Source organism: Schistocerca cancellata, chromosome 2, assembly GCF_023864275.1.
Source record: "Schistocerca cancellata isolate TAMUIC-IGC-003103 chromosome 2, iqSchCanc2.1, whole genome shotgun sequence".
NCBI classification, from domain to species: Eukaryota; Metazoa; Arthropoda; class Insecta; order Orthoptera; family Acrididae; genus Schistocerca; species Schistocerca cancellata.
Window position 1 is genome coordinate 189,913,414 of NC_064627.1, and position 144,179 is coordinate 190,057,592.

Below are 144,179 nucleotides of genomic sequence, written 5' to 3' on the forward strand. Positions count from 1 at the left end.
TGAGGGACAGGTACGAGATTATTAAAAGGTTAGAAGAAGGTGAATCTGCAACCGCTTTATCCAATGAGTACAAGGTGGGGAAGTCGACAATTACGGATATAAAAAAAAAAACAAAATACGAGCATAGCAAATTTTATAGCTATGCTTGATTCTACTGATGGATCAACAAGCTTCTGAGGTGTTCACTTGTTTAGATACTGCCTTGCGATGGTTTCAAGCCCAAGATGAAAGTGAGCAGTTTCAGATATCTGTAATGAAAAAAGTACGTGACTTAGCTGCTCGTAAGCGTGTAGACTTGCTTAGACAGACCAAAATAAAGGATTTTTTAAACGTTAATTTTGTATACTATGTGTATTGTTCATGCAAAATGCGTATGTAATATGTATATATTTTTGTTTAATAAACTGTGCCACTTACTATATATTCCTACTGAAGTTGTCTTTGTATGTTACTCTGTAATACTAAAAGAGATGCCTGTTTTTTATGAAAGAAATTACTGTACAGTACTTCTTTTTGGCAAATAAACATGTACAGTTCGATTATCCGAACAAACCAGTTTTCCGAACACCCATGTTCCCCAATTACTCCGGATAATCGACGCTCTACTGTAATAGTTAAAAAGTATATTTTTCGTACACACATACAGTATTTAAATGGAATAGTCAGTAACAAACTAAACGTAGAGTGAGTTATAATATCAGTGGTGTTTGTTGCAGGATTCTAGGGCGAGTCGTTCAAGAGATACCGTATTTTGAAAAGTTTCCCCATCGACACTTATATGCGCCATTCAACCTGCGTAGTTGCTAGCTAAGATGTTGCTATGTTTACTTACAGTGTGCTTGCATGTTCCTTGAGTGCACTCAACCAGTTACATGTCAGTGGTAGTGTAACACCTAGACACCGTAACAGAACAACAGAACAGAACAAGTGACGACAGAAGAGCGGGAAATTAATATTCTTGCTGCTTTTGCAGTTGATCGACACGTTAGCTCCCGCGCAATCGCACGAGGAAGTGGCAGAGTCAGGCAATCGATATAGGTTCCCTTTCGATATAGGTTCCATCCCTATCGCGTCGCGCCGGCCGTTGTGACCGAGCGGTTCTAGGCGCTTCAGTCTGGAACCACGCGACCACTACGTTCGCAGGTTCGAATCCTGCCTCGGGCATGGATGTGTGTGATGTCCTTAGGTTAGTTATGTTTAAGTAGTTCTAAGTTCTAGGTGACTGATTACGTCAGATGTTAAGTTCCATAGTGCTATTTGAACCTATCGCTTCTCCCTCCATCAAGAGCTGCATGGAAACGATTATGAGAACCGTGGAAACTTCAGCATATGGGAATTAAGACAGGATAGCCCACCCGGTTAGCCGTGCCGTCTAACTCACCGCTTTCTGGAGTGGGAAGGAGCGCCTGGTCCCCATCCGCCCAGGCGGACTTGTGTCGAGATCCGATGAGCCGGCCAGCCTGTGGATGGTTTTTAGGCGGTTTTCCATCTGCCTCGGCGAATGTTGGCTGGTTCCCATTACTCCGCCTCAGCTACACTACGTCGGCGATTGCTGCGCAAACAAGTTCTCCACGTACGAGTACACCACCATTACTCTACCACAGTCTCAGGTGTGAGACGTTCCCTGGGAGGGGGGGAGGGGGGAAGTCCACCGGAGGAGGAACCGCACAGTAACCCTGCTGAAATAGTGGTTCAGTGTGGGGCGGGGTGAAGTGGACTGCGGTAGTCGTGGGATTTTGGACCACTGTGGCTGCAGTGGGGATGGAGCCTCTCCGTCGTTTCTAGGTTCCCAGTTAGCATACAATACAATACAATGCAAGTTAGGATACTCCAGATGTATCATGTATCTTGTTTAGTGATGAAGTCACATATATCAATCATGGTCAGGTAAACCGCTGAAACATGCACTATTGGTCTGTCGACGATTCCTCTTGTCTTCGTCAGCCGAACGTCAGTTTCCATGAATTGTGAACGTGTGGCGTGGGACCGTGAATCATCAGCTCATAGGCTTGTTTCTCATAGACGGAACACAAGTATCGCAGCCTCCTAACAGACCATCATCCATGGATCCTCGAAGATGATCCTCTGCAGTCTAGGACGAACCTGTGGAACCGACATTATGGGTATCCAGCCCATAATGCACGAAGTATATAGCATATCTTCATGAACTATTCCCAGATCGTTGGATTGTACGCAGAGGACCAGTAACTTGGCTGGCCCATTCCCCGGATTTGACGCCTTTGGACTTTCTTCTGTGGCAAAATCTGAAAGACGCTGACTGCAGGAACGTACCAACTACAGCCGATGGCATGCAATAACGTGTTACTGCAGCCTCCTCAGACATCTCCACTGAAATGCCAGCATGTGTGGAGCAGTCGTTCCATAACAGACCGGAAGCGTGTCTTGCCGCTGCCGGTGGTCATTTTGAACACAACCTGTGGTAGTCAACTGTCTCGTACTGGCCAGAATCCATATAACTAGTGTAAGCACTTATGTTGTTCATTAGTGTGTGCTACCACAGGTGTGGTATAAGTGTCGGTGTGAGAACTTTTCAGAATACGACTCGCACCAGAATCCTGCAACAATAGTCTGCAGACGCTAACTTTTCGATGATTATGATGTTTGGTTTGTGGGGCGCTCAATTGCACGGTTATCAGCGCCCGTACAAAGTCTCAATTGTTACACAGTCCAATTCTGACACAGTCCAGCCTAGCACTGTCACGAATGATGATGATGATGATGACAAAATGATGAGTCCCCGGGCAGAGAAGATCCCCAACCCGGCCGGGAATCGAACCCGGCACCCCGTGAAACTTTTCGATTCCCCGCCCCAAGGAATCACGTAATTCTGAGGCAAAGAAATCGCAGAACCATGTTCGGAGTGCATTTTTATCCGGAAAGGAAGTTCCTTGAAGGTTGTTCGATATAGCGGCAAAGATGGAAATGTGAGGGCGCAAGATCAAGTAGATAAGGCGGGCATGGAATGGCTTCACAATCCATTTCCTGTATAGCGTTGTTTGTCAGTCTAGCAGAATACGGGCGGGCGTTATTATGGAGTAGCATTACTTCCCACAATCTTCTTGGTCGTTTTTGGACTGCGTCTGCAAACCGTCAAAGTTGTTGACCATAAATGCCAGCAGTGATGGTTACACCTTGGGGAAGCAATTTGTGGTACACCACACCGTCGCTGTTCCACCAGATGCATAACATTGTCTTTTGTGGAAATGCGCAGGTCTTTGTATGGGGAGTTGCTGCATTATTTGGGCTCAGCCATTCCTTTCTTTTCCTTGTGCTAGCATAAAGACACCATTTCGCGTTGTTGTTGTTGTCTTCAATCCTGAGACTGGTTTGATGTAGCTCTCCATGCCACTCTATCCTTTGCAAGCTGCTTCATCTCCCAGTACTTACTGCAACCTACATCCTTCTGAATCTGCTTAGTGTATTCATCTCTTGGTCTCGCTCTACGATTCTTACCCTCCACGCTGCCCTTCAATGCTAAATTGGTGATCCCTTGATGTCTCAGAACATGACCTACCAACCGGTCCCTTCTTCTTGTCAAGCTGTGCCACAAACTCCTCTTCTCCCCAATTCTATTCAGTACCTCCTCATTAGTTATGTGATCTACCCATCTAATCTTCAGCATTCTTCTGTAGCACCACATTTCGAAAGATTCTATTCTCATCTTGTCCAAACTATTTATCGTCCATGTTTCACTTCCATACATGGCTACACTCCATACAAATACTTTCAGAAATGACTTCCTAACACTTAAATCTATACTCGATGTTAACAAATTTCTCTTCTTCACAAACGCTTTCCTTGCCATTGCCAGTCTACATTTTATATCCTCTCTACTTCGACCATCATCAGTTATTTTGCTCCCCAAATAGCTAAACTCCTTTACTACTTTAAGTGTGTCATTTTCTAATCTAATTCCCTCAGCATCACCAGACTTAATTCGACTGCATTCCATTATCCTCATTTTCCTTTTGTTGATGTTCATCTTATATCCTCCTTTCAAGACACTGTCCATTCCGTTCAACTGCTCTTCCAGGTCCTTTGCTGTCTCTGACAGAATTACAATGTCATCGGCGAACCTCAACGTTTTTATTTCTTCTCCATGGACTTTAATACCTACACCGAATGTTTCTTTTGTTTTCTTTACTGCTTGCTCAATATACAGATTGAGTAACATTGGGGACAGGCTACAACCCTGTCTCACTCCCTTCCCAACCACAGCTTCCCTTTCATACCCCTCGACTCTGCCATCTGGTATCTGTACAAATTGTAAATAGCCTTTCGCTCCCTGTATTTTACCCCTGCCACCTTTAGAATTTGAAAGAGAGTATTCCAGTCAACATTGTCAAAAGCTTTCTCCAAGTCTACAAATGCTAGAAATGTAGGTTTGCCTTCACTTAATCTATTTTGTAAGTTAAATCGTAGGGTCAGTATTGCCTCACGTGTTCCAAAATTACTGCTGAATCCAAACTGATCTTCGCCGATGTCGGCTTCTACCAGTTTTTCCATTCATTTGTAAAGAATACGCGTCAGTATTTTGCAGCTGTGACTTATTAAACTGATAGTTCGGTAATTTTCACATCTGTCAACACCTGCTTTCTTTGGGATTGGAATTATGATATTATTCTTGAAGTCTGAGGGTATTTCGCCTGTCTCATACATCTTGCTCACCAGATGGTAGAGTTTTGTCAGGAATGGCTCTCCCAAGGCTGTCAGTAGTTCCAATGGAATGTTGTCTACTCCCGGGGCCTTGTTTCGACTCAGTCTTTTAGTGCTCTGTCAAAGTCTTCACGCAGTATCGTATCTCCAGTTTCATCTACATCTACATGCTCTTCCATTTCCATAATATCGTCCTCAAGAACATCGCCCTTGTATAGACCCTCTATCCACTCCTTCCACCTTTCTGCTTTCCATTCTTTGCTTAGAACTGGGTTTCCATCTAAGCTCTTGATATTCATACTAGTGGCTCTCTTTTCTCCAAAGGTCTCTTTAAATTCCTCTAGGCAGTATCTATCTTACCCCTAGTGAGATAAGCCTCTACATCCTTACATTTATCCTCTAGCCATCCCTGATTAGCCATTTGCACTTCCCGTCGATCTCATTTTTGAGACGTTTGTATTCCCTTTTGCCTGCTTCATTTACTGCGTTTTTATATTTTCTCCTGCATTACCCCTATTTGATTTTGTATTTATAACCCTGTATTCACCTGACCAAAAGTCTTGTTCCTCCTGCCACCGAACTTCATTAATTCCCACTATATCTAAATTTAACCTATCCATTTCCCTTTTTAAATTTTCTAGCCTACCTGCCCGATTAAGGGATCTGACATTCCACGCTCCGATCCGTTTCGCGTTACCAGTACCAATATAAGATAGAAATAGTCGGTGTTGTTCACGAGTCGCCGACCGCTGTGACAGAGCGGTTCTATACACTTCAGTCCGGAACCGCAGGTTCGAATCCTGCCTGGGGCCTGGAAGTGTGTGATATCCTTAGGTTAGTTTGGTTTAAGTAGTTCTAATTCTAGGAAACTGCTGACCTCAGACGTTAAGTCCCATAGTGCTTAGAACCATTTGAACCTTTTTTTTTTTTCACACTGCCAATTTATGACGAGGAAGCAGGGATGCACATATGGCCACCCTATGATTTTGGTGATTTTGCGTTACTCATACACCCGGTTTTTGAACATTCCCGAATGCATGCAAATACCGCACAATGGTGGAATGATCACAGTTCATTATATCTGACAGTTCTCCAATTCACTGATGTGGATCATTGTGTAATAATGGGTTCAAACGATCTTCATCAAACACGGAAGATCTTCCTGAACGTGGAGAGTTACTAATGTCAAAACGATCCCCCATACAGAGAGAAAACCATTTTCTTGCCGTGCTCCATCCAATGGCATTGTCCCCACACACGGCACAAATGATTCTGGCTGCCTCCGTTGCTGTCACCCCTCTGTTGACCTCAACCAGGAGAACACCTCGGAAATGTTCAGATTTCTCCACTTGACACTCCATTTCCTAGCGCCCAAGGGTCCACTCACTATCTTCAGACGGAAAAATGACAATATGTAAACTCAAATAGCAACAGTGAACTACAAGTAAAAAACGACAGTCGATAAGTAGTCCTATAGCAACCGGAATACCAATATGCAAAACAAACACACTACGAACTTTTGCTCAGACCTGTTGTTGTTGTTTTTGTGGTCTTCAGTCCAGAGACTGGTTTGATGCAGCTCTCTATGCTACTCTATCCTGTGCAAGCTACATCCTTCTGAATCCACTTGGTGTATTCATCTCTTGGTCTCCCTCTACGATTTTTACCCTCCACGCTGCCCTCCAGTACTAAATTGGTGATCCCTTGATGTCTCAGAACATGTCCTACCAACCGATCTCTTCTTCTAGTCAAGTTGTGCCACAAACTCCTCTTCTGCCCAAGTCTATTCTATACCTCCTCATTAGTTATGTGATCTACCCATCTAATCTTCAGTATTATTCACAAGCACCACATTTCGAAAACAGTTTAATTTTGTACTGAGAAACATTTTCACTAGAAGATTTTGAGATATTCAGAAAAAATATATAAAAACTGTTTTTTAAACGCCCCTCGTCCGGTGAGGATTTTGTGTACGTTGTTCATGACCATCAGCCCTAACAGTTCTTTTACCATGCTGCCCGCATCTCGTGGTCGTACGGTAGCGTTCTCTCTTCCCACGCCCGGGTTCGATTCCCGGCGGGGTCAGGGATTTTCTCTGCCTCGTGATGGCTGGGTGTTGTGTGCTGTCCTTAGGTTAACTAGGTTTAAGTAGTTCTAAGTTCTAGGGGACTGATGACCATAGCTGTTAAGTCCCATAGTGCTCAGAGCCATTTGAGCCATTTTTACCATGCTACTTTGATTTCTTCGTCAGAAAAGCGCCCTCGCCGTGCAGAATAGTCCTATCTGATTAACGAAGTTTGCATCGCGGCTATAAGTGACCCCGTCATCGAATAAAACCTGTGTGACGAATATTAGCGCCAAAAAGCAGTAACGCAGCGTTCGTAGTGTTGGCACGGTATTCGTATTCTTTTACGTTCTTTGACGTGCAGACGATTGTGTTTGCACGTATGTGGAAATGGCAGCGAACACTGGAGAACCGTTGGCGAATGCTCGTGCGCTTCCCTTCGCTCCAGTCTGAACGAGCCTCTGCAACAGACACGCACGCGGCATGGCAGCGCGGCAAGAGATAGGCCTAGCGTCCTTGCGAGTGCAGCAGGGCCGGACGCCAGGCGAGTGGACCAGACGCAAGCGCGTCGGGGTTTTCCCGGTCGCCGACTCTTGCGACTGCAGCGCCGGCCGGAGCTGGATGGAACTGACCTCGCTCTGCCCGCAGATAACGCCTAACGTCCACGAGTCCAAGGCCGCGGGCCCTCTGGTTGCCCACATGAGCCGCGGCGGCAACGCTCCGAGGCCATGTGGAAAGATTGCCATCTGGAGCAGTCTCACACTCCCCGTTCAAACCGTAGCCACTGACACTAGATCAACCATTTGGGCGTCGATAGAGTATTAAGCTGGACCTAGTGGAGTGGTATAGACCACGGGGCAACTCTCTCTAGATGGAGAGTCCACGCTGTCTGCCGATACATCACCGAGGGGCATTCAATAATTAATGCAACACATTTCTTTCTGAAAGCAGGTTGGTTTTATCTGGAATTCCAGTACACCATATTACTGGCCACTCTTTCAGCTACAAAACCCCATTTTTCAACATATTCTCCGTAAAAGATGACGGACTGACGCCATTTTACTGGAAGGGCCTGTATGCTCACATGATACCACTCTACTGTTCCACGTCCGAAACAACGTCTTCCTGCATCTGCACTGAATAGGCAGAGAAACTGGTACACCTGTCTAACATCGTGTAGGGCCCCCGTGAGAACGCAGAAGTGCCGCAACACGACATAGCATGGACTCGACTAACGTCTGAAGTAGTACTGGAGAAAATTTATACCACGCATCCTACAGGGCTGTCCACAAATCCGTAAGAGTACGAGGGGGTGGAGATCTCTTGTGAACAGCACGTTGCAAGGCCTCCCAGATATCCTCAATAATGTTCATGTCTGGGGAGTTTGGTAGCCAGCGGAAGTGTTTAAACTCAGAAGAGTGTTCCTGGAGCCACACTGCAGCATTTCCGGATGAGTGGGGTGTCGCATTGTCCTGCTGGAATAGCCCAGGACCGTCCAAATGCACAATGGACATGAATGGATGCAGGTGATCTGACAGGATGCTTACGTTTGAGTTACCTGTGAGAGTCGTACCTACAAGTAATAGGGGTCCCATATTACTCCAATTGCACACATCCAACACCATTACAGAGCCTCCACCACCTTGAACAGTCCCCTACTGACAGACAGGGTCAATGGATTCATGAGGTTGTTTCCATACCCGTACACTTCCATCCGCTCGATACAATTTGAAACGAGACTCGTCTGACCAGACAACGTATTTCCAGACAACAGCAGTCCACTGTCGCGCCTGGTGGACCCAGGCGAGGAGTAAGGCTTTGTGTCGTGCAGTCTGCAAGGGCACAAGAGCTGGCCTTCGGCCCCGAAAGCCCAAGCGATGATGTTTCGCTGAATGCTTCGCACGCTGACACTTGTTGATGGCCCAGCGTTGAAATCTGAAGCAATATGTGGAAGCGTTACTTTTCTGTTACGTTGACGATTCTCTTCAGTCATCGTTGGTCCAGTTCTTGCAGGATCTTTTTCCGGTAGGAAGAATGTCGGAGATCTGATGTTTTACCGGAATCCTTATATTCACTGTACACTCGTGAAATGGTCTTACGGGGAAGTCCCCACTTCATCGCTACCTACGAGATGATGTGTCCCATCGCACGTGCGCCGTCTATAACATCACGTTCAAACTCATTTAAATCTTGATAACCTGTCATTGTAGCAGCAGTAACCGATCAATTGACAGCGCCAGACCTTTCTTATCCCATGTAGGCATTGCCGAACGTAGAGCCTTATTCTGCCTGTTTACACATTTCTGTATTTGAATACGCATGCCTATACCAGTTTCTTTGGCGCTTCGGTGTATAACCTCTCCGTTATCGACGTACTGCATCCCGCGGACTGCATCCATCATTGGGCCAAACAGAAGAAAGTATGCAGGCGCGAGATCCGGCCTTTGGGGTGTAGTTTTATTAGCTCCTCTCCGGTGCGCAGACTTATACGTGAGACCTTGAATTGTTATGGAAAAGTTCGTTCGCGTTACTGTGGTGCCGAACACGCTGACATCGTTTTTTTCAGTTGCCTGAGGATGTGTGCGTCCGGCCGACATGCAGGAAATCGGACAGGTTTGAGCGACCTTATTGCGAAGACGCCTCTTTCAACGAGTCACATCGAGTGTTGTTCACTGCCAGGTCTGTGTAGACATTCTGTAAGGATCTATGAATGTCTGAGATGCTCTGGTTTCCCGCCAAAAGAAAATAAAAGCTCTCTGCTTGGAACGCATCTACTATACAGACGCCATATGGATGGAGGAGGAGGAGGAGGATATTAGTGTTTAACATCCCGTCGACAACGAGGTCATTAGAGACGGAGTGCAAGCTCGGGTGAGGGAAGGATGGGGAAGGAAATCGGCCGTGCCCTTTCAAAGGAACCATCCCGGCATTTGCCTGAAGCGATTTAGGGAAATAACGGAAAACCTAAATCAGGATGGCCGGAGACGGGATTGAACCGTCGTCCTCCCGAATGCGAGTCCAGTGTGCTAACCACTGCGCCACCTCGCTCGGTCCCATATGGATGGCTACATATAGCCCCGCCACCTATCGGAACTTCATGAGACCATAGTAGTCGAAGCGGGAATATTTCGCGATCTCCCACAACAAACTTTGCATTTTATCAGCCTGATCGGGCCGAGAAAAAATATTGTGTGCAGACACAATAGCGCCTTTCTTAGCAATCATATACACTACTGGCCATTAAAATTGTGGTGTCACCGCTAGAGATGGGGGATCCACTCTTGAACTAATTCATAGAGTTGAATCTTTCAAAGGAGTGAACAATCAGTGATTCAGAAAAAAAGAACGGTAGCTCCAAACTTTTCCCACGGCAGAGAGAGAGAGAGAGAGAGAGAGAGAGAGAGAGATAGACGGAGCATATCAGCAGCGCCTCTGCTGGTCAGAGCACAGTGCACGCCACACAACACAGCCAGCGCCGGCCTCTGCCCTGCTTCTACCTTGGCTGCCAGCATTGTGCAGTGCCCCATTGGATTTTGTGTTTCACATATGCCGTGCCATCTCTGTGCGTCGTCTGCCGTGTGCAGGGCCTTGGCGCAGCTTAACTTCGCATCGCACTCTGTCGGCGATCGTTTCAGTCGCACGTCCTGCCCTCTGGGCAGTTGATGCGAGCAACAGGACAGAGAGCCACCTAGCGGATAACATAGGAACTACTTGCAACAACCTGCTCGCAAGGAAACGGACGATTTGTCTCGGAGCAGGTGAGTTCACCGCTCCCCCCACCCTCAGAACTCGCCCGCTCAATGCTCACCCCACCGTCTCGACTCTAGCCAGAGCGTTGAGCAAAGCGACTCAGGTGTCACTCTGGTCTCTGCGGTCTCAGCTCACGCAGTAATACAGCTCGCGGCTCAACCTGCTCGACTCAGCGCCTCTGCATCGGAGTTCGTCCCTACTGGATATTGTTCTTCGTAGTAATACCGCTATGTATATTACATTATTATGTTATGTATACATCAATTGTTTTTATTTTATTTTTATTTGTTTAAACTGATTAGATTAGGCTCCTGATGACTCCTCTTACTATAGGATTTTTATTATGGACACTCGAATTTACGCTTTAAGTACGAGCGAACCGATAAACGTATCGCAAAATGTGATACACCAATATTTTCCTTGTTTTATTCTGCGTAAGGCTATATGCAGCACTTTCGTTTACAGTCAAATTTATATATTTTTTTCTTATTCTGGTACGGATTTTGCGATTTTAGGCGTCTTCGGAAGGAAACGTTCACTTTAAAAATATATGGCTTGTGATGTATTTGTATGAGGTTAACGAAATTTTAATACATTATAGCCAAATATATTGTTAATGTAAATCTCAAGTTACAACATTTTCCGATCACCCAAAAAACCACGATAGTGCAAAATAAATCAATAATCAAAAACTTTGTCATATCGTGGAAATTTCAATAAACAATACAAATTTCTTACTCATTATTTGTGTTACTTCAAAATAGGATCAAATAAGATCAAAATACAGGTATAGTACTGGAATAAACCAAGTTTAAAGGGCAATGTGCCTTCCATTTATTTTCTATTGTAAATGAGTGGTGAGTCATGAAAAAGAGCTAATTCATTTCAGGGAGTGAACAGTTCTGATCCAATCTCTGAAAAGAACAGTTTTGCCCATCTCTAGTCACCGCCAGACACCACACTTGCTAGGTGGTAGCCCTCTAAATCGGCCCCGATCCGTTAGTATACGTCGGACCCGCGTGTCGCCACTATCAGTGATTGCAGACTGAGCGCCGCCACACGGCAGGTCTAGAGAGACTTCCTAGCACTCATTTGCCGAGACGATGGTTAGCATAGCCTTCAGCAACGTCATTTGCTACGACCTAGCAAGGCGCCATTACCAATTATTATTGATGCTGTAAAACATGTACTGTCAAGAGCGATGTTCACCATTTATGGATTAAAGTTAAGTATTCCACAGCTACGTCCTTTTTTGCTAGTCTAAAATCCTTGACCTGTTCCGGACCTAACACCAGCCTGCGTGAGCTAAAACGCGTGCCTTTCGGCTTCCTCTCAAAACCGGTGTTTGCCCTCCTGCCAACCCACAACAAAAATTGCTACACCACGAAGATGACCTGCTACAGACGCGAAATTTAAAAGACGGGAAGAAGATGCTGTGATATGCAAATGATTAGCTTTTCAGAGCATTCACACAAGGTTGGCGCCGGTGACGACACCTACAGCGTGCTGACATGAGGAAAGTTTCCAACCGATTTCTCATACACAAACAGCAGTTGACCGGCGTTGCCTGGTGAAACGTTGTTGTGATGCCTCGTGTAAGAAGGAGAAATGCGTACCATCACGTTTCCAACTTTGAGAAAGGTCGCATTGTAGCCTATCGCAATTGCGGTTTATCGTATCGCGATATTGCTGCTCGTGTTGGTCGAGAACCAATGACTGTTAGCAGAACATGGAATCGGTGGGTTCCGGAAGGTAATACGGAACGCCGTGCTGGATCCCAACAGCATCGTATCACTAGCAGTCGAGATGACAGGCATCTTATCCACATGGCTGGCCGGCCGGAGTGGCCCAGCAGTTCTACGCGCTACAGTCTGGAACCGCGCGACCGATACGGTCGCAGGTTCGAATCCTGCCTCTGGCATGGATGTGTGTGATGTCCTTAGGTTAGTTAGGTTTAAGTAGTTCTAAGTTCTAGGGGACTGATGACCTCAGCAGTTAAGTCCCGTAGTGCTCAGTGCCATTTGAACCAACCGCAAGGTTGTAACGGATCGTAGAGCCACGTCTCGATCCCTGAGTAAACACATGGGGTCGTTTGCAAGACAACAACCATCTGCACGAACAGTTCGACGACGTTTGCAGCAGCATGGACTATCAGCTCGGAGACCATGGCTGCAGTTACCCTTGACGCTGCATCACAGGCACGAGCGCCTGCGATGGTGTACTCAACGACGAACCTGGGTGCACGAATGGCAAAACGTCATTTTTTCGGATGAATCCAGGTTCTGTTTACAGCATCTTGATGGTCGCATCCGTGTTTGGGGACATCGCGGTGAACGCACATTGGAAGAGTGTATTCGTCATCGCCATACTGGCGTATCACCCGGCGTGATTGTATGGGGCGTCATTAGTTACACGTTTCGGTCACCTCTTGTTTGCACTGACAGCACTTTGAACAGTGGACGTTACATTTCAGATGTGTTACGACCCGTGGGTCTACCCTTCATTCGATCCCTCCGAAACCTTGCATTTCAGCAGGATAATGCACGACCGCATGTTGCAGGTCCTGTACGGGCCTTTCTAGATACAGAAAATGTTCGACTGCTGCCCTCGCCAGCATATTCTTCAGATTTCTCAGCAATTGAAAACGTCTGGTCAATGGTGACCGAGCAACTGACTCGTCATAATACACCAGGCACTACTCTTAATGAACTGTGGTATCGTGTTGAAGCTGCATGTAGTATGAATATGGTTCGATGAGCCCTCTGCCAGGCACTTAAGTATGAATTGCAGAGTAATCATGTAGATGTAGATGTAGTTATTGAACGCCCCTCATACTTGTACATTCAAGGTGTTTCAGGAGGATCATCATCATCATGACCATCATCGTCACATCCAGTTTTGGTTTACGAATCCATGCCTGTACCAATTTCGAATAGAATGTTTCCGGTCTTGCCATCTTTTGTTAGGATTTCCAATATTTCTTTCCCTCTAAAGAGTATACCTGTATATTAATGTAGGTATTCGTTTATCGGACAGCCTTTGAATATGTTCATGCCATTTCTTTCTGAACTGCTCTATTTCCTAAAGTATGCTTCTGAAGGGCCAGGTCTTTTCTGGTTTCACTGTTCTCTATCCGAGCTATGAGTTTGTAATCAGCTTATTCGATCTATGAATTTGTAATTAGCTAGAGGTCTTGAGACGCTATGCTCTGCTGCTTTAGTTCTTCTCGTTTGAGTGGCGGTTGGAGTCCACGTCTCTGACTCATTCATCAGAACTGGTACCGCCATCACATTGTAAAAATTTCATAGTTTTTTCCCTCGAGTTTTTTGAGGAGAGTGTGATTTATAGTGCCTACAGATTTTGGAATTTTTGAAATATGTGTTCTTGAAAATTGGCTGCAATATGAGTTCTCACATCCCAGGCATTTAAAAGTATCCATTTGTTTTAGCAGTTTATCACCAATTATTATTTTTGGCCTTAAATATTCCTTAGTTTTATATTTAGATATTGTGATACTTTAATCATATGCCACTTTGCGAGGTGCCGGGATGGAGAAGAGTTTGTACCTCTTTAATTCAGACGAATTTTACATGAGCTCGAGACATACACTCGACCCCCTCCTTATCTACCAGCAAATTAATTATGCGCACAACGGTAACGGAAGGAAATGATGGTGGACCCTGCTAGTTGGTAAAATAAGGACTGCACACTCACAATAATTAATAAAAATCGTAATGTACTCAAAAAAAGAGAACTTTATCATAATAAACAACAGGAAATGGGATTCTGCCTATATCTACGAAATGATATGCGGATTAAATATTAGAATAGGATTTACTATACATCAGAACATAAATGCACTTGATTGTCGACGCACATAGTAGGTTAAAGGATAGGGTATACTACAATATTATGAAAATAAGAGTTGGCTCGAGAACAAGGGGCTTCCACTGTCTGTGTTGCAATAGATTGACGATAATGACTGGAAGTCCTAATGAATCAAATATTAATCTCCCGACTATATAGCAGTATCGCAATTAGTAGTGAGAGCTCAAATGGGATCACATGGAGAAACAAGGAAGGTGGACTTGTAGCAAAGCGAGCGCGCGTGCTGCTGAGGGATTCAGTATAAAATTCATAAAGTCACACAATGCTGGAGCCGCAATATACTGTACCAGCACTGAAATTTGCAGCACGCCGTCGGTAGGCAGCGTCCTGTTGATGCAGGCGCCGACTTCTGCCGTGCAGCCACTCTGTTTCAACCCCTGGCCCCGAAGGCTGTCCGAGAATTCGAAGTTCTTCCCAAAAAGAGCGACCAAGTCGCAAGACTGTCATACTCAGACGAAGATCAGATCCCGAATCCACTGCCCACACAACGCAAGAGCGAAGCCAATATTGCTGTACCCCCTAGTCTCCTCGAAAGCCGCGAATCAGCTTTCAGTTCTGATTCCAAAATTCACCCATACTGTCTCAGAACATCATTCGTGCCAATAGCGACCGTTCCCTTCAATTTCGAGCAGGGCTTTATTACGTCAACTAGCCTCAGTTTAAGTTGACCAATCATGCCTCTGGTATTCAGCTGAGGGCACTGAACTTGCCGTTTGACCGGCTACAAAAACAACCTGCCTAGACCACCGGCCATCCAGCGCCAGACAGTCGCACCCAGCAAGATATGGTCCAGAAGTATTCTCAGAATCAAGAGGACAATGCGGTCAGTCGGTGCCAGGAATCTTCGTTTCGGACGCGCCGGAACGGTAAACACAGAAACTGCGGCGACACTCCAACGTCTCGCAGGTCGTTTCGCTCTGCATACAGCAGGCGAAACTCGACCGACGTCAGTCGTTCCGGCAGGCGCTTAAGCCTATTGTACGAACCCTACAGAACTCAGGGAAGTGCAGCCCCCAACAGGAACTGCCGTGCGCCGCATCCTCCGATGATTGCCTCGCACAGGCAACCCAGGAAAGTAACACAACATGTATAGGAATCACGTGAAAAGTAGTTTTTGAGCTCTCAGTACAAATACCTCATTACAATAACTTTATTCGGTCTGTTACTACCGTGCAATGACATAGAACATTAATAAAATTGATGAAAGTGAGAGGCGACATGCAAAAGATGTCATGGAACCTCTCAACTTCGTGCAACAACCACATTGCTCTCTATAATTTATCTTACGAGTCCGCTAAGAGATATGATCATCTGCATACAGGAGTGTATTTGTAGCTTTAGTATTAAACTCACATTGGTGCACTACTTTATTTTGCCATGTCTTTATTACGTTGTGTATGTATACACTAAATACACTAAATAATGTGGGCGTTAAAGGATACCCTTGTCTCACTCCTTGTCTGATGTTCCTCGCAAACTGACTTCCATTTTGTACTTTGATGGCCGGCCGGCGTGGCCATGCGGTTCTAAGCGCGTCAGTTTGGAACCGCGTGACCGCTACGGTCGCAGGTTCGAATCCTGCCTCGGGCATGGATGTGTGTGATGTCCTTAGGTTAGTTAGGTTTAATTAGTTCTAAGTTCTAGGCGACTGATGACGTCAGTAGTTAAGTCCCATAGTGCTCAGAGCCATTTGAACCATTTTTGTACTTTGATGTTGTTGTGTACAAACATACTTTGAATTAGCATTCGTTTTTAAAATCACCAACTGTTTAGCTTCGTTAAATTTTTCATAAGGTTTCTTATAGTCGATGATGTTTGTGTATGTGGGATGTTTGTGGGATTCAGGAGCGAAAATCAAATATTCTAAAAGATGGCAAATGACAGAGCTGTATCGGACCAAACAGTACCCACACTACTCCGAAGTTTAATGTGGCCTGTAGGCGTTCGTTACGAACAACAGTATAAAGTCCCTGCACCAAGGTGCGCGATGAAGATGGACAAGAGAACGTCTGTATTGGAACTTGGATCAATGGCGTCATCAGTGAGACAGCAGGAATTAGGTGACACTTGAGAGTGTCACTGAAGAGTGTGAACCCGGCCAGATATCAATGCACGTCTCAGACGAGCACTAGAGCGGATTCGCGGGGATGTGGATCAGGAGCACTTTGAACTGGTTTCATGTACAGTTATCGGATGAATCTCAACGCTAGCGAGGATCATGTGTGGACAGTGCTATATAGCGACTGCGTACTCTAATGTATTGTCCAGCTCTACATCTGCATTTTGGCTATTGATTTGTCTTTCAAGATGATAATGAATGAGATCATAGCACCCATCTCGTGTGAACATCTTCTTTCAAGAATAAATGAAAAGCGCTAGTTTGCTTTTGTTCTACAGCATTAATTTATTGTGTTAACCGATTTTCGGCTTACATGGCCATTGTCAGACTTTCACTGACTATTGTCATCAAAGAAGATACAATGTTGTAAACGACATTGGATAAGAAGTTACACATCTAGAATGAAGCACAAACGCACAGTAAATGTTATCGTTGACAGTGTGGTGGTAATCCAATGTAAAAGAAAAAAAAGTTGAACAATAAGTAAATATAAAGGGAGTAAACAGGAACAAACTTTAACATAAAACTGGAAAAGCATGGCACATAACAGTTTATATTAATAAACAAAACTAATAAAATAAAATAAAATTAGTACTTGAAAAAGCTACTTCAGGAGGTATAAAACGTGAAGAGTGACATACAAACCAATTAAAAGAAAGAAAGAACTATCAGTTGTAACTACAGTACATATGAGGAACTTGAGCAACACCAAGAAGAAAAACGGAAATGAATGAATGCAGAAAAACGGAGAAATGTATAGGAACATACAGCAAATACCATTTTTGAGAGTATGATGGTACTGCATTTTAAAAAGTAAAAAGTTGAACAGCATACAGATATAAAGGGAGCAAACAGGAAAAACATCAACACTATACCCAAAAACTATGCCTGTATAACAGTTTGCAACACGTACAACACGTAAATGAATCAAGTAAAACAAAAACAGTACTTGAGGAGGTAATTTCAAGAGGTATTAAACATGGAAAGTAATACAAGTACCAATTAAAAATACTTAACAATTGTAACTACAGATTATATGGGTGACATAGGTAATTTCACCAAGATAAAGGGACACCTTGAAGACAGGCAAATTGGGGAGCGTAAGGGAGCAAATAGTATGGGAAGTAATGAAAAACTGAGAGGATTATGTGAAGTTTAGAAGAGGTGAACTATGGAGCTGTGTCTGGTCATTTAAGATTAGATCTGGACTGTGAGGTAGATGCTTGTTAATTTCCAAGTCTTCAACAGGTTGAGCTTTTCGCCTTTGTTTGCTAAGTGAAGAACCTGGGACTCTGGCTAGTGGCTGTGACTCTTACTCAGTACACACACAGCAAATGTGGAGGCAGAGTTCTGCAACCTCCAGCTGCATTCATGTTCAGCCAAACTAGCTGCTATGTCTCTGACTGACTGACTAATATAAAACTTGTCTCAATCTGAATAGGTACACTACTGGCCATTAAAAATGCTACACCAAGAAGAAATGCAGATGACAAACGGGTATTCATTGGACAAATATATTATACTACAACTGACATGTGATTACATTTTCACGCAATTTGGGTGCATAGATCCAGAGAAATCAGTGCCCAGAACAACCACCTCGGTCGTAATAACGGCCTTGATACGCCTGGGCATTGAGTCAAACAGAGCTTGAATGGCGTGTACAGGTGCAGCTGCCCATGCAGCTTCAACACGATACCACAGTTCATCAAGAGTAGTGACTGGCGTATTGTGACGAGCCAGTTGTTCTGCCACCATTGACCAGACGTTTTCAATTGCTGAGAGATCTGGAGAATGTGCTGGCCAGGGCAGCAGTCGAACATTTTCTGTATCCAGAAAGGCTCGTACAGGACCTGCAACATGCGGTCGTGCATTATCCTGCTGAAATGTAGGGTTTCGCAGGGATCGAATGAAGGGTAGAGCCACGGGTCGTAACACATCTGAAATGTAACGTCCACTGTTCAAAGTGCCCTCAATACGAACAAGAGGTGACCGAAACGTGTAACCAATGGCACCCCACACCATCACGCCGGGTGATACGCCAGTATGGCGATGTCGAATAGACGCTTCCAATGTGCGTTCACCGCGATGTCGCGAAACACGGATGCGACCATCATGATGCTGTAAAGAGAACCTGGATTCACCCGAAAAAATGACGTTTTGCCACTTGTGCACCCAGGTTCGTCGTTGAGTACAACATCGCAGGCGCTCCTGTCTGTGATGCAGCGTCAAGGGTAACCACAGCCATGGTCTCCGAGCTGATAGTCCGTGGTGCTGCAAACGTCGCCGAACTATTCGTGCAGATGGTTGTTGACTTGCAAACGTCCCCATCTGTTGACTCAGGGATCGAGACGTGGCTGCACGGTCCGTTACAGCCATGCGGATAAGATGCCTGTCATCTCGACTGCTAGTGATACGAGGCCGTTGGGATCCAGCACGGCGTTCCGTATTACCCTCCTAAAGCCACCGATTCCATATTCTGCTAACTGTCATTGGATCTGGTTCAAATGGTTCAAATGGCTCTGAGCACTATGGGACTTAACATCTGTTGTCATCAGTCCCCTAGAACTTAGAACTACTTAAACCTAACTAACCTAAGGACATCACACACATCCACGCCCGAGGCAGGATTCGAATCTGCGACCGTAGCAGTCGCGCGGTTCCTGACTGCGCGCCTAGAACCGCTAGACCACCGCGGCCGGCCATTGGATCTGGACCAACGCGAGCAGCAATGTCGCGATACGATAAACCGCAATCGCGATAGGCTACAATCCGACCTTTATCAAAGTCGGAAACGTGATGGTACGCATTTCTCCTCCTTACACGAGGCACCACACCAACGTTTCATCAGGCAACGCCGGTCAACTGCTGTTTGTGTATGAGAAATCGGTTGGAAACTTTCCTCATGTCAGCACGTTGTAGGTGTCGCCACCGGCTCCAACCTTGTGTGTGAATGCTTTGAAAAGCTAATCATTTGCATATCACAGCATCTTCTTCCTGTCGGTTAAATTTCGCTTCTGTAGCAGGTCATCTTCGTTTTGTAGCAACTTTAATGGCCAGTAGTGTAATTTTGTATACCCCACTGTTGGCTAATAACTGGGTCTTGTCTTTGCTACTGAAAATACACTGGGCTGTGGTGTTCTGAACATAATAGAAAATTCTGTACTTGCAGGATTTCAGAGTTTTTGCTACAATCTGTGATGCCTCTACTAGATATGATAATGCAACCACTTCTTGCTGGATTCTATGGAATGGAACTGCTTGTGGTAGCTACTGACACGAACGCAACTGAAAATGTTTGGGAGTAGTTAAAAATTGCATTAAGTCATCGCAAGAGCTCTCCTAACACACTGAATGACCTCAGGAGGGGCCGCAGTCGATCAGAAGAACACGCTTCAGCAGCAACGTCTCGACAGACTTTTGAATAACATTCCAAGGTGGCACTAACCTTGTTATAACGTACAGGGTGGAGCAACGCGGTACCCAGCATCAGAATTATATTTCGCAGGTGTTAAATATGTACATTTCCGAACAGACTTCCTGCAATTTGGTTGTTGTCGTATAGTTATATCAAAGAAAAAGTTATATTTGTTTGTATCAGGTTTATTCTATCCTATTAATTTAAGTTCACACATGCTCACAGATGTGCAGGTGCTGCAAAACATTTTTTGAGCAGGTCATATTTCAGAGTATTCACGAAGTTAATGGTACTCGGTACATTCAACGCTATTTTCTTTGTTCTACTCGTCCTCCGCTTACTACAGTACCTCACAAGTAGGGAAAACCCAAAAAACATGGTCAGAAGTCAATGTAACTTGGTACATGTACACATCATTGGGAGGTATGTAAATGATTATTGTTGCACTTCTTTGTCACGTTTGTTCGTGTTTAGAATTGTTACCAGGTCTGGTAGAGTACATAAGTGGCTTAAACAGCTTTAGTTGTTGAGTGATCACTACGAATCACACAGAGATACCACATACTCACGTGAGACAGCGTTATCAGCACCTGATAGAGCTTGAAAGAAGCTTCATTGTGCGGCTGCATTTGGCCAGTTGGTCGAATCCGCATTTGTGGGGCATTCGGATGAGACGGTGGCCCGTTGTTTACATTGCATTAGTTTTATCGTTTTCCATGGAACCCTTGGAGAGGAGTCTTTGGGATGTGGAAGGAGTCAAAGTTTTTTTTTTCTATAACCCTTTGGAAGATATTCATCGATGTAGTAGAAGCAGTTGGCTAACAGGAAGCTCTTTAATTCACTCTGAAATCGATCTTTATCACTACTTACAAGACCTTTGACATGCTCTGGTAAGTTATTGAATATATGAGTACCCATTTGACTCGTTTTTGTGCTAATGTTAAGCTTTTATAGTCCTTATAAAGAATGTTTTTGGTTCTGGTATTATAATCATGTTTTGCACTATTTTGTGTAAAAAGAGGCATGTTGCAAAGGACAAAGGACATCAACGAGTGTATGTACTGAGAAGTAGAAGAATACCAAGTTTCTTAAAGAGGTCTCTGCATGATGATCTAGGACTGACACTAGATATAATTCTAATGACTCGTTTCTGAATTTTGAAAATATTCTCTTTGTGAGAAGAGTTTCCCCAAAAGATGATTCCATAACTCATTAGTGAATGGAAGTAGGCCGAGTAAACTAACTTCTTCATTTTTAAATCATCAATTTCTGCCATCACGCGCACTGCAAATGTAGCTGAACTAAGGCGTTACATTAAGTCTAGAGTGTGAGTTTTCCAATTTAGGATTTGGTCAACTTGTAGCTATAAAAATTTGACACTGTCTACAGCTTTAATTTAATTGTTTGAATACATTATACTTATAGGGTAAGGTATTCTTTGTGAGATACTAAACTGTATGTACTGTGTCTTATCAAAATTCAGTGACGTCCATTGATACTTACAAATACTTCGTTAGCTGGTTGCTCAGTGAGATCACGGGTACTGTTTTTTATACCAGTACTTGTATCATCTGCAAATAAGACAAAATTTGCATTTTGTGACGCTGTATGTGGAAGGTCATTAATACACTCCTGGAAATTGAAATAAGAACACCGTGAATTCATTGTCCCAGGAAGGGGAAACTTTATTGACACATTCCTGGGGTCAGATGCATCACATGATCACACTGACAGAACCACAGGCACATAGACACAGGCAACAGAGCATGCACAATGTCGGCACTAGTACAGTGTATATCCACCTTTCGCAGCAATGCAGGCTGCTATTCTCCCATGGAGACGATCGTAGAGATGCTGGGTGTAGTCCTGTGGAACGGCTTGCCATGCCATTTCCACCTGGCGCCTCAGTTGGACCAGCGTTCGTGCTGGACGTGCAGACCGCGTGAGACGACGCTTCATCCAGTCCCAAACATGCTCAATGGGGGGCAGATCCGGAGATCTTGCTGGCCAGGGTAGTTGACTTACACCTTCTAGAGCACGTTGGGTGGCACGGGATACATGCGGACGTGCATTGTCCTGTTGGAACAGCAAGTTCCCTTGCCGGTCTAGGAATGGTAGAACGATGGGTTCGATGACGGTTTGGATGTACCGTGCACTATTCAGTGTCCCCTCGACGATCACCAGTGGTGTACGGCCAGTGTAGGAGATCGCTCCCCACACCATGATGCCGGGTGTTGGCCCTGTGTGCCTCGGTCGTATGCAGTCCTGATTGTGGCGCTCACCTGCACGGCGCCAAACACGCATACGACCATCATTGGCACCAAGGCAGAAGCGACTCTCATCGCTGAAGACGACACGTCTCCATTCGTCCCTCCATTCACGCCTGTCGCGACACCACTGGAGGCGGGCTGCACGATGTTGGGGCGTGAGCGGAAGACGGCCTAACGGTGTGCGGGACCGTAGCCCAGCTTCATGGAGACGGTTGCGAATGGTCCTCGCCGATACCCCAGGAGCAACAGTGTCCCTAATTTGCTGGGAAGTGGCGGTGTGGTCCCCTACGGCACTGCGTAGGATCCTACGGTCTTGGCGTGCATCCGTGCGTCGCTGCGGTCCGGTCCCAGGTCGACGGGCACGTGCACCTTCCGCCGACCACTGGCGACAACATCGATGTACTGTGGAGACCTCACGCCCCACGTGTTGAGCAATTCGGCGGTACGTCCACCCGGCCTCCCGCATGCCCACTATACGCCCTCGCTCAAAGTCCGTCAACTGCACATACGGTTCACGTCCACGCTGTCGCGGCATGCTACCAGTGTTAAAGACTGCGATGGAGCTCCGTATGCCACGGCAAACTGGCTGACACTGACGGCGGCGGTGCGCAAATGCTGCGCAGCTAGCGCCATTCGACGGCCAACACCACGGTTCCTGGTGTGTCCGCTGTGCCGTGCTTGTGATCATTGCTTGTACAGCCCTTCGCAGTGTCCGGAGCAAGTATGGTGGGTCTGACACACCGGTGTCAATGTGTTCTTTTTTCCATTTCCAGGAGTGTATATAATAAGAACAACAAAGGACTGGACTGCATGTGTATGTGAGGGCAGGCATACTTGTCGTCAAGGATCCAGTTGACCGTGTCTATTATGTTTCCATGCTCGTCGACAAATATGTGGTGTCTAGGACCTGCATGCTCGGTTCGCTAGACAAATACTCAAACAAATCTTATTAATGAGTTTTATGACAAAAAGAAAAGAGACAATACTTAACCTTGTCAATTACACAGATGTGTCGCAAGCAAAGGGCAACATACAAAATAATCAATCTCTACAGTACAACAATTCCCAAAAATGTGTTACAGAGAGTGTACAAGCAAAGTAATGAATGTTGGAGCTTCTATGCAAGTCGCTAGTCTTCTAGCTACCATTCAACGAGGTGGGGAGGGGGGGGGGGGAAGGGTCGCCAGTCGGTCGCGGTGCTTATGTCATCTTCACATAGAGGCGCGGCTGTCGAATTGTCGTACTGGAGAGGGGTCGGACAGCATGCGATTGGCTGACGTCTTCTCACAGCCATCTCTTCTCTCTCGTTCCCGACTGAAGTGCTGGCGCTTGACTTTACGCCGTAACATTGTTTGTCCACCGTAAGAGACGATCACTGTATTGTGACCACGTACACCCAAAACGCTTCACATCAGTACCTGCCATCTAAAAACATATAATGGATTGTTGCAACATTCTATGTCTTCACGCACTGTTGGTTGGAGACCAACAGCAACTAGACTACGGAATTACCATCCCGTGTATACGCTGGCCCCAACACTGTTAGCGTACATCAACGGCTGCAGTTGGAGTGGTGCGCGACCGAGACAGTGGAAGTACTGGTGAATGGCGTTGCATTTTACACTACTGACAATTAAAATTGCTACACCATGAAGATGACGTGCTACAGACGCGAAATTTAACCGACAGGAAAAGATGCTGTGATATGCAAATGATTAGTTTTCCTGAGCATTCCACAAGGTTGGCGCCGGTAGCGACACCTACAACGTGCTGACACGAGGAAAGTTTCCAACCGATTTCTAATATACAAACTCCAGTTGACCGGCGTTGCCTCGTTAAACGTTGCTGTGATGCCTCGTGTAAGGAGGAGAAATGCGTACCATCACGTTTTCGACTTTGATAAAGGTCGGATTGTAGCCTATCGCGATTGCAGTTTATCGTATCGCGACATTACTGCTCGCGTTGGTCGAGATCCAATGACTGTTAGCAGAATATGGAATCGGTGGGTTCAGGAGGGTAATACGGAACGCCGTGCTGGATCCCAACGGCCTCGTATCACTAGCAGTCGATGTGACAGGCATCTTATCCACATGGATGTAACGGATCGTGCAGCCACGTCTCGATCCCTGAGTCAACACATGGGGACGTTGGCAAGACAACAACCATCTGCACGAACAGTTCGACGACGTTTGCAGCAGCATGGACTATCAGCTCGGAGACCATGACTGCTGTTACCCTTGACGGTGCATCACAGACAGGAGCGCCTGCGATGGTGTACTCAAAGATGAACCTGGGAGCACGAATGGCAAAACGTAGTTTTTTGGGATGAATGCAGGTTCTCTTTACAGCATCATGATAGCCGCATCCGTGTTTGGCAACATCGCGGTGAACGTACATTGGAAGCGCGTATTCGTCATCGCCATACTGGTATATCACCCGGCGAGATGGTATGGGGTGCCATTGGTTACAAGTCTCGGTCACCTCTTGTTCGCATTGACGGCTCTTCGAACACTGTACGTTACATTTCAGATGTGTTACGACCCGTGGCTCTACCCTTCATTCCATCCCTGCGAAACCCTACATTTCAGCAGGATAATGCACGACCGCATGTTGCAGGTCCTGTAAGGGCCTTTCTGGATACAGAAAATGTTCGACTGCTGCCCTGGCCAGCACATTCTCCAGATCTCTCGCCAATTGAAAACGTCTGGTCAATGGTGGTCGAGCAACTGGCTCGTCACAATACGCCTGTCAATACTCTTGATGAACTGTGGTATCGTGTTGAAGCTGCATGGGCAGCTGTACCTGTACACGCCATCCAAGCTCTGTTTGACTAAATGCCCAGGCGTATCAAGGCCGTTATTACGGCCAGAGGTGGTTGTTCTGGGTACTGATTTCTCAGGATCTATGCACCCAAATTGCGTGTAAATGTAGTCACATGTCAGTTGTAGTATAATATATTTGTCCAATGAATACCCGTTTATCATCTGCATTTCTTCTTGGTATAGCGATTTTAATGGCCAGTAGTGTATTTAGCGAAGAACCGCTGTTTGCACTAACCCGAGTGACCATCGTCGCTAAATACAGCAGCGACCTGATGAGGGGTCCCATTCTGCCAATGTTTTGGAGACGCGCAGGGATGTTTAATCCTGCCGTCATGGATCATACACCCCCGTGCGTTACCTCTCATGTGACCGTATCATGCTGCCGTATTCCATTAGGACAATGCTCGTCCATACACGGCACGTGTCTCTGTGAACTGTCTGCGTTATCTTGCACTTCTCCCATGGCCAACAAGATCCCCAGATCTGTCCCTGATCGAACTAGCGTGGTACCAGCTCGCACGTAACCTCTGTTGAAGTGCCAGCATCCAGGATATCAAACATCAGTTACAACAGTCATGAGACACCTTTTCTCTGGAGTGCATACGCAGGGTGTCTACATGGACAAGGAAAAATAATTCCCGGATTTTTCCCGGATTTCCCGGTTGAAAATACACTTTCTCCCGGGTGAAAATATACGTTTTCCGTGTTGAGTGACAGTATACTTTTTCTCGGCACTTATCAATCCTTTTATGGTTTATGGTTTTATACACCGGCGTAGAATTTCCCGGCACTTTAGAAAATGAAACTCAGGGGACAAAAACAAGTTTTGAAAAGATCCTTGATGTGCAGCAACATATACACTGCATATTTTCGTGTTACGAATGTATAAATTCGAATTCCACCAAACACCCCATGTTACATTCCGAAGTATTATAATCGAGATTGCGACGCGCTTTTGTAAGCCAGTCACAGCTCATGTCAGATGATCTCGCCAGCTGATGACAGCATTTGACACGTGATGTAGTCAGCCAATAGCAAGACCACTCTTAAGTAGCGCGAACACACTAATAAGAAAAATTAATGGCTTAAATTAATGTACAATTGTTGCTACAAGAAAAGAAAAGCTATCACTTATAATATTGGTCTCTAAGATTAATAAGCTGCAAGAGAAGCTAAGCTTCCACATATATTGTTGGTCTTTTTTGCGCGTCATACATCACATAAATGCGCCAGTAAAATTTTTTAATAACGACGTAAATGTCTGATCTTCTGGACTCGAAACTCTTCATATGGTCGTCCCCAAAGAGTTGATTTTTAAATGAGAGTCAAACGCTCTGTGATTTAAGAAATTCGTCGTACACTCTCTCACATAGTTTATCTTACATAAAAGGAAATTTACTTTGAAAGTAACGCTTTTCAAAGCAATATTCGCAATATTTTTCCGTGACCTATTAGAAAGGTACGTTTCAGCAGTTGCCAGAGAGCGCCAGATAACAGGCGTCACGCACTTGCGCAGCTACGATGACGCTGGAAGTCCGCATGTTCGTGCGTGTGAAACATTAAAAGATCTTGCATTAAAACGATTCTAATGTAAAAAACTGTCACGTCACGCTCATTGGAGGCAATTTGTTGTTAAGAAGCACTGCACAGTCTTCCTAAAGCCTTTGACACACTTTGTTGTTAGCAGACGCTTGTATGAGCACTGTGTTTTGTTGTTGTATATGGCGTATTTTCTTCGCGACTTAAGTTTTATTTTCGTTCTTTTCTCTCGTTCATGTTTTGTTGCTGCAGTATTGTTCTGCAGAAGCGGGATACAGTAATTTTTTTGTCAGAGTATTGGTTCTTACCAGTAAAAATCACAAAAAGTTAACTGAAAACTAAAACAATGAAAAATTCCCGGAATTCAAAAAGATTCCCAGGTTTTTCTCGGTTTTCTCCAGGATGAAAAAATTCCCGGGTTTTTCCCGGATCTCCCGGTTGTCCCGGGTCGTAGACACCCTGATACGGCACCTTTATGACACCCTTCCCAACCGAGTCAGTAGATGCGTCCGGGCCAGTGGGGATGCTGGAGATGAAGATTAATGTAGAGTAGTTTCGGTATTTTTTCAATGAAGTGTTGAATCTAGCGTCGTATCATTACAGTGGAAGTGGACACGTTAAAGCTAATTAAGGTGATAAGTGAGTAGCCCTGCATAACACTATGAAGGGCATGGCAGAGTGTTCCTGTTATGGGCTCATACATTTTTTGTAAATCTCACTCGATTTTGTAATCACTGAAATAACATGTCAAACAGGCCCAAAATGTCTTACGCAGTCTACTGCCTTAAATACCAACGGCTTCGGACTTTCTTGTTGATAACTTTAGGCAGGGGCGGATATAGGTGCAGGTTATCTAGACCTTAGCTAGGCACTCACACCACAACAATTTAAAATATAAATCATGTGTTCTGTTTAATGCTGTGATGCGGGACCTCTTAAGCGGAGCATCATGCGACGCGCGATGCGTCGAAGCGGACGCAATTAGTAGATTTGATATTTTCCCTCGACGTGGATGCGGTTTGTATGTCAAGAACAAAGCTTGAAATTTTGACCAGTACTGTTCAAAAACGCTAATTGTTATCTATATTTACATCCTTCAGACCAATGTGAAGTGCATGGCAGAGAGCACGTCCTATTATACCAGTTATTAGGGCTTTACCCCGTTCCACTCACATATTTTGTGCGGGGCAGTGTCTCTAAGTATCACATAACCATACGCAGGCCGATCGTAGGGAGCACTAATTTCATATGAAACTATTTTCAATTATTATCTGTCTTTGGTATGAAGGTTAATCTGCAGTATATTCAGTATTTTTCAGATCAGCTGTCTAATCTTGCGTCGTACCATTACAGTTAAAGTGAACACGTTAAATCTAATTACTATTTACTAATCAGTATTTCATCAGTGGGAACACCCATATAGTATACTGTATTATTCTACATGATGTGTGATATCTAAACATGATCACAGGCGATTATGCCTGGTACGTGATATCACAGAATAAAAGAAAATGAAGCAGAATATCAAAAACGTCCACATAAAGATCATTTCAATAAGGTTGCTCGAGAGACTAGATGGCAAGCTGAAATAATTACATGTAGCTATAAAGCATTCTAAAGGTTCTAAATAAACAAAAGTTCTCGATGGAAACCGAACTAATTAAAACATGTAAATACTCAGCGATTACATCTTGTGACACAAGAACAAGCAGGTCTCGATGAAAGCTAAAAAAACTCACACAGAACATCGTAAATATTAATGTGTTCAATGCCACAGAATTCATCTCTGAAGAGATATTAAACGCTGTTAAAAAATTAATCGCTCCATCAAAAACAGTATGGTTACTTTCATATCTCGATAGATAGAAACGTTTAGGGGATTAATCATATTTCGAAATAAGCACCTGTTTGCGTGCTATCATTTGCAAAAATCGTCGTTTCGATATCATAAACGAAATACGATGGATATTACAATTACACGCTTCATATTGTGGACGGACGGGTCTGGGCATACAATTTGCGTTCCTCTCATGAGAATGGAACTAGATATCGCTCTGCTCTCAGCTTTGAATATAATTTTAATATGTTAGCTACATTTTATGTGCAATAATGTGTAATCTAAATCGAACCATACCTAAAGCCTATGCAAAGCGTTTTTACCTCTGCGAACTCTTCTAGTTTCGTGCAATGATTTATTTGATTTAATGATGCGCAGTAACTATGATGAATTAGAATAAGAAATTCAGCCCGTCATTGAGCAAAGATGTCGGGCTGTGCGATGTGAAAGAATGAAATTTTTTCACGGAATGGTTTTCTCAAAATCAAATAAGTATTTCATAGGCGTCGGCTCGTCCATTCAAGTGCTCTACCGACAGTTTCTGTAACGCGGCTTTGCTGCACAAGTAGGAGAAAATTACTGCATCGCATCGCTTTGCGTTGGATCGCAGGAACATTCAAGTAGTTCCGCAGTCCGCCGTGTTCATATCAGATCGCTCACGTAAGACGAGATGTTACAGTCGTGACGGATATAGACGTAATTTAGGATTTATCTGGCTGAATTTTCCGGTGGACTGCTGAAATGAATTACGTCTGCATTCACCTCTCAAACACCGCGCTGCCTTGTTTCGAATTTCCGGCGGAGGTCTGTTAAAAACATGACGTCTCAGTTAGCAAAATCGTCAAGACTTATAAAAGAATGGTTAATGAAATTTCGACATTTTGAACTGAATTAGATTTCGCATAAGGCACATTTCATCCAAACCAATAGCATTTATATTCTTCTTCCTGTCGCCATATGAAAACTTGAGGATTTGAAGTTAGGGAAAATCATTTTTCGTGTAACTGTCTTCGTTATGTGCAGGACGTTTTGAGATATATAGTATCTTGCAAGAAAGCATACTGGTTCGTGAGATCATAGATATGCCACATTACAACTGCGAGAATTTTAGCGGAAAATTCGAAAGTCAAATAAACAAAAAGGTTTATTGGCAATTATATAAACGCATCCCTGTAAGAAATATTTTTTCGATGTTGTTGTAATTATACAGCTACCAACTGGAAATAAAATAATTATCACCATCCCTATTACAGGTATTATGAGGGTGCTGTGGCGACAGTACCCATCATTATAGGTGATTGACACAATGTTAGACCAAAATAAAAATATCATTGTAATAAGATGGTTTTTGTAGTGTGTTACCATGGACCATCATAAAATACATAGTAATATCCACAAATGGATGAATAAATTAAAAGTGGAATGCCATCTAAAATTTTTCTCATTTTTTAAATCTTATGAGTTCGCTAAATCACTAATTGTACAATCCATTTTTATACAATTCAACTAAAAACTTTAAATGTTGCGCTACAGACTTTTATTTCGAAAAGTGCTCTAAAATGCAGTTTTTGTGGTTTAGTTGTCATATGATATCCCCTGGTACATCTCGTACCACAGGTTCTGCCTTGCGGCCTGTACATGAGGGTAATGCAACACTTTTTTTACAGGCCGATTTTGCTTGAAAAAATGCGGAATCCGTTGTGGTCCCATCGTAGAATGTAGCCACTATAGTTTCATGAAGTGTAACCTCCCCACAAAAATTTACAAGAAAATATTATATAGAAATGGGAGCCATGTGAAACCTTCCCACAAAAATGTTGACCGGACAATATTTAATAAAAATGGAGCCAAGTGAAACTTTCCCACAAAAATGTTGAAAGATTATAATTTGAATGTTAACAAGAATACAACCTAACGTAATCTCCCAGCAAATAAATTTAATGACAATGACCATTAAACAAAAATTCGCAATCTGACTCTGGCGTAAGCTCCCACAAAAATAATGAAAAACAATTCAGTGCTAATGAAAATCTCAGTGATAATGAAAATTCAATTAAACCGAAATATCGGTCTTTGGCCCTGTGCAAATCAGAATTAAATTCTTACCTCATTGTAACTGCTAGTCAAATTTCTGCTCTTATTCTTGCGCACAGCTTGGAGGAAATGCATCGCAAATATAATTGTTATGTATATTTTTTTTTAACTTTAAGGGAAATTTTTTTTTTAAGGAAATGCAACGGAAATATTATTGAAAAAGAATTGTTTATTAAAAATGCTTAGCTTGAAATAAAATTATTATTGGGGCACTTGTTGGAAATTAATTACAATAAATAAAATTTACATTATCTGATGATTACCTTAATTAACAATATACCTCATTCAGCATCTTGACCAGTGTTGCCGACAGACTACATCACACAACCGCACTGGGCTCCTACTACTGACCGACTGCTCTGCATGACGGCTACTACAGAACTGCTCTCAACGACAACTAACTGAGTACTGCCCTCAACTAGACAGAGCTACAGACTCGCAACGACTGACTGACAGACTGAGAACCGCTCGCAACACTCGCGCGGTCAAGCGCATACTCTCTGGTCACAGATGCTACAATGCCTCGCCATCGCTGCTATGTTACATACGTGTTTCATAACCCTCCACTGGGGGGGCAAAAATTTGGCAGCGATGGTGAGTCATTTGGACTTGCCAAGCGCGGCAAAATTTTTCTTTAATTAACAAACTTCTACAACTTACAGAATATTTAGATGTAGTACATGAATTAAATGTTGTGCACATGCACTAAGTACAAAATATATCAGACAAAGACAAAATGTGAGTACAAAACATAGTAGCAAATCAGAAAAATGTATATACAAATTATTTGACAGATAACAAAGTGCACAGGCACTGAAAAAATTCTTTAGCATATTCAGAACAAATAAACAGACTGGCAAAATATTATATTGACAAGTGACATGAGTGCACATGCACTGCAGTTGAGAACATATCAGTAAATGATGAAATGTATATACAATTAGTAACAAATGACATAAGTGCATACGCATTGAAGTATTGAATATACAGAATAGTACAAATCATATTGAAAAATGAGAAAAGTGCACAGGCACTGGAGTTCAGTAGAAAACATATTAATACACAACATAAGTGCACATGCACTGTAGTTCAGAACATATCATTAAAATAAAATACTAAAAAATTGTATATACAATATAAAAGACAAGAGTGCACATACTGTACTTGAGAACAAATCGAAAAAATGTCTTAGGTATTTTTGCAATAAATAAACATAATGGCAAAAATCATATCGACAAGTGACATAACTGTACTCGCACTGGAGTTCAGCGAATCAAAAAAAAAAATGTATAGTCATGAACATAAATAATGTTAGCAAAAAATTATTTTCACTATGTGACAAGAATTAGGATAGGAAAGGGAAGGATTGCATCATGGTTGTAGCACTTTAGATTGCACACAGCTGTTCTGAAAGTCCATATCTTTCCACAGAAGTACAACACCAAGTGACACAATTTGAAGTTCTTTTCCATCAGAATTTACCAGTGTAGCCAAGACACTGAACTGTCGTACTAATGGTCCATGTTCTCATTTTGGCAGTACACTACGTACACCAAACAGTGGGACCATAATAACGTCTTCATCGCTCACGGTGGTGGACAGCATGTCGTGTCAACACCACGCTCTTACAAGGCACACCAACGTAGAATTAGTGCAAAACCAAAGATAGTGCTCCATGATCACTAGGATAGACAGGACAAATGGACATTGCAGTAATTCAGGGTAGTTAGCTCATGAGGTGAAGGACATTAAGTCACATAATATTGACAATTACAGTTTTCATTTGGGGCATTCATAGCCCAGTGTTGAACATTTCTGTACCATGAATGTAGTATTACAGAAAAATGTTCACAAAATTAAATTATTGGCATCATGGGTAATCGTATTACAATAACAGTGGCAGTCCTTGGACGGTTACAAAGCATATTTAGTATGACAGAATAATGTACATCATTGGCACTCAGTGGCCAGCAAGTATTGAATATTACAGAACATTACACTCATTCTTGGCACTCAGTGGCCAGCAAGTACTGAATAGTACAAAACATTACACTCAATCATTGGCACTCAGTGGCCCAGCAATTACTGAATAGTACAAAACATTACACTCATCATTGGCACTCAGTGGCCCAGCAATTACTGAATAGTACAAAACATTACACTCAATCATTGGCACTCAGTGGCCCAGCAATTACTGAATAGTACAAAACATTACACTCGATCATTGGCACTCAGTGGCCCAGCAATTACTGAATAGTACAAAACATTGTTCCTCATTCAGTATTATTCAGATCATTAAGAAGTAATAACAATTCATTGAGTGACATTCAGATCATTACGAAGTCATTATTAAAAATCAGCTAATTACAGTCATAGCATTAATAATCATACACATTATAAGTAGTCTCATTACAATAAACCGTGGCAGTTATTAGCCAGTTACAAAGCATTATTTTATACATATATTTTTTTTTGTATCTTTACGAAGTCATTACTGAAGTGACATACTATTCAGAGTTGATCAGTATTATTCAGAACTTTCTCAAACTGGTATCACTATTTGGGACTGGTAATACATTTTTTTTTTGTTAGTAATGCATTGCGTTTGGTAATTATAAGAGAAAGCAAGAAGAGAAAAAAGAAAAGAAAAAAAAAAAAATTGGTAGTGGGTTGTTCCTGTAAATGAAAAGTGTGTAACGTCATTCGTCATGAGTCAGCTGTAGCAAGATTATGTAACAAGGCAGTATATGTGATCACATTTGTAAATGATAAACACAAATGGGTTAAAAAATGCAAGTACTAGAACAGGTATAATAAGTAATAGGTTTAGTATGTATCATGAAAAACTTCTCCTGGAAAAAATACAAAATGGATTATTGACCTGAAAGAAGAAACGCACACTATGCTGAAAAGTAGTGAACTTCGAATTAACAAGTAGTGAACTGTGTATAAACATGTTTTCCATAGCTGTCCTTTCCAAAACTTTCCGTCATCCTACTATGCAATATAACACCTGCTGTCAAAACAAACTGCAACAAATACTTAAATAACTACGTAGCATAAATACATAACTTCAACATTATCCTCATCTGTAAAGAAAAAACTTCATTATTCATAATAGCATATCCTTCATCATTATTCATCAGTATTCATTATCATCTGCAAAAATATCACTTCATTACTCATTATACAACTATTCCTTATCTCTAGTATATTTCATCACTAAAACTAAGACGTGTAGTTCTGTCTGACAGCCTGCATCAATCACCTTGTATTCTGAAAGAAAAAATTAGTTAAGACTGCTATTCTACGATGAGTATAGTATATTCTTGTTAATGCTTGTTAATCCTGATCCATTTACTCTTCCTCATAAAGTTATTGCATCTTCTATCGTTTATTCCGTAGGTGAAATTCCATTTCTGTTGAATTTATTTCCTTTACACGTTATTTCTTTCTGAAAATGATGAACAAAGATTAATGTCTTGCATTTACATCATATACCCACTAAGTAATTACTGATTAACGGTAATATAATTAAGCATACAGCATAACATGACAGAAAACGTAATATGTCAAAAGCATAGACAGTGTTCAAAGGCAAAAATGTAAGGCAAAAATGTCAAAGTCAACTGGTGTGTGTTATATCTTAACTATTTCATAATGCATACTAACAAAACAGAAAAACAATCATACATACAAAAAAATGGCAAATATGCACGGTCTGAGGTGTATAACGACAAGAAAAGCGACCTGCTAACCTTACCTCGCCAGGCACTTGCCAAGAAAAAATACGATAATCATCAGTAAGTATTCATGAGAGTATAATTGCATACGTGATCATAAAATTAGCAAATGGCATTATAGCTTGTTAAATCATAAAGTGATTTCATTCAATAAACGGTTTAATGTTTGAGATATGGTGATTGCCTTTCGATTTTCTGGTTCTCAAAGTTTCGACGTGTACAACATTGGGGTGAGGGATGCTGCGAATCCGATATGGACCTGCGTATAGAAGTTCAAATTTACTGCACTTACCTTTTAATTTACTGGATAAATGGTGTGTACGTACTAATATTTTCTGTCCAACGTGAAAGTCGCGGCGTGTACAAACCTGTTTTTGTTGTCTTCTCCGGCGCTCTGCGGCACGTTTGATGTTGTTCAGCGCAATGTCAATTATTTCGTGGTGTCGTAAGCGACGAGATGTAGGAAAATTTACATATTCTTTAATTTTGTTTGGTGGTTCAACGTTTTTCAGTATAACAGACGGAGATAGCATAGTGGATTCATTTGGAATGGAATTAATTACATCTTGGAATGAGAGTATGTGTGTATCCCAATCAATATGTCTTTTGTGGCAGTATATTCGGCACAGCTTACCAATTTCTTTCATTAATCTTTCACAGGGGTTCGAAGAAGCGTGGTACTTGGATATATAGATCGGAGAAATGTTTCTAGCTCGTAACATACGTGTCCATATTGCAGATCGAAACTGTGGTCCATTGTCGGAAATTACTTTCATCACATGCCCTACATGAAATAGAAAATGTTTTACAAATGCTTTCGAAACAGTTTTAGCAGTAGCTTTGCGTAACGGAGTGAAGGTAACAAATTTTGAAGTGAGTTCAACAGCGACAAAGATGTAGCAAAAACCTCTATTAGTTCTAGGAATCGGACCAAAAATATCTACTGCGGCCATGTGTCTTAATTTAATAGGTACAATGGGATATAAAGGAGGAATATGTGAAGTGGTGTCTGATTTAGCTTTCTGGCAAATTTTACATGACGCTAAAACTCGTCGTATACGTTTCTCCATGTTGTTAAAATAACAGTTTTGTCTCAGTATAAGAAAACATTTACGTGCTCCGTAATGTGCGTAACTTAAATGAGTGTACCAGATTAATTTGTTAACAAGTTCGTCAGGGATGCATAATAACCAATTGTTGCTGTCAGGATGAGAGCGGCGAAACAAAATGTCATTGCGTACAGTGTAATGGTTTCTAATCGTAACATTATTCTTATCTTGCCAAAGGTGTTTAATTTCTTTCCACACATTGTCTTTATTTTGTTCTTGTGCTATGTCCTGTAATGACGATGAAATAAAATTTTCAAATGCAACTTGCTGAATGTACATGACACTGAAATTTGTTTTGCAGAAGTTGGTTGCTACGTCTTGCTGATTGTTGCCGAGAGAACGCGATAGTGCGTCTGCTATAACATTTTGCGTACCGGGAATGTGAACTATTGTAAAATTAAATTCCTGTAAATATAGTTTCCATCTACTTAATCTGTCGTGCGTGAATTTGGCCGAAAGTAAAAATTGTATCGCTCTGTGGTCTGTGTAGACTGTGGTATGTCTGCCATAAAGAAAGTGCCGAAATCTCGTAAAAGCCCATACAACACATAATGTTTCCAGTTCTGTAACGGAATAATTTCGTTCAGCGGGTGACAAAATGCGGCTTGCAAATGCGATGTTTTTAACTACTATTGAACCATCTTCTTCAATTTCCTGAAAAATATGTACGCCTAAAGCTGTGTTGGAACTGTCGGTGGCAATGGAAAAATTTCTGGTAAGATCTGGGTGCGATAAAAGTGGAGCATTCAACAAAGCATGTTTCAGGTTCACAAATTCAGAATGTGCTTGCTTATCCCAGGACCAAATACTGTTTTTACCTGTCAATTGACATAATCTAGGTGTGTCTAAAGCAGAGTAATGAATAAATTTACGAAAAAAGTTAATTAAGCCCAAAAAACTGCGTAGTTGCTTTTTTGTCGTAGGAACAGTAATGTCACGTAGAGCTTGAAGTTTTTCCGGATCAGGTGCAATGCCTTCTGCTGAAATTACGTGTCCAAGAAATTTTATAGAAGTTTTGCCAAAGTGCGATTTACTAAGATTAACTGTGAGTCCTTGTGCATGGAAAGTTTGTAACAGTCGTTCTAAAATCAGATTGTGTTCAGACCAATTAGCTTCTGCGATAAGAATGTCATCTACGTACGTCGTAATTCTGTCCATAAGTTCTGTCGGAAGTATTGTGTTCAAACCGCGAATAAAAGCTGCAGAAGAAATAGTTAAGCCGAATGGTAATTTACAAAATTGATAACAGTCGCCAAAACAAAGAAAAGCTGTATACTTTCTGCAATTTGGATGAAGTTGAATTTGCCAAAATCCCGATTTCAAATCTAATGTAGAATAAATAGCAGTACCGTGAAATTTCTGTAAAAGTTCCTCTAGTGTCTGCGGTCGATCTGTTTCATTAATAATTATGTCATTAATGTGACGTGAATCAAGTACGAGGCGAAGTGAGCCATCTTTTTTCTTAACAATATGTAGCGGGTTTATGTACGGACTAACTGCTGGTTCAATAATTCCTTGGTCAAGCATATCCTGCAATTCTTTCTTAACTTGTTCTCTGTGAATATACGGAATAGGATAATGCTTTGCTCTAAATGTGTCGTGCTGTTTCACTTGAAATTCATACATAAATCCGGACATAGTACCAGGAATGTTGTCAAAAACTGGAGCTTGCTGTAAAAGAATTTTGTGTAGTTGCATTCGTTCGTCGTCTGTTGTTGCACTGCTTTGTCTAACTTTATCGGAAATCATTTGCATCACGTCGTAGTCAGCTTCGTCTGGAGTATTATCGTTATGTACGTACGTATCCGTGAACAATGTGGGATTACAGTCTATGCCACGTGATACGGAAATGACCTCTGTGCGATTAATTGTTTGTTCTTCCGCAGATAGTGAGTACTGAAATTCTAAAGCCAATTGTACATCTTCATCCTTTAGCATTAAATAAGAATTTTGAAAATCGATAACTGCGTCGTGTTGTACCAGAAAATTATTACCTAAAATTACGTCTGTTGTCAGTAAAGGAACAATCCAAAAATTTGAGTGAAATGTGTGACCTGCAATACAAAATGATAAATGTGTCTGTAATTTAACATCTACTCCTTTACTCGATACAGCTCCTTTCACTTTTGTTTTGCCTAAAGGTAATGTCGGATAAGTATTCTCTTTGTTGCACTCGTTAAAAGTCTCCTCATTTATTACTGATATAGGTGATCCGGAATCAATTACTGCTGAGAATTTTGATGAACCAATTTTAATTTCGATAACAGGATGTGAAATAGTTTTCTGAACAAATGGTCTTTCCTGCAAGAGAGTGTCTCTGATATCGTCAAAAGTAATTACATTCTCGTGAACAACATTTTGCGTGTCAAACGTAGTGCTTGTGTTATTGGAAGATGCGATCTGTACATTATCTAGTCAGATTCTGTCTGACGTGTTATTATTATTAGGAGGATTCTGTGGCATTTCGACTATTTGAACTGTCCTATTACTTCTTCCAGACGTATTACGCTCTGGATGGTACCTACTGTCGGGTTCATTCATGAGAATATGTTCTTGTTGATTACTTTGTTGCTGGTAAGACCGACTGTTATTATATGTACGCTGATAATTGTGCTCATCGTTTTTACGTCTGTCGTGATAGTCATTCCTATACGGTGCATTGCGATAGGAATTGAAATATTGTCTTCTTTGTACGTAGTTGTTTCCTTGCTGTCGTGCGTTACTATTTGTTGTATCAGGGACTATACGTGCTCGCGGCGGAACATTAAAGCCTGGTTGACCTTGTGCATTACATTGTTGGTTAGGTATGCTAACCGGCTGGTTTTGATGTTGTTGTTGTGAAATACCTCTATTGTTACTAAAGTGTGGTTCCTGTTGCTGAAAATTTTGACGATATTGACAATCTGAATTTTGTCTGTGATTTAAGTTCTGGTAGTTGTCGTTCCTAAAGCGTCTGTTACTTTTCCTATTGAAATTACGTCCCTGATCATAATTACTGTAAGTTTGTTGACCTTGGTTATTATACGAAAAGTTTTTATTCACAAATGAATAATCAGATTGCTGTACTTCTAAAAGCTGCAAAAGATCCCTGAACGCTGAAATGTTTTCTTTTTGCTGGCCCGTTAGCAGCGACACTCGTAATGACCGTGGTAATTTGGAAATGCATAATTGTATAAGTGCGGATTCACTGTACGGTTCACTCAGGTATTGGTTTTGTTGTACCATGTGTTCGAAAAATTGCGTGACGCTGGGAAAATTTGTGTTCTCATAATTTGGTAAGCTAATTAACTGATCTTTAATTCCGCGCTGTGTCGTCTTCGACCAGTACGCTGACAGAAAGGCATTCTGGAATTCTTCTACCGAGTAACATTGCCTCGCGATCGGTCTCATACGAGTTGCCGGTTCGCCTTCCAAAAAGCTGCAAATAAATTCAAGTTTATGCGTAACAGGCCAAGTCGGTGGAAGAGCAAAGCTAAATTGTTGAATCCAATCCAGTGGGTGAATCTGCGTTCTATCGTTTTTAAATACTTTAAACTTTCTCACTGACAGAAAATGTTTGTAATCGAAATTATCATCTCTGTATGATGCAACAGGTTCAGGATCGTAAGAGTATCTATTGAACTGTGGTTGTTCGGAATCTAAGTCCCGTACTCTCTGTAGATTACCCAAATTACACGCGTTGCGCGAGTCTGACAAATGTTCGCAAAGTGGCGTCTGTTGTATGTTATTATTAACTGAAATGTTTTTCATCTGTGTTACTTCTTGCTGTAAACTCGACAATTTTCTACGTAACGTGTTGTTAGATGAATCGATCTCATTAATTGTCTGCTGTAAATTTTGAAATTCAGGTGTTTGGTTAAATGAAATCGGTGCAGTATCGTCTGATTTATTATCATTACTACTTTCAAGAGCATCAATACGACTGGCTAATTCATCATATTTTTCAGTCAGTATTTTTGCCTGATCATCGGTTTTAGAATCGGACGCATTAATCTGTTTCTGCAACTTACGCGTAGTTTCGCTCAGTTTTTTAACATCAGCTTTAATGACATCGCAATCCTGTGTTAGTTCTAATTGTTCGAATCTGTCTGTCACTGTTTGAATATTTACTGTGTGTGTATCTGTTTTTGATTTAAGATCAGAAATTTCATCCCGTAATTCCGCGTTCAACTGTTCTATGGTATTAATTTTGTCGGACACTGTAGTAATATTATTGTCTACATACGTCTTCGCTTTCGCGAACATTTTACGTTTGTCTTCCTGTCTCTGTGCAGTGATTGTTTCCATGACTTGACGTTTGACTTTATTTTGATCTTGAATAAATTTGCGGAAACGTGTATTACTGTTTTCTATGTGGTGATTAAAGCGTTCGTCAATCTGAGTATTCTGTTGTTCGAATTTCGCGTCTATCTTTGAATCCATTGTGCGCGAAAGTTCTGCTGTCATTGCTTTAAACTCGTCGCGTAATTGTGTAGCTTTTTCAGAGCATTGTTTAGCGACTCCGCTAATTTCGTCTCTGAGTGTTTCTGTTGCGGCTGTTTGCATTTCCCTTAATTCTTGCGCAACAGACTTAATTTCTTCGCTATTTTTTCGTGAACAAGCCTCAATTTCCACGCGCAACTGTTCCTTAGTGTCATGACACTGCGCGGCAACGGCTCTAATTTGTTCACTAAGCTGTCTGGAATTGTCGTCTAACTTTTCATTTAAGTATTGTTTGAGTTTTTCGTTATCTTGTTTGACCTGTTCACTAAGTTTGTCTTGTTTTTCGTTCTGTTGTTTGAAATTGTTGTCTATTTTCTCTTTAAATTGTTTGTTATCTTCCCTAAGTTGTTTGAAATCTTCTTTACTTTGTTGTAGCAATAGTGCCATCATTTGCTCCAAGCCAATATTACCAGCTCTATTCTCTGTGCTAATTAATGGTGGAACTGGAATTGTTTCGCTTTGTGTGACCATTTGGTCATTTTGAGAATTACAAAAAGGTTTGTCAGTCGAATGCACACTGTCGGTCATTATTTCTGAATTAAATGGATCCGTCGTACTTTCACTACACTGACCATTTTCATTCGAAAAATTCGTCTGTACATTACTTGAATTCTCCGAACCGGGTGCGTTAAGCTGGGCAGCGCTCATTACAATAGAGCGCTCCGCGTTATCAATTGTCGTCAAATTCACAGAGGAGACAATTGAGTTGGCTTGTTCATCATTAAGATAAAAGTCATCATTAGTGATTGGAATGCATTGATTGTTAGTGAACGCACGATTATCATCATTACACTGCCCGTCACAAGTCCTATCGGTAAAGTCGTTTGAGCCGGTAATTTCGTTCATAATACCTCGCGATACACTATTCACAGTCTTTCGCGGCATTTTTACAATAGTCACAAATATTCACAAAACAAATAAGCACAAATGCAAAAGCAACACACAAATACAACAGAGCAACGAATTGCCGTTGACCTGTAGAAAGAAAGTCACAAGATTAGTAAAAGCGTAGCGCCAAATCCTAATTATACTTAAGCAAATAAGAGCAGATATCTGACTGTTTTTCAAAAGACTCTCAACGAAATACGATCCTGGACTGGGTGTCGCCAAGTGTAACCTCCCCACAAAAATTTAAAAAGAAAATATTTAATAAAAATGGGACCAAGTGAAACCTTCCCACAAAAATGTTGACCGGACAATATTTAATAAAAATGGAGCCAAGTGAAACTTTCCCACAAAAATGTTGAAAGATTATAATTTGAATGTTAACAAGAATACAACCTAACGTAATCTCCCAGCAAATAAATTTAATGACAATGACCATTAAACAAAAATTCGCAATCTGACTCTGGCGTAAGCTCCCACAAAAATAATGAAAAACAATTCAGTGCTAATGAAAATCTCAGTGATAATGAAAATTCAATTAAACCGAAATATCGGTCTTTGGCCCTGTGCAAATCAGAATTAAATTCTTACCTCATTGTAACTGCTAGTCAAATTTCTGCTCTTATTCTTGCGCACAGCTTGGAGGAAATGCATCGCAAATATAATTGTTATGTATATTTTTTTTTAACTTTAAGGGAAATTTTTTTTAAGGAAATGCAACGGAAATATTATTGAAAAAGAATTGTTTATTAAAAATGCTTAGCTTGAAATAAAATTATTATTGGGGCACTTGTTGGAAATTAATTACAATAAATAAAATTTACATTATCTGATGATTACCTTAATTAACAATATACCTCATTCAGCATCTTGACCAGTGTTGCCGACAGACTACATCACACAACCGCACTGGGCTCCTACTACTGACCGACTGCTCTGCATGACGGCTACTACAGAACTGCTCTCAACGACAACTAACTGAGTACTGCCCTCAACTAGACAGAGCTACAGACTCGCAACGACTGACTGACAGACTGAGAACCGCTCGCAACACTCGCGCGGTCAAGCGCATACTCTCTGGTCACAGATGCTACAATGCCTCGCCATCGCTGCTATGTTACATACGTGTTTCAAGTTGTCTCATTTTTGGTGAAAGTCCAACTTAAAGATATCACTGTAGGAGTTCGAAATGGTCACCATTAACATCCACACACAAACGATGCCTCCGAACTGCAGCACGAACTACTGACTGCAACGTGTTCAGTTGGATATTTGCACATGAATGTACGATGGATTCTCGAAATTCATCCAATGTGCGTGGCTTTTGTCGATAAACGACGTCCTTTAGTGTTCCCCACAGGTAAAAGTCCAGAGGAGCTGGGTTGGGGAACCTGGTGGATACACCACAGCACCTCTATGGCCTATTCATCTTCCTGGTAGATTTTCCTAGAGATACGCCCTAACACGATGGGCTGTGGCATCATCTTGTTGAAAGTAAACTCTTCCGTCTTCATACAAGTCTCGGATGATCCAGTCAAGCCCTGGTAAGGCAACCCACACCACACATTTACTCCTGGCAAATTCAAAGCTTTGTCTATATGGACGTTCGGATTTTCGGCGGCCCAGTAGATGCAATTGTGGTGATTTACTGTACCGTTGAGTTTGAACTGTGCCTCATCAGACATCACAGTCATCTCTGCAAGCTCTTCATCGTTGCGCACCATGTTAGTAAACCACTCGCAGTTCTCCATTCTACGATCTGGGTCGTACTCGTTCACTGCGTGTAGCAATTGTGGGATGTAGCACTTCCACTTTGCTGTCTTTCAAAATTCGCTAAACACTTGAGCGACTCACTCCAGTTTCACAGCCGGCCGGAGTGGCCGAGCGGTTCTAGGCTCTTCAGTTCGGAACCGCGCGACCGCTGCGGTCGCAGGTTCGAATCCTGCCTCGGGCATGGATGTGTGTAATGTCTTTAGGTTATTTAGGTTTAAGTAGTTCTACTTCCTAGTGGACTGAACCAGTTTCACAGGCACACAGTCTCACAGACTTCTGTGGTGAGCGAGTGAATTGTTGTTAACACACGACGGGAGTTAGCTGGACTTGTTACTGTTACAGGTCGTCCAGATCGTTGTTTGTGTACATATTTAACACAGCCTTCGGCTTCAAATTTGTCTCGAATGCGACGAATCAAACGTGTTGGTGGCTCTGTTTGATACTCATTTCGCCATTGTCGTTGAACCTCATTAATGTTTTCGTACTTAATATACCACTTCAAAACTGACTTCCTTTCATCGAATGTAAGCCTTGTGCCAGCCATATTTACTCGAGTAACTAGGTGCAACTAAGAACAAAACACTGACTATCTGGCGACTTTTGCCGGCCGGAGTGGCCGAGCGGTTCTAGGCGCTACAGTCTGGATCCGCGCGACCGCTACGATCGCAGGTTCGAATCCTGCCTCGGGCATGGATGTGTGTGATGTCCTTAGGTTAGTTAGGTTTAAGTAGTTCTAAGTTCTAGGGGACTGATGACCTCAGAAGTTAAGTCCCATAGTGCTCAGAGCCATTTGAACCAATCTGGCGACTTTCAAAACAAAACAACGCAATACAACGTTTGTGTGACGATTGCTGGAACTACAAACGTTACACTACCAAAGATGAGACAACTCCGTCAATTAGTTTGCCAGTTACGGACTTTTAAACAGTGGATACATATTTTGGACCCCTCTGTATATGAAGATACCATCTTCATATAGTTAAGGATAACCGGCCATAGACTTCTGTCCTGGATGCACACGCATTGCCCAAACTCTTACCAGACTCGGTAAGATTGTCTGCCATGAATAATGGGTGTAATGGGAAGGGGCAATACGAATGTAGTGTGTGGACATTAAGTTGGCAATGTGGGTCTCACTGGGAGCGTGCAACGGATAAATCCCTGCAGTCGCACTATCCTCTATACCCTCGGAGGCTCAGATGGATAGAGCGTTTGACAATTAAGGAGGAGATCCCGGGTTCGAGTCCCGGTCGTGGCACACATTTTTAACTGTCCCCATTAATGTTTACCAACGCCTCTCGGCAGCTTAGGGTCTTGATTCAATTATCGTTTCACTCTATGCCTGTAAAGTCATGGCGACGATCTTCTGGGGCTCTGAAGGGGTTATTCTGTTTGATGTCTTCCTTCAAGGTCAATGATCAACTCTGAAGCGTATTGTGCAACCCTCAGGAACCTGAAGAAACAACTTCTGCGTGTTCGTCACCACAAAAATGCAAACGAACGTCTCCTTCTCCATGACAACACAAGGCCTCACACACGTCTGCTCACGCGAGAGGAGCTACAAAACTTCATGGACTTTTTTCCTCATCCACCCTACAGGCCGGATCTCGCATCTTACGACTTCCACGTGTTTAGTGCAATGAAGATGGCACCCCGCGCCGGCCGCGGTGGTCTCGCGGTTCTAGGCGCTCAGTCCGGAACCGCGCGACTGCTACGGTCGCAGGTTCGAATCCTGCCTCGGGCATGGATGTGTGTGATGTCCCTAGGTTAGTTAGGTTTAAGTAGTTCTAAGTTCTAGGGGACTGATGACCACAGATGTTAAGTCCCATAGTGCTCAGAGCCAATGCACCCCGCGGGAGGCATTACGCTGATGATCTGGAAGCTTTTGATGCAGCAAGACGTTGGCTCCGACGTAGACCAATGGAGTGGTATCATTCGAGCACACAGGCCCTCCCAGTAGGGTGGCGTAAGGGCGTCGCACTGAACGGAGATTTTGTTGAAAGATAGGGTTTTGTAGCCAGAAGAGTGGGGAAAATACTGTGTATTGGAGTCCTGAATAAAACCAACATGCTTTCAGAAGAAATTGTGTAGCATTACTTATTGAGCGCCGCTCGTATGTTGCTAAACAACTGACAGATCATGTGGTCACAGAGTACTAGTTGCAGGTTGCCTATCTAATGGCTTGGGAAACAAAAATTTGATTTTACTGTTCCATATGATTATTGAGTGGATCTAAAAATTTAAGATTTCTCATAATCTACTCATTAAGAGATACAACCCAACGTTAACGCTTTAATATTACAACAGAACTATTGAATTCAGAAACTGTGTACATGTCTTGAGGCAGGGTAACTCATGGCGCGCAAATTACCCACACTATGCGTCCAGCATTATCGTGAATGAGAACAGTTAGCGACTTCCAACGAACTTCACAGAGCATTTCAAACACTTTAAATGCTTTTTCTCACTGTTGTTGTTGTTGTTGTGGTCTTCAGTCCAGCGACTGGTTTGATGCAGCTCTCCATGCTACTCTATCCTGTGCAAGCGTCTTCATCTCCCAGTACCTACTGCAACCTACATTCATCTGAATCTGTTTAGTGTAATCATCTCTTGGTCTCCCTCTACGATTTTTGCCCTCCGTGCTGCTCTCCAATACTAAATTTGTGATCCGTTTATGTCTCAGAGTATGTCCTACCAAACAATCCCTTCTTCTAGTCAAGTTGTGCCACAAGTTTCTCTTCTCCCCAATTCTATTCAATACCTCCTCATTAGTTATGTGATCTACCCATGTAATGTTCAGCATCCTTCTGTAGCACCACATTTCGAAAGCTTCTATTCTCTTCTTGTCCAAACTATTTATCGTCCACGTTTCACTTCCATACGTGGCTACACTCCATACAAATACTTTCAGAAAAGACTTCCTGACACTTAAATCTATACTCGATGTTAACAAATTTCTCTTCTTCAGAAACGCTTTCCTTGCCATTGTCAGTCTACATTTTATGTCCTCTCTACTTCGACCATCATCAGTTATTTTGCTCTCCAAATAGCAAACCTCATTTACTATTTTAAGTGTCTCATTTCCTAATCTAATTCCCGCAGCATCACCCGACTTAATTCGACTACATTCCATTATCCTCGTTTTGCTTTTGTTGATGTTCATCTTATATCTTTTCAAGACACTGTCCTTTCCGTTCAGCTGCTCTTCCAGGTCCTTTGCTGTCTCTGACAGAATAACAATGTCATCGGCGAACCTCGAAGTTTTTATTTCTTCTCCATTGATTTTAATTCCTACTCCGAATTTTTCTTTTGTTTCCTTTACTGCTTGCTCAATATACCGGTACAGATTGAGTGACATCGGGGATAGGCTACAACCCTGTCTCACTCCCTTCCCAACTACTGCTTCCCTTTCATGCCCCTCGACTCTTATAACTGCCATCTGGTTTCTGTACAAATTGTAAATGGCCTTTCTCTCCCTGTATTTGACCCCTGCCACCTTCAAAATTTGAAAGAGTGTATTCCAGTCAACATTGTCAAAAGCTTTCTCCCTGATATCCCCACAAAATAACCAAAGAAAAAAAGATTCTTGCGTAACTTTCTACATTGTCGCTGCTCATGCGGTTTAAATTTATCATCAGGTGTGACGTTTAATTAATTACTACTTTACTACTAACTCTATTCGCAATTAATTTTGCTGATGGTATCCATATACACTGCTGAATGCATCTGCAAAATTACGTCATTGTACGACACTTATCTCAGAAGGTAGAACGTCATAAACACTTAGTTTCGTGAAAAACTAGCTAGCTTTCTACGTGGAAGTTCGATTCCTTAAAGAATCGGGGAAGAGAGGGGGAAGTTACTGGTGGATGTTGAATACAGCTCTGTCTTCAGTTTGTGTTCGTTACATATTCTGACCAACAAATAAATTCATTTCTTCAGTTCACCTTTTTTTCTGTCCAAAGTTATGGCATCGTCTGCGTATAAGACATAGGCCTCTGTGTTTGGAAGTACGCGCAAGTCACAAGTTCCCTTGTTGAAGGCTTTGTCGCCCGCCTCTGTAGCCGTGCAGTTCTAGGCCCTCAGTCCGGAACCGCGCTGCTGCTACGGTCGCAGGTTCGAATCCTGCCTCGGGCATGGATGTGTGTGGTGTCCTTAGGTTAGTTAGGCTTAAGTAGTTCTAAGTCTAGGGGACTGACGACCTCAGATGTTAAGACCCATAGTGGTTAGAGCCATTTGAATTTGAAGGCTTTGCCCTTCGCAGATTACTGTGAGAAGGAACTCAAATAATGAACAAAATTTGATGTTCTTCCAAACTGGTCGAACATACTCCGCCACGAAATTTAGCTGCCAGGCCTAGGTTTTTCATTACACGTCTGCAACCGACCGACAACATCCTGACCACATTGTAACAAACGAGGTGTCCGCAGTTCGTGGTCTCGCGGTCGCGTTCTCGCTTCCCGAGTACAGGATCCTGGGTTCGATTCCCGGCGGGGTCAAGAATCTTAACCTGCCTCGAGATGACTCGGTGTTTGTGTTGTCCTAAGCATTTCATCATCGTTCATGAAAGTGGCGAAATTGGTCTGAGCAATGGTTGGGGATTTGTACGGGCGCTGATAACCACGTAGTTGAGCGCCCCACAAACCAAACATCATCATCACATACGAGGTGTGGCAGTATAATAATAGGACTGATGCTGTCGTACAGTAAGTACGCATGCGCTAAATATGAACTACTAATATCTGTGAAACGTGAAGCCTTCTCGGTCGAACGCGGAATCACTTGTGTCTGTAGATAAATCACTGGGGCCGCGACCTTCATTTGTTTAAGAGCTATTATTCTGATCTGCCTGAAAAGTGATAAGAGTGCTAATAGAGCAATTAAATGTCATGAATTTCGTTATGAAACTTGGAAAAACTGCTACTAAAACCTATCTTTTTTAAAAGAAGTGTATAATGATGATTGTTTATCATGTACGCCAATTTTCGAGCGACTGAAGCCTTTCCAAGGTGGCCGAGAAGACTCTGAGGATGACTCGCGCCCGAAACGTCCTTCTGCATCAAAAACGGATGGAAATTTCGAAAAAGAATGTAATCTGATTAGATCTGACTGTCGGTTGAGTTCTCGATCGATTGCTGAAACTATAGGAATTGACAAATAGCGCATAATGCAAAGTTTACGTAACCACATTAACATGAGAAAAATGTGTGCGAAAGTGGTGCCGAAAATTCTCAGGATCAAACAAAAAGAAGCTTCTGGAAATGTTTGTATTGACAATTTGAATAACTCAAATGTATTCGCAACTGCAAATAAGGACAACCACTAGCTGTAGAAAGGAATGACGACAATGAAAATTCGAACCAGACCGGGACTCGAACCCGGATTTCCTATTATCGCGAGCAGTCGCCTCACCGTATGGCTATCCGTGCACGACTCACGGCCAGTCCCAAACTTCCATATGTCGTCAACCATGCGTCTACGACCTGTACATCCATTATGTATATTCCCGTATAGGTCAGACGCTGTACTTGAAAGTCGCTTGTCCGGTATCGGCACACCATTGAAAAAGTCCTAATTTCTTGGCAAGAGTGATAACATGTCACTAATCTTTCTTTTTTTTTCACTTATGATCCAGAAACTAAGCGCCAGTCTCTGCACTGGAAGGTCCCAACTTCACCGACGGCGAAAGAATCGCGCATGAGCAAATTTAACCCTCTAACGGTAAGGTGGGGTTGGATCAGATCCCACCCCCCAAATATCGATTTTTCGGGGTAAAATAAAAAGTGAATAATGGGAAAAAATTTTATTATCAATTAAACACATATAATATTTGTTATAACAACAAGTTTTTATTTTTATAGTCAATAAATAAGAATATAGAGTACTTTGGATAAAAATAGGAACTTGATTACAAAAAATGCCTTAATAGAAATATTCTCTATAAAATTATTGAAAACATAGTAAAATCAATAGACTCAGTCATCAACTAGGAACTTGAGTGCTTTATAAATTCTAAACATAGGAACTAAATGAGAAACATCTCTTACTAATTGTAGAAAGTAATTATAGTGTCAGCAGTTTCGAAATATAAAGTTTTCAATAATAAATGTCTTTGTACACATAATGTAATAGGAACAAATAACAAATGTATAATGTTATCCTGGAAACGATCACATACAGCCTTGAAAATACATATTTGGCACAATTGATCACATCTCAGTTTCTTTACAGCCAGGGCATATAACGTTATGCTCCCCACATGTAGAACGATTACACTTACTACAAAAAGCATTCCCCTTCCTATCTTCTGATCTGTCACAAAAATCACATCTTTTCTTTAGTGGCTGTGCTTGGGTAGGCTTGTCTAATTCGATTGGTTCTTTTTCTAAAAGTTTTCCAATAAACGAACGGAGCTCACGGGGAAGATGTGTGTTATTCAACCTCTTTTCCATAAGAGGTTTTGTCAAAGAGAGCGCAAGATTTTTGAGAAATGATATTCTCGCGTCATTTGAAAAGCTGTCCATTTTGCTATTGCTTTTGTAAATGATAAAACTATTTATAGCAGCGATGTCTAAAATAGCATAAAAGTACCGCATGGGCCATCTTCTCGATTTTCTTTTTGTGGTCCTCCTGTGGCAAAGCATTTCTAATACATGGACCCCTCCTTTAGTTAGATTGTGGGACTCCACAGTTTCAGGCTTATTTGAATTTTCATTTATCTCTCTAGAGAAGTGCATAGATGATATCAGTAAAACTTTTTTCTTTTCCTTTGGGGGTAAATGACACCAAAGTTTTGTCGTCCTGATACATAAATGTTGAAGAGCCTACTGGAGCAGAAAGCAGCATTGATGGTGGTATTTGCAGTTTGTTCCTCTTCAATGTACCTACAAATGTGAGTTTCTTTTGGAGGAGGGCGTCAGTTACCGCCAGTGAGGAGATCAAATTCTCCGCCAGTGAGGAGATCAAATTCTCCGCTGTAAGGTTTCTGTTAGAACCCCTGATAGATTCCCTTAGGCGCAAAACATACTGGGCAGGTAAAGGCAAATCTCCAGGTCTCCTCTTTATTCTGTTGTCCTTGCCAGTGTATGGAATGCCATTCAAAAAATAGAATGTCCTTGCGTCGCATAGTGACATTATTTTCAACCCATATTTGTCGGGTTTCGATGGGATATACGTTTTGAATGGACAGGCACCCCGAAAACTCAGTAGAGTCTCATCTACTGTGACATATTCAGATAGACTATAATTTTTTTCACTGATAGATTCAAACATGTCCCACACTTCTCTGAAAGCCGCAAATTTGTCGTTGATTTTTCTGGCATCTGGTGGCTTTATCATCGAAGCGAAGGTTTTCTAGAGGAAATGCAAACCTTTTCTTGCACATAGTGCAACGGAATACCGGAGGTTCATAGGTTGCTGGGAACATCTCATCTACACTGAGCATAGAATTTTTTGGGACACCACTCATGAAGAGAAGGCCCATCGACCATTTTATTTCAACGCTCTCTATTGGTGAATGAAACCACTGGACCGTATTGTACTTTTGACTAGATTTCTCGATTTCAAGATTTGTGTACAAAACAATTTTTTCTATAATTTTCGAATCTATAAATAATAAAAATATTTCCAATTCACTAGTGACCCACCTGTTTTCCCACGTGGACCAGGGAGATGAGTAATAATATTTGACTCCGATGTCCTAGAAAATTTTGAATGGATGGGTTTGCTGGTCCATATTGTCTCTAAGTCTTTACCTAGCTCAAAATTTCTCTCATCATCTACATCTGACTGAGAATTATCAGACTCGACTGCTCCTGCCGCACAATGAAATACATCATCCTCGTCATCAGTATTAGACAATACACCATCCTAAGTTTCTGAACAGTTTTCTGCATCGATATTGTTGCCATCTTCTGACTCAGCCTCCTGTCGGTTATATCTCCTAAGGAGTTCTAAGGAGTTGATGCGCCATTTTAGTAAGATACTAGAAGAGAAAACAAAACTTAGTTGTAATATAAATCCTCCCCACAAAATAAACTAATAAGTGTGACGTAAACAGTAAGGTGCGGTCGCATCCAACCCAAACGCGGGTTATGTAGGTTTCGGACAGAGAGGGTAGCTGCAGGTCACTCACCAGACTGACGTGGCCCCTTCGGCGTTCTCGGGACGACTGGCTGGTAAGGTAGCTGGAACCACAGCGCTCTCAGAAAAGGGAGTGGGGAGTTATAAACAAAACAGACTCTCTGGGGTCGGATCCAACCCCAACCTTATCGGTTAAGATTCAAAGCGATGACGATTGTTTTTTCCGACATTCATGGAATTGTGTATCTTCACTAGGTTCCTGAAGCTCAAATTATTAACCAACATTACTACCTTGAGGCTCTTGCTCAAATCCGTGAGAAAATTGGAAAAAACTATCCGAAATGTGGATGAAAAAGTAATGGGTTCTGCATCAAGACAACGCACCGGCTCATACAGCATTGTCTGTCAAGAGGTTTCTAACGAATTATACCACCTCAGCGTTAGCCCACCGATCTTATTCACATGACCTAGTACGTTGTGACTTTTATCCATTCCCCATGGTCAAATGTGCAATAAAAGGAAGAACATTTGAGTCCGTGGAAACAGTGACAGGAAAATTCTCACGTGGCATCAAGGAATTCACAGCGGAAGACTTCCAGCGCTATTTCCATCAATCGAAAATTGGCATGGAGCGTTGTAGGGGTATAGAAGGGAATTCTGTTGAGGGTAACTATAACTAAATACCGGGTGATCAAAAAGTCAGTATAAATTTGAAAACGTAATAAACCACGGAATAATGTAGATAGAGAGGTAAAAATTGACACACATGCTTGGAATGACATGGGGTTTTATTAGAACCAAAAAAACGTCACAAAATGTCCGACAGATGGCGCTGGACAGCAAACCTGCTACTGTGAAGGGTGAGAGGTACGCCGATATGTTACAGAATCGTATCATCCCCAGCCTGGCTGGTAAACACCTGCTGGAATGTACGATGTTTATGCAGGATGGCGCTCCACCCCATATTGCAAGAGGCGTGAAAAATCTCTTGCGTACGTTGTTTGGTGATGATCGTGTGCTCGGCCGCCACTTTCGTCATGCTTGGCCTCCCAGGTCCCCAGACCTCAGTCCGTGCGATTATTGGCTTTGGAATTACCTGAAGTCGCAAGTGTATCGTAATCGACCGACATCTCTAGGGATGCTGAAAGACAACATCCGACGCCAATACCTCACCATAACTCCGGACATGCTTTACAGTGCTGTTCACAACATTATTCCTCGACAACAGCTATTTTGAGGAATAATGGTGGACATACTGAACATTTCCTGTAAGGAACACCATCTTTGTTTTGTCTTACTTTGTTATGCTAATTATTGCTATTCTGATCAGACGAAGCGTCATCTGTCGGACATTTTTTGAACTTTTGTATTTTTTCTGGTTCTAATAAAACCCCATGTCATTCCAAGCATGTGTGTCAATTTGTACCTCTCTATCTACATTATTCCGTGATTTATTCAGTTTTCAAATTTATACTGACTTTTTGATCACCCGGTATGTATGTGTTTTAAATAAAATGGGTTACAGCAATAGCCCCTTTTGTTTTATAGCTACATCTCGTATTCTACACCACCGTCTCTACCTACGCTTTCGATATGAATTCGGAATTTTGTTCGTGTATTTTCGGCGTTACTACCCGTAGCAGAACGTAGAGGTCTCAATAAATTCAGGCTAAGGGAAACAATTCACCTTCGTGCAGTAAATTTATGTCGGTATTGCCCACTACGAAGAAGATAAAAATAAAGCGATGTTGATGACGGATGGCATCTGAAAGTCCATGCACCGTAGGTGTGTGTGTGTTTCAATTTTCCAGATGACGCAAGCGCACTTAGCGCTCCGTACAATGTAATTCCCCGCCACAAGTTACGGATTTACCAGTAGCGAGATGTATTCGTTTCGTATATCAGAGCGTATAAAACTTTGCTAGGTCATAATGACTTTTGCGTGATTATTACTCTCATAACTTAAGTTACTCAAAGCATCAGACTCCGTGGAGCTTACATATGATTTAACTGTTTCACTTTTACGTGGCTATGCAGCAGATCTTACGTTCAATTACCTCCCGTTTTTTCAGAATTGCGACAGTCTCACTATTCTGCTGCGAAATAGTCAAAATTATTACTCAGTCGTATTATAAGTCCTGACATGTTCTCAAACACCTCCTGCATTCCTTTACTACCTATTGCCTTGTAAATGATTCCTAGTCAAAAGCGAGTAATTTAGTTTACACAATTCTAATAGGTGAGAAGCTCGCCTATTAGAATTATAGAAATTAAATTACTCATTACTGACTAGGAATAATTTATAAGGCAACAGGTAGTAAAGGAATGCTGGAGGAACTTAAGGAAGGTGTCGTAGAAGGTGTGAACAATTACAATGTGAATAGTAAAATGCTGTGGAATTTTGTCGCTGAACAGGTTATCCATCTCACCTCATAAACACTACGAGAGTCTACACACAAGCATCGAAATTGTCATACATATGGGAAATATAGCAACAAAGCCAATTAATACTAATAAACATAAACTGCTTCGTTCAGCACAAAACAATTACGGACCACAACCCTTTTCGTGGGCGCGTTCCCCGCCGATGCCATTGTATCTCACGTAGGTGCCGGGTACGCCTACACTTAAGGTGGTGGGTCGTCCCCACTGTACTGGTCCTTTCTTTTACGAAATAATTATATGCAATAATTACATTCTTGTACCTGGTACACCCCAGCTGGGTAGGGGATCAAGCAATGCACTAGCTAAGAAATTAGCGTAATATGTTCGGTATCTCGGATTTTGCATAATCAATGAGTGACATTCTTGTAGTAAGGCCCAAAAGTCTTACACATTCTAACTACAGAGGCGCCTTCTGTGAACCTTAAAAACTCGTGTTTCTGTCACGGTATATTGATAATTTTTACTTATTGACCGTCTGACAGCAACTGAATAAAACACAATTTTAGTGCCATACGCGTTTCGCCTTTATTTTCTGTAAGGCATCATCAGTGGCCTGGAATATGTACATATGTTAGCTATTTAATTTACATTTTTGGCACTGTGCCTATAGGTTATAAACAGTTCTGGTGGTATTTCTTATTAAGTAGTAATGTTTTGAACTGTACTTACACGTTGCGTGGACAATTTCTTACATATTACTCTCCTGTTGCATTTTTGGTGTTGTTCTTCTTCGTATGAATGCCAATTAGCGGTTTTTTCCCCACATTCCACAGCACTATGAACTGAACGCTTGTTTCAATGCAATGTTTTGGTTTCTGTTGCCGACTGTCAAATGTTTCTGCCAAAGATCGAATGTTACTGCCAAACTTTCGAGTGTAATTATTGAAGTATCTGTGATCTGTTTGTGTACGCATTTTTTTTCTTTTTTGCTTGTGTATGTGTATTTTGGTGTGGTATAATTTTTTTTGGGCTGTCTGTGTGTGTGTGTGTGTGTGTGTGTGTGTGTCTGTGTCTGTGTGTGTGTGTGTGTGTGTGTGTGTGCAGATGGTGTGGGGAAGAGATTTTTTGTTTTATGTTACCATTTCCTTTATTAAGAATGCTGATGTGTGTTTGTTCATTTATGACATGTTTGTTTTCTGCTATGGCTCTCTGGATGTGGACGGTCCATAAGTAAAAATTATCAATATACCGTGATATTACACGCAACTGAGGAATACAGGACTACAAACGTTGAAGACTCGTGTTTCTGTCGATTATTTGATCCACCATCCTATCGGAGTGTACACACTTCCCACTAGTGCAAATTTTTAAGTTCCTGTTTAATTGGTGTATCCATAACAGCGGTCACAAACATGCAACCCTTTGAAAGAGTCACCTGTTGCTGTGAGCAGAGTTTACCGATAAACGTTTACTGATCAACAAAGCAGTTGAAGAAATCGTACCTAAGTGCCAGCAACAGTACGACATTAGAGGAGGATTTTTTTTTTTTTATCTTTAATAACACCACTAGGGCCGTGAAAGTGATCACTAAGATTAATATGCGCGCAGTGAAGGAATCGAAGAAGAAAATGCGATGGGAACTACGCAATGTGAAATTTCATATTAAAATTGCTTCTGCGCAGTATCTCGTAAACCAGAAGATACAAAACAAGAGCCTCCTTCGACCAAGAAACGCGCAATCTTGAGTATTGGCCAATGAGACAGCTTGTAATGAGTCTTCATTTTCCCTGTTCCTAACCGAAGAATGTGTTTATGTGTGAATAATAGTAACAGAAGTTTTATGCGTGGCACAGGCAATTGTATTGCTGATCCTAATCTAAATTACAGTGTACCATTTCAAACAGGAAGGATACCTTCTGAGGATAAGAACACACAATCTCTCACTTACACGTGGAACAATCGAGACTTTAAGAGATCTTCCGGATTTGACCTTGCTGCCCGTAACTCCTTTCTCTCCCCGTGTATCAAGAACTGACTCACGCTCCTGCTCTTTGCGGAATCTGAGCTCGTAATAACTCCTACAGTGAAGTTGTAACCGAGTTTTATTACTCTTTCATCACCTTTTAATATCTGTCTTTTATTGTGGATTGTCTTTGAGTTAAACTTAGTCCTAGTTCATGCAACGTTCAATAGAACAAACCCTGATACTACGCAATCATCGTTTTAATGTCATTGGACAGCAATTATTTTGTCATGAAACACGGCAGTGTAGTTTTTTTCGATACAATTTCAAAATATTATTTTTAAGTATCAGGTTTCAAATTAAACAACTATGGACTGAAAAATTATACACGGTCCAGTCACATTAATGTGAGTACCACCATGTTCGATGTCAACGTTGCGATAACCACTCACAGACGGCAAGCGGCAGCATTAGCAGTGGAGGGTGTATAAAGGTTGTCGGGGGGACGTGGAAAACAGTACAGTCGTTGTCATGCGGAAACGGAACGGTTTATCCGAAGTCCAAAAGCGCGTAATCATCGGTGTTCGGTGTGTGTGTGTGTGTGTGTGTGTGTGTGTGTGTGTGTGTGTGTCCCTAAGGTTGCGTTGCGTTGTGTTGAGGGAAGAGACCAAACAGCGAGGTCATCGGTCTCATCGGACTAGGGAAGGACGGGAAAGGTAGTCGACCGTGCCCTTTCAAAGGAACCATCCAGGCATTTGCCTGGAGCGATTTAGGGAAATCACGGAAAACCTAAATAAGGATGGCCGGACGCGGGATTGAACCGTCGTCCTCCCGAATGCGAGTCCAGTGTGCTAACCACTGCGCCACCTCGCTCGGTGTCCTTAAGGGACCAAACTGCTTAGGTCATCGGCTTTTGGGCCAAGGGTGGAAGCAGTTCCGAAACGACTAAGTTTGTAAACTGTTCTGTAGTTAAAGTATACTGTGGATGGCAAAATGGCGCTGTCCAAAACCGCCGCCGAGGGAACAGTGGCGTACCACGGGCCATAGATGACAGTAGTGAACGACAGTTGCGGATATGTGTAGTGCGAATAGACGTGGCACTGTTGAGGAACTGACTGCCCAGATGAAACAAGGGGCTACTCACTGTGTCATCTCATCGACCGTTCATCAACCATTGCTGCGTTCGGGCTTCCGCAGCAGGCGTCTATTTCGTGCAAATTAATGAGTGGCCCAAGAATCATGAAAGAAGGTTGTATACATGGAAGAACCCTGGAGATACTAGAAGATATCAGATAGATTACATAATGGTAAGACAGAGATTTAGGAACCAGGCTTTAAATTGTAAGACTTTTCCAGGGGCAGATGTGGACTCTGACCACAATCTAATGGTTATGAACTGTAGAATAAAACTGAAGAAATTGCCAAAAGGTGGGAATTGAAGGAGATGATACCTGGATAAACTGACTAAATCAGAGGTTGTACAGTTTCAGGGAGAGCATAAGGGAACAATTGACAGGAATGGGGGAAAGAAATACAGTAGAAGAAGAATGGGTAGCTTTGAGGGATGAAATAGTGAAGGCAGCAGAGTATCAAATAGGTAAAAAGACGAGGGCTAGTAGAAACATTTGGGTAACAGAAGAAATATTGAATTTAATTGATGAAAGGAGAAAATATAAAAATGCAGTAAATGAAGCAGGCAAAAAGGAATACAAACATCTCAAAAATGAGATCGACATGAAGTGCAAAATGGCTAAGCAGGGATGGCTAGAGGACAAATGTAAGGATGTAGAGGCTTATCTCATGAGGGGTAAGATAGATACTGCCTAAAGGATAATTAAAGAGAGCTTTGGAGAAAGGAGAACCACTTGCATGAATATCAAGAGCTTTGATGGAAACCCAGTTCTAAGCAAAGAAGGGAAAGCAGGAAGGTGGAAGGAATATATAGAGGGTCTATACAAGGGCGATGTACTTGAAGACAATATTATGGAAATGAAAGAGGATGTAGATGAAGATGAAATGGGAGATATGATACTGTGTGAAGAGTTTGAAAGAGCACTGAAAGACCTGAGTCGAAACAAGGCCCCCGGAGTAGACAACATTCCATTAGAACTACTGACAGCCTTGGGAGAGCCAGTCCTGATAAAACTCTACCATCTGTTGAGCAAGATGTATGAAACAGGCGAAATACCCTCAGACTTCAAGAAGAATATCATAATTCCAATACCAAAGAAAGCAGGTGTTGACAGATGTGAAAATTACCGAACTATCAGTTTAATAAGTCACAGCTGCAAAATACTGACGCAAATTCTTTACAGAAGAATGGAAAAACTCGTAGAAGCCGACCTCGGGGAAGATCAGTTTGGATTCCGTAGAAATACTGGAACACGTGAGGCAATACTGACCCTACGACTTATCTTAGAAGAAAGGTTAAGGAAAGGCAAACCTACGTTTCTAGCATTTGTAGACTTAGAAAAAGCTTTCGACAATGTTGACTGGAATACTCTCTTTCAAATTCTGAAGGTGGCAGGGGTAAAATACAGGGAACGAAAGGCTATTTACAATCTGTACAGAAACCAGATGGCAGTTACAAGAGTCGAGGGGCATGAAAGGGAAGCAGTGGTTGGGAAGGGACTGAGTCAGGGTTGTAGCCTATCACCGATGTTATTCAATTGAACGGAATGGACAGTGTCTTGAAAGGAGGATATAAGATGAACATCAACAAAAGCAAAACGAGGATAATGGAATGTAGTCGAATTAAGTCGGGTGATGCTGACGGAATTAGATTAGGAAATGAGACACTTAAAGTAGTAAAGGAGCTTTGCTATTTGGGCAGAAAAATAACTGATGATGGTCGAAGTAGTGAGGATATAAAATGTAGACTGGCAATGGCAAGGAAAGCGTTTCTGAAGAAGAAAAATTTGTTAACATCGAGTATAGATTTAAATGTCAGGAAGTCGTTTCTGAAAGTATTTGTATAGAGTGTAGCCATGTATGGAAGTGAAACGTGGACGATAAATAGTTTAGACAAGATGAGAATAGAAGCTTTCGAAATGTGGTGCTACCGAAGAATGCTGAAGATTAGATGTGTAGATCACATAGCTAATGATGAGGTATTGAATAGAATTGGGGAGAAGAGGGGCTTGTGGCCCAACTTGACTAGAAGAAGGGATCGGCTGCTAGGACACGTTCTGAGACATCGAGGGATCACCAATTTAGTACTGGAGGGCAGCGTGGAGGGTAAAAATCGAAGAGGGAGAATACACTAAGCAGATTCAGAAGGATGTAGGCTGCAGTAGGTACTGGGAGATGAAGAAGCCTGCACAGGATAGAGTAGCATGGAGAGCTGCATCAAACCAGTCTCAGGACTGAAGACCACAACAACAACAACAATGAGTGGTATAATGACTGGCAGTTATCTCTCAATATTAGTAAGGGTAACCTACTGCGTATAACAAGGCGAAAATCCCCATTAATGTACGAGTACAAAATAAATGCCCAGTCTTTGGAGTCGGTAACATCCGTCAAGTATCTGGATGTGACTATTCGAAATGATCTCAAATGGAATGATCAGATTACACAAGTAAAAGGCAAGGCGAACTCTAGATTTCGGTTCATTGGTAGAATTCTGAAGCGATGCAGTCCTTCAACAAAGGAAATTGGTTACAATACGTTAGTTCGTCCAGTCTTGGAGTATTTTTCGTCTGTATGGGACCCTTACCAGTTGGGTTATATTCAAGAGATTGAGAAGGTCCATAGAAGAGCGGCAAGATTTGTGACTGGTACATACAGCCATCGTGAGAGCGATACAAATCTCATAGAAAGTTTGAAGTGGGACACACTTGCAGATAGACGGAGCGCTAAACGGAAGGGGCTGCTCACTAAATTCCGACATCCGATCTTCACCGAGGATGTAGAGCATATATTATTACCACCAACTTTCAAATCACGCAATCATCACCATTCAAAGATAAGGTAAATTAGAGCTCGTACTGATGCGTTCAGACAGTCGTTTTCCTCTCGCGCGATCCGCGAGTGAAACAGAGGGGGGGGGGGGGGGGAATATGACTTTGGCGCGAATTGTGCCCTCCGCCACACACCGCTTGGTGGCTAGCGCAGTACATATGTAGATGTACCCATGCTGACTGCTGGTCATCTGCATCGAGGACTAGAATTTGCACGCCAATACCACAACGGCACGTCTAGCGATTGCCGACTGGAGGCCTTTTGAGATAAATAAGTTTCATGCACCATCGAACAGATGGCTGTTGGCGTGAATAGCCTGGAAGCGAACATCCTGCAACAGTCTTCGCAAGGGTCCAAGCTGGGAATGTTTTCGAGGCATTCCCTGAATGATCTTGCCATTCTGGAAGGCTCAATGAATCAACAAAAGTATGCATCTATCCTTGGGTACTATGTCCATCCCCTACGTGCAGTTTGTTTTTCCTCGGCACTATGGCCCCTACCAGCAGGACAATGCAACGTGTCACACAGCTCACAGTGTAGCCGCGTGGTTCGAAGAATAACAGGATGAGTTTACCGTACTCCCGTTGCTACCAAACTCCCCGGATTTAAATCCAATAGAGAATCTGTGGCAACACCTCAGCCGAGAAACCTGGCACAGCTGCCTACATCACTGGCCCCACATCCCTGTCGGTACCTTCCAGCACCTCACTGACTCTCTTCCTACACATCTCACAGTGTTCCACTCTGCAAAAAATGGTTATTCAGGCTTTTGACAGGTGGTCACTTTCATGCGACTGGCCAATGTATTTGTCACTTCCAAACCAATTATAATTCTCATGACCCTAATAAATGATTTATATGGCCGTTTCTGTAGCACATTAACACTGATATTTTCGCTGCTTACTTGTGAAATTTTTCAATTGAATATTTTCTTCTCAGAGCCGCAGCGCCAGTTCTTGTAACTCAGACAAGCATCAGTACTGTAGTGTCGCGGAATAGTAAAGAGTTGGAAACGTGGAATATTGTCAAAGTTTCGTTGCCTATGCCGAGAGCCAGAGGCAGTAGGTTAGCCAAGAGATAAGAGGATTGCACATGTATCGGAATGTGTCGTCACGCAGGGGCAGTGGCCTGGTTACACACAACAGGCGAGAGAGAATTGCTTAGCACGCGGGTTTGTGTTAGATAGAGACTTTCGTAGAGTGTAAGACAGAGGTATAGCGTCAGCTGTGCTGCATTTCATAACTTCGCATAAGTCTGCCATAACAACACATAACTCTGTCACAAGAACATCTAAGGGGCGAGTACGACAGATAAATCAGCAGTATAACTGGAACGAATGCATTCATTACAAACGAGCATGACGGCAGGCTGTCGCTCATGCTTCCTTTAAATACGCTAGCTTTGATAGCAACAAGGCACTCGCAGTTAGACTTGCAGTCAGATGTGTACTGGGACGCTGTGTAGCGCTCAGCTCGGTGATCGACATGTTAATCTTTATTAAGGAGATGTTGCATTAAGGGTGGCCCATCCAGCAGCAGACGTGAGGGGACAGTACCAGCTCTGGTCCTCTCTGCTGCCACTGTCAATCATCAACCCAGGATTAGCAGACATCGCGGCAGACTCGCCCACCGCCAATGCTGACCACATCAGTGAGCCGTCGTCGAGATCGTGCGGGGCCTAAGCCCTGTGCATCTGCCTCACAATCGGGTGAGCCGACTACGCTGGGGGACTGCAGCCCGTTCCGCCCGTCCACTGCGGGCGAGCCACCAGGAGGAGCAGGGAAGAAGACAGGGTGGGATAGAGTACACTCCGCACTGCGAGAACGCCTCTCGTGCCAACAGCGCCGGGACTCCAACCCAGAGTCTCCTACGCGCATCGGCCTGTTGTCCGCTGCCGAGCCGGCCAGCCAGCCAGCCAGGTGCCGCCAGCCACGTGCGGCCGAAATAAGGGCATTCCACCGCTACGTCACAGCATGTGGCGCTACGCTAGCAAGACTGGTGCGACCTGGAGCTGGTGTTATAAGTCAGCGAGGACTCGGGGGAAGGCTGTTGATATCACCACGCTCAGCCAGCCAGTGTTACGTGGGCCACCTTGTACTCGGCAGGAATAAAGGTGTCATGAATTAATAATGTTTCTTTGGCGTTTCTGACGCGTCCACAGTCATTTCCTAGCATCCTGACAATTGGAGAGGTCACCGCTCGGCTTCCAGTCCACCGTAGGCCACCGGGACAACCAGGGCACCTACAGTACAACACACCTTTTAAAATTTCAAATGTAAATATCTTATGTTTGTAATCGGTTCCCGGTCCTAATAGGGTAATTATTTATTTCGTGCTGTAACCAACTGCTTACTGGTATTTTCTGCAGTGCATTTTTTGTGCTTTAGGAAAGACCAAGATAGTGAAACAAGCAACCTTTCTATCAATACCAGACATCTTTGCTCTTTAGAAAATTATGTAACACTTCTATGGATCAATAGAATAACTGAATCAGTTCAAAGTTTCTCCTCAAATTGTTCGTGAAATTGCAACAAACTGGAGGATTTCTGTTAAGTGTTTCTGTTCGTAAATCATTCGTGAGAATACTACTGTAGTTCATGGTTCTTGTGGATTAATTGTTGCTGCAGATGAACTACCAAAGTTGTTTTTTACTTTAGTTGCCACTGTTCCCACACAGCAGCTGTTGCACTCCTAATTAATAAAGCCAATCGTAACAATCCCAGCTTGAGCTAAACAAAAATCTTCGAGTAAGCACAATGGGTACAATATTCTCAACACGACTGTTCCATGGGTACCGCATACTAGGCTGACTCTTCGATTCTGAAGAAGACGTTAAAAGTAATATCAGAATGTTTGTTATATGAAGCACAAATGGGTTCTGCACACGAATATCGACAACAGAGGCAGTATTTTTGATGAAGCGGGAAACTGAGTGAAATTCAGAGTTCAATCGATAGATCCATTTAGCACTTGTCAATTTGGAATAACAATAATAATGGCGTGTGACGAGGGCCTCCCGTCGGGTAGACCGCTCGCCTGGTGCAAGTCTTTCGATTTGACGCCACTTCGGCGACTTGCACGTCGATGGAGATGAAATGATGATGATTAGGACAACACAACACCCAGCCCCTGAGCGGAGAAAATCTTCGACCCAGCCGGGAATCGAACCCGGGCCCTTACGATTGACAGACCGACGCCCTGACAGCTTTTTTTGTTTTTTTTGTTTTTTTTTGTTTTTATTTATTTATTTATTTTCCATAAAGATCACTCTGTTAAAAGGAACATGTAGATTATTTCATGGTATAGTAGGTGCATTACATATGGAGCGGTGAGAGAAGCGTCAAATGTGCACACCGACTGCACCCGGCACATCCCAACTGCGTGGGGGGTCGAGGAAGACTACGTGAAGATAGCTGGCAAGGTTTTCCCATAGTGTGACCATCTATGAACCTCATTGTGGGCTTGCTGCAAGAAATACCAAAAGTCGAGTCGCGACTTGGCAGCGTCCCCATAGAGGTATGCGATCGTCCAACCTTTGACCCAGATGATCGAGTGTGATTTAGTCGCCGGAAAGTAGTCACTCTCCGGATATAAGAAGGAAGCAGGTGTAATATGTTGCGGGGTCACACGGAGGTAGCAAGCCACCATCTGTCTTCCTAGGAGCCATACGTCCTCCACCGCGATACAAGTTAAGCGGTGATGGTCGTCATCCACTTGGCGACATTTCGGGCATAGTGGAGTGTCCACTAGTCCAATTGCATAGAGTCGTTCGTTGGTGTTGAACTTGCCACAGGTGACAGAGAACCACAGTGCCCGAACGAAGGTAGGAAGGAATTTTTGGTGCACATGTCTCCAAATCTTCGGCCAATGCAACTTGGGGTGTTTGAGTTCAATGACATTACGACTTATCCGTCGTTGCAGCCAAACATAAAAATCCTTCGCGCATGGTGGTCTCGTGCGCGGAAGCTCGTCTCTGACATAACTAAGTTCCACGACATGCATGTTGATACATGCGCAAAATGTGGCGTAATGTTGCCCACCGCTACCGGAGGTGTGAGGGACGCTGGAACTAGGAGATCCAGGAGGCGGGATGTAAGGGAATCAGGCCCGCTACGCCATTGCTTGTACATCGTGGCTAGAAGGAGCGCCGTCGCTCGGCAGTGAACATTCGTAAGTCCGAGTCCCCCCTTGTCCGTAGGGAGCGTGAGCGTTCTGTATCGCACTTTGAGGGGCGATCCAATCATCACAAAATAGCCTAGTGCTGATTGAAGTCGACGTCCGAGCGTGAGTGGTAGGGGCAGGATCTGCGAAATATGCACCATTCGAGAAACCACATAAGTGTTCAGATATTCGACTCGCTGCAAAGAATCGAGGCGCCGTAGGAGACGTTGTCGGACCATGGTACGTGTTGTCTGTAAAATACGTCGGTAGTTAACTGCCGCAGTATGTTTTACAGATGAGGTAAAGTCTATGCCGAGATAGCGGAATCGTTGCACACAAGGAAACGGACTGATTTCTTCTGGCGTAAGGCCCCTTCCAACCGGCATTGCTGCCGATTTGTTCATGTTCACTGCACTACCCGCCGTCACACTGTGGTCCAACAACAGTTCAAAGACCGTCTTCACCTCTTCTTCAGAACGAACGAGCAGCAGGAGGTCGTCCGCATAGGCACGACATTTGAAGGTGTAGCCCCGCAGTTCCATCCCAGAAAGAGAATTTGTTAGCCTCCCAATTAATGGTTCCAACGCTATCGCGAACAGCAGCATCGAAAGAGGGCAGCCCTGGCGAATGGATCGTCGAATTTGAATGGGCCCTGCTATACGCCCATTAACCTGTACCAAGGATTGTGCGCCCCCATAAATCCTTCTAATGAGACCAGTAAAACGGTCTGGAAATCCCATTTGTTCCAGTACAGCGTACAGATAGTTGTGGCGCACCTTATCAAAAGCACTGTCAAAATCAACCGCCACCATCGCCGCTTTAAGCCGGCACTCCTCCGCCAGCGCTATCACATCACGGCATTCGCCAGTGGCTGTTTGCACATTCACCGATCCACACGGTGTCGTCTGTTCTGGAGAGAGAACGCTACGAATTAACATGCGACATCGGGACGCTAGCAACCGTGCAAAGATCTTATAGTCGGCATTAAGCAGGGTGATGGGGCGATAATGTGTGACCGTAATTCCTGGCTTCGGTTTATGTACTGGCACCAAGAGGCCTTCCATAAAAGCCGGTGGAATAGGCGCATCGGAATTTAACATCTCGTTGTACATTTCCGTCCATCGCGGTGCCATTTCGTTGCGAAATTCTCGATAAAATTCAGCAGGAAGTCCATCAATGCCTGGGGACCGGTTCAACGCACCCTTTGCGATCGCATCACGTACTTCCTCACAGCTAATGGCTTCCAGTAAGGTTCCCGCGGCTTCCACCGTCAGTGTACGGGAGACGTACGTGGCTATACGCTCGAGGTCATCGACAGGGGCTGCTTCTTCCCGATAGATGTGTTGGTAATGGTCGACGAATGCAGAGACAACGTCCGCTTGACGCGTCACTCTCCGGTCTTCGTGGGTAATTAATTCCCGTACCAAAACGCGTCGTCGGTGCTTTCGTTCATTCACGACGTGGTGCATGGAAGGAATCTCGTGCATTATCGTATCGTGACATCTGGCGCGCACCATGGTTCCCTGAAGATGTTTCCGAGCTAAAGCCACTAGTTTAGCTTTTATCCTTTTGCTTTCGATCCAGACGTCCTGTCCCGGCGGACCATCGTCCAGGTCGCGCAGCGCTGCAAAATAAAAGTCGGTCGTACGGCGGCGCCATTCTGCCATCTCCCTGCTATATGAGATGAACGTACGGCGAAGCGCCGGTTTAGCACAAGTCAGCCACCAATCAAGCTTCGTCGCATACCTTCCAACCCTTCGCTCGCACATCGTCCATGTCTCAAGGATCCGGTGACGGCATTCAGGATCATGTAGATGTTGAATGTTTAATTTCCACGGGGCCTTACTGTTCCACACCTCTCTACGGGGAAGAAGCACCGTACAGATGTAAGCGCTGTGATCGGAAAATGCCAATGGCCAGCGTTCCGCGTCCTGGACATCATTTGCATGAGCGCGTGAGATATAAATGCGATCTAACCTGCTCGCCGAATGACTTGTCACATAGGTGTATCCCGGTGCATCTCCATGTCGTAATTCCCACGTGTCACTAAGTACAAGGTCGTTGACAACGATTCGCAACTCTTGGCTGATGTTTGCTTGCGGCCATTGGTCTTTCGGGCTGAGAACACAGTTGAAATCTCCACCAATTATTACACATTCATAACGTCCATGGAAAAGTGGGGCAATGTCTTCTGCATAAAATCGCGCCCTTTCCCGCCGCCGATTGTTTCCCGACGGTGCATAAAGATTGATGATGCGTGTCCCAAACGTCGTGAAAGCCATTCCCCTAGCCGAGGGAAGGTAACACACGTTTTCCACTGGGAAGCCATCTCGCACGTAAACTGCCACCCCACTCCCATTGTGATCTCCATGTGACGAATAGGATTGGTAGCCTGCGATGTATGGGAGTGCAGCTATGTGGACTTCCTGCAGCAAAGCAATATCCACATCAGATGCCCAAATCGTTTCCTTCAGTAGGTGTATTTTGGCCGGTGAACGCACGTCATTGATATTTAATGTCGCAATACGGTTCGCATGGCGTTGAATCCCACTCTGTCGATGCGCAACACCATCTCCCTGCATCGGCGCTGGGGACTGAGTTATAAGACGTTCTCTCGCCCCTCTCTCTTCACCTTCAGCAATTATTAAGCCGTCTTCGTGAGTGCCGGCTGCCTCTGTATGACGTCCGGCGCCTCCTCAATATCGTCATACCACATCTTTGCAGGCGGTAATATATTCGTGTCCATTGCCACAGCATCTGCTTTGGGAGAGCCAATTGGTTGTGATTCCTCTTCAGCATCACCACGTCCCGGTACCGTCAATGTGACAGACCGCTGCGGGTCTGATCGAACAGTTTCCATTGCCTCATCCTGTTTCGTAGAGGCTGTTGTGTCGTCTTGGTCCACAGGCACATCGTCGTCGGGGCAAGGGGAGTCATCCCTAGGAGATGTCGTGCGACGACGCCGTTTCCTCCTTTTTGGGGAACGTTGTTTGCGTGATCTTCCTTCCGTGTCCTCAGATTGTAGGGAATCACGGCTGCCCGACAGAAAAGCAAAACGAGGTTAATGGAATGTAGTCGAATTAAGTCGGGTGATGCTGAGGGAATTAGATTAGGAAATGAGACACTTAAAGTAGTAAAGGAGTATTGCTATTTGGGGAGCAAAATAACTGATGATTGTCGAAGTAGAGAGGATATAAAATGTAGACTGGCAATGGCAAGGAAAGCGTTTCTGAAGAAGAGAAATTTGTTAACATCGAGTATTGATTTAAGCGTCAGGAAGTCGTTTCTGAAAGTATTTGTATGGAGTGTGACCATGTATGGAAGTGAAACATGGATGGTAAATAGTTTAGACAAGAAGAGAATATAAGCTTTCGAAATGTGGTGCTACAGAAGAATGCTGAAGATTAGATGTGTAGATCACATAACCAATGAGGAGGTATTGAATAGAATTGGGGAGAAGAGGAGTTTGTGGCACAACTTGACTAGAAGAAGGGGTCGGTTGGTAGGACACGTTCTGATGCATCAAGGGATCACCAATTTAGTATTGGAGGGCAGCGTGGAGAGTAAAAATCGTAGAGGGAGACCAAGAGATGAATACATTAAGCAGATTCAGAAGGATGTAGGCTGCAGTAGGTACTGGGAGATGAAGAAGCTTGCACAGGATAGAGTAGCATGGAGAGCTGCATCAAACCAGTCTCAGGACTGAGGATCACAACAACATCAACAGCGCAGAATAAGAAAAAGAGTACTGTTTTATTTATGAGTGAAAGTGACAAAGATATTGAACCGTTTAAAATCCAAGCTTTAGCTGAAAGGCTCAATTCAGCTTGTGAACTGCTGCAAGATTTCAAGAACCAATGCTAAATTTAAATGTATATTTGACCTTATATCTTGTGAGCACAAAACATCTGTTCACTTGAAACCATTCATGTGAAATCTTTTACCTGGGCAATGAATGAGCTGGGAGGTGCAATGGATGTTTCTGTCAGTCATTCTCCTTGTGAAGACAATGACCGGACCAACTTTCATTAGCAAAAAATGCTAGAAAAATGAAAGAATATGATCATGGTGGAAGGAGGATCTAAAAATACTAATGAAGCGATTGATTCTAAAAACCACTTACAGATTGTAAAAGATTCATCTCACAGATATAATTTCCGGAGATCCCCATGGCTGATGGTGCCGGAATACTATACACAGCATTATAATGGAGTCTCTTCTGACGCATTTAATGTTGCACACTAAAGCAGAGTTATTAGACACGGTTTTCCGAAACTCCTTCACCAAAGAAGATGAAGTAAATGTTCCTGAATTCCAATCAAGAACAACTGCCGAGATGAGAAACATAGGAATAGATATCCTCGGTGTAACAAAGCAGCTTAAATCACTTAATAAAGGCAAGGCCTCCGGTCCAGATTATATACCAGTCAGGTTCCTCTCAGAGTATGCTGAAAAAATAGCTCCATATTTAGCAATTGTATACAACCACTCGCTCACAGAAAGATCCGTACCTAGAGACTGGAAAATTGCTCAAGTCACACCAATACCCAAAAAGGGAAGTAGGAGTAATCCGCTGAATTACAGGCCTATATCACTAACGTCGATTTGCAGTAGGGTTTTAGAACATATACTATATTTGAACATTATGGAGCACCTCGAAGAAAACGATTTATTGACATATAGTCAGCAAGGATTCAGAAAATATCGTTCTTGTGAAACACAACTAGCTCTTTATAGTAATGAAGTAATAAGTGCCATCGACAGGGGGTGTCAAATTGATTCCATATTTTTAGATTTCCAGAAGGCTTTCGACACCCTTCCTCACAAGCGTCTTCTAACCTAACTGCGTGCCTTCGGAGTATCGCCTGAGCTGTGAGACTGGATTCCTGATTTCCTGTCAGAAAGGTCACAGTTCGTAGTAATAGACGGAAAGTCATCGAGTATAACAGAATTAATATCCGGCGTTCCCCAAGGAAGTGTTATAGGCCCTCTATTGTTCCTGATCTATATTAACGACATAGGAGATAATCTGAGTAGCCGTCTTAGATTGTTTGCAGATGATGCTGTCATTTACCGTCTTGTAAAGTCATCAGATGATTAAAACGACTTGTAAAGTGATATAGATATCTGTATGATGCGAAAAGTGCCAATTGACCCTGAATAAAGAAAAGTGTGAAGCACTAAAAGAAATCATCTAAATTTCGTTTACGCTGTAAGTCAGACAAATCTGAGGGCTATAAATTGAACTAAATACTTAGGGATTACAATTACAAATAACCTAAATTGAAACGATCACATAGACGCCGGCCGGAGTGGCCGAGCGGTTCTAGGCGCTACAGTCTGGATCCGCACGACCGCCACGGTCGCAGGTTTGAATGCTGCCTCGGGCGTGGATGTGTGTGATGTCCTTAGGTTAGTTAGGTTTAAGTAGTTCTAAATTCTAGGGGACTGATGACCTCAGATGTTAAGTCCCATAGTGCTCAGAGCCATCACATAGACAATATTGTGGGTAGAACAAACCAAAGACCGCGATTCATTGCCAGAACACTTAGAAGGTGCAACAGGTCTACCAAAGAGACTGCTTACACTACGCTTGTCCGCCCTATTCTTGAGTATTGCTGTGCGGTGTGGGATCCGCATCAGGTGAGACTGATGGATGACATCGAAAAACTACAAAGAAGGGCAGCTCGTTTTGTACTATCGAAATAGGGGAGATAGTGTCATAGATATGATACGTGAATTGGAGTGGCAATAATTAAAACAAAGACGTTTATCATTGTGACGGGATCTTCTCATGAAATTTCAATCACCAGTTTTCTCCTCCGATTGCGAGAACATTCTGTTGGCACCCACCTACATAGGGAGAAATGGTCATCACGATAAAATAAGAGAAGTCAGGTCTCGCACAGAAAAATTTAAGTGCTCGATTTTCCTGCGTGGCGTTCGAGAGTGGAACGGTAGAGAGACAGCATGAAAGTGGTTCATTGAGCCCTCTGCCAGGCACTTTATTGTGAATACCAGAGTAATCACGTAGATGTAGATGCACATCGTTGAACTTTGCAACAATATATTAGACAGCGCTTGATATAGCACGTATTCTTGGAAGTGTGACAGACGTAATTCAAACTATAGGAGTTACTCGTGTACCGATTATTCACTTCATTTTCAAAATGGGGCTCCAAGAATCAGAAAAAGGAGAAGTCTTCGTGAGAGCAGAGTACATGCCTCATGCTTTGCCAGCCTTTATAATCAAACAGTTCAGTGCTGCAATAGCGATCTTAGCAGCGTAATTAAATGTTGTCTGTCATTTCGTTACGTTTCTCATGAAACGCGTTTTCAATTGCGAATACGGACACCAGACCCAAACTTCCATACGTCGTCGATCCTGTGTCACAATCCGAATGCATCTCTGGAGGAACATTGCACAGTTCTCCTTAACAACATAGGCATGACAACATCGTATTTATCCCACTGTACTAGGCAGCGACTTTCATTTAAAATGACCTCCCCTGTACGGGAATCACACACTGGTGTACGATTACGGACTGTGAGGCAGAAACGATGACGTATGGAAGTTTGACTGTAGCCATTAGTCACGCGAGGGCTTCCCGGCGGGTAGACCCGATCACCTTGTGCAAGTCTTTTGAGATGCCGCCACTTCGCCGACTTGCGCGTCGATGAAGATGAAATGATGATGATGAAGACGACACAAACAGCGAGTCCCTGAACAGAGAAAATCTCCAACACACCCGAGAATAAAACAAAGCCCCTCCCCCCCCCCCCCCCTTCCCCAGCATGACAAGCCGGTGCGCTGTCCTCTCGGCTACGATGCCGGCTTAACTTCGGTGATCTCACGGGAACAAGCGAAAGCACAAAGCATGGTCTTGGAATCAGATGGAGCATTTAATCTTAGAACATATCGTTTGTGCTGTTTTAACAATGTTTTGTATGTTAATTTACACTACTAGCCACTAACATTGCTCCACCAAGAAGAAATACAGATAATAAACGGGTATTCATTGGACAATTATATTATACTAGAACTGGAATGTGATTACATTTTCACGCAATTTGGGTGCATCGATCCTGAGAAATCAGTACCCAGAACAACAACCTCTGGCCGTAATAACGGCCTTGATACGCCTGGGGATTGAGTCAAACAGAGCTTGGATGGCGTGTACAGGTACAGCTGCCCATGCAGCTTCAACACGATACCACAGTTCATCAAGAGTAGTGACTGGCGTATTCTGACGAGCCAGTTGCTCGGCCGCCATTGACCAGACGTCTTCAATTGGTGAGAGATCTGGAGAATGTGCTGGCCAGGGCAGCAGTCGAACATTTTCCGTATCCAGAAAGGCCTGTACAGGACCTGCAACATGCGGTCGTGCATTATCCTGCTCAAATGTAGGGTTTCGTAGGGATCGAATGAAGGGTAGAGCCACGTGTCGTAACACATCTGAAATGTAACGTCCACTATTCAAAGAGCCGTCAATGCGAACAAGAGGTGACCGAGACGTGTAACCAAAGGCACGCCGTACCATCACGCTGGGTGATGCGACCATCATGATGCTGTAAACAGAACCTGGATTTATCCGAAAAGATGATGTTTCGCCATTCGTGCACCCAGGTTCATCGTTGAGTACACCATCATAGGCGCTCCTGTCTGTGATGCAGCGTGAAGGGTTACTGCAGCCATTGTCTCCGACCTGCAGCAAACGTCGTCGAACTGTTGGTGCAGAGGGTTGTTGTCTTGCAAACGTCAGCATCTGTTGACTCAGGGATGGAGACGTAGTTGCACGATCTGTTACAACCATGCGGATAAGATGCCTGTCATCTCGACTGCTATTGACACGAGGCCGTTGGGATCCAGCACGGTGTTCCCTATTAACCCTCCCGAACCCACCGATTCCATATTCTGCTAACAGTCATTGGATCTTGACCAACGCGAGCAGCAATGTCGCGATACGATAAACCGCAATCACGATAGGCTACAATCCGACCTTTATCAAAGTCGAAAACGTTATTGTACGTATTTCTTCTCCTTACACGAGGCATCACAACAACGTTTCACCAGGCAACGCAGGTCAACTGCTGTTTGTGTGTGAGAAATCGGTTGGAAACTTTCCTCATGTCTGCACGTTGTAGGTGTCGCCACCGGCGCCAACCTTGTGTGAATGCTCTGGAAAGCTAATCATTTGCATATTACAGAATCTTTTTCCTGTCGGTTAAATTTCGCATCTGTAACACGTCATCTTCGTGGTGTAGCAATTTTAATGGCCAGTAGTGTAGATTTCTGTCCGCATTGATTTTTTTGTTCTGTACCACCTGAGCGTTAAAGTCACTACAAAAGTGGGACATCGCACGAAGTTGTTATGCTGGAATAAACCATATTTGGGGAAACCCTCCACAAGAATCACGAGTGTACAAGAAACTGAACCTTTAACTAAAGACATCAACCAAAGCTTCTGTGGATTGGTAATATCTTTAGCTAAATAATACCTTCTTGTACACTACGATCTCTTGTGGACGTTAGTAAGTTGTCATCTGACGATGGCTTAATAAGCTGGAAAACTGTACATAATAAGCAAAGATTAGTAGAGTGAAACGCAGTTTCTTTGCTTTACAACGTTGTCGGTGTTGTGGTCTTCAGTGCCAAAATCGTTTTGATGTAGCCCTCAACTACAATGTGATCTATCCAAGCCTCTTCATCCTAGCATAATTGCTGCTACGTAAATCCACTTTAAGCTGCTTGCCCTAGTCCAGACTTGGTCGTCCTCTACAAGTTTTACCCTTCTGTCCACCTCCCTGTCCCTCACGTTTCTCACCAATATGCAATTAACGATTCCTTCATGCCCACTGTTGAGTCTTATCAACTGATTCCTTCTTTCAGTCAGGCTGTGCCGCAAATTTTCTCTCCAGTTTGATGCAGTACGTCGTCACTAGTTACTCGTTGTACCCTGCTAATCAACATTTTTCAGTTGCACCACGCTTCAAAAGTCCCCATTCTCTTCTTACCAGAACTGTTTATAGCCCAACATATATACTTTATAAAAAGAGTTTCTAACATTTAATTAATGTTCGAAGATAAAAAAATTCTCCTTTTCAGAATCACTTTTCTTGCTATTGCCAATCTGTATTTTACATCCTCGCTACTTCATCATCGTCTGTTATTTTGCTGCTCATATAGAAAAACCCTTCGACTATTTGTGTTTCATTCGCTAATTGAACTCCCTCAGCAACGCTTGATTTAATTCCACTCTACTCCGCTACCCTTGTTTTGCTTTTGTTGACGTTCGTGTTATGGTCTCTTTTCAAGCCAATATCTACAGGAGCGTGCTGAAAAGTAATGCCTCCGAATTTTTTACTCTGCTCTCAATATCGGATGTGGTATTACGTGTCATGCATATTATTCGATCGACTTTGCCGCTTCGCTAAAGCAAATTGCAAATTTCTGCCGCTAGAGGTTCTGAATTATAGCGCGTAACATGGCGATGTGTGACGTAACTATATCGGTGCGTGAGAAACAGCGTGCTTTAATCGAGTTTCACGAATTCGAAGGGTTCGTCGACATGGAGCACCCTCTGCTGCAGCATGATAAAGCCAGACCACACACGAGCGCTGCGACATGTGCAACTATCCGACGCCTTGGGTTCATCCTCCATAAAGTCCAGACTTGGCACAGTCCGATTTTCATCTGTTTCCAGAACTTAGAGGACACCTTAGAATATTCCAGCGGTGAAGTGAGGTTGTCGCTCCGTCAAAAAATTCAAACATTCCACTGTGGCGGTATCAACAAACTGGTCTCTTATACAAATGAAATGACACAATTTCAGAGATTTTACTTGTCTCACACAAATATGATTTTATGTACATAGACTGAAGCGGCGAGTGAAAATTAGTAATAAGGCCAGGAGTCGAAGCCTGATCTCCTGCGTAGTAGGCAGGTGCGCGTGTCACTAAGCCAGCGTGGCACACCAGTTCATACAACTCTGCGGATTACCCTGGCATGCCTCCCTCCTCGACCCAGGTCCTCACTGCCGCTACAGTATACTTTAAGTTTCCAAAGTTCCCACTTACACTCGAACAGAGTTGCTGAGACTCTCCACGTTCTGTCAGCATCGAACGTAATATATATATATATATATTCAGCCCGCCCTCGTATGTCGTTCCACTCAAGTTCCAGGTACTTGGCTTTCTTTGACAGAATTACAATTTTATCGGCAAACCTAGAAGTTTTAATTTCTTCACCTTGAATTTCAGCTTTTTCCCAATTTTTCCTTGGTTACCTTCACTGAGGATACAAGATGACTTGGACAGGATTTGTGATTGGTGTAGCCGGCCGAAGTGGCCGCGCGGTTCTGGCGCTGCAGTCTGGAACCGCGAGACCGCTACGGTCGCAGGTTCGAATCCTGCCTCGGGCATGGATGTGTGTGATGTCCTTAGGTTAGTTAGGTTTAACTAGTTCTAAGTTCTAGGGGACTAATGACCTCAGCAGTTGAGTCCCATAGTGCTCAGAGCCATTTGAACCATTTTTTGTGATTGGTGTAAAGAATGGCAGCTAACTCTAAATATAGATAAACGTAAATTAATGCAGATGAATAGGAAAAAGAATCCCGTAGTGTTTGAATACTCCATTAGTAGTGTAGTGCTTGACACAGTCACGTCGATTAAATATTTGGGCGTAACATTGTAGAGCGATATGACGTGGGACAAGTATGTAATGGCAGTTGTGGGGAAGGCGCGTAGTCGTCTTCGGTTCATTGGTAGAATTTTGGGAATATGTGGTTCATCTGTGAAGGAGACCGCTTATAAAACACTAATACGACCTATTCTTGAGTACTGCTCGAGCGTTTGGGATCCCTATCAGGCCGGATTGAAAGAGGACATAGAAGCAATTCAGAGGCAGGCTGCTAGATTTGTTACTGGTAGGTTCGATCATCACGCGAGTGTTACGGAAATGCTTCAGGAACTCGGATGGAAGTCTCTGGAGGAAAGGAGGCGTTCTTTTCGTGAATCGCTAATGAGGAAATTTAGAGAACCAGTATTTGAGGCTGACTGCAGTACAGTTTTACTGCCGCCAACTTATATTTCGCGGAAAGACCACAAAGATAAGATAAGAGAGATTAGGTCTCGTACAGAGGCATATAGGCAGTCGGTTTTCCCTCGTTCTGGTTCAAATGGTTCATATGGCTCTGAGCACTATGGGACTTAACATCTATGGTCATCAGTCCCCTAGAACTTAGAACTACTTAAACCTAACTAACCTAAGGACAGCACACAACACCCAGCCATCACGAGGCAGAGAAAATCCCTGACCCCGCCGGGAATCGAACCCGGGAACCCGGGCGTGGGAAGCGAGAACGCTACCGCACGACCAAGAGATGCGGGCCCCTCGTTCTGTTTGGGAGTGGAACAGCGAGAGAAGATGCTAGTTGTGGTACGAGGTACTTTCCGCCACGCACCGTATGGTGGATTGCGGAGTATGTATGTAGATGTAGATGTAGACTGTTTCCTCAAAGTGTAGATAACATAGGGAATAGGCTACAACCTTTCCTCACTACCTTCTCAATGCACCTTTAATTTCCTTTATATCTTAGAGCCTGGCTTCTGTACAAGGTGTGGATACCCTTTTGCTCCCTTTATTTTATCCCTTGTAACCTCCCCACAGTAAAATAAATTAAATAATATTCACATTTAGTGTAACCTCCCAACAGAAAAGTTCCGTAACCTCCCAACAGTAAAAAATATAATTATTTATAGCATTCAGCGTAACCTCCCACAGATATATTCCGTAACCTACCAATAATACAATGTGACTAACCTCGCAATTAAATTGCGACTCACTTAAATAACCTTTCAATAATTGACTATGAATTTAAACTGGTGAATTTTGGACGTCAGCAGCGCTGCGTCATGGCCCTAAAAGATCATTCTCAATAAATTGAAAATTCTTACCTCAATAAGGTCGCCGGATAACGCGTATATATCTGCTCCTATAAGAAATTTTTCTGGTGCAGCTCAGTGCAATGCTAGCAGATAGATTTGTCATGTATAAAAGAAACAACTGATTTTTCTTTTTCAATAATCGGGATGACCAAGGATTGGAGAAATTAGTAAATTCTTTAAATTGAAATGAATGATTGTCAAAAGTTACTTTTTATGAGAAAGATTATTATTAAGAGATTTTTTAAAAACATTTACATGGGACTTGATATAATAATATACATATGCGCGAGGCTGCTTTTACCTACCACAACACTCAGGCTCCGCCATCGCTCCATCACGACCGGCCCAGCCAACACGATGCAGCAGACTGCTCGCTAGCAACTACTTACTCCAACTACCACACAGTTCCTACTGCATACAACACTGCTCTCTGGTCTGAGATTCTCTTATACCTTACATATCGCAGGCAGCGCGTGAGCAATCCATCGAAATTACATCTGCTCAAGTGCACTAGCAATGAATTTCTTAATCATGGACCTCTTACATAACCCTCCACTGAGGGGGGGGGGGGGGGGGCAAAAATTTCGCAGCGATGGTGAGTCAACTGGACTTGCCATGAGTAACAATTTTTTTTATAATCTACTTAGTTACTAAGTCTACAGACACAGAAGTATATACATTATTGATAAGCACAGAACATATTAAAAAATGAAATAGAGTGCACACGCACTGAGTTCAGAACATATTAAGAAATGACTAAATGTATACGCAATGAGTACAAAATATATTAACAAATGACATAAAGTCCACCCACACTGTATAAGTCTTTACAATTTTACAAGAATTTAAACGTATTGAGAAATGAAATAAAGTGCACACACACTGAATAAGTCTTTACCATTTGACATGAATTTAAACATATTGAGAAATGAAATAAAGTGCACATGCACTGTATAAGTCTTTAAAATTTGTACATGAACTGATCACATTAAGAGATGAAATAAAGTGCACATGCACTGTAAAAATCTTTAGCATTTTACAAGAACTGTATACATTAAGAAAAGAAATAAAGTGCACACGCACTGTAAAAGTCTTTAGCATTTTACAAGAACTGGATACATTAAGAAAAGAAATAAAGTGCACACACACTGTAAAAGTCATTAGTATTTTTACAACAATTAAACATATCAAGGAGTGAAATAAAGTGCACATACACTGTAGAAGTCTTTAGCATATTTAGGATAACTGATCTTATTAACAAATGAAATGAAGTGCACACACACTGTATATGTCTTTATTTTTTACAAGAATTTAAACGCACTGTATAAGTCTTTACCATTTTACAAGAACTAGGAAAGGAATGGGAAGGATTACATCATGGTTGTAGCACAGTAGGTTGCACGTAGCTGCACTGAAAGTCCATATCTTTCTACAGAAGCACAACACCAAGTGAGACAATCTGAAGTTCTCTTCCCTGAAGTATTTATCAGTGTAGCCAACACACTGAAATGTTGTATTCATTTTGTATGTTATCATTTTGGGAGTACATTAGATACACCAAACAGTAGGACCATAATAACATCTCAATCGTTTAACGTGGTGGACAGCTTGATACGTCAACACCACATTCTTGTAGAATGCATACTCTTACATCAACGTAGAATTAGTGGAAAAACCAAATATTGTGCTCCGTGATCATGAGGATGGACAGGACATACGCATATTGCAGTAATTGGTGGTAATTAGGTCAGAAGGTGAAGGACATTAAGTCTTATGCTAGTCATCATTCAGAATTACATTAGTGTATCAACCGATCTGAATAATTATTGGCACTCATTGGCCATTTACTGAACATTTATGTACTATGTATGGAGTATTACAGAACATTAATCATAAGTCATCTAATTACAGTAATTATTGGCATAGCATTTATGCATGTCATCTTATAACAGTAATCACTGGCATTCATTTATGCATAAGTCATCTCATTACAATAATCATTGGCATCATAAGACATCTCATTACAGTAATTATTACAGAACATTATTCATAAGTCATCCAATTACAGTAATTAATAGCATAGCATATTCATGACTCATCTCATTACGGTAATTATTGGCATCGTGTCATTTCATTACAGTTTACAGTAACCGTTGGCATCATAAGACATCTCATTACAGTAATCAGTGGCATTCATTGGCCAGTTACTAAACATGTAGCAAGTATTGAGTATTACAAAACACTGTTCATAACTCATCTGACTGCAGTAATTATTGGCACTCATTGGCCAGTTACAAAGTATTCATATAGTTTTACAAAACATTATTCAGTATTATTCACAAGTCATCATTCAAAACAGGAGTTATTGAGTGTAGCATCAATCTACTGGTGTTTGTATATGATATCATGTAAGTGACATAAGACATATTTAAAATGTAAGACAGTGTAACTATTAGTCAAGGTCTGTAGTCCACTAATACATACATCTACATCTACATCTATACTCCGCGAGCCACCTTACGGTGTGTGGCGGAGGGTACTTATTGTACCACTATCTGATCCCCCCTTCCCTGTTCCATTCACGAATTGTGCGTGGGAAGAACGACTGCTTGTAAGTCTCCGTATTTGCTCTAATTTCTCGGATCTTTTCGTTGTGATCATTACGCGAGATATATGTGGGCGGTAGTAATATGTTGCCCATCTCTTCCCGGAATGTGCTCTCTCGTAATTTCGATAATAAACCTCTCCGTATTGCGTAACGCCTTTCTTGAAGTGTCCGCCACTGGAGCTTGTTCAGCATCTCCGTAACGCTCTCGCGCTGACTAAATGTCCCCATGACGAATCGCGCTGCTTTTCGCTGGATCATGTCTATCTCTTCTATTAATCCAACCTGGTAAGGGTCCCATACTGATGAGCAATACTCAAGAATCGGACGAACAAGCGTTTTGTAAGCTACTTCTTTCGTCGATGAGTCACATTTTCTTAGAATTCTTCCTATGAATCTCAACCTGGCGCCTGCTTTTCCCACTATTTGTTTTATGTGATCATTCCACTTCAGATCGCTCCGGATAGTAACTCCTAAGTATTTTACGGTCGTTACCGCTTCCAATGATTTACCACCTATGGCATAATCGTACTGGAATGGATTTCTGCCCCTATGTATGCGCATTATATTACATTTATCTACGTTTAGGGAAAGCTGCCAGCTGTCGCACCATGCATTAATCCTCTGCAGGTCTTCCTGGAGTACGTACGAGTCTTCTGATGTTGCTACTTTCTTGTAGACAACCGTGTCATCTGCAAATAGCCTCACGGAGCTACCGATGTTGTCAACTAAGTCATTTATGTATATTGTAAACAATAAAGGTCCTATCACGCTTCCTTGCGGTACTCCCGAAATTACCTCTACATCTGCAGATTTTGAACCGTTAAGAATGACATGTTGTGTTCTTTCTTCTAGGAAATCCTGAATCCAATCACAAACCTGGTCCGATATTCCGTAAGCTCGTATTTTTTTCATTAAACGTAAGTGCGGAACCGTATCAAATGCCTTCCTGAAGTCCAGGAATACGGCATCAATCTGCTCGCCAGTGTCTACGGCACTGTGAATTTCTTGGGCAAATAGGGCGAGCTGAGTTTCACATGATCTCTGTTTGCGGAATCCATGTTGGTTATGATGAAGGAGATTTGTATTATCTAAGAACGTCATAATACGAGAACACAAAACATGTTCCATTATTCTACAACAGATTGACGTAAGCGAAATAGGCCTATAATTATTCGCATCTGATTTATGACCCTTCTTGAAAATGGGAACGACCTGCGCTTTCTTCCAGTCGCTAGGTACTTTACGTTCTTCCAGCGATCTACGATAAATTGCTGATAGAAAGGGGGCAAGTTCTTTAGCATAATCACTGTAGAATCTTAAGGGTATCTCGTCTGGTCCGGATGCTTTTCCGCTACTAAGTGATAGCAGTTGTTTTTCAATTCCGATATCGTTTATTTCAATATTTTCCATTTTGGCGTCCGTGCGACGGCTGAAGTCAGGGACCGTGTTACGATTTTCCGCAGTGAAACAGTTTCGGAACACTGAATTCAGTATTTCTGCCTTTCTTCGGTCGTCCTCTGTTTCGGTGCCATCGTGGTCAACGAGTGACTGAATAGGGGATTTAGATCCGCTTACCGATTTTACATATGACCAAAACTTTTTAGGGTTCTTGTTTAGATTGTTTGCCAATGTTTTATGTTCGAATTCGTTGAATGCTTCTCTCATTGCTCTCTTTACGCTCTTTTTCGCTTCGTTCAGCTTTTCCTTATCAGCTATGATTCGACTACTCTTAAACCTATGATGAAGCTTTCTTTGTTTCCGTAGTACCTTTCGTACATGATTGTTATACCACGGTGGATCTTTCCCCTCGCTTTGGACCTTAGTCGGTACGAACTTATCTAAGGCGTACTGGACGATGTTTCTGAATTTTTTCCATTTTTGTTCCACATCCTCTTCCTCAGAAATGAACGTTTGATGGTGGTCACTCAGATATTCTGCGATTTGTGCCCTATCACTCTTGTTAAGCAAATATATTTTCCTTCCTTTCTTGGCATTTCTTATTACACTTGTAGTCATTGATGCAACCACTGACTTATGATCACTGATACCCTCTTCTACATTCACGGAGTCGAAAAGTTCCGGTCTATTTGTTGCTATGAGGTCTAAAACGTTAGCTTCACGAGTTGGTTCTCTAACTATCTGCTCGAAGTAATTCTCGGACAAGGCAGTCAGGATAATGTCACAAGAGTCTCTGTCCCTGGCTCCAGTTCTGATTGTGTGACTATCCCATTCTATACCTGGTAGATTGAAGTCTCCCCCTATTACAATAGTATGATCACGAAACTTCTTCACGACGTTCTGCAGGTTCTCTCTGAGGCGCTCAACTACTACGGTTGCTGATGCAGGTGGTCTATAGAAGCATCCGACTATCATATCTGACCCACCTTTGATACTTAGCTTAACCCAGATTATTTCACATTCGCATTCGCTAATAACTTCACTGGATATTATTGAATTCTTTACTGCTATAAATACTCCTCCACCATTGGCGTTTATCCTATCCTTGCGGTATATATTCCATTCTGTGTCTAGGATTTCCTTACTGTTCACTTCCGGTTTTAACCAACTTTCCGTTCCTAATACTATATGCGCACTATTTCCTTCAATAAGAGATACTAATTCAGGAACCTTGCCCTGGATACTCCTGCAGTTTACCAATATTACGTTAACTTTTCCTGTTTTTGGTCTCTGAGGACGGACGTTATTTATCAACGATGATAATGTCCTCTCTGGTAAGCCGTCAGGTATTTTATCGTTTCGCCCAAGGGGGGGTCCCTCTAACCTAAAAAACCCCCGTGTGCACGCCACACGTACTCTGCTACCCTAGTAGCTGCTTCCGGTGTGTAGTGCATAATGGCATCAATACATCAGAAAAATTTGCGTTATATCTAGGACTAGAAATATATCTTAAACTGGTAGCATTATTTAGTTGTATACTGGTAATAGTTGGGACTGGTAATTTTTTTTTGTACTAGCAAAGCATTGCGTTGGGATCGATAGTCAATTGCTGGGGCATGAAAATATTTGCTTTTGACTTATTGGTGGTAATAAGGATTAATAACGTCATTCGTCATGAGTCAGCTGTAGCAAGGTTATGAAACAAGTAAAGTATATGTGATCACATTCATAAATGATAAGGCACAACTGGGTAAAAAAAATGCAAGTATTAGAACAGGTTTAATAACTAACTGCTTATAGCATATTAATGTCATGATAGCTTCTCCTGGAAAGTAGTAAACTTCCAATTAACAGGTAATGAAACGTGTACTTAATATGTATGCACTCTAGCTGTCTTTCCCAAAACATTCAGTCTTTATACTATGCGACATAACACATACTGTCAAAAGGAACTGCAACAAGTACGTAAATAACTACATACCATTTCTTAACTAATACAAAATATATGAATCTCATCATTATCATCATCTGCAAAGAAAAACTTCATTATTCATATTACCATATTCTTCATATAACTATTCATCATCATTTATTATCATCTGCAAAATAGACACTTCATTATTCATTATTCATATTACCATTTACTTCATACAACTATTCATAGTATAGAGTTCCTTACTTGTAGCATATTTCATCACTAAAATTAACACGTGTAATTCCGTCTGACAGCCTGCATCAATCGCCTCGTATTCTGAAGGAAAAATAATTAGTTAAGACTGCTATCATACAGTGTGTATAGTATATTCTTGTTAATGCTTGTTAATTCTGATCCATTTACTCTTCATGACAAGGTATTTCATTTTCTTTCGTTCATTCTGATGGTAAAATTTCCATTTCATAGTAAACCACTGTGGTTGTATAATTTATTTCTTTTACATGGTATTGCTTTCTGAAAATGATGAAAAAGGATTAATATCTTGCATTTAAATCATATACCCATTAAATAAAAACTTGTTTCTAATGATACGACTAAGGGTACAGCATAGCATGACAGATAACGTATTAAGTCAAAAACATTATCAGTTTCCAAGTGCAAAAATGTACACACAGTAATATAATGCAGTAGCAAAAAATGTAGAATAGTCAAGATATTGAGATATCATAAGGAAAAATGTCAAAATCAACTGGTGTTTGTTAAATGTTAAAGATTTCATAGTGCATACAGAGTCTACTTTCAATAGGAAAATAATCATACATACACAAAAAATGGGAAATGTGCACGGTCTGATGTCTAACGACAAGAAAAGCGACCTGCTAACCTTACCTTGCCGGGCACTTGCCAAGAAAGAAATACGATTATTATCCGTAAGTAGTCACATAAATATAATTGCTCAGGTGGCCATATAAATATCAGGAAATGGCATTACAGTGTGATAAATCATAAAGTATGTTCATTCAATAAAGGGTTTAATATTGGAGACATGGTGATTGCCTTTGCTTTTTCTGGTTCTCAATGTTTCAACATGTACTACATTGGGGTGAGGAATGCTTCGTATTCTATATGGACCTGCGTATAGAAGCTCAAATTTACTGCATCTACTCTTTCCTCTGTTGGACAAATAATGCGAGCGTACTAATATCTTCTGTCCAATGTGAAAGTCACGGCGTGTACAAACCTGTTTCTGCTGTCGTTTCCGGCGCTCTGCGGCACGTTTGATGTTGTTCAGCGCAATGTCAATTATTTCATGGTGACGTAGTCGACGAGATGTAGGAAAAGATACTAATTCTTTAATTTTGTTAGGTGGTTCAACATTTTTCAATATAACAGTCGGAGATAGCATAGTAGATTCATTTGGTATGGAGTTAATTACATCCTGGAATGAGAGTATGTGTGCATCCCAATCAATATGTGTTTTATGGCAGTATATTCTACATAGTTTACCAATTTCTTTCATTAGCCGTTCAGAAGGGTTCGAAGAAGCGTGATACCTGGATATATAGATCGGAGAAATGTTTCTAGCTCGTAACATACGTGTCCATATCGCAGATCGAAATTGTGGTCCATTGTCGGAAATTACTTTCAATACATGCCCTACATGAAATAAAAAATGTTTTACAAATGCATTCGAAATAGATTTAGCAGTAGCTTTGCGCTACGGAGTGAAGGTAACAAATTTCGAAGTGAGTTCAACAGCGACAAAGATGTAGCAAAAACCTCTATTAGTTCTGGGAATCGGTCCAAAAATGTCTACAGCGGACATGTGTCTCAATTTAACAGGTACAATGGGATGTAACGGAGGAATATATGAAGTCGTGTCTGATTTAGCTTTCTGGCAGATTTTACATGACGCTATAACTCGTCGAATACGTTTCTCCATGTTGGCAAAATAACAGTTCTGTCTCAGTATAAGAAAACATTTTCTGGCTCCGTAATGTGCGTAACTTAAATGACTATACCAAATTAATTTGTTAACAAGTTCGTCAGGAATGCATAATAACCAATTGTTGCTGTCAGGGTGAGAGTGGCGAAACAGAATGTTATTGCGTACAGTGTAATGGTTTCTGATGGTAACATTATTCCTATCTTGCCAAAGGTGTTTAATTTCTTTCCATACGTTGTCTTTGCTCTGCTCTTGTGCTATGTCTCGTAATGAGGATGAAATGAAATTTTCAAATGCAATTTGTTGAATATACATGACGCTAGAATTTGCTTGGCAGACGTTGGTTGCGATGTCTTCCTGATTATTGCTGAGAGAACGGGATAGTGCATCTGCTACAACATTTTGTGTACCGGGAATGTGTACAATCGTAAAATTAAATTCCTGTAAATAAAGTTTCCATCTGCTTAATCTGTCATGTGTAAATTTAGCGGAAAGTAAAAACTGTATAGCTCTATGGTCTGTGTAAACGGTAGTATATCTTCCATAAGGAAAATGCCTAAATCTGGTAAATCCCCATACAACACATAATGTTTCAAGTTCTGTAACAGAATAATTGCGTTCAGCAGGTGACAGAATGCGACTTGCAAAGGCGATGTTTTTAATTACTGTAGTGCCATTTTCTTCAATTTCCTGAAAAATGTATACGCCTAAAGCGGTGTTAGAACTGTCGGTGGCAATGGAAAAATTTCTGGTAGGATCTTGGTGTGATAAAAGTGGTGCGTTCAACAAGGCATGTTTCAGATTAACAAACTCAGACTGTGCTTGGCTATCCCAGGACCAAATAGCGTTTTTACCCGTCAGCTGGCATAATCTAGGGGTGTTTAAAGCAGAGTAATGAATAAATTTACGGAAAAAGTTCATTAATCCCAGAAAGCTGCGTAGTTGTTTCTTTGTCGTTGGAACAGTAATGTCACGTAAAGCTTGAAGTTTTTCCGGGTCAGGCGCAATGCCTTCTGCTGAAATTACATGTCCAAGAAATTTTATGGAAGTTTTGCCAAAGTGCGATTTGTTAAGATTAACTGTGAGTCCTTGTGCACGAAAAGTCTGCAACAGTTGTTCCAGAATCAGATTATGTCCAGACCAGTTAGCTTCTGCAATAAGAATGTCGTGTACATACGTTGTGATTCGGTCTTAAAGATCTGTCGGAAGTATAGTATTCAAACCGCGAATAAATGCAGCTGAAGAAATTGTCAGACCGAACGGTAATTTGCAAAATTGATAACAGTCACCAAAACAAAGAAAAGCTGTGTACTAATTGCAGTTCGGATCGAGCTGGATTTGCCAAAATCCCGATTTCAAATCTAATGTGGAATAAATAGCAGTACCATGAAATTTCTGTAGAAGTTCTTCTAGTGTGTGTGGGCGATGTGTTTCATTAATAATAATGTCGTTGACATGACGCGAATCAAGTACGAGGCGAAGTGAGCCATCCTTTTTATTAACAATATGGAGCGGGTTTATGTACGGACTAACTGCCGGTTCAATAATTCCTTGGTCTAGCATAGCTTGTAATTCTTTCTTAACTTGTTCTCTGCAGATATATGGAATACTATAATGTTTGGCTTTAAATGTGTCATGCTGTTTAACTTGAAATTCATACATAAAACCGGACATAGTACCAGGGATGTTGTCCAAAACCGGAGCTTGCTGTAAAAGAATTTTGCGTAGCTCTGTACGTTCGTCGTCTGTATTTGCACTGCTTTGCTTTACTTTCTCAGAAATCATTTGCATAACGTCATAGTCAGCTTCGTCTGGTGTATTGTAGTTGTGTACATACGTATCTGTGAACAATGTGGAATGACAGTCCGTGTTACGCGATGTAGAAATGATCTCTGTTCGATTAATTGCCTGTTCATCTGCAGATAAAGCGTGCTGAAATTCTAATGCCAGTTGTACATTCTCATCCTTTAACATTAAACAGGAAATTTGAAAGTCAATAATTGCGTCATTTTGTACCAGAAAATTCGTACCTAAAATAACGTCTGTTGTCAATAAGGCAACAATCCAAAAATTTGAGTGGAACGTATGACCTGCAATACAAAATGATAAATGTGTCTAATTTTACATCTACTCCTTTACTAGATACTGCTCCTTTTACTTTAGTTTTGCCTAATGGTAACGTAGGATAAATATTCTCTTTGTTACATTTGTTGAATGTAACTGACATGGGTGATCCAGAATCGATTACTGCTGAAAATGTGGATGATCCAATCTTTACTTCAACGACAGGGTGGGAAATGGTTTTTTGAATAACAGGTTTTTCATGCAAAAGAGTGTCTCGGATGTCGTCAAAAGTAATAACATTTTCGTGAACAACATTCTGCGTGTCAGAAGTAGTGCTTACGTTGTTGGAAGATGCAATCTGTACTGTATCTAGTCAAATTCTTTCTGACGTGCCGTTATTTGCGGGAGGATGCTGTGGCATTTCAACTATTTGTACTGTTCTGCTATTTCGTCCTGACACATTAGGTTCGGGTGATACCTGCTGTCTGGTTCATTCATGATAATCTGTTATTGCGGATGATTGTGCTGCTGGTTAGACCTACTGTTATTAAATGTACGCTGAAAATTGTGCTCATTACTTTTACGTCTGTCATGATAGTCATTGCTATACGGCGCGTTGCGATAGGAGTTGAAATGATGTGTTTTCTGTACGTACTGATTTCCTTGTTGCGGTGCGTTACTATTTGGTGGTGCCGACGCTATACGTGTAGGCGGCGAAACATTAAAGCTTGGTTGACCTTGCACATTACTTTGTTGGTTAGGTATGCTAACCGGCTGGTTTTGTTGCTGTTGTGGGGAAAAACCTCTATTGTTACCAAAATGTGTTTCCTGTTGCTGATAATTTTGACGATACTGATAATTAAAATTTTGTCTGTTATTAAAGTTCTTGTGGTTGTCGTTCCTGGAGCGTCTATTACCTTTGCTATTGAAATAGCGTGGCTGATCGTAATTACTGTATGTTGATTGGCCTTGATTATGATGTGAAAAATTTTTGTTTATGAAAGAATAATCTGATTGCTGAACTTCCAAAAGCTGTAACAGATCTCTAAATGCCGAAATATTTTCTTTCTGCTGTCCTGTTAAAAGTGATACTCTTAACGATCGTGGCAGTTTAGAAATACATAATTGGATAAGTGCTGATTCACTGTATGGCTCACTTAAGTATTGGTTTTGTTGTACCATGTGTTCAAAAAATTGCGTGACAGTGGGAAAATTTGAGTTCTCATAATTCGGTAGGCTAATTAATTGATCCTTGATTCCGCGCTGTGTCGTCTTCGACCAATACGCTGACAGAAAAGCATTCTGAAATTCTTCTACCGAGTAGCATTGCCTCGCGATCGGTCTCATACGAGTTGCCGGTTCGCCTTCCAAAAACTGCAAATGAATTTATTTGCAGTTTGTGTGTTACGGGCCAAGTTGGTGGAAAAGCAAAGCTAAATTGTTGTATCCAATCCAAGGGGTGAATCTGCGTTCTGTCATTCTTAAATACCTTAAATTTTCTCACGGATAGAAAATGCTTATAATCAAAATTATCGTCTCTGTATGTGTGAGCAGGTTCAGGATTGTATGATAATCTGTTTGTCTGTGACTGTTCGGAATCTAAGTCACGTAAACTCTGTAAATTACCTAAATTACACTGGCTGTGTGAATGTGACAAATGTTCACAATGTGGCGTATGTTGTGACGTGTTAGAGGCTGAAACATTTTTCATTTCTGTCACTTCTTGCTGTAAAGACGACACTTTTCTACGCATTGTATTATTGGACGAACTTATCTCACTGATTGTCAGCTGTAAATTTTGGAATTCGGGCGTTTGATTGAAAGAAATTGGTGACGTATCGTCTGAATGGTGTCATTGTTAGTTTCGATAACGTCAATACGACTGGCCAATTCATCAAATTTTTCAGTCAGTGCTTTTACGTGGTCGTCTTTTTTAGTGTCACAAGCATTAATTTGTTTTTGTATTTTACGTGTGATTTTGTTCAATTTCTTAACGTCCGCTTTGATGGCATCAGGATCCTGTATTAATTCTAGTTGTTCAAGTCTGTTGGTCACTGTCTGAAAGGCTACTGTGTGTGTGTGTGTCTGTTTTTGTTTTAAGATCGGAGGTTTCATCATGCAATTCGGTGTCAGCTGTTTGATTTCGTCTGATACTGTAGCAATATTGTTGTCTACGTATGTTTTTGCCTTCGTAAACATTTTACGCTTATCTTCCTGTCTCTGTGCAGTAATTGTTTCCATGACTTGTTTCTTTACTTTGTTCTATTCCTGTATGAATTTACGGTAACGCGTTTCACTGTTTTGTAGGCGGTGATTAAAACGTTCGTCAGTTAGGCTGTTTTGTTGTTCAAATTTCTTGTCGACTTTCGCGTCCAGCGTGTGTGAAAGTTCTGCTGACATTAATTTAAACTCGTCGCGTAACTGTGTTGCGTTTTCAGAGCATTGTTTAGCGACTGCACTAATTTCATCTCTAAGTAATTTCGTTGTGGCTGCATGTGTATTGCGTATCTCTTCACTATTATTCCTGGCACAGGCCTTAATTTTCTCACGTAATTGTTTTTTAGTTTCACTACATTGCTCCGCAACGGCTGTAATCTGTTCAGTAAGCTGTTCAATAGAGGTGTCAATTTTTTCATTAATTTGTTTGAACAACCTGTCGTGTTTTTCATTCGACTGTTTGAAACTTTCATTAAGTTGTTTGAAATTGTTGTCGTGTTTTTCGTTAAGTTGTAGTAATAATGCCATAACTCGATCCATGCCAAAATTAGCTGCTGTATTCTCTGTGCTGTGTGATGGTGTATCTGCATGTGTCACGTTTTGAGTACCGGTAACCATTTGGTCATTGTCTGATTCACAAAAAGGTTTGCCAGTCGGATGTGCACTGTTGGTCACTACATCGGAATCAAATAAATTTGACGTGTTTTGTGTATATTGTTCACCTTCGTTAGAAACATTTATCTGTTCACTGTATAAATTTTGCAAATCAGGTGTGTTAAACTGGGCAGCGTTCATTGTAACGGAAAGTGCCGCGTCATCAATTGTCGTTAAATTTACAGGGGACACAATTGAATTTGTTAGCTCATCATTTAGATTAGAATCATTAATGGTGGTCGGTACGCACTGATTGTCTGTAACTGTAGGATTATCATTAAGACACTGAGTGTATTATCAGTCAAATTATTCAAGTCGGCTTTTTCACTCATTACGGATCGCGATGTACTGTTAGCAGTTTTTCGCGGCATTTTCACAAGTCAACGATAAGCACAAAATCAAACAAAGACAAAACAAAAATGGAACAAATACAGTGACAACAAAGAGCAATAAATTCCTGATGATCTGTGAAAGAAAGGGTGACAAATCAGTAAATACGTTGCGCCAGATGCCAACTACATTTAGCATTAGGTAAATAAGAGCAGATATATGACTACTTCTTAGAAATTCACAAAAATACGATCCTGGCAGGTTGTCGCCAAGTGTAACCTCCCCACAGTAAAATAATATAAATAATATTCACATTTAGTGTAATCTCCCAACAGTAAAAAATATAATTATTTATAGCATTCAGAGTAACCTCCCACAGATAAATTCCGTAACCTACCAATAATACAATGTGACTAACCTCGCAATTAAATTGCGACTCACTTAAATAACCTTCAATAATTGACTATGAATTTAAACTGGTGAATTTTGGACGTCAGCAGCGCTGCGTCATGGCCCTGAAAGATCATTCTCAATAAATTGAAAATTCTTACCTCAATAAGGTCGCCGGATAACGCGTATATATCTGCTCCTATAAGAAATTTTTCTGGTGCAGCTCAGTGCAATGCTAGCAGATAGATTTGTCATGTATAAAAGAAACAACTGATTTTTCTTTTTCAATAATCGGGATGAACAAGGATTGGAGAAATTAGTAAATTCTTTAAATTGAAATGAATGATTGTCAAAAGTTACTTTTTATGAGAAAGATTATTATTAAGAGATTTTTTTTAAACATTTACATGGGACTTGATATAATAATATACATATGCGCGAGGCTGCTTTTACCTTAAACCACAACGCTCAGGCTCCGCCATCGCTCCACCACGACCGGCCCAGCCAACACGATGCACCAGACTGCTCGCTAGCAACTACTTCTTACTCCTACTGCTACACAGTTCCTACTGCATACAACACTGCTCTCTGGTCTGAGATTCTCTTATACCTTACATATCGCAGGCAGCGCATGAGCAATCCATCGAAATTACATCTGCTCAAGTGCGCTAGCAATGAATTTCTTAATCATGGACCTCTTACACCCTGCCACCTTCAGAATTTGTGGGAGCGTTTTGTAGTTTTGCAGTCGACGTCGTCAAAATATTTGTTTAAATCAACAGAAGTTATATGCATAGATTTTCCTTTCTTGTCTACTTTCCAAGTCTTGGGGCTAGTATGGCCTCGAGTGTTCCCACATTTTTCGTGAGCGGGAAATCATCTTCTCTGAGGTCGACTACTAGCAATTTTTTCCATTCTTATATAAATTACTACCTTAAGGGTCTCCAGAAAGGCTCAAAATCATGAAAAGTTCAATTTTTACTTTTTTGCGTTTTCTGAATCTGAAGACTATTACCTTTTAATAGATATATATTTTATTCAATTCCGAAGACTACAACTATTTTTAAATTTTTTTTGAAATGTGTTCTACATGGGCGTGACCCACTGTGGCGCTGTTAAACTGCTGTCAAATGGTGTTATTATTAACGTCCGTGTTCATCAGGTACATTTTAGTGATGTGAGATAAAGTATGCGTTGTGGCTAACCTATTTTCAGAGATTTAGCAGCACCTGAACTGTTGAAAAAGTGTATTCGTGGAAAAACTCAAAACCCCAATTAAAGTGTAATTAGTGTTATATGGTCGAGAATCCCCAAGACTGTATTTGTTGGAATAGAAACACTTCACTTTGGTGTGTATGATGCTCTTGCGACTTTCAATGATGGCAACATTGTAAGGTGCAAGGTATTTAGAAATATGGGAATGAAGATAGGTTCTAACATGGTACGAGCGATGCTTGCTTTAGACAAGAAACGCCTTCGGGCTGCAGACAGGGCTGTAAAGAGTCTAGAAATACAAGCAAGAGTAAACAGGAGGAGGAACAAGAGGAAGCTGGAGAAGGAGTTTGCAGAGGATGAAGATAATCCATCCTATGGACCTGGAATGCACTAAAAAGTTAATCCAATCTTTGTCGCTCGATTCCCAAAACTTTTATTTTCTCATACTAATTACATGTTTTCTAAGGATCTTCCAAACATATTTGTTTCAAACTTTCAGTAAATGTTACACAGTACCTTCTGCATAATTTAACACAGCTTTTTTCCAAAAAACTGTATATTTTTGAATATATAAATAAAAAATTGCAAAAAAATGTTGTGAATTTTCATTACAATTGAAAAAAATCATCTTTAATAACTGAACTAAAATTTTGTAAAATCCCTGTGTTAAGTTGTAGCCCATATTCCAATAAATAATCTGTAAAAAGTTCAACTTCCTACCTCAAATACTTTGCGAGGAAAGTTGTAATTTATAAGCATTATTTTAACATTGCAAGTATAGGGCGTTCCGGAGCCCCTTAAAATTCTTTATTGATGAATGTGATGACTTGAGTTTAATTGGTACTCATTGTAATTTTCCAAATCTGGGCCTAGCTCTGACTCGTCAGGGTGTTCTTTTACTTTTCGAGCAATATGCTTCATGTCGAAACTGATTATGTAGCGAGCTGTGTGGTTATGAAACAGTGAGGGGTGGACTCCTAGTAGTGACGGAATGCCTGAGAGAGATTTTTTTTTTTTATTAGATTCGAGCATGTTACCTATAATTCAAACACGGGCTGTCTTCATTCGTACCCAAATTATTGTTACAAACAGTAATTTTTATCACATCCAACACAATACCACATCCCATCACCATAACTGTCTGTACTATTATTGCAAACCAAACTGATAAAGATCAGCAACATCGCCATATAGCGGACAGCCCCATGTAATGGGTTTTACACCGCAGGCACAGTCGGAGGTTTGTTTTCGCCTATTTCAATGCCAGTAGTTGACACAAGAAATGTCTCAGGCCACTTGACGGAATCAGGTGCCTCACTTCCAGTCACTGTCTCATGTTTGGGACAAAACTACAGGTGCGGCTCGCTGTTTGGGCGTAATCCTATCGATTTTTCCTCGGAGTGAGAATCTGACCGTAAATTTGCTGCTTGCTTGTGATCCATACCTCCATTAAATTCTGAACTTCATTATGTTCTTCGTTTTCCAGGCAATACATCGCCGCTTAATTTTCGTATCTGAAGTCCAGTGACGCATCCGAAGTGCATATCTCAGATGAATCAACTGACACAATACCAAAAGCTCCCGCCAGTCGAACTGAGGTGAAAAAAGGAATAACGATACGCACACATGTAGATGACGGTAGTTTCATGTACGCAGTGTGTGAAATGACAGTGCATAGGCGGAGCTGTCATTTGTACTCAGGTGATTCATGTGAAACGGTTTCCGAGGTGTTTACGGCCGCACGACAGGAATTAACAAGACTTTGAACGCAGAGTGGTAGTTGTAGATAGATGCGAAGGACTTTCATTTCAGCAAATCGTTAGGAAATTCAATATTCGGAGATCCACTGTGTCGGTATTGTGCCGAGAATACCAAATATAGGGCATTACCACTCATCACAGACAACACAGTGGCCGACGGACATCACTTAACGACGGAGAGAAGTGGCGTCTGTGTAGAGTTGTCAGTGCTAACAGACAAGTAACACTGCGTGAAATCACCGTATAAATGAATGTGCGACGTACGACGAACGTATGCGTTAAGACAGTGCGGCGATGTTTGGTATTAATGAGCTACGGCAGCAGACGACCGACGTGAGTGCCATTGCTAACAGCACGACATCGCCTGCAGCGCCTCTTCTGGGCTCGAGACCATACCGGTTGGCCCCGAGACGAGTGGAAGACTGTGGCCTGGTCAGATGAGTCGCGATTTCAGTTGGTAACACCTGATGGTTTAAGCGCTGTCGGGCTGGGATTGCACTTGAATGGGTGACCATCCGGTGTGCCGAGACTGTTGGTAAGCGGGTTCACTCAGCCCTTGGGAGATAAGCTGAGGAGCTACTTGATTGAGAAGTAGCGGCTCCGGTCTCGGAAACTGACATACGGCCGGGAGAGTGGTATGCTGACCACATGCCCCTTCATATCCACATCCAGTGTGTGTGTGAAATCGTATGGGACTTAACTGCTAAGGTCATCAGTCCCTAAGCTTACACACTCCTTAACCTAAATTATCCTAAGGACAAACACACACACCCATGCCCGAGGGAGGACTCGAACCCCCGCCGGGACCAGCTGCACAGTCTACGATGCAGCGCTTCTGACCGCTCGGCTAATCCCGCGCGGCCCGCATCCAGTGACGCATATGGGCTGAGGATGACACGGCGGCCGGTCGGTACCGTTGGGCCTTCATGGCCTCATGGCCTGTTCGGGAGGAGTTTAGTTTTAGTCTTAAGAGCTGATGGTCGGGTTCGAGTATGGCGCAGACCCCTCTAATCCATGGACCAAAGTTGTCAGGAAGGCACTGTGCAAACTGTTGGTGGCTATATAATGGTGTGAGCTGTATTGACATGAGAAGTATTGGGTTCGCTGGTGCAACTGAATCGATCATTTACTGGAAATGGTTATGTTACGTTGGAACCAAATTGCAGCCATTCATAGACTTCATGTTTCCAAGCAGCGATGGAATAGTCACCGGCCCACAGTCTGCCATTGCTTTGAAGAACATTCTTGACATTTCCAGCGAATTACTTGGCCACGCAGATTGTGGGACACGAATCCCATCGAAGATTTATGAGTCATAATCCTGCACCGGCAACAGTTTCGCAACTGTGGACGACAGCAGTATTTCTGCAGGGGACTTCCAATGACTTGCTGAGTCCATGTCACGTCGAGCCGCTGCACTACGCCGGACAAAAGGAAGTCCGCACGACATTAGGAGATATTCGATGACTTTTGTCATCTCTTTCTATTTTATTTCGTGTTGCACTCTGTTAACTACACTACTGGCCATTAAAATTGCTATATCACGAAGATGACGTGCTACGGACACGAAATTTAACCGACAGGAAGAAGATGCTGTGAATGCAAATGATTAGCTTTTCAGAGCATTCACACAAGGTTGGCACCGGTGGCGACACCTACAACGTGCTGACATGAGGAAAGTTTCCAACCGATTTCTCATACACAAACAGCAGTTGACCGGCGTTGCCTGGTGAAACGTTGTTGTGATGCCTCGTGTAATGAGGATAAATGCGTACCATCACCTTTCCGACTTTGATAAAGGTCGGATTGTAGCCTATTGCGATTGCGGTTTATCGTATAGCGACATTGCTGCTGGCGTTGGACGAGATCCAATGACTGTTAGCAGAATATGGAATCGGTGGGTTCAAGTGGGTAATACGGAACACCGTGCAGGATCCCAACGGCCTCGTATCACTAGCAGTCGAGATGACAGGCGTCTTATCTGCATGGCTGTAACGGATCGTGCAGCCACGTCTCGATCCCTGAGTCAAGAGATGGGGACGTTTGCGAGACAACAACGATCTGCACGAACAGTTCGACGACGTTTGCAGCAGTATGGACTATCAGGTCGGACACCGTGGTTGCGGTTACCCTTGACGCTGCATCACAGGCAGGAGCGCCTGCGATGGTGTACTCAACGACGAACGTGCGTGCACGAATGGCAAAACGTCATTTTTTCGGATGAATCCAGGTTCTGTTTACAGCATCATGATGGTCGCATCCGTGTTTGGCGACATCGCGGTGAACGCACATTGGAAGCGTGTATTCGTCATCGCTATACTGGCGTATCACCCGGCGTGATGGTATGGGGTGCCAGTGGTTACACGTCTCCGTCACCTCTTGTTCGCATTGACGGCACTTTGAACAGTGGACGTTACATTTCAGATGTGTTACGACCCGTGGCTCTACCCTTCATTCGATCCCGGTGAAACCCAACATTTCAGCAGGATAATGCACGACCGCATGTTGCAGGTCCTGTACGGGCGTTTCTGGATAAAGAAAATGTTCGACTGCTGCCCTGGCCAGCACATTCTCCAGATCTCTCACCAATTGAAAACGTCTGGTCAATGGTGGTCGAGCAACTGGCTCGTCACAATACGCCAGTTACTACTCTAGATGAACTGTGGTATCGTGTTGAAGCTGCATGGGCAGCTGTACCTGTACACGCTGTCCAAGCTCTGTTTGACTCCATGCCCAGGAGTATCAAGGCCGTTATTACGGGCCCGCATCTCGTGGTCGTGCGGTAGCGTTCTCGCTTCCCACGCCCGGGTTCCCGGGTTCGATTCCCGGCGGGGTCAGGGATTTTCTCAGCCTCGTGATGGCTGGGTGTTGTGTGCTATCCTTAGGTTAGTTAGGTTTAAGCAGTTCTAAGTTCTAGGGGACTGATGACCATAGATGTTAAGTCCCATAGTGCTCAGAGCCCCCGTTATTACGGCCAGAGGTGGTTGTTCTGGGTACTGATTTCTCAGGATCTATGCACCCCAATTTCGTGAAAATGTAATCACATGTCAGTTCTAGTATATTTTTCCAGTGAATACCAGTTTTTCAAATGCATTTCTTCTTGGTGTAGCATTTTTAATGGCCAGTAGTGTATGTGTGCCGGTGCTATGAGCTTAAGATTGTGCATCCAAGCATTCGCACAGTATCCCATGCCTGCAGGCTCTGAGAGAAAGAGAGAGAGGAAGAGGGAGAGGGAGAGGGAGAGAGGGAACATGTAGCGGAATGCCGGCAGCTGCAGAACGTGAGTGGGTGGGGCGAGGTGTGGTCAGCAGCGCCCGCAGCGTGATTGGCCAGCGTCCTTGGGTATTACCGCAGACCGCGGCCCTACCTGCTGGTGCTGGCCACTGCTCGTGGACGGCCGTCTCGCTCACTGCTGGCCTTACAGGGAATCTCAAGTGGCAATCCTCTTCCCACGCACACGACTAATCCTGCATCATAAGTCGTCACACCCGTTTTGCATTCGTATGAATTATGTTGCATCTCGGATACAGGTATATATCGTTAGGTCTTTCACTGGAGTATCAGTGCTGAAAGGTTGTTGACATTGCAGTTACACCAACCTTTGTAATTACTATTGCGCCAGTTATGTAAAATCTCTACCATCTGGTCAGCAAGATGTATGAGACAGGCGAAATACCTTCAGACTTCAAGAAGAATATAATAATTCCAATCCCAAGGAAAGCAGGTGTTGACAGATGTGAAAATTACCGAACTATCAGTTTAATAAGCCACGGCTGCAAAATACTAACGCGAATTCTTTACAGACGAATCGAAAAACTGCTAGAAGCCGACCTCGGAAAAGATCAGTTTGGATTCCATACAAATATTGGAACACGTGAGGCAATACTGACCCTACTACTTATCTTAGAAGATACACTGAGGAAAGGCAAACCTACGTTTCCAGCATTTGTAGACTTAGAGAAAGCTTTTGACAATGTTCGCCGGAATACTCTCTTGCAAATTCTGAAGGTGGCAGGTGTAATATACAGGGAGCTAAAGGCTATTTACAATTTGTACAGAAACCAGATGGCAGTTATAAGAGTAGAAGGACATGAAAGGGAAGCAGTGGATAGGAAGGTAGTGGGACAGAGCTGTAGTCTCTCCCCGATGTTATTCAATCTGTATATTGAGAAAGCAGTAAAGGAAACAAAAGAAAAATTCGGAGTGGTTATTAAAATCTATGGAGAAGAAATAAAAACTTTGAGGTCCGCCCATGACATTGTAATTCTGTCAGAGACAGCAAAGGACTTGGATAGCAGTTGAACGGAATGGACAGTGCCTTGAAACGAGGATATAAGATGAACATCAACGAAAGCAAAACGAGGGTAATGGAATGTAGTCGAATTAAGTCGGGTGATGCTGAGGGAATTAGATTAGGAAATGAGGCTCTTAAAGAAGTAAAGGAGTTTTGCTACTTGGGGAGCAAAGTAACTGATGATGGTCGAAGTAGAGAGGGTATAAAATGTAGACTGGCAATGGCAAGGAAAGCGTTTCTGAAGAAGAGAAATTTCTTAACATCGAGTATAGATTTCAGTGTCATGGAGTCGTTTCTGAAAGTATTTGTGTGGGGTGTAGCCATGTATGGAAGTGAAACGTGGACAATAAATTGTTTGGACAAGAAGAGAATAGAAACTTTAGAAATGTGGTGCTACAGAAGGATGTTGAAGATTGGATGGGTATATTACATAACTAACGGGGAGGTACTGAATAGAACTGGAGAGAAGAGAAATTTGTGGCACAACTTGACTAGAAGAAGGGATCGGTTGGTAGGACATGTTCTGAGGCATCAAGGGATCACCAATTTAGTATTGGGGGGAGGGGGGGCAGCGTGGAGGGTAAAAATCGTAGAGCGAGACCAAGAGATGAATACACTAAACAGTTTCAGAAGGATGTAGGTTGCAGTAGGTACTGGGAGATGAAGAAGCTTGCACAGGATAGAGTAGCATGGAGAGCTGCATCAAACCAGTCTCAGGATTGAAGACCACAACAACAACAACAACAACAACATGTAAAATCTTTGAAAGACTGTTTCTGAATCGCTTACAGCACATGATGCTGCAAGCATTAATTCATTATCAAGCACGTTTCAGATCAGGAAAGAATTGTGTATCTGTGATTCTCACGTTAACTCAGTTTATAGAGAATGGGTCTGTATCACGTAATATTACAAGTGTAGCTTTAATAGACCTGGCAGCTGTTTCTGTTTCTGCCAATCATCTCTTTTTTTCAGTCTTCTGATTGGTTTGAGGCAGTCCGCCACGAGTTCTTCTCTTCTGCGCCAGTCTCTTCATCTCAGAGTAGCACCTGCATCCAACGTCTTCAATTAGTTGTTGGATGTATTCCAATCTCTGTATTGCCCTACAGTTCTTACCCACTGGAGCTTCCTCAGGTACCATAGAAGTAATTTCCTGGTCACTTAACTCATGTCCTATCACCCTATCCCGTCTTCTTTTTAGTGTTTCCATATGTTTCTTTCTTCACTGATTCTATGGAGAACCACGTCATTCCTCAGTCCTTCTATAGCACCAAACCTCAGACTTTTCACTTCTTTTCGGTTTTCCCATATCCATGACTGACCACCACAAAAAGCTGTACTACAAATGTATGTTCTCAGACATCCCTTTCTAAAGCGAAGGCCAATGTTGGATACTGGTAGACTTCTTTTGGGCATGAAAGCCCTCTTTGCTGTGCTAGTCTGCTTTTTATGTTGTACGTAATTCGTTTATCACGCGTTATTTTGCTTTCAAAGATAGAAGAATTCCTTAACTTCGTCTACTTCTTGGTTAACAATTTTGAAACTAAGTTTAGCGGTTATTTCATTTCTATCCCTTGTTACTTTTGTCTTTCTTCGATTTATCTTCAGTCCATATTCTGTCCTTGTATACTGAGCAAAAAAATTTTTTGTGCCTACCAAACAATATAAATTCACCAAACTCAGTGAAGATCTGCTTGCGAAATGAAGGTTCTATGTAGACCTACAACGACAATAAAGTAGATGGGGATTCCTGAAACATGGATTACCACAAGGCAACCTAGTGCCCCTCGTCTTCCTAAAATCTGTAATGATACTCGGCCTCTTCCAGAGTATACCATGAGTTTCCTTTATGCAAACGATGTGGCTTTAGCGACTCATGGTAAGTTATTTCAACAGCTACATGTTAATTTCATAAATGTTTTCCTTGCACAAGTAGAAGTTAATCTGATAGATCCTTTAAAAGAAAGTACTTATTACAATAAAAATCGACTTCGCCTAAACCCAGTGAAAACTCAACTCAGAGTTTTCCATCTTAAACAAAGTGTCTCAAGGCAAGGTATATGTTTAGATGCCACACCACTTCCAAATTTTTTAGGCGTCACACCTGATCGCACCTTAACTTACAAGCAGCATTGCGATAACACAAGACAAAGTGGAAGCTGTCCTGGGAAAGCCATCATAAGGAAGACAATCGGCAGTGCATGGGCCTTTCGGCCACAATTTTTGACGGAAACGACATCATTCGTACGCGTACCCTGTCTGATGCAGCGCTGCAGCCGCCAAAGAAGTCAATACGGCAATAAACGAGACGTGCAGGCTTGTTACTGGATGTCTGAGTCCTACACCACCTGGTAAGATGTGACATCTGATAGGTGTTACCAACTCAGACGTCCACCATGAGGTTGCTGCCATTGTGTAACGGATAAATCTGGTCACACAGCTTTATATCAACAAACCAGAGATTGAGATCCAAGAAAATCTTCATGAAAACTAACAACGTTTTGTAAACGACGTCAAAGTTAGAAATACGGAAACGATCCTAGTTGACATCAGTCATCTTATACGGCGTGTGCTCAATTACCTACACCCGGGAGTCGGAAATTCCACATTTAATCCCCAAAAATAGGTATTTCTAGTCTTCATTAGAACCTGCTGCAGCGGAGAGGCGCAAAAGTGGACCACTTGTCCTGCCGCCGATTCTGTCCCACATCTTGCACCCATGAGCACCTGCTTCAAGCAGCTCCACACGCTCTTTAGGTTTCCCGTCTTTGGTCATCTATGGTGTAATCTTCTGTGCACTTATAGCGGACATGTTTGCTTTGAGGTATTCGTTTCAGGTAACTTGTAAATTGTTGTGTTTCTTTGTGTTGATGTTCATCACACGAATAAAAAAAAGATCTTAAATTTCGCACATAGTCTTTATTCGCTTCAGCACGAATATAAGTAAGGTACTCGTGTATAGAGAATACAAGACCGTAGGTTCTATCGAGAATCAAGATACCTTGATATTAAACAATGTACGTCGGAAACAGCAATAAATTCATGTAATACTGACGCAGATGATGGAATTTATCCTTGCAAAGTTAGTATATGTGACTGTCGAGGCAAAATATAGTGAATATTTTATACATGGCGATTAAGGTCTAAACGTATCGTATTTCTTAGTATACCGACGGAATCATTGTTGTTAGTGCATTCGTTAAGCCTGGTTCACACCGTATCGAATACAAGCGAACGAGCATTCTTTCTGCTGTGAACTAAAGGCACACGCGAGCAAACAGTATTCGGTAGTGTTTGCCTCGCATTCTAAGATATTCGCTCGAGTTCCGCTAGTTGTCGATCTTTCACTGAGTCATCAAAGGAAATTCGCGTGCTCCCCGATCTGGCGCTCGCACTACAGAGTACACATTCTGTTTTGCGTGACAACTGCGAAATAGTTTGTTGCTGACGTGAGCTTATGTTAATTTTATCCGCTGACTTGTTTGCGCCTACACTTGATACTGATCACGCTACTTATAGTGTCTTTGTAGCTTATTTGTTATAAAATATCACTTTCAATACTTAGTAAAACGCCCTCGGGGATTGCTCGACCTTCATACGTAGTCTACTGTCAGTAGACTGTTGGATGCTACGGGTATTAAAACATCTTGTATGTTGCCGCAATGTTGCTTTAGCGAATAAACTTATTTGAAAAAGTGTTCCCCAAGCTTCAAGAGCATGACCCGCGTATAACGACTGGAAGTAAAATATTTTACGGGCTCTACTTTGGATGAAATGAGATCTGGAACAAACAGGCTTTTCACGAAATAGAACTCATTTGAAATTGATAAAATTCCGTCAGTCATTATTTCAAAAGTCTTGGCGATTACCCCAATCGAAGTGCCACTCGTCTGACCGGATACTACTGGTAGTTAGACGTTGGAGACAGGGAGCTTTGGCTTCATCCATACCAGCTCTCCACTGGAAAATTCAGCAGAATAAACCCACACAAAATAATAACGTGACTTTTATCTATAATGAATGCAGTTGAACTCCGTGACTGTTCCTTTATAGTGTGTAGAATATTAACCGCTACCCGTCACAACAGATGGTGATTTTATTTAATTCACTGCAGGTTTCGGGCTTATGCCTATCTTCAGATGCTTTTACACTCATTTACATGTTTCCGCACTCATTGTTGGGGTTCACTGTTTAAATAAAAAGCAGATAATGTGATGATGACTCAATAGACACAACGGAAACATTTGGAAGTGGCTAAGCGACATGTGTTGACAATGTTAGTGTATTTACATAAAGCTAGAGCACCCATATCGTTCCCTCATTACATTTAGCACATATCTTACAAACATATTTCCATTTTTCAAACGTTGAATGTATATTAGGCACTATGGTTATTATTGGAACATCCATATTATGCCTCTGACACAGTAGTGGCACTTTACATGTTTGTAACTGCAGAAGCACACACACTTACAACATCCTAAGCGTTTGCATGGTAAAACGGAGGTTATAGCCAAAGAGCCAGATCAGTCAATCATCCAGACTGTTGCCCCTGCAACTACTGAAAAGGCTGCTGCCCCTCTTCAGGAACCACATGTTTGTCTGGCCTCTCAACAGATACCCCTTGCTGTGCTGGTACTGCGAACGGCTGAAAGCAAGGGGAAACTACAGCCGTAATTTTTCCCGAGCACATGCAGCTCTACTGTATGATTAAATGATGATGGCGTCCTCTTGGGTAAAATATTCCGGAGGTAAAATAGGCCCCCATTCGGATCTCCGGGCGGGGACTACTCAGGAGGACGTCGTTATCAGGAGAAAGAAAACTGGCGTTCTACGGATCGGAGCGTGGAATGTCAGATCCCTTAATCGGGCAGGTAGGTTAGAAAATTTAAAAAGGGAAATGGATAGGTTAAAGTTAGATATAGTGGGAATTAGTGAAGTTCGGTGGCAGGAGGAACAAGACTTTTGGTCAGGTGATTACAGGGTTATAAATACAAAATCAAATAGGGGTAATGCAGGAGTAGGTTTAATAATGAATAAAAAAATAGGAGTGCGGGTTAGCTACTACAAACAGCATAGTGAACGCATTATTGTGGCCAAGATAGACACAAAGCCCATGCCTACTACAGTAGTACAAGTTTATATGCCAACTACCTCTGCAGATGATGAAGAAATAGATGAAATGTATGACGAGATAAAAGAAATTATTCAGGTAGTGAAGGGAGACGAAAATTTAATAGTCATGGGTGACTGGAATTCGTCAGTAGGAAAAGGGAGAGAAGGAAACATAGTAGGTGAATATGGATTGGGGGGAAGGAATGAAAGAGGAAGCCGCCTTGTAGAATTTTGCACAGAGCATAACTTAATCATAGCCAACACTTGGTTCAAGAATCATAAAAGAAGGTTGTATACCTGGAAGAATCCTGGAGATACTAAAAGGTATCAGATAGATTATATAATGGTAAGACAGAGATTTAGGAACCAGGTTTTAAATTGTAAGACATTTCCTGGGGAAGATGTGGATTCTGACCACAATCTATTGGTTATGAACTGCAGATTGAAACTGAAGAAACTGCAAAAAGGTGGGAATTTAAGGAGATGGGACCTGGATAAACTGAAAGAACCAGAGGTAGTACAGTGTTTCAGGGAGAGCATAAGGGAACAATTGACAGGAATGGGGGAAAGAAATACAGTAGAAGAAGAATGGGTAGCTCTGAGGGATGAAGTAGTGAAGGCAGCAGAGGATCAAGTAGGTAAAAAGACGAGGGCTAATAGAAATCCTTGGGTAACAGAAGAAATATGGAGTGTAGCCATGTATGGAAGTGAAACATGGACGATAACTAGTTTGGACAAGAAGAGAATAGAAGCTTTCGAAATGTGGTGCTACAGAAGAATGCTGAAGATAAGGTGGGTAGATCACGTAACTAATGAGGAGGTATTGAATAGGATTGGGGAGAAGAGAAGTTTGTGGCACAACTTGACTAGAAGAAGGGATCGGTTGGTAGGACTTGTTTTGAGGCATCAAGGGATCACAAATTTAGCATTGGAGGGCAGTGTGGAGGGTAAAAATCGTAGAGGGAGACCAAGAGATGAATACACTAAGCAGATTCAGAAGGATGTAGGTTGCAGTAGATACTGGGAGATGAAGAAGCTTGCACAGGATAGAGTAGCATGGAGAGCTGCATCAAACCAGTCTCAGGACTGAAGACCACAACAACAACAACAGCCAAAGAGCTTAGATCTAAGAAATTCAGAGATGTTATACTCACAGATACATAATAGAAATTACAAATTACGAAAATAATAACGTCTACGTCCTGTAGGGTTATAAGAGTTGTCGCACCACATAATGTAGTTAAAGACACTTTTTATTTAAAACTTCTGTGGTGTGGTCTCTTAGGTTCTTAGTCTCCTACATTAGCTGGCCCGTAAATGCGGCCTTGGGTAACAAGAATAAAGGTTTTCATAGCAGCCGAAGGTGGAAAAACATGATTATCAACATGTGTTATACCTACCATATTTGTGTACTGTCACTTGCTAATGCTCTAGAATGCCAAATTAACTAATCGCAAATGAGATTGAATAGTGTGAAAGCCTTCCACTGCTTTTTACTTTAACCTGTGAGTTCATACATCACCTCGGCTTTTAATGCCGTGGAACATTACCCCTTTACTTAAAATCTGACCGATAAGTGAATAAGCTCAAGGCGACTAACTTTGTTTGTAAGCTTCGTAGCGGCAAGAACTTTCACAACGCGCAACGGAATATTTAAAGTGGGGTTTAACGAGAATTAAGCCAAGCCAAAACTTAAACTATAATCCTCATAATAGACCTAATAATCTTCTTACAATGCAAGAGTAACGATTACATCTTATAGATGTGAGTTGAGCGATGCAAATGTTTTTGTCCTCTTTACCTTACAACAGCTAGTAAACTGAAAAGACCTCCAGCTTAATCCCTCTCAGTTTTAGACACAATAGAAGCAAATGTACTACAAAGAGGTTATGATTAAACTTTCACTACTTGACAGGGACCCCATGAAAAACTGGTGATCGTAGGACAATCAAATTTTGTGGAAACATTTGTAAGAACGAGCGGAAGAGAAAAAACGAATAAACAATTGAAATTATCAGATTTTAATTTCCACGTGAGAAGGTATCATTTGTTAACTGCTTACCACGTTTACGTTCCAGGTTACAACTCTAGAGATTGCTCTACTGATGCCCAAGACAACAGTGGACCGTGGAATGTTCAGCTGTCGCGACACATTCTCGTGTAGTGCTTTAAGATCGAACATTGTGTCAGCATTCTCTGCCATGGTAACTTTTTGAACACTTTTTGAAACAGCTGGCAGTCGGCCTCTCTCAAGAGCAATTCTCAAATCACCAGCTAATTCGAAGGTACGAATGCATACCGATGCTTGTGTTTCAATCCTATGTCGCCATACCAGTACCGACGCCTAACGGTGAGTCACGACACTAGCACCAGTAACGACGCAAAACCGGCAATGCACAATCTGAACACTGGTCCTACAAAACTGGGTACCCATACAGTAAATAGTTTTCCGTCTACACTGGCTCAGGTGGCGAAAGTTTAATTATAACCACCCTGTTATATTCGAGAACGTAGTTCTTTGGAAAATTTGTGGTAAGGTCTTATGGGACCAAACTGCGTAGGTCATCGGTCCGTAAGCTTGCACACTACTTAATCTACAATCGCACCAAAAAGTATTGGCACACGTGCGTATTTATCGTTGCTGGTTACAAACGCCGCACTTTCCGGTACACAGTACATGTACGTGCTACCTCACATACCAGACATTACAATTCTGCCCATAGTGCCTACCATTAACAAAGAAATGCAGTGTTATGGGCAAACACGTATCTCCTCTGCACACAAAAAGTATTGGCACAGAGCATGGCATCTCGGTATATTGCTGGGTTTTCAGGTACCGGAACGCCATCTGCTGACACATTAGACACTGCGTGTTGTTGACGGCCCGGTCGCCAGTATGTTGCTGTAGTGCGCGATAGTGGTCAGCATGGGGCCGAAGAAGAAGGAACATTCAGTGGCGTTGCGTGAGAGAGTGGTATTGCTCCATTCACAAGGGAGAAGCTATCGACAAATCGGAGCAGAGGTGTCTGTGAGCTACACCACGGTAAGAGCCATCATTCAGAAATATAAAGAGACTGGAACAACAGTGAATAAGTGTCGACCTGGACGTCCAAAAGTGCTTACAACCCGAGAGCGTCGCCATATCATCGCACTTGCTCGGAAGGAACCTGCTACAAGTGCAGCAACTATTGCTGAGATTGTTCAGACAACGTCCGACAAGACGGTTAGTGTTCAGACTATACGAAATGTGTTGAATGAGGCTGACATGCATGGACGTTCTCCCAGGAAGAAGCCATACATTTCGGAAATTAACCGGCAGAAACGCCTGCAGTTTGCCAAGGACTACATCAGCAAGCCGATGGAGTTTTGGAACACTGTGATATTTAGCGACGAATCGAAGTTCAATGTGTTCGGATTTGATGCAAGAAAGAAAATTTGGCGCAAGCCGAATACGCACCTCGACATCAAACACATGCATCCCACAGTCAAACACGGTGGGGGCGGTATCATGGTCTGGGGCTGTATGGCGGCTTCCGGCGTTGGAAATCTAGCTGTAATTCACGGCACAATGGATCATATGAGATACATTGACGTGTTGCGAGGTAATTTACACGCTAGTGCACAGAAATTGGGCCTTACTGGGGTGTTTCAGTTCCAGCAAGACAACGACCCAAAACATACCGCCATGAAAACCCGGGAGTGGTTACTGTACAATGCCCCCAGAAGGGTTCTAACACCACCTCAGAGCCCTGATTTGAACCCCATTGAGAACCTGTGGGCTCATCTTGACACACAAGTCAGAAAAAGGCGTCCGTCCGGTAAAAACGACTTGGAGAAAGTGCTCCTGGAGGAATGGTCGAAAATTACCCCTGATATCACCCGGAATTTAATACAAAGCATTCCTAGGCGTTTACGTGCTGTTATAGATGCTAAAGGGATGCACACTAGCTATTAGATGGTGAACATCAATGAAGAAAACGAACACACTGTCCGATTCATATGCGTGTGCCAATACTTTTTTGGGTGCAGAAGAGCGATGTTTTTTTTCATGACACTGTATGTTACTTTAAGGACAGGTGATTTTGACATATTTGTAAACTATGTAATGTAAGGTGTCACATGTATGGGTTCTGTTCTGAAATATATGTTTCGTTTAACCTACAACCACTAAAATGTAACTGTGCCAATACTTTTTGGTGCGATTGTAACTTGAATTAACTTACCCTAATGACAAGACACACACACACACACCCATGCCCGAGGGAGGACTCGAACCTCCGACGTGGGGAGCCGCGCGGACCGCGACAAGACGCCCTAGACCACGCGGTTACCCCACGCGGCAACGTAGTACTTAAGTGAGTACATGTGGAGGTACGGAAAATGTAGAGAGTTAACTTGGACAAAGACCGAGGGCAGCGAAAACAAGTTTGTAAGAATCCTAAATTATGTTCACACTTCCTATGCTATTCACTACAGGGCTATTACAAATGATTGAAGCGATTTCATAAATTCACTGTAGCTTCATTCATTGACATATGGTCACGACACACCACAGATACGTAGAAAAACTGATAAAGTTTTGTTCGGCTGAAGCCGCACTTCAGGTTTCTGCCGCCAGAGCGCTCGAGAGCGCAGTGAGACAAAATGGCGACAGGAGCCGAGAAAGAGTATGTCGTGCTTGAAATGCACTCACATCAGTCAGTCATAACAGTGCAACGACACTTCAGGACGAAGTTCAACAAAGATCCACCAACTGCTAACTCCATTCGGCGATGGTATGCGCAGTTTAAAGCTTCTGGATGCCTCTGTAAGGGGAAATCAACGGGTCGGCCTGCAGTGAGCGAAGAAACGGTTGAACGCGTGCGGGCAAGTTTCACGCGTAGCCCGCGGAAAATGGCTCATACCAGAACTGGAGACCGACAGCGCCGACTTCATCTTTCAACAGGATGCTGCTCCACCGCACTTCCATCATGATGTTCGGCATTTCTTAAACAGGAGATTGGAAAACCGATGGATCGGTCGTGGTGGAGATCACGATCAGCAATTCGTGTCATGGCCTCCACGCTCTCCCGACTTAACCCCATACGATTTCTTTTGTGGGGTTATGTGAAAGATTCAGTGTTTAAAGCTCCTCTACCAAGAAACGTGTCAGAACTGCGAGCTCGCATCAACGATGCTTTCGAACTCATTGATGGGGACATGCTATGCCGAGTGTGGGAGGAACTTGATTATCGGCTTGATGTCTGCCGAATCAGTAAAGGGGCACATATCGAACATTTGTGAGTGCCTAAAAAAACTTTTTGAGTTTTTGTATGTGTGTGCAAAGCTTTGTGAAAAATCTCAAATAATAAAGTTATTGTAGAGCTGTGAAATCGCTTCAATAATTTGTAATAACCCTGTAACTAATTACAGAATCTCATATTACATATACAAATCCCTTCCAATTGGCTACATGTCTTTACTTGACCTCCACACACAACAGGCAAGGAAGGTCGACACGTATTAACTTTAAGACACAAAATATTATTTGATAATTGGAAGACCAACGAGACAAGCAACTTGGAAGCCTGGATCGCTGAAAGGGAAGCTGTGAATGCGAAAAAGGACCTAATTTTTCCCAAGTTAAATACGATTGCAAAGTATCCCGCGGAAAGAAATTAATGTACTGTAATTTGGAAAAAAAAGAAAAAAAGAACCACATACACTCAAGTAAATGCAATGCGAGTGTACAAGCCAGCAATCATCTCACCATAATTCAGAACGATTTCGCTTCTCTGTGTTCATTTCGTTATCACAAGACAAAGCGTCTTTAGTAAACAAGTCAACACATCCTCACCGTTGCAGGTGGAAGAAGAGTGTATCAAGACAAGAGTCCCCTTTGTCTGCCGACCATATGGCCTCGGGAACTGATTCTGCCACCAAACTTTCCTATTGGTTGGCTCACGTCGTAAATCAGACGACTTGCTAAGACATAGCTGACTGTCTCCACCCAAAGATGTACCGCCTCAGCAGACAGAGAAGTGACTCCAAGAGTCTTTGAGGTAGACAAATGCATATTGGCGCGCGCTTGCATACGCGGCCTTGCATGTCTCTAAATACAGATGGATCTACATCTACATCTACATCCATACTCCGCAAGCCACCTGACGGTGTGTGGCGGAGGTTACCTTCAGTACCTCTATCGGTTCTCCCTTCTATTCCAGTCTCGTATTGTTCGTGGAAAGAAGGATTGTCGGTATGCCTCTGTGTGGGCTCTAATCTCTCTGATTTTATCCTCATGGTCTCTTCGCGAGATATACGTAGGAGGGAGCAATATACTGCTTGACTCTTCGGTGAAGGTATGTTCTCGAAACTTTGACAAAAGCCCGTACCGAGCTACTGAGCGTCTCTCCTGCAGAGTCTTCCACTGGAGTTTATCTATCATCTCCGTAACGCTTTCGCGATTATTAAATGATCCTGTAACGAAGAGCGCTGCTCTTCGTTGGATCTTCTCTATGTCTTGTATCAACCCTATCTGGTACGGATCCCACACTGCTGAGCAGTATTCAAGCAGTGGGCGAACAAGCGTACTGTAACCTACTTCCTTTGTTTCCGGATTGCATTTCCTTAGGATTCTTCCAATGAATCTCAGTCTGGCATCTGCTTTACCGACGATCAACATTATATGATCATTCCATTTTAAATCACTCCTAATGCGTACTCCCAGATAATTTATGGTATTAACTGCTTCCAGTTGCTGACCTGCTATTTTGTAGCTAAATGATAAAGGATCTATCTTTCTGTGTATTCGTAGCACATTACACTTGTCTACATTGAGATTCAATGCCATTCCCTGCACCATGCGTCAATTCGCTGCAGATCCTCCTGCATTTCAGTACAATGTTCCATTGTTACAAGCTCTCGATACACCACAGCATCATCTGCAAAAAGCCTCAGTCAACTTCCGATGTCATCCACCAGGTCATTTATGTATATTGTGAATAGCAACGGTCCTATGACACTCCCCTGCGGCACACCTGAAATCACTCTTACTTCGGAAGACTTCTCTCCATTGAGAATAACATGCTGCGTCCTGTTATCTAGGAACTCCTCAATCCAATCACACAATTGGTCTGATAGTCCATATGCTCTTACTTTGTTCATTAAACGACTTTGGGGAACTGTATCGAACGCCTTGCGGAAGTCAAGAAACACGGCATCTACCTGTGAAACCGTGTCTATGGCCCTCTGAGTCTCGTGGACGAATAGCGCGAGCTGGGTTTCACATGACCGTCTTTTTCGAAACCCATGCTGATTCCTACAGAGTAGATCTCTAGTCTCCAGAAAAGTCATTATACTCGAACACAATACCTGTTCCAAAATTCTACAACTGATCGACGTTAGAGATATAGGTCTATAGTTCTGCACATCTGTTCGACGTCCCTTCTTGAAAACGGGGATGACCTGTGCCCTTTTCCAATCCTTTGGAACGCTACGCTCTTCTAGAGACCTACGGTACACCGCTGCAAGAAGGGGGGCAAGTTCCTTCGCGTCTTTCCAGTCTTTATTTCAAATAAAAAAAGTCTGAAACTGTCAAGGGAGTTCTCTCAAGAAATTTATAGTGGCTGTAGAGCCAAGCATGTGAAGGCTATTGAAAATGAGAAGGTCGATAATTTTATTGCTCTGCTACGCTATTTGTATCTCATCAGTCTTTACAGTCCTAATGGTGTTTTAAAATTATTGCGATACAGTATCATTAACATATAAAGTTTCCGTTATACTACCAGTCGATGATTTCAAAAACCACCCACACAGTCGAGAGAAATTGATATCTAAGCTGTAGGCTCATGTGAAAGCTTACACTATTGGGCCGCGAAACTGAGATTAGTAGGCTAAATGTAAAATTAGCTTGGTAACTCCGTAAAGTGCACCTACATGAAAGGCGTGGTTTTTACACAGTAATTTCATAGGAACTTATGTTTATACGCATCATCATCACAACGAATCATGATAATAATTTACAAAGGAATCGAGTTAGAATTCCTTCGGGCAATTTCCAGAAATATTCCTGCATCTCTCTATTTACGGGCGATGGCGGAGGTTACAAGAAAAACATTGTGCATACAATTCCACTGTTAGAGATTAAGTGATTGTGACTATAAGATCTAGATCTACATCTACATACATACTCCGCAATCCACCATACGGTGCGTGGCGGAGGGTACCTCTTACCACAACTAGCATCTTCTCTCCCTGTTCCACTCCCAAACAGAACGAGAGAAAAATTACTGCCTATATGCCTCTGTACGAGTCCTAATCTCTCTTATCTTATCTTTGTGGTCTTTCCGCGAAATATAAGTTGGCATCAGTAAAATTGTACTGCAGTCAGCCTCAAATGCTGGTTCTCTAAATTATTAGCGATTCCCGAAAAGAACGCCTCCTTTCCTCTAGAGACTTCCACCCGAGTTCCTGAAGCATTTCCGTAACACTCGCGTGATGATCAAACCTACCAGTAACAAATCTAGCAGCCCGCCTCTGAATTGCTTCTATGTACACCCTCAATCCGATCTTATAGGGATCCCAAACCCTCGTACACTACTCAAGAATAGGTCGTATTAGTGTTTTATAAGCGGTCTCCTTTACAGATGAACCACATCTTCCCAAAATTCTACCAATGAACGGAAGACGACTATCCGCCTTCCCCACAACTGCCATTACATGCTTGTCCCACTTCATATCGCTCTGCAATGTTACGCCCAAATATTTAATCGACGTGACTGTGTCAAACGCTACACTTCTAATGGAGTATTCAAACATTACGGCATTCTTTTTCCTATTCATCTGCATTAATTTACATTTATCTATATTTAGAGTTAGCTGCCATTCTTTACACCAATCACAAATCCTGTCCAAGTCATCTTGTATCCTCCTACAGTCACTCAACGACGACACCTTCCCGTACACCTCAGCATCATCAGCAAACTGCCGCACACTGCTATCCACCCTATCCAAAAGATCATTTATGTAGGTAGAAAACAACAGCGGACCTACCACACTTCCCTGGGGCACTCCAGATGATACCCTCACCTCCGATGAACACTCACCATTTGAGAAGATGGACAAAAACAGGTAACTACTTCGATACAGTTACCAGATGATATTTAGTTTTTCTTTTTATCTTACAGAGCGAGTACAATGGAGTCTGTACCGTTCTCTGCTCCTTTGTTCTCTACAAGTAGCAAACATAAAATTAACAACTTTAAATTTAATCGTGTAGAGCGCGTATTATTTAAATCACTAGAGAGAGAATGCACTGCAGATGTTGACAATGACAAGGAAAATGTATTTGACTTGCTAATGTTTTCCCACAAACTGGCAATGCTACATGAAAGAACAGTAGAAAATTCACTGCTTTTAAATGGATAATTGCACTAAAAATTATTGTTCTGCGTGCGAAAAGTTTTCCCTAAACGATTTTAAAACAAAGGAATACAACGTTAATTACAGTTAAGGGGGGACGTTGGTGAAAAACACACACATTTCAAAACTGCACCAAATCCACAGTTTTGGAGGTATGGCAACGAAATTTTGTACCACGCTGTACATGAAAGTAACACATTTACATATAAAATCCTTTGATTATACATATTCAACTATGTTTTTGAATGAAATTTGAAGTTTTATTTTCAAAAAATAATGTATGTTTTTGGAATAGGTCAAATAGGAGAATTTTCATAATTTTTTAATTATAATTCCACAAGTACACTTTTGAATTGATGCAAAATTCCAAGCACTTTGCCCCATATCTCAGCTTGCAATCAGAATTTCAAAATTTACTCTTGCGACAACGTTCATTAGGTTTACAGAAATATGTGTACAAAATTTCATAATTCTAGCATTCATAGAATTTGAGGAAAAGGTACATAAACTTTAAAAAACAAACTTTTCAGCAAACGCAATTTAAAGTTCAAGCTCACTTTTTTCCTTATGTCACTTCTTCAGAAGACATCACATTTGTACCCTGGGTCGTCTTTCTCTTCAAGTCTTCTCTTCTGGTTTCTTCTTGTCTGTCTTCTTTCCTTTTACCAGGTCTTCAACTGACTTTTCAGCTGCAGAGACGAGCTGTAAATCCTTGCTGTTACTTTTATTTTCTTTTAACTATCTGTCCAGTGACTTTTGCACCACCTTATACAGGGTGGTCCATTGATCATGACCAGACCAAATATCTCAGGAAATAAGCGTCAAATGAAAAAAACTACAAAGAAAGAAACTTGTCTAGCTTGAAGGGGGAAACCAGATGGCGTTATAGTTGGCCCGTTAGATGGCGCTGCCATAGGTCAAACGGATATCAACTGCGTTTTTTTTAAATAGGAACCCCCATATTTTATTTCATATTCTTGTAGTACGTAAAGAAATATGAATGTTTTAGTTGGACCACTTTTTTCGCTTTGTGATAGATGGCGCTCTAATAGTCACAAACATATGGCTCACAATTTTAGACGAACAGTTGGTAACAGGTAGGTTTTTTAAAATAAAATACAGAATTTAGGTGCCGGCCGCGGTGGCCGAGCAGTTCTAGGCGCTTCAGTCCGGAACCGCGCGACTGCTACGGTCGCAGGTTCGAATCCTGCCTCGGGCATGGATGTGTCTGATGTTCTTAGGGTTAGTTAGGTTTAAGTAGTTCTAAGTTCTAGGGGCCTGATGACCTCAGATGTTAAGTCCCATAGTGCTCAGAGCCATCTGAACCATTTGAACAGAAAGTAGGAACGTTTGAACATATTATTTTGTTTGTTCCAATATGATACATGTACCTTTGTGAACTTATCATTTCTGAGAACGCATGCTGTTACAGCGTGAGTACCTGTAAATACCACATTAATGCAATAAATGCTCAAAATGATGTCCGTCAACCTCAATGGATTTGGCAATACGTGTAACGACATTCCTCTCAACAGCGAGTAGTTCGCCTTCCGTAATGTTCGCACATGCATTGACAATGCACTGACGCATGTTGTGAGGCGTTGTCGGTGGATCATGATAGCAAATATCCTTCAACTTTCCCCACAGAAGGAAATCCGGGGACGTCAGATCCGGTGAATGTGCGGGCCATGGTATGGTGCTTCGACGACCAATCCACCTGTCATGAAATATGCTATTCAATACCGCTTCAACCGCACTGCGAGCTATGTGCCGGACATCCATCATGTTGGAAGTACATCGCCATTCTGTCATGCAGTGAAAATCTTGTAGTAACATCGGTAGAAATTTACGTAGGAAATCAGCATACATTGCACCATTTAGATTTCCATCGATAAAATGGAGGCCAATTATCCTTCGTCCCATAATGCCGCACCATACATTAACCCGCCAAGGTCGCTGATGTTCCACTTGTCGCAGCCATCGTGGATTTTCCGTTGCCCAATAGTGCGTAAACCGGCATAGTTACCGCTGTTGGTGAATGACGCTTCGTCGCTAAATAGAACGCGTGCAAAAAATCTATCATCGTCCCGTAATTTCTCTTGTGCCCAGTGGTAGAACTGTACACGACGTTGAAAGTCGTCGCCATGCAATTCCTGGTGCATAGAAATACGGTATGGGTGCAGTCGATGTTGATGCAGCATTCTCAACACCGACGTTTTTGAGATTCCTGATTCTCGCGGAATTTGTCTGCTACTGATGTGCGGATTAGCCGCGACAGCAGCTAAAACACCTACTTGGGCATTATCATTTGTTGCAGGTCGTGGTTGAACACTTCCTGTTTCCTTAAATAACGTAACTATGCGGCGAACGGTTCGGACACTTGGATGATGTCGTCCAGGATACTGAGCAGCATACATAGCACACGCCCGTTGGGCATTTTGATCACAATAGCCATTCATCAACACGCTATCGACCTTTTCCGCAATTGGTAAATGGTCCATTTTAAGACAGGTAATGTATCACGAAGCAAATACCGTCCGCACTGGCGGAATGTTACGTGATACCACGTAGTTATACGTTTGTGACTATTACAGCACCATCTATCACAAAGCGAAAAAAGTGGTCCAACTAAAACATTCATATTTCTTTACGTACGACACGAATATGTAATAAAAAAAGGGGGCTCCTATTTTAAAAACGCAGTTGATATCCGTTTGAACTATGGCAGCGCCCTCTAGCGGGCCAACCATAGTGCCATCTGGTTTCCCCCTTCAAGCTAGACGAGTTTCGTTCTTTGTATTTTTTTCGTTTGATGCTTATTTCGTGAGATATTTGGCCCGGTCACTATCAACGGACCACCCTGCATATTGATCCTAATAAAACGCATCAGGCTGTGGCCAGACATGTCTTTCTTTTTTTTTTTTTTTCACCGAATATTTAATTCCTTGATACTATAGATCTAACTGATCGATAATTTTCGATGTATATGGAAAGGGGCGGTGTTACGCAGAGGAGAGTATGAAAACTATAGGTGATTCAGAATCAGTTTCTTTTAATTCCAAACTGCATGTTGAATTCAGTCTTCTGGTAGCTGGTGGGGCGTGAAAGCATGGACCTTGCAGTTTTCGTCTAAGTAGGCTTGCCCTCAGCGGGCAAGGTGAGTGACCGGAGGCACGCGTCTGGAGGTGAACACCCACCACCCGAGTCCTTGGCAACAGCCGCCTCTGTCCCATTCACTGCAGCAGAGGGCGGCGTGCGTCTTTGACAGGATTAGCAGTGCTCGCGGAAGGAAGGGCTTGCATGCTGAGCTCAATAAACTCCCCCAGCCCTCGACGCGATGGTGAATATGAATACGGATTCCTCTCTGGAGAATCAGGCCACCCAAGCAAATGTCGTGTCCTGTAACAGAACGTCTGTCCGTTGTGAATTAGCTCTGGCGCGCCTCCCGAGGCGAGTCTTTTGCCTTGTGCCACCGGGCCACCAGCGCCTCTAGCTGAGAAGTTTTGGAGGGACGGCATTTGAAAGGTCGGCGCGCTCGCAGCTATTGGAAGCAGAGATTTGCCACAGAGCGGCACTCACAAGTTTTTTGAACGAGAATCTGCGACAGGTCGTCACTCGCAGTCTTCCGAAAAGCAACGCCGAACCTTCAGAATAAAACTGTTAGGAGTTTTCAGACTGGAGAAGTAAAGCACGTGATTTCAGAATGGCCAAAATTGGCAGTCTCGGAGGGCTCACACCGCGAAGCTGCAGGAGAAAAAAGTGTCGGGACACTTCTTCGCTGCTAGTGGTAGAGAGAGAAACACTGCGGTGCTACGAGCTGGAGAGACGTAGTCGATGCCCGCAGCTGACGCAGATACGGAGTCTGGACTTGGAGAGGAGCGGTCAGTTTATGAGCAGGTGGGCTGCGCCAAGCCAGCATCCGTCCCCGCCTATGACCTCGTTATCCCTTGTCTCCCGCAACTGATGAAAATTTCGCAGCTAAACAGCATACCAAATCCGTACAGGATGACAGGCGCATTGTTTCAGATTGGTTAATCAATCACTGTATGGTGACCTCTTGCTGTGGGGTTCGCTCTCTCTCTCTCTTTACGCACTCACCTTCCAAAGCAATAGCTATTAGTATTCAGTCAGCACAATTTCGGTCTGTCCTATGAGAACTTCTCCTGATCTTTCCTTCCCAAAGATTCGCAATTATCACTTGTTCACAAGTGTGTGTGCATTCATTCTCTCGTGACGAGTATTTGATTCTTATTTGTTCTGAGCAATCATTTGAATTTGCAACAGATAAAGGTTTGAGATTTATCGGAAGTTCACTGAGGCTTTTTGCAGATGATGCTGTGGTGTATCGAGAGGTTGTAACAATGGAAAATTGTACTGAAATGCAGGAGGATCTGCAGCGAATTGACGCATGGTGCAGGGAGTGGCAATTGAATCTCAATGTAGACAAGTGTAATGTGCTGCGAATACACAGAAAGGTAGATCCTTTATCATTTAGCTACAAAATAGCAGGTCAGCAACTGGAAGCAGTTAATACCATAAATTATCAGGGAGTACGCATTAGGAGTGATTTAAAATGGAATGATCATATAATGTTGATCGTCGGTAAAGCAGATCCGAGACTGAGATTCATTGGAAGAATCCTAAGGAAATGCAATCCGAAAACAAAGGAAGTAGGTTACAGTACGCTTGTTCGCCCACTGCTTGAATACTGCTCAGCAGTGTGCGATCCGTACCAGATAGGGTTGATAGAAGATATAGAGAAGATCCAACGGAGAGCAGCGCGCTTCGTTACAGGATCATTTAGTAATCGCGAAAGCGTTACGGAGATGATAGATAAACTCCAGTGGAAGACTCTGCAGGAGAGACGCTCAGTAGCTCGGTACGGGCTTTTGTCAAAGTTTCGAGAACATACCTTCACCGAAGAGTCAAGCAGTATATTGCTCCGTCCTACGTATATCTCGCGAAGAGACCATGAGGATAAAATCAGAGAGATTAGAGCCCACACAGAGGCATACCAACAATCCTTCTTTCCACGAACAATACGAGACTGGAATAGAAGGGAGAACCGATAGAGGTACTCAAGGTACACTCCGCCACACACCGTCAGGTGGCTTGCGGAGTATGGATGTAGATGTAGATGTAGATTTATAACCCTTGCTTCATTGCAGTAACTGATAGTCCTCATCACTACTTAGTAATTATTAATAATTATCGGGGCACACAGCTACAGTGCACCTGTCGTTTCCTTCTGCTTCCTTGCACAGGATTCCTGTACTGTGGTGGGGGACATGCACCTTGACAGGGGATAGGCCTACTCAGCGCCTCTCAGTGGCAAATCAGATTGACTGGAAACTTAATCCCAGTGGAGTCTTGCACTCATTCTCACCTTGATGCGTCCAACAATCTTAAAACATCAACTTGAACCTACAAGTCCCATGTATCGCCTCTTACCTTTGCGAGCGCTGCCAGCTGACTCCCTGATTTCGCTAACTTCTAAACCGTTCCACGAAATTGTTTTAACATCCATGTATTTCAGCAAATCAACTTCAGGAATAGAATTCATGCATTTTTATTGGCCATTACATACCCTCACTAATAGCATTTCTCGGCAAAGTGGTACATTCTGCTAGAACCATTCAAAAGTGAATTTCCAATTAGAGTTGGTAATCACCTGCCATCGTGGGAAAGTGACTCGCTCTGAAGCGAGCCCGGTCAGCCTCGATCACAACCAATTTAGGAGGATTATGTTAAGATCAGCCCATCATCTCATAGCTTAACGAAGCTCCTTTCACTTGGATACAAGAACAGTTGCTGGGAGTAAATACCCACGGTGTAGCGAAACAACGTAAGTCAATTGATAAATGCAAGGCTCTCGGAATATGCCGATGAAATAACTCCATTTTTAGCAGTAATATACCGTACAAGCACTCACAAGTAGATCCGTATCTAAGATGTAAAGACCGGGAAGTTGTACAAGTCACATTAACACACTGTAAAGGAAGTACAAGTGACGCTGTGATTTACAGACACGTATCATTAACATCGGCTTGTAATAGAGTTTTGGAACATATACTGTGATCTATTTTATTTCATTTTTAAAAATTTTTTTATTTATTGTTGCGTGGGACCAAATTAAGAAGAAGTCTCCATGGTTATGGAACGAGTCAACACATGAAATTATAAGACGATAGTAGGAACAGATAAAATGAAATATAAGAAACATATTCAGGCGACATGTCCTAAGTTTAAATAAAGAAAATCAACAATGTAACACTGGAATTTGCTTAATTTTTCAGCTCTTCTAGGAGCTCCTCGACAGAATAGAAGGAGTGACCCATGAGGAAACTCTTCAGTTTGGACTTAAAAGTGTTTGGGCTACTGCTAAGATTTTAGAGTTCTTGTGGTAGCTTATTGAAAATGGATGCAGCAGAATACTGCACTCCTTACTGCACAAGAGTCAAGGAAGTGCATTCCACATGCAGGTTTGATTTCTGCCTAGTATTAACTGAGTGAAAGCTGCTAACTCTTGGGAATAAGTTAATATTGTTAACAACAAACGACATTAAAGAAAATATATACTGTGAGATCAATGTCAGAATTCCCAGACTACTGAATAGTGGTCGACAAGAGGTTCTCGAACTTACACCACAAATAGTTCGAACAGCCAGTTTTTGAGCCAAAAATACCTTTTTTGAATCAGAAGAATTACCCCAAAAAATAATACCATACGACATTATGAGATACCTTGAAGAAAACAATGTATTGACACATATCCAGCACGGATTCAGAAAATATCGTTTTTGTGAAACACAAATAGCCCTTTATTCACAGGAAGTAATGAGTTCTGTCAACAGGAGATCTCAAGTCAATTCCGTATTTCTAGAGTTACAAAAGGCTTGTGATCCCCAGTTAGAAAGGTCACACACAGTTCGTTGTAACTGATGGAGAGCCACCTCGTGAAATAGTAGTTATATCTGGGGTTCCCCAAAGAACTATTGTGGGCCCACTGCTGTTCTTAATCTTATAAATCATTTAGGAGATTGAAAGGTCTCCATATTAGCCCCTTCACCACGTTTAAATAAAATTTAACGTCATTTCACGTGTCATTTAGCAACTTATACTTCCGCTACATTCAATAAACGTGCCATGAGATATAATCGGCAGCTGAGCATGCTCCAGTCAAACACAATGCAGACGTTCGCTGAATTCATGCTTATTCTATGTCTATTTTATATCCATGTAGTGATTTATTACGCATCTGTGTCTATATCTTCCCTACAATTAATTGCAATGTATTTGTATTTTACCGTTATCCTTCATACCCATTCCTACCATCTAAGAATGACAGAGTGAATGAATGCGTACGCTTATTGAGTTTTCATAATGTTTGGTGGCGGGTAAACTTCCTGTCTGCTGCTGTCACAGTTTAGACAGCTGTGGTGTAAAATTATACAATGACAAAGAGGCTTCGTTCCCTTCTAGTCGAAGCGCTATTGTGCTTAAGTTGACAAGGTGTGGCAAGGGTCTGTTTCGTTAGTATTCCGTACTTCCCATCCGCGGGTGCGTGTGCCTTTTTTTACTCAATCCCACGTGTTCGTCACTGTATTGAAGAACCTACAGTTCTCGGTATCTGTATCATCTTGCAACTATGCCACGATAATTTACTTATATGCGTAGTTCCTCCCACGGTTTAACCGACTTTTTGCAATTTTTATACTTTTTCTTTGTCTGATTTTGTGTGGCTAGGGTCATGCGTTTGAAAAAAGAACGTGCCTTCAGCTGGTCGGGTTTCCACTCTTATTCTATACTTGTAGGGCTTAAATAACATTATATACATGCAGATAGTATGCACCTCGTTAGAACGAAATTACAATGAAATGAATACCCTTAGCTGCATACAAGCGTTGATATAAGTCAACGAGGACAGTTCATAATGTGTGCCCCAACCGGGACCCGAGCACGGGATCTCCTGCTTACATGGCAGATGCTCTATCCATCTTTCTCTCTCTCTCTCTCTCTCTCTCTCTCTCTCTCTTTCCATTTTGTGCGGTATTGTTCGTTGCGTTTGGTCTGGACGGACGTCACAAGACATTCGTTCAAGTTGATCGTTGATTCCCTTACTCAGTTTTTTTTATCACAGAGGGCGAGCAGCCCTCTGAATGAACACGCTGAGCTACCGTGCCGGCATCCATCTGAGCCACCGAGAAGATGGTCAAATGGCCGGTGAGCCATTTGAGCTCGGACACTGTTTGTGCATCCGCACAGAAGAAGACTGTCAAATGGCCAGTGAGTCTTAAATATACTTAAGGCTCACCGGCCATTTGACCATATATACAAGACTCACCGGGCATTTTACCATCTTCTTCTGTGCGGATGCACAAACAGTGCCCGAACTCTTATGGGAATCGGCATAAATCCGCGAGTAATGAGTATGATGGACGGGGGCACTATGAATATAATGCGAGACAATAAGTTGCGAATGTGGATCTCACGGGAGGCGTGCCAGAGATAAGTCCCTGCAGTCGATCTATCCGCTGTTTCCTCGGTGGCTCAGATGGACGCCGGTACGGTAACTCAGCGTGTTTGGTCAGAGGGCTGGCTGCCCTCTGTTATAAAAAACTGAGTTAATGAATCAACAAGGAACTGAAATGGGTGTCTTTCGACGTCCGCCCCGAGCAGATACAACGAACGAAAACGAACAAAATGAGATTAAAAAAAAAAAATGGATAGAGCGTCTGCTATGTAAGCAGCAGATCCCGGGTTCGGGTCCCGATCGGGGCACATATTTTCAACTGTCCCCGTTGATTTACATCAACGCATGAAACAGCTAAGGGTATTCATTTCATTGTAATGAAATAACATTGTCTTCGCGTGTGAGCTGTGTCTTAAAGGCATTCCTGATCTGATCTACATTTCGGATCGTAATTGTTATTCAGTTCCACGGCTTGAGTTTTCCGTATTTTACAGTAGGCCAATGGAGCAAACCCTTTTCGGATTATATGTGTTTGTGGGGCATGTTGTAGCTCTTCTACAGGGATGGGCAAAGAAAAGTGGCCCAGGGAACGTCGTTACATGGTACAAAGAAACACATCAAGGGAAAAGACTATGAAACGTCCCCTTAGAATAATTATACACGACTGTGCTGATAAACCTCTTACACTATTTGCTTTTCAAACAGCTGAGCAAAACTGAACGTACTCAAACATTCACTAAAGTGACACACAATATTTTTAGCGCAACGCAATCTGACTATCAAAGATCCCTGCAAAAGAATGGCCCTGACTAACATTAAACTATACCTTTCACAAATCACTTACCTCACAAAAATCTTCGTTACTCAAGCTACTGCAATACAGCGAGCGCCACTACTGCCAGCTAAATAAAAGATTCAAACTACTGAAGGCACTAACTACTGATAGTCTTAGCAAATGAAAGATTCTAATAGAGAACAAATAATGTATTTACCTCAATATTCATAATATATACAGCAGTTCATGACATTTTTCAAAACTCCGCCATCTCCCTCCCCACATCCACCACTGCTGGCGACTCACCTCCAACTGCGCAGCGCTACGCGCTGTTCACATCCAGCTGCCGCTGCCCAACACTACAATGGCAGACAACAATGCAAACTAGCCACAGACTGCACACAGCACAGCCAGTGATTTTCATATTGAGCGCTACGTAACGTTGCCAATAAGAAAACATAAACAGCCTACTTACATAGAGAAAACATAAACAGCCTACTTACATAGCCCCCATGCTCCCCACAAAAAATTTTACAAAACATTTTTGGCCAGTGACCAATACAGATTTGAAAAATTTTTTTATAATTACAATAACAAAGAAATCAAATGCACACACTTATTGATACAATGTTGGTCAAAAGCTAAAATTTTCTCACAGTCCATAAAGACAGTCCTGATCATTCATCACAGTAAAACTGCCATTTCTTTTATCAAAGTCTGAGCAGTAAAAGACAATTCACACGGAAGTAGTGGATTTCCATGCAGTCTTGAAGAAGTAGTGTTGTCCTTCCAACAGAAAGACAATGCTGACTCTTGACATGCTGACAGGTAATGGGCCACAACAGAGCAAACCCACCGCAGAGTCATTCGACGTTTTGAAGAGGATTGGTAGGTAGGTCATCACAGAGCAGACCCACTGTAGTCCTGGTAGAGATTATGGTATTGGTGTTGGTGGGCCACCAGAGGTGCAGACCCACTGCAGTCCTTGTAGAAATAGTGGACAGGCCCACTGTAGTCCTTGTAGAGATTGTGGTATTGGTTGGTCATCACAGATGCAGACCCACTGTAGTCCTTGTAGAGACGGCCAGCAGCCATCTGCTGTGACTGTGCAGGTGCACAATCACCATCGAAGAGTCTTGCAGAGAAGATAGCAAGTCCATGAACCACCACTTGTACACTCATGAAGTTTTTGGAATTGTCCTGAGAACCAGCAATGCTGTTATCCAGTCCCTTGCTGAATTATTAACACATGTGCAAACACTATCAGTCCCTACTTCTCACATATTGTCCATATACTATGACCAACAGAAATGTGTGCAGTGAAATGTAACGTACAAGTTACTTAATTTGATGAACTGGTGTCAATTACAATTTTATAACATGAGAATACAATTACAAAGGTACAAAATACATCATTAAAGAACATAACAATACAGATAACATTTGTAGTAATACAGGCTTTACAAAAGATTCGAAATAACATATACATCAGTGTTACAGGAATTATGACATGAGTACATACATAAACGATCAGAATAATTATTGAAACATCAACTTCACACATGAGCATTAAAACAAAACAGAATAAATAATGTCTAAACATCTTTACAAAGTAAATAACATAGAAAAATTCTACAACATAGCTCTCATCAGCTAAGCACATAAAGACAGGAAAAACACAAACACACAAGGGTACACAAACATATAGAGGGATGACACAAAAGGAAAGGACAGGGTTTGTTTTACTGCAGTATTTTGCATGGAGATCTCCCTTCGTTCATCATTATTCCCAAAAAGTCCTATCTAAGCCTGCTTTCTGTATTATTTTCACATCCTCTGTCAAAAATAGTTTTTCTCCACTGTACAGTATCCTTTTTTTTGCCAGACCATTTTCTGATAGCTTCTCAATGCATTTCTTATAAATTCATCATAGTTAGTTTCTACTCCTCTTAAGCTAACTTAAATCTACTGAGCTCAGATGCTAAACTAAGGGACGAGGCAATGCAACAGCACATAACAAATTAACACAAACAGCAATGCAAAAAAAATGGAAAATTGCAAAGCAAGCTACAGTAAATCTAAATTACCAAGCAATGCAACATTACAACTAATATGAGCCAATGTGCAGTAACAAGAAAAATAAGTCAGTAGTAAAACTAGCTTAACAGAGTAACACAATTTAAAATTCAGTAGCACTATGCCTGGCAAACAGCAGCAGCAAATATAAAAAATATAAAACTTATATCTATACATGACAAAGCTCAAGCAGAAAAAATATTACAGTAAAAATGGCCATGTTTAATACCTATGTCACATCTTAACACTGAAGTGATGCATCACGAGAACTTACACTAGCAGATAAGTTACCAAATCGTAAAGAAATTATTTATGCAATTCGTGTGAAGGGAAATGTCTATTTATGTGCCCTCATTTTCTTGGAAGTAAATCATAAATTTCTTATTGACTGGATCTGTAGGCATAAAATAACTATATTAGTACATATATTAAATTTTATTTTAACCAATGCTGCAGTGCAGCTAGAAACTAGATATTAAAGAAAATGAGCAAATATGTACAAAGGACAGCATGAAACGTCATTCATTAGCCATATGGCATTTCATAACGCAGTAAAAATTCCCTCAATTCTAGTATAAAGACACTTGTCATAATCAGGTGTGCAGATGTAAGTATCTTTCCAAGTAATGAGGGTGTCGCATTTGCAATGTTTTCTCTAAAGGAATGTCAATGGCGAGGATAATGGCCCCCCCTTTTTTTTTCTACCTGTGCTTCCGGAAAGGCACACCCTAATGGCTTGTTCTCCAGGTGTCTGACACAGCTGTGTGCCCACGACGCATGTGCAGGTGGTCACTTAACTTTCTTACGGAAATATTTACGACAGCAGATTCCGCTACCGTGACAGTCTCATATAAAAATTTCACAGGTCGAAAATTTACGTTACAAATGTGTAGAAACAAAATCCCATGAATATAACAGTGTCCAAAAAAATTTTCGCCGGCATTGTGATACGTTCACGCATTTACACACATTTCATAACTCTTAAAGTACGATTCTTGGTACATCCTTTTTCACAAGTCAAGAGTCCCTAACTTCTATTCATTATTCATATACATATAAACACGTAATCACATTCCTCATATATGGTAGCATCATCTTATTGACATAAACATACCTCAACAGCATAATACACATCGTCGTCGTAAAAATAACATCATAACACCTCAGTCAAATCTCAAAAAAGTCGTAGCTTTCTGCAATAATTTCAAACCATAAAAAATTCTCTGCTCATGTCAAAAGTGTCATCTGCCTCAAACGTACTTTAAAATCATGATACCATACCAAATACATCATTCAAAGCTCTCATAGTATCACAATGCTTCTGAAAAAATATGAACAGTTCACAAAGCACAGACAAAATACAATTTCATAAGTGTGAAGTTACCCAACTGTGTAATTGCGTAAACATCTGTCACTGACGTAGTAAAAAGGTTTGTCTCTCTCAGTTAAATGATCAGATAGCTGTGTAATTTATGTATTAGAGAAATATGGTACCAATGTGTAAAGTTGGATAAGCAAATACCATATTAGCTAGGGTTCAATGTGCTTGCCAAACACATGGTACACAAAGTAAGCATGTACCCCCCTGAGGATTAATGTAATTATACCCTCAGGTGTTACAGATTACAGCAATGGAATGAAATGTATCACGGAAAACTTTTGTATCATTGTACTTCAAATATCTTTAAAAATAAATGTTTTAAGTACAAAGTTAATCACTGAAATGCATGTCCTGTAGCGCTAAATGTGCGTCTTGCTGTAAGATAATCTCTGGGGAAGTGTCATAGTTATCGTCCTCCAAAAGCTAAGTTCTGCAGAAGTCAATGTACTGACCTCATGATAAACAAAAGTGAAATGCTTTGCATATAGATATCTTACTTATTACGCTTATTGCCGTGATGAGGAAAGTACTGTGCTGTAATGTATTGTTGTCCTACGGAAAAGGCTGTCTCCTTGTAGCCATACCACAAAAGTCACCACTAAAACATGGCTCACTTTATAGAAGAATTCAGAAAAAACTGTGCAGATATAAAACAGATACACCGCAAAAGCAACATTGTAAATTGTCACGCATTAGCAGTGTCGTGATAAAATCGTGTAGCTGTCACATAAACTAACCACTGTGTCATCTGGCATTTCACAGAAAGCACCTCAAATCCAGAATCCACTCTCAAGCAAACCAAAATGTTGCATGAAAATCTCATTAGCAGTGCTGGTATATGTTCTAAGTATGTAAGCCGTATATTCGTTACGTAATCGTGCAACTAACAAGGAGGAATGTATAAATAACAACACTGTGTTGTCTGTTCGCAATAACAATGCATTCGCAATTACTTGTCTAAGTTACCTATGTTCTTGACTGGATAGTTAGTTAGCTTTAAAACATAGTTGCATGTTAACAGTTTGCAAGTGTGACAAAGAGTACTAGTAACGTGAAGTGAAACGTTTTATCGCAAAGACAAAGTTAAAAAGCAGATTATCTTTCAATAAACGGTTTTACATGTGAAATGTGGTGTAAACCTTTACTCTTCCTAGTACTCAGAGTTTCAACTTGAATGCAATTATTATGCGGTATTCGTCCGTAAAGAATACGGGAATTTTGCTCAAGGTTAGCGTCAATGTTATTTTTCCCTGAGCCAGCCGGCGCACTCGGCAGCCTGCGGTGTGAGTCATTGTCTGTTCCTTTGTTGGCGCGCATCGTTATTGGGATTTGGAGACCTAATTTCTACAAATTCACCGTGACGAGAATCCCGCCAGTTCTGATGCAGTTCAGGTCTGTCGTTACGATCATATCGTCTGTCGTCATGTTGGTAGATTCCATAGTTTCTTTCTTGTCGGCCATGTGGTGGAGAATTTCTCCCTGAGTCGTAACTGCGCGCTGGACCGTTGCGTCTGAAGTTATTCTGTCTCCCATGATAATAATTGTTCTGGTTGCCATATTGTCTGTTTCTATGATTGTCTCTGTCATATTCATTACTACGGAAATGCGATTTTTCTCTGTAACTATTACTCTGCCAGTGGTTGTCATATGGGTGGTGTCTGTTTAGGTCATGCTTTGCGTTGTAAGAATAGACTTGTCGTGTCCTGTTATTGTTTCTGTCGTCACGGAATTGTGACGGATGTGCCCTGTAGTGATTGTTTTCCCGTTTTCGCATCCCGCGACTGTCTGTGTCAATTTCTAATTCTTGTAAGAGTCCCTGAAAAGCTTCAATGTCGTCTTTGCAACGTCCTGCTAAAATAATATGTCATAAATGTTCAGGCAGTTTGATTAAGCAAATGCGGATGAGTTCTGAGGGTCTGCATGGGTTTGACAGGTACTGATTCTTGTGCAACATGTCTTCAAAATATTTGACAAGACTGGAAAATTCGGATTGTTCAAAGTGTTTCATCATCATGATGCTATGTTTTACTCGGTCTTGTGTAGCTTGTGACCAATATGCTGAGAGGAACGCATGGTAAAATTCTCCTTCACTGTGACAATCGTGAATGACCGATCGCATTCTTACAGCTGGTTCATTCTCCAAGTAGCCACACATAAATTCTAACCTGTGCTCCAATGACCAGTTAGGAGGGAAACAATGAGAGAGTTGATGGAGCCACGCTTGTGGATGAATGTCGTTGGCAGAATTCTTAAACGTTTTGAATTTACGTGTAGTAATGAACAGCTTATAGTCAAAACCATCGCTTCGGCGAGTAGCATATCGGTCATTGTTACGTCGTGTCGGCGGTTCCATCTCAAAATTAGGTGTACCTTGCCAATTTCTTTCATAATTACCGAAATGCCCTGTGTTATTATTTTGTGGCTTTTCCGTATTTCTAAGTTCCTCTTCCCATGTTGGAGCGCGAGTGTCCTCTGAAATATGTATTTCTTGTATTACCTGCGTCAACTGATCTTGTACTTCCCGGATTTCTCTTTTGTACTGTGTATTGATTTGATTTTGATTTTGTTTGAATTTTCTTATTTGTTCATACTCCTCTGTGTCAGTGAAGGCTACGGGTCTTGTGTCATTCAGATCATCATCTACCTTTGTAGATAAGTTAGTGACCTGATCCGAAAGTTCGGCTACTTTCTCCGATAGTGTACTTATTTCCTCCATGTGTCTTTCTGAACCAATTTTCAGGGTATCTACTGTGTCCTTTAAGTTTTCCTGAGTTTTTGCAAGTTGCATAACCAAATCGGTAGATGCAACTGATTCAATTTTAGCTTGCAAGGTCTCATGATTTTCATGAACAATAGTTTGCAGTTCTTTTATGGCTGCTTTGTGATTCTGTAATGCATTTTCATGACGCGAAAAAATAGGTTGAAAATGCTCACAAATTTGTGTTTTTACGTCATTACAGACTTTTTGACATTTCGATTCAATGTTATGTAATTCAGTACTTAAATCTTCACGTGTTTGTTCAAGTGTGGTGTCTAACTTTTGAAGATTTTGTTCCATCGTGTCTAACTTTTTAAGATTTTGATCCACTGTGTCTAACTTTTTAAGATTTTGTTCCATTGTGTCTAACTTTTGAAACTTTTGCTGTGTTTGTCTCTGATTTTGTTCCATTGTGTCTAACTTTTTAAGATTTTGTTCCACTGTGTCTAACTTTTGCTGTGTTTGTCTCTGGTATTGTTCCATTGTGTCTAACTTTTGAAGCTTTTGCTGTGTTTGTCTCTGATGTTATTCCATTGTGTCTAACTGTTGCTGTGTTTGTTTCTGATTTTGTTCCATTGTGTCTAACTTTAGAAGATTCTGTCCCATTTGTCTCTGATTTTGTTCCATTTGTTGCATTAATTGCAATAATAATGTATTAGTGTCTGGAATCTGTTTCTCTATGCTTTTTGGCAGTGCATTTTCACCGGCAACATTCACATTTTGACAAGCAGAAAATGTGTCTTGACTCATTTGAGAAAACGGTAAGGACCCAAAACCGAAGTCTACAGAATTTGCAGTATTGTGTTCTGTCATTTCGGATTCCTGAGGCGAGCTGTTGCTGACCGATCGATCGATAATGCTTCCCTGTTCACTACCTGTTTCACTGTCTACACCATTATTTGCCGCCCGCTCCATTTCCCTATGCACAGTTACCAAATTACTACTTCGAATGTCTGTTAATTCACTACCCAGTGGTGCTGATAAGCTACGCTCGTCGTCACTATTATTTCTCAGTTTACTTTGGAGCCGAGTGTTACGATGTTCACACGCCATTATTGTCACAATATTTCACACGATAACACAGAAAAGCACAATTTGAATAGCAAAAATAAGAGAACACATTAACATAGCACTGAAAATAATATGTAGTTAATTGCAAGCGCAGCTGCGAAATACTTGGTGCAAATCTACATGCATGCCTCAACTGTTTTACAGTACAACAATGAAAAACTACAACTACAAAGGAAATTCTCTCTATAATTACGCGCTAGCAATAAACAAAAGCTACACTAATTACACAAACTACAAGAAAAAATCAGAAGTTCCAGTGAGGTATCCTAGGCTAAGGGTCGACATATGAAACGTCCCCTTAGAACAATTATACACGACTGTGCTGATAAACCTCTTACACTATTTGCTTTTCAAACAGCTGAGCAAAACTGAACGTACTCAAACATTCACTAAAGTGACACACAATGTTTTTAGCGCAACGCAATCTGACTATCAAAGATCCCTGCAAAAGAATGGCCCTGACTAACATTAAACTATACCTTTCACAAATCACTTACCTCACAAAAATCTTCGTTACTCAAGCTACTGCAATACAGCGAGCGCCACTACTGCCAGCTAAATAAAAGATTCAAACTACTGAAGGCACTAACTACTGATAGTCTTAGCAAATGAAAGATTCTAATAGAGAACAAATAATGTATTTACCTCAATATTCATAATATATACAGCAGTTCATGACATTTTTCAAAACTCCGCCATCTCCCTCCCCACATCCACCACTGCTGGCGACTCACCTCCAACTGCGCAACGCTACGCGCTGTTCACATCCAGCTGCCGCTGCCCAACACTACAATGGCAGACAACAATGCAAACTAGCCACAGACTGCACACAGCACAGCCAGTGATTTTCATATTGAGCGCTACGTAACGTTGCCAATAAGAAAACATAAACAGCCTACTTACATAGAGAAAACATAAACAGGCTACTTACAAGACGTACAGTGGTAACCTGACTACGGTAGATATTTAAAGTAACGACCATTCATCTCTTGGCATTTTTGTGCACTGGTCAGCAAGTTGCTGAAGGACGATCGAAGCTGGATTGCTGAAATTGCTGCAGTCTCATTCGAAATGGTCTGCTGCTGTTCTTAAAGACCATGAGGGTTCTTGCAATACACCTTAGACTCGAGGGCTCCCCACACAAAGTAATCGCATGCTGGCAGATCACGTGATATGAATGGCCAGCTAGGGTCGCGACCACACTAACCTCTGCTAACAACTCTGTCAGGCGTGAAGACCGTGCAAATGCGCTCCAATATTCGGCCAGCTGTATTGGCAGTTGCTCCATCCTGTTGGAAGTGAGTTGGTGTGGTTATATGCATACACTATCGTCCAATTCTATCCACTCATTCGGGTCACTTTTATTTGCCCCACCTTGTAGTTCCTTTTCTCTCTACTGCGTGGTGTTAGTATGAATTTGATGTACGTGTGTGATTCGATATCATTAAGTGATTCCTATTTTATGAGACACTAATGATTTACAAGCCCGTCAGGCAAGGTATCTGATTATTTGTTGCATTCACTTGGTTATTTAAAGCACGCACCAGCAACCATTTTGTTTTTACAAAATGTGAAGTGCTTTTCTAATTACGTAAAATAAATCATAAATCTAGTTTCAAGTAAATTTATTTAGTTTTATCCCACATATCTCAATCTCTGTTTCATACGATACATTCTACAGCGTTTGTCCCTTACTTTGTTTTTATCTGAATGCTTGTTAGGTAAAATTTCAGTTTTATAAAGTACAGGGTGATCAGAAAGTCAGTATACATTTGAAAACTTAATAAACCACGGAATAATGTAGATAGAAAGGTAAAAATTGACACACATGCTTGGAATGACATGCGGTTTTACTAGAACAAAAAAAAAAAAAAACAAAGTTCACAAAATGTCCGACAGATGGCGCTGGGCAGCACATTGCTACCACGACGGGTGAGAGGTACGCCGATATGTTACAGAATCGCATCATCCCCAGCCTGGCTGATAAACACCTGCTGGAACGTACGATGTTTATGCAGGATGACGCTCCACCCCATATTGATGGCGAGTGAAAGATCTCTTGCGCGCGTCGTTTTTTGATGATCGTGTGCTCAGCCGCCACTTTCGTCATGCTTGGCCTCCCAGGTCCCCAGACCTCAGTCCGTGCGATTATTGGCTTTGGGGTTACCTGAAGTCGCAAATGTATCGTGATCGACCGACATCTCTAGGGATGCTGAAAGACAACATCCGACGCCAGTGCCTCACCATAACTCCGGACATGCTTTACAGTGCTGTTCACAACATTATACCTCGACTGCAGCTATTGTTGAGGAATGATGGTGGACATATTGAGCATTTCCTGTAAAGAACATCATCTTTGCTTTGTCTTATTTTGTTAAGCTAATTATTGCTGTTCTGATCAGATGAAGCGCCATCTGTCGGACATTTTTTGAACGTTTGTATTTTTTTGGTTCTAATAAAACCCCATGTCATTCTAAGCATGTGTGTCAATTTGTACCTCCCTATCTACATTATTCCGTGATTTATTCAGTTTTCAAATTTATACTGACTTTTTGATCACCCTGTACATTCCCTATGAACAAATCGATTGCCTGACCGACAACAGAATGCATACTCCCGTTTGATGAGATATCCTTAGCCTCCATACGGTAAATTAAAATCATTTATTGTTCGCAGAATTTTAGTAGATGCAGGTCGTGATTTCCACAGATACCTTTCATAATCCATACAGACACCTTTCATATGACAACCCTATACTATTCATAATCAGCACAGATACCTTATAAGATAATCTGAGCAGTCTTCATATTGCTCCCAGCTGAGGCTGGCATTTATAGCCGAGTAAAATCATCGGAGCAGCAAAACGAACTGCAAAATGATTTATGCAAAGTGCACACAGTGATGAGTACTAAAAAATTCAGTTAAATTTCGGTTCCACAATAAGTAACACGAATTCAAAGGATGCCGATTTAGCTAAATATCTAGAGATGGCAATTACAAATAATTTAAAACGGAACCATAAATTGTATAAATTTGTGAGGAAGGCGACCGAAATATCGTGTTTTATTGGCAGACAGCTTAGAAGATGCAACAAATCAAAGTTGGTCTCTACCCTTCTGGAATGCGGTTCTCTCTACGGGATTCTTACGTGATAGAATTGATGGGTGACATCGAAAAAGACCAAAGAAAGGCAGCTCGTTTGGTATTATCGTGAAAAAGAGGAGAGAGTGTCAAGTATATTAAAAGCAAGTTGGTTTGGCCTTCAAAATAAATGCGCTTTTCGCTGTGAGAAGATCTTTTCACGAAATTTCGATTGCCAACTTTCTTCTCCAAATACAAAAGTGTTTTGTTATCTACCATGTATATAGATATGTGATCATCGTAATAAAATACGGGGAATCAGAGTTTGCAAGAAAAGATTCAGTTGCACATTCTTCCCATGTGCTATTCGAAAGTGGAACTGTTGAGAAATAGTCGAAAGAAGTTCTATGAGGATTCTGCCAAATACTTGAAATATCTCTGTGAAGTCGTTTCATAAGACGCTTGTCGAAATCGGTACAACTTATTCACTTTACTACGTGATTTTAGCTCAATTCATGAACTCTTCCAGAAAGACTGAGCACTCAAATAAGGCCTATTGATTATTATATGTGTGTTTTAATGTGGGTTTCGGTTTTGTTTTGTGGGAATCGCTGAATTGGTCATCGTCTGCTGGGAGCAGACGATGTTGTTTCTCGTTCGAAGGAGAGCACAGGATGACCAACTTAGGTTTCCAATACCTGAACAGAGAGGCTTATCCATCTTACTCGAAGGCTGTGTCGAAGGCTGTTTTTGTGTGTAAGGTTGGTGACGGAGGGCTACCCCTCTGGTAGCTTCCGCTGCACGGGGAGCTAGGTAATCTCGAAAGAGAAACCGGCACTCTTCGGTGAACGCTTGGTGAGTACGGATCATAGCTCTTAAGGGGTGTTTCAGGTTATAGGAAGCAGGTTGAGTTAGGACTTCGTTATGTTTAACTGTTGAAATACTTAAGAACTTCAGCTTAACTGAAGCGTGTGAAGCGAGTTATTTTTCCGAATGTGCCATAATTTTATTTCTTTAAATAGGCGATTTTTGGGTGTTTGAATTAAAAGTGTGGAAGTTACTTTGTTCATTTTGAACTACGATGAAGTAGTATTTTAAACGCTAAATCTGATTAGGTAAAGCTAGTTAGGATCACTTCAACCGTACGTGGGTGTAATACTGTGTCTAAGCGAGTATGATTTTTAATGATCTTTAATCTTATATTTTGTGGAAGTTGCTTTTGTCTTTGTGTGTCGATTTTGTGCCACGTGTTTGGTAATAAATGACCCTTGTGGTCCACCACGGCACCGCAGTACGCTTTATTTTAACAGTTTGCTTGTTTAATGAGCTATAATTTCTGCTAGAATATCTGTTCTTTTGTGTGCTTTCTAAAAATCAACACGACAGTTTGATTCGGAATGCACCACGTTCTCTAATTCGGACGTCTGCAAGCAGCAGACGCAGTTAGTATGTTGAATAATTATCGCACAACCTCGTGCATTGGTTAAACCTCTGTCCAGAATAGTGCATGCGTAAATCGTAATGCGAATCTCACTGAGATATTTTTATGGTATGAATGCAAAGGAGATGATAGTATCATTGTCTCCCACCCCAGTTTTCTGTGATTCTTTTGCTGTAGTTAAATTGTGCCCTCTTACATTCTCACGTGATTCTTACTTAAATATTTCTAGTCAGGCACCAGTTATGTGTAGTTAGGATGTGAAACCAAATACTTAGATACAATAAATAATCTACGTGGAAGATAAATTCTGTGGTGTTGATCTTACCCACTTACTCCGATTACCAATCCTGAATTAATCAAGTTGCTTTATGACGACATGGAGTGCTACTTATCTGGCTACTTAAAGAAATTTTCATACTTGTAATTAAATTATTAAAGTAATTAAAGTAATAATTTTCCAGCTCCGTTTTTTTTTCTAAATGGTTAGGAAGGGCTTGGGCTGGTGGCGACCCTGAATTTATGAATCTTTATCATTATTTGTGCGAGAGAAGCGGCTAGAAATGCGAGATAACTTATATGGCTCGATGAGAAACGTCGTAAAGATAGTAATACGTTACATACTTAAGTGTGAGCTGTAGAGTAATCACATAGATATACGAAGAGAATTCAATAAGAGATGCAACGCATTTTTTCTGAAAGCAAGCTGCTTTCATTTAGTATTCCAGTACACCATATTTTCTCCACTCTTTTGGCTGCAAAGTCATATTTTTCAACACAGTTTCTGTTCAGTGTGGCCCCCTTATGCTACCTTACTGGGAGGACCTGTATGCTCACATGGTAAGACTCTACTGGCTGACTCCCGAGCCAAAGTCTTGCTGAATCAATAACCTCACCATCATCCACGTACTGCGTCCCACAGTGTGCATCCTCCATTGGGTGGAACTGATGACCTCACTATTTAGTCCTGTAACCCCGTCAATCAATGAATCAACCAATCCGTTACTGGGCAACACAGATGGAAGTTAGAGGGGTGCGAGACCCTGGTTATAGGGTGGATGAGGAAGGACAGTGCAATGAAGTTGTGTGAGCTCCTCTCGTATGTGCAAACTTGTGTGAGGCGTTGCGTTGTCATGGAGAGGTAGAAATTCGCCTGCATCAGTCGAATGAGAGAATCTGCATGTTCCACCTCTGCAGGAGTCACAATTGTGACTGGCCGGCCGGCACGTGGGAGATCGGACACGTTTGTGCGAGCTTGTTGCGATGATTGCAGACACCTCGCCCAACAACTCGCTGCGATATTGTTCACTGTCAGGTCTCCATGGACATTCAGCAAGAGCATATGAGTATCTAAGATGCTCTGGTTTTCTTTCAAAAGAAATTCAATGACAGCTCTCTACTTGGAACACACCTCTGTTACAGATGACATTTTGAGGGCCACGTATGGCGCCGCCACCTACCGGAACTTTATGAAACTATAGGGGCTGAAGCGGGAATATTTCACGATGTCCGACAACAAATTCCGAATTTTTAACCTGAATTTGGCTGAGAATAAAATTTGTAACATAATTAAAATTATTCATAGATACTGGAAATCAGTTCTAGTATCCACCATAACTAAGAGAAAAGTCCCTGAAGAATACCATGGTTGGTACATGTGCAGACAGCCGGGCACATGTCGGGAGGGTGGTAGTGCTGGGGGTTGTGGGAAGGTTTGTTTAGAGGAAATGCCGAGCACTGGACGCGAAGTGCCATTCTAAGCTGAAGCCTACACTGACATTTTATGTAAATATTGAGTGGGGTCCCTACATGCTCACACTTGCAAGGTGGCTATTCAAAAAGATGTGTCTCGTCTGCTTTATTTAGTATCCAAAGAGTATTCCACCGAAAACCTAGCGATTTATTTACGCCTGATTTTTTAACCATCAGTAAGTTTCAGAGAAACATCACAAGTGGCGAATTTTGAGTAAAACCTACACATTTCTCTTGTTACTACGTTAGAATTTTCTACTTTTGCCAAAACACAAGGGTGTTTATGCGATCTCACCTCAATAACATGCTGGGCAGACGCAAGTTCCAGATAATTCTGAAACTGTGGTTTGATAAGTCTGTAAAGTAAGGAACTGGGGAATAGTTAGGTAGGTATGTTACAAAAAAGCACTTCCCTAATACGAAATAATTGTGTAACGTCTTTACTTATGTCGTTTCAAAACCCATAGCATTTCTCATTTCACCAGCTATCGATCACCCTTAAAAATTACATTCCTTCATAGAAAAGATCTGTAGTTAGTGGAATACTCTCCTCTTCGTGTGCTATCATTTGCCAAAATCTCATTTTGGTATCTCAAATCGTTTATGAAATGTGAGGAATGTTGTACATATTTCACTCTGGGTTTATCGCTGGCGTGACGCGACCGCAAATGAGTGTGCTACGTCAGTTCAGGTTTCTCGAGGTTGGTGACAGACAAGGACCTCCACTCAAGTCTTAAAGAAAAATTCAATATGTTATCTAAATTTCATATGCAGCACCCTATTATGTAGGGTGCACCAAACGCAAAATCATAGCGAGCCCTATTTTTACTGAAAACTTTTTCGAATTCCGTGCAGTGTCTTACTTCCACATAAATATCACACTGATTATGACCATTAACGAAATATGCGCACATCGCAATTAGCTTGACATATAAAGCTACAAGTATAGCAAAGCTGAAATTTAGATGAACAGTTCCTGTAAAATCGTTTGAGAAAGACTGAAGGGCGTGCGTCTCGAATCTGTCATTGCCGACCAGGCGAAGGTGGCAAACATGACAGCTACCCCTTCCGAAGAAACGAATGCACCCGCCCAACGCTTTGGACGAAAATTGGTCACAGCATCGGCCACCGCAACCTGCGCGGACTCTTCCAGCCTGTAGGTGCTACCACAATTATACCTTACAACCTGTACATGATGGGCGCTCGCCAAGCCCAATCACGATAGCAAAAGTCTAGAATCCAAACGGATTTTTAAGTTCAAATGAAAAGCCCCGTGATTAAATAAAAATTGAAGCACACATTTAAGGTAATGGTATCAAAGAGCGAGGCTTGCGCAAGACAGTCGTACATCCATTTGCCAAGAATTCCTGAATAGCATTACCTTACTACTGGACATTAAAATTGCTACACTACGAAGATGACGTGCTACAGACGCGAAATTTAACCGACGGGAGGAAGATGCTGTGATATGCAAATGATTAGCTTATCAGAGCATTCACACAAGGTTGGCGCCGGTGGCGACACCTACAACGTGCTGACATGAGGAAAGTTTCCAATCGATTCCTCATACACAAACAGCAGTTCCGGCGTTGCCTGGTGAAACGTTGTTGTGATGCCTCTTGTAAGGAGGAGATTGCGTACCATCACATTTCCCACTTTGATAGAGGTCGGATCGTAGCCTATCGCGATTGCGGTTTATCGAATCGCGACACTGCTGCACGCGTTGGTCGATATCCAATGACTGTTAGCAGACTGTGGAATCGGTGGGTTCAGGAGGGTAATACGGAACGCCTTGCTGGATCCCAACGGCTTCGTATCACTAGCAGTCGAGATGACAGGCATCTTATCCGCATGGCTGTAACGGATCGTGCAGCCACTTCTCGATCCCTGAGTCAACAGATGGGGACGTTTGCAAGACAACAAACATTTGCACGAACAGTTCGACGACGTTTGCAGCAGCATGGACTATCAGCTCGGAGACCATGGCTGCGGTTTCCCTTGACGCTGCATCACAGACAGGAGCGCCTGCGATGGTGCACTCAACGACGAACCTGGGTGCACGAATGCCAAAACGTCATTTTTTCGGATGAATCCAGGTTCTGTTTACAGCATCATGATGGTCGCATCCATGTTTGGCGACATCGTGGTGAAAGCACATTGGAAGCGTGTATTCGTCATCGCCATTCTGGCGTATCACCCGGCGTGATGGTATGGGGTGCCATTGGTAAAACGTCTCGGTCACTTCTTGTTCACACTGACGGCACTTTGAACAGTGGACGTTACATTTCAGATGTGTTATGACCCGTGGCTCTACTCTTCATTCGGTCCCTGCGAAACCCTACATTTCAGCAGGATAATGCACGACCGCATGTTGCAGGTCCTGTACGGGCCTTTCTGGATACAGAAAATGTTCGACTGCTGCCCTGGCCAGCACATTCTCCGGACCTCTCACCAACTGAAAACGTCTGGTCAATGGTGGCCGAGCAACTGGCTCGTCACAATACACCAGTCACTACTCTTGATGAACTGTGGTAACGTGTTGAAGCTGCATGGGCAGCTGTACCTGTACACGCCATCCAAGCTCTGTTTGGCTCAATGCCTAGGCGTATCAAGGCCGTTATTACGGCCAGAGGTGGTTGTTCTGGGTACTGATTTCTCAGGATCTATGCACCCAAATTGCGTGAAAATGTAATCACATGTCAGTTCTAGTAAAATATATTTTTCCAATGAATACCCGTTTATCATTTGCATTTCTCCTTGGTGTAGCAATTTTAATGGCCAGTAGTGTATATGACGTTCGTTCAGTCGTTCATCCATTTGCAAAGAATTTCTGAATATCATAACTACTTGCGATGGATACTGTTTATGACGCTATTAGTATCCTAATCACAGCTCAGCATGGGGATCTGAATCCAATGTCGCACGCTCTGCAAGTTTACCACGTGTAGCTGGGCTCTGCAGATGGTCTCTTCGTGGGCGGCATCATGGTAGCGTGCTTGCCAGACATTGACACACGTGATCGCTCACCGCAGAATGTAACATGTTGAGGAGTACGTGGATCCGGCACGGGACGACACGGACTAGCAGTGGCGCGTAAAGTACGCGTGACCTGAGTTCGAAAGCGCGTAGGCGGTGTGTGTGGGAAAAACCGCAGACTCCGTGGATGGGGGTCCGGCAGCAGTATTTGCGTGACGCGACAGTAGTTGGTGGTTATACGAGCGCGCGCTGTAACGGTATGCGTGATCGCTTCCTTTTCCTGCTCCGTGCTGTTTGTGTGACTTTTATTACGGAAACGCGTTCTATGACCTCTTAACAGCTTAGCTGTACCGACTTCCGGCTCTTTGAACGACTTTCCTTGAAGTACTCCTAGCGAGTGACATTTCTCTCATTTCCATTGTTTGTCACGTGTACGAAGGCGGCACGGCTCGCGGATATGCCTCGAGTTACACAAAAGTCTACTCTCTCGTCAGAGACGAAAGAATAAAACAATTTATCTGGGTGAGTCATTTTTTATTTTCTCCCACGACAAGTTTAGAGAGTTTGTACTCTTATCTTCAGAAGGTACATGTGTATGCAACTAGTTTTATGTTTTGATTTAATTTTGAATCTGTTCCAGTGTACAGGACCCTTCAGTTCGTCATAAATTAACGTTTTTCACTTGATTTTTCACTCAGAAGCACAAACAACTAATACAAACACACATAAGAAATATTTAGTGTGTTTATGTTAGTATAAACTCTCTAAACGCGTCGTCCGGCCGGAATGGCCTAGCGGTTCTAGGCGCTACAGTCTGGAACCGCGCGACCGCTACGGTCGCAGGTTCGAATCCTGCCTCGGGCATGGATGAGTGTGACGTTCTTAGGTTAGTTAGGTTTAAGTAGTTCTAAGTTCTAGGGGACTGATGACCTCAGAAGTTAAGTCCCATAGTGCTCAGAGCCATTTGAACCTTTTTTTTTTAGGATCATAAGGAAATGAAGAAGGACTTGGATAAAATGTTCACTTTGTGTAAAAATTACAACTCTCTTTTACCACCTCAGATCTTATAACAACACATTTCATTTCAAGCAGCCACCCTGACTGAACGTGACATTTCGATATTATAGATAAGTTTACGTCTTAGATAATCATCTTAGCCTTTGTACATGAATTATCTGCGAAGGAGATTTTCCGTCCTTTGTTTGTTAAACTAATGGAGCTGATATTCCTTCATTCTTCTTCTTCGATCATCAGTGATATGATGATGTATCACTCAGACTGTAAGTTTAATCCTATGTTAAATAGTAATTTAATTACTTCCCCTTTATTCTGTTAGTATAGTACGAAACCCTGCGTTCCTGTACAAATGAAGTTTGTTTTGTATAATTTTTGGCCTGTAAATTAGTTGGAAATAGTCAGTTCGGTGACACCACGATCGTGCGCCATAAGCACGCTATCGTTTTCCCATTTCAACATTTGTAAGTCGAACCTGCAGCCAACGTTTCTAATCGAAGTCTAATTTTGATTACCATTATTATTCAAAGCAAATCTTTGCACTAATGATTAACAATAACACGGTTTCTCGCTGCATGCGAGTGAAATTGAACTCCTACGTGGAAAAATCATTTTATGCCGTAAGAAAAGTCTAACAAAGGTAAGACCTTCTTATCAATTTTATGATTACAAATTTTTTTCGCTTATCGGCAATGGGTCCTTCCTTCGATAAAATTTTACTTTCACAAAAAATTTAAAACAACAAAACTCAAACAAGGGGAGATACGTGATACGCTACATCCTGAGCTTAGATTTTATGATTCAGAAGTTTAAACTGCTGGTCAGTGCAGTGTTCTGGGACAAAGTAAGACTAAAGCAATAAATTTTTAAAAATTGGTGTGATTCATCAGAATTTTAAGACGTGTTCAAAGTGAATGCTATTGGTTTTAGAAAATAATTTAAATACATGCAATACTCAGAAAATTCCAAATTAAACACTTGATACTTACGAAAACACTATCACAGGAATGTGAAAAAACATGTTGTTACCAAATATAGACCCAGTGCTGCATCGAAAATAAGGTATCACTGTATTTTTATGACGAAACAAAGAATCACCTACTTGATAATGTAAGGTGTATTAGCATATCATAGCATATTATAAACACATTCTAGTCCAAAATTACTAAAAATAAACGGAAACTACCTTTATTTCTAGAAGACATTCTGAGATTGCGAAAACGGCATTCTTCAAGTACACGTTACCACATACTGTGGGCATACAGATACGAAAACTAGTGACACACGGAAAAAACGCGATGTAAAGTACACAGCTCAATCGGAAACATCGAATTTGGTTTATTCCCTGAGCTAGAATATCATGACATGTAGCGCATCTGTCACATAACGACTGAGGAGGTGAAATGTAGTTAAATGCATGATAAAGGCAGTAATTAATAGAAAACCAGATAGCATTCGATTGCAAAATTAATGGTCAACACCTGAAGTACGTCACACCCGTTAGATATTTATGGATAATCATACAATGAAGGGTTTCACGACCGGATGTTTCAGCTGATGAGAATTTTTCCGGGTTGTATGGCCGTGGTCCATGGAACTCTTCAATCCCTGACGTTTCGTCCGACGTAGCCTTGGACGAAACGTCAGGGATTTTAGGGATAACGTTGATAAATGCGACGAATACGTGAAGAGAATAGAAAGGAGGATGAGTGGTTTACATTTATTTGTGAGAAGGCGTCTCGAAAAAGTGCAGTCCGTCTGTAAATGACATTGCAAAAAAATAGGCTAGCGCGATAACTTGTTGAGTATTGCTTCAGCATTTAAGTCTCTATGAGGTAGACATGACAGCTGAAATGGAACTTAAGATTGACATGACAACAGAAATGGAACGAAGAGAGAAGCGCTTTTAAGAGCGTAGCACACCTGTGCAGCCCACATGAAAGTTCCAGAGAAACTTATAGGGGAATCTGTTGGGTAAACTCATACAACCGGCATTCAAGGAACATTCAAGGAACTCTGCGCGACGTTTCTGTTGGCAGCATCGTTTATCTCGTGCAAAGAACCGTGAGAATAAGATAAGAGAGGCAAACAGACAGTCGGTTTTCCTCGCTCATATCGCTAATGGAATGGGCCAGGAAGTTTGCAATATTGGTGCCAAGTACTCACCGCCATTACGTGCTCAGTAACTCAGCGGGCTGCATGTCTATGTTATCGGTCTTAGCACTTCCGTTCGGTATTTCATGTCTGCTTGATCTGTTGCGTTTCCTTATACTTCTGTTTCGTTACCTATCTTTAAATAAGGGGTGATCAACAAGCTTCCTTTTGAGTGCGTACCTGCAGCGTTTATGCAAAGAGGCGCGACTCAGATGCGGGTATATAAGCACCGACATGAAGGTAAGGGATTAGTGTGGCGTTCGTCGCTTTCCGACGTGCGTGCGGCAAATGCGAAAATGTGAACTTCGACGACGTTATTACCAAATGCGTCCAAACGGAACCAACAAGCTGCTATTCTTTTCTTATCTGCTGAAGAGTAAACGTCTGCAAACATCCACCAGAGAGTGAAGTAGGGTATGGGCAGCATGTCTATTGCAAACCACCGTTCTGGAATGGTGCATCAAATGCCGTTCCGGTCACGATTCGACACAAGACGCCGGTCAACCTGGAAGGACAGCCTCAACTCGGATACTCAAGTGCGAGACATTCGAGCACCTGCCCTATAGTTCTGATCTGTCCCCACGTGAATATCATGCCTTCGTTCCCTTAAGTAGAGGTTTGAAGCGTGTGCAGAAGGCAGTTATGGACTTCATCGCACAGCAGGGCACCATATTTTACCAAATGGGTATCTTCAAACTGGTGAGTTGGTGGGATGATTGCCTCAAAGCTCATGGTGAATTTGCCTGATCGGCATACCGATTCTAGACTGTACGCCCTTCTAACAGAAACTTTGTAATTGAGAAGAAGACCTTCGCTGTAGCGGGGTTGCATGTAATCCCAGTGGGTGAATGTGTTTGCCGAGAGATGAGGTGATGATATTCCCTATTGCACAAGCGGGATTAGCAGGTTCATAGCAATTTTCTAATTTTTAGAGAGTTGTTTCCGCAGTTCGTCACACGATGGGTTGCTCACAATAGGCAGAAACAGGGTTTATCCAAATTCGTCGCGCAGAAGGGGGGCGTGTTTCACATTTATCACAGGTTGAAAGAGGTGTACGGAGAGTAGTATCTCGCACTCTGCACACTATTCTGGTCGTGCCATGATTTTGGCTGTGGAGGGGCCCACACGGACGAATCGTCAGATCGCCACACGTGACATTGCTATTGAACTGTTGATAAGTGAAGGAACAGTGCATCACGAATCTTCGTTATGGTAAAGTTTGCGTATAGTGGGTGCCAAAGTAACTTTTAGAGAATTAGAACATGGCGAGAATGGGTGTTTCCCTAACCCTTCTGTTGAAATATGCGGAGCAAGGAACGGACTTCATTGCTCAGATGAAACCTGGTGTCATCACTTCGACCCAGGCACCATACAGATGAGCGTGTACCGGCAGTATCCCGGCTCCCCTCGTCCAACAAAAGCCCACTCTGCAACCAAGACCGGGAAAGTGATTCTTGATTTATTTTTCGAAGAAGAAGTTCTAGAATGAAATAATTCTTCTCCAGAAAACGCTAGGGTACATGTGGCCAATAAGACGCTCTTCCTCCGTCAAAACTTTCGATGGTAGGTCCTGGAACATCCTCTTTACACCCTCAGTATCTCGCCAGTTGACTCGCATATCTTCGGACCCTTAAAACAATCTCTGAAAGGTCACACGGATAATAGTGATAAGTAAGTGCAGGATGCCACGGAAAACTGGATCCGTTAGCAACCCAGTAGTTTCTACACTGAAGCCATCCACTCCCTTCCCACAAGCTGGGATCCGTGTATCAATGTCAATGGCAAATTACACTGAAGCGCCAAAGAAACTGGTATAGGCATGCGTAATCAAATACAGAGATATGTAAATAGTCAGAATACAGCGCTGCGGTCGGCAACGCCTACATACGTGTCTGGCGCAGTTGTTAGATCCGTTACTGCTGCTGCAATGTCAGGTTATCAAGATTTAAGTGAGTTTGAACGTACTGTTACAGTCGGCACACGAGCGATGGGACACAGCATCTCCGAGGTAGCGATGAAGTGGGGATTTTCCCGTACAACAGTTTCACGAGTGTACCATGAATATCAAGAATCTGGTAAAAGATCAGACTTCCGACATCGCTGTTGCCGGAAAAAGATCCTGCAAGAACGGGACCAACGACAACTGAAGACAATCGTTCAACGTGACAGAAGTGTAACCCTTCCGCAAATTTCTGCAGGTTTCAATGCCGGACCGTCAACAAGTGTCAGCGTGCGAACCATTCAACGAAACATCATCGATATGAGCTTTCGAAGCCGAAGCCCCATTCGTGTACCCTTCATGACTGCACGTGACAAATCTTTACGCCTCGCCTGGGCCCGTCAACACCGACATTGGACTGTTGATGACTGTAAACATGTTGCCTAGTCGGACGAGCCGCCTTTCAAATTGTATCGATCGGATGGACGAGTACGTTTATGGAGACAACGTCATGAATCTATGGATCATGCATGACAAGCTGGTGGAGGCTCTGTAATAGTGTGGGGCGCGAGCATTTGGAGTAATATGGGACCCATGATGCGTCTAGATGCGACTCTGACAGGTGACACGTAAGTAAGCATCCTGTCTGATGACCCGCATCCATTCATGTCCATTGTGCACTCCGACGGCTCTGGTAAATTCCAGCAGCACAATGCCTCATCCCACACGTCCAGAGTTGCTACAGAGTGGCTCCAGGAACACTCTTCGGAGTTTAAACACTTCCGCTGGCCAGCGGGCTCCTCAGACATGAATATTATTGAGCATAGCTGGGATGCCTTGAAACGTTTAGTTCAGAAGAGATCTCCACCACCTGGTACTCTCACGAATTTATGGACAGCCCTGCAGTATTCTTGGTGTCTATTCCTTCCAGAACTACTTCAGACATTAGTCGAGTCCATGCCACGTCGTGTTGAGGCACTTCTGCGTGCTCGCGGGGGCCCTACACGATATTAGGCAGTTGAACCAGTTTCTTTGGCTCTTCTGTGTATTTATAGCTGAACTGTTCCACATGAACTGAATTTATAATATTGTTAATAAAATTTCCTTAATGCAACTGTAGTCTCCTTTTCATTTGGGCATACCTTATAGGCTCTGAGAGAGAGAGAGAGAGAGAGAGAGAGAGAGAAATGATTACAATTTTAGAAGAAATGGATGATTTTTTCAACAGAAAGAGCTTCACAAATTGAGCAAGTCAATAATGCATTGGTCCTCGTCTGGCTCTGGCCCTTATGGAGGCAGTTATTCGGATTCGCACTGATTGATGGGGTTGTCGGATCTCCCCTGAGGGATATTGTGCCATATTCTGTCCAAGTGGTGGTTTAGATAGTCAAAATCCCGAGATGGTTGGAGGGCCCTGCCCATAATGCTCTAAAAGTTCTCTGTCAGGGAGTGATTCAGCGACCGTGCTGGCCAGGGTGGGGCTTGGCAAGCACAGAGTCAAGCAAATACTAGCCGTATGCGAGTGGGCATTATCTTGCTGAAATGTAAGCCCAGGATGGGTAACCGTGAAAGGTAATAAAACGTGACGTAGAATATCGTCGACCTACCACTGTGCTGTAAGGCTGCCACAGATGACAACCAAATGGGTTACGCTGTGGAAAGAAATGCTCCCCTCCCCTCCCCCCCCCCCCAACCATCACTTCAGGATGCCTGATCGCATGGCGTGCGACAGTCATGTTGGTATCCCACCGCCGTCCAGGGCCATCTCCAAACACGGCTTCGGCCTGGAATCTGACTGATTGGAGTAGAATTGTCTTCGGTGATGTTTTCGAAATGGGCACCCATACCAGCGACGATGCGGGGCAGCAAAGGGTGAAATCCACCAGCATAGATGACTTTGAGAAAGTGCGGACTGTTACGGCCAGGCGCCTGGGAATGATCATCTCGAAACTCTTCACGTGCTCTTGTCGTAGGCGTTTATTTAAAGTGGATGGAAGACTGTTGAAACAAGGAGTAAGCAAGAAGGTGATGGACGTCCACGCTCGTCACTGAATGTGGACGGCGAAGATTTGCCGGCTCTGCAACGCGGGATAGACGACAATCTGTGCCAGGTATGACGACAAAGAACAGTGTTGGCAGAGGCACAAGTGTTCCGGCACATGCCGCTCAGCGCACTTTGTGGAACTTGGGGCTCCGCTGCGGACGAGGATTGCGTGTCCTATGTTGACGTAACAACATCTATTACGACTGCAGTGGACACGGGATCATCAACACTGGACCGCGTAAGAATAGAATCGTGTGGGCTGGTCGGTTGAATCACGTTTCTCCATACAGCAGGTCGATGGTCATGTCGGGATACGCCATCATCCAGGCGAATGGCTCCTCGAAACATGTACCGCGCCATCGGCGAATGTAAGTGGGGGAAGTGTTATGTTATTCACATGAGCTTCAGTTCAAAAATGTTCAAATGTGTGTGAAATCTTATGGGACTTAACTGCTAAGGTCATCAGTCCCTAAGCTTACACACTACTTAACCTAACTTATCCTAAGGACAAACACACACACATCCATGCCCGAGGGAGGACTCGAACCTCCGCCGGGACCGGCCGCACAGTCCATGACTGCAGCGCTCAGACCGCTCGGCTAATCCCGCACTGAGCTTCCGTGGGACGTATGTTAGTTACGGGGATCACCATGACAGGCGTAGATTAAGTGATTTGTTTCTTGTTTTATTTATCCTGTTTAATTTGGAATTAATTACGCACAGGGAAGTGTAATAGCTCCACTCGCGATACTCGGAAAAAAATGTTTATGCAAACCACATATATTTTAGTACCAGATTGAAGACGTTTTAGCTTTATACGCCATATCGCAATTCATTGAATTAGTGGTGTGGAACGACAGTGAGCAAAATTGCTATGGCTGATACAGTAAGCTCACTTGTGAAAACACTGTTGCGCCCTAGAAAGAGACAATGAAGAGTCTAGCACTCTCGA